Source organism: Nelumbo nucifera, chromosome 3 (genome assembly GCF_055504915.1).
Source record: "Nelumbo nucifera cultivar China Antique chromosome 3, China Antique-T2T, whole genome shotgun sequence".
Classification (NCBI taxonomy): Eukaryota; Viridiplantae; Streptophyta; class Magnoliopsida; order Proteales; family Nelumbonaceae; genus Nelumbo; species Nelumbo nucifera.
In genome coordinates this window covers 80,779,946-80,923,080 of record NC_142651.1, presented here as the reverse complement: position 1 = coordinate 80,923,080, position 143,135 = coordinate 80,779,946, and the positions used below count along the sequence as shown (strand labels likewise).

At 39.3% G+C, this 143,135-nt stretch overlaps 1 long non-coding RNA gene across 1 annotated transcript; it reads right to left on the bottom strand.

The window, feature by feature from the left end:
• Positions 1 to 82,645: 82,645 nt before the first annotated feature.
• On the bottom strand, positions 82,646 to 130,926 carry LOC148801405 (uncharacterized). Its single transcript, XR_016084599.1, has 3 exons — positions 130,788 to 130,926; positions 129,382 to 130,676; positions 82,646 to 83,156 (listed from the first exon to the last, which is right to left on the bottom strand). It is a non-coding gene; the product is annotated as an uncharacterized LOC148801405 (long non-coding RNA).
• Between the last annotated feature and the right edge of the window lie 12,209 nt (positions 130,927 to 143,135).

Genomic DNA, 143,135 nt, shown 5'->3' with positions numbered 1-143,135 from the left:
TCGCGTGACATAACATCCCAAATTCCCTATCATATAATTAAATGCAATAATATAGTAGTAAAAGGGCTATGGTTAGTAAAAAGCCATACTATCACAAATCTGGAATCAATCAGCGCAAGTGGGTCCCGTTTATTCAAGATGTACGGTTTAAGATGCATTCGTCTTAATTATAATATTAATAATTATTTCATTATTATATAGATATAGAATGTTCAGGGAAAATAATAATTAAATAATGACTACTTTGACCGTGACTGTTACGAGTCGGGCCGACCCAAGGGGTTAGTTGAGACTTGAGAGTTGAAACTTCAAAAGATACGTGATAAAATGTTTAAGCTTTGATTAGAGGAATGCTAGCCACAAGGTCGAGTGAAGGCTACGGCGTTTCTCAAAGGCTTAAAAACAAGTGTATAGTGCCAGCACTACAGCCATTCCCATTCGCGTGGTTAAATCGACACCACTTGGATTAAATCTGTGAATGGTTTTGAAATGGGCAACACCAATACACTTGAGCTTATTAGATTTGAATTAAGTTGTGTTTGGCATCAATGAGTTTCACGAGCTTAAAACTCGTTGGAGATGAATTGTCGATTTTACGGTTTTAGCCTAGCTCCAATAGGAGTAACATTGGAGCATCGGAGTTCCTCTTTTCCCCCTATCAACCAAAATAAATTGAAACACAATTATTGGATTTGAAGGTAAGCTGCCAACTGGCTGGTTGGTAAGATTTATCGTAGCAGGTTGGGGGATTATGGGTACGGGGATGAAATCACGTCAGCGCCCCACAGGCGTCCAACATGCACACTTCAGTGTGCATTGGGACTCTTAATACACAGTTGGGATGTATTGTGGAGCCCTATTGGGGCAACATGTTATCTCGTGGCGATGGGCCACCCCCGTTGTATAGACTCCAGATCTCCTACCCACAATAATTCTGCCTATGTCTACCCACAACACATTACCCCTGTTCATTAGGAATATCTCCCTTTGTATAATACTGTGTAGGAGGATGAGATGTTCTCCATTTGTGGCTGTGATAATATGTGAGCAGGAGATCGGGATTCCATTGTGTAGCCCTATGAAAAAAGAAAAGGATCTTTTGTAAAAAGAGTATAAAAATAAAGATTTGATCAACCATTAAGAATTCACATTGGCACCCCATGGAGTGCATCCCACAATGCCATGAGATGTTCTCAATATTTTCAACATGATTTGTGTCTTGGAGTCCCAACACTATAATGTTTCTAATGTATGGCTTAAGTGCCTGTTGAGACAACGTTGGGAGCATTTTGTTTGTAACAAATCCCTATGCTGGGAGATCTCAAAACTCTTGGGAAAACAGTGTTCTAATGACTTTGTCTTGAATTATATGAAAGAGTTTTTTTTTTTTTTTAAATGACTAGTAGAAGGGCATGTGATTGAGGGGATGTATATATATATATAGATATATATAGAGTTGCTACCTAGCAGGCCTTATCTCCCTTTGTCCTCTCATTTTTATTAGGAAGCCAGTAAAACTCATATAGTTAGCACCTATTTTTTAGGAAAAGATATGAGTATTTTATAAAGTCAATCCTTACTCCGATTTGTTCATATCCCCTCTAGCTACGTGACACATTTCTTCTAAATTATCTCTATTATCCCTAATTCCTATATATAATCTCCCCCACTTATCATCTATATCTATATAAAGTATGAATTAAAAATTTAACGATTATTTAAATATTATAATGAAATAATGTAATAACAATACAAATTATAATTTTACAGGTTATCCAATTTAATATCTAAATAATATTTTAAAAATTTAAATAACAAAATTATTTAAACGTTATTCAAATAATAAAAATTTAAAATAAAAAATAGTATTATTTAAATACTAACTATTTTAAATAACAAAATGCTAAAAGTAGCTAAATAATTATATAACAAAATATTTAATATTACATAATAACTTTAAAATAAATAAAAAATGGTATTCAAATAATAAAAATTAAAAAAATAATAATAAAATATTATTTAAATATTTAAATAACTAAAATAATGAAATATTTATCATAACTAAATTTTAAATAGTTAAAATAATGAAATTATGTAATAAATTAAAAAAACTTAAAAGTAGAAAAATATTTATCATAAAATTCGAAATAGTATAAATTATAATTTTATGGATTATTAAATCTAATAAATAATTAATATTTTAAAATTTTAAACAATGATATTATTTAAACAGCTAAGTAATATTGTAAATAACTAATTTTTAAATATTTTTAATATAAAAAATTCTAATAACTAAATTATGTTTTAAATATTATTTTAAAAATATTAAATAATGAAATTATATAATGACTTTAAAAAAATTATAAAACACAAAATTAATTATAAAAGATTTAAATAATATTTGATAATAATAATAAAAATATAACTAATTTTCAAAAAAATAATTATATTCGATAATAAGAATATAAACTATAAATAGTTTAAAAAATTTAAATAATATTGATATAGTACAAAAATAGATTAAATAACTTAGAGATGTTAAAGCTTTTTATTAGATATTTATTGTCCCCAGCTCTACCCCTGATTGTTATTTACTAGTGTAGACATCCCAATTTTGCACCATTTAGCCTTTTTGCAGCACTTCGAGCTTCAAGCATGCTTCAACTAACATCTAAATCAACTCGGAGGCATTTTTGGAATGTTACAAAAGTTTAGACCTCTAGGATCCGATACCATAGGCATGTAGAACCCAAAAATTCAATTCTGATCACCCATATCGCCTAAATCTGACACCATTTACCCATTCATCTTAAGACCTGAAGCCGAAACCGATTTCAATCATCCAATTGGGATCATTTTGATCCTAAACATTATTTCAAATCAAATAAAAAAATCCAACACCATAGGCATGTAGATCTCAAAATTCCAAATCCGATGACTCTAAGATCACCCAAACTTGACACCCTTTACTCCTTCATCTTAAGACTCAAAGCTAAATTTGATTATGATCGTCTAATCAGGGTCATTTTGATCCTGAACCTCATCTTACATCAAATTATAAATTGAACACCGTTGATATGTAGAGCCTAAAATTCCAAATCTGACGATATCAAGATCACTCAAGTCTAACACCGTTTATCCCCTCATCATAAGATTTGAAGCTGGAACCGATTCCAATTATTGGATCAGGGTCATTTTGATCTTGAACCTCATCTCACATCAAATTAGAAATCAAATACCATAGGCACATAACCCTTCATCTCAAGACCTGAATCTAGAATCAATTTCGGTTGTTTAATTGATATCATTTTGATCATGAACCTCATTTCACATCAAATTCGAAATCAAACACCATAAGCACATAAATCCCAAAATTCCAAATTCGATGATACTAAGATCACCCAAATTTGACACTGTTTACCCCTTCATCTAAAGACTCAAAGCCAAAACCAATTTTCATCATTTGATTGGGATCATTTTTTTTTATCTTGAACCATATCTCACAGGAAATAAAAAAATCCAACCTAGTAGATGCATAGATCTCGAAATTATGAGTCTAACAATACCAAGATTGTCCAATTCTGACACCATTAACCTCTCGATCTTGAGACCCAAAGCTAGACTCGATCCAGACCCTCCATTTGAAATCTTTTTCACTACAACTTTGACCCTTGGGACCCATACGACCAGATCTTTCTCCTAACATCTAGAACCATCTTAAAATTTAAAATTTAAAATTTAACCAGCTAAGGAGCCTCCAATCAATCAAGCCAATCACCTAAACCTAGAATGTTCAATTTAGACAAATTGGTGAAATTTTCCACTTATTGTTTTGATTGATTGAGATGATCTCTCCCAAAGTGGTCTTGACAGTCCCTTTCTTCAAACAATCTCCCTCCAAAAATTCTTTAAATTTCATCCACTGATCTCTCCTATCTCCAATATCAGCCCTCCATTCCCTTTTAGAACCCTCTCCAAGACTTTATAAATACCCACCCCTTCTCACACACAAGGAAACACATTCTAACCTAAAGGGAGAAGCCCATGCAAACACACTCACCCAGCCATTAGCCATGTCCCAAAGCCTCCTCACTCACTCTCTAATGTCCCTAAAGTCTCCCATATCAGTTTGAAGCCAAAGAACACCCCTGAGCCATGCAAGCCTCCAAGACTATTATCATGATATACTCTTGAAGTCAATATATTACAATAGAAAAATTGTAGTCATACAGCAGCCTTCCTACACCATTTGGGCTACATAACAAACATCAACCCTCCATAAATCTTGGGGGCCTCTCAAGGAGGAAAAAGGTATTCAAAGGAGTGGAGCAAGTGTGGCAATTAAGGTCGATGGTTCTAGTTGCATGATTGAAAATTTCTGAAGTTACCGTGAAGAAGTAAGGCTACAGGTCATTCCAAGGTGTGTTTTCTCTATTTTTATTTGAATAGTTACTCTCTGCAGACCCTAGGACCAAGTTGGTCATAGAATTGCTCATTACCTGACAATCTTGTGTATTGTTTCAAGTAGTCAAGTAGGGTTGGGCCACCAGCCATCCGAAAGATAAAATATTGTTTTGCATAGACATACAATTTGCTTTTCTATTTTTTTTCTTTAATTTCATTTAGTAACCGGCCCATCTAGCTAGTCTTACTACCATTCTTGACATTGCTTATTTCGGCTTCTTCTATTTCTATTCATGCTTAATTTCATGTAGTACAGTAGTTAAAATTTTTGGTATTGATCATTGAATGCTTTGCATAAAAAAGAATGGATTGCCACTTGTCCAAACTAGGTCTAATCCATGGCATAATAGAAACTCTGCATTACAGCCCTGTTGTCAAGATTCTAAGTGGGACCAGTGGGAGCTTTGAATTTCAAAATTGGTCAAGCCCATCATTTATTGTTTAGTTTTTTTTTTTTTTTTTGTCTAGTCTAATTAAACCATCATTTTTGTCCCTTTAATTTTTAAGTTTCATAGTTCGGTCACCATTTCAAATCCTTTTCATTATTTTAAAAATAATAGGAAGCATTTGAGACCCTTAGCACATTCATCTTATCCATTCCACTAGAAGACGCTGATTTCCAGAAACTAGTACTTTCTTTTTTTTTTTTAAAAAAAAAGAGAAAAAAACCTTTTCAGTTTACATATTTTTAAATAATTTCTTTTCTTGGAAAGAGTTCATTTGTCCTTTCATAACTCATTAGACTTTAGTGAGTCGATGTATGGCACTACCAACTTAGGAAGTTATCTGACTGTCCATGTATAGCATAAGATCACTCTAAGAGTTTTTCTTCTTTTGTTTTTTTTTTTCTTTTAATCCTTTAGCTGCATATCTGCTTCCATAGTGCTATTCATTTAACACTCTTTTCTTTGTTGGGATTTAGTATTTCAAAGTTTTTTTTTTGTAACTTTGCACTCATGTCATGATCTTTATAGTACACATTTGCATAGTTTATCTTTTCAGATATGGATCACTTTCTCTAAAGGAATGTCACCTAAGGCCCCTGAGGAAATAGAGGACATGAGAAAGGTTTCTTATGCCTCCGCCGTAGAGAGCATCATGCACGCTATTTGTGTACTCAGTAGGCGTTCTCAGGCCGTTAATTTTGTGAGTAGATACTAATCCAACCCAAGGCAAGAACATTGAATATATAGTTGTGAAAAGCATACTAAAATAAATTACCCTTATTTATAGAAATGTCCAAAAAAGCACCACAAACTAGCACAAAATATTAATAAATAATAATAAATTAATAGAAATTACTTGCATTTATCAAAGAATATAACCAAAATAAATTACCATTATTTACCACAAATTAACATACATTATTAGTAATCACAAAAAATATCATAAATAGTAGAAATGTATAGAAATTACCATAATTATCACAAAATTACCAATAATTACCAATAAATTATCATAATTTAGCAGAAATTATATGAAATTATCAAAGAATATAACCAAAATAATGACAAATTACCAAATTACCACAAATTATCATAAAATATTAGAAATGTATAGGAATTAGTAGAAAATTATTTGCAATTTCCAAAAGATATGATAATTACCATTATTTATAGAACATACAATAAATTACCAAAAATCATCATAAACTACAGAATTTATTCACATAATTCATTGCTTTATACAAATCCTTGGGTTTTAAATTTATCATCTTCATCACATCTTTGAGTATTTATTAACTCCTTCAATGAACCTTGTAACAGAATGTCTTTTTTATTATCAAAATTAAAGTATCTTAGATGTTTTTAATATAATATGAATTAAAGACTAATGAAATATTAGTTATAATTAGTTAAAAAATATTTTAGCTCTAAGAATGATTACACTACAGAATAAACTTTCCAAATTTATAGAAGATTCATACAAGTGCTTTTCTAAAACTTATTTTTTCTTTTTGTTCCAATGAAATTAGCTTATAAGATTAGAAATACCTTATGTTTACAAGAGAAGGAAACAATGCTAATAGGAATTTCTTACCAGTTACTGTAGAGGATTAGAAAATTTAGAATGATAATTCTACAAAAGAATCATGACATAGAAAGCCACCATGTTGTACAAGAAATTGTTTAGTGAGATACCAATTAGTAGAATTCAATCTCCACACTTGGTTAGAAGGATTAATCTTTTATGAAGAGAACTTCTTTCTTGTTGAGGGAACATGAAGGTATTAGGCCTCAAATGTCATCTAGTCAACTTTCTCAAGAATCTTTGTGAAATCTATGAGAAAAACATTTGTTATAAACTAATATAGAGTATTAGAAGGCTTAGGATGAAAATCCAACAGAAGAACTCTGATATATCTACAATAAGGGGACTTAACAAAGCTATCAGGTTGGAACCTATGTTGCATAAGAGATTGTCCTTTGAAATATCAAATATTGGAAAACAATCTCCAGATTTGGTTAGATGCACTAATATATTTTTCAAGAGGACTTTTTTTTTCTCTTTTTGTTGAGGGTGAATGTAATTATTGTTAGGGAGAAGGGTATGGATATAAATCAATTATAGAATTGGGGTAATAATACTACCATTACCGATCCTATACTTCATTTGCCATCTAGTTAACCTGTTATAGGATATTTAGAAATAGATAAACAAAATAGTGCTCCATTTCATATAGAGGATTTTATAGTTTCACACCAAGTATGAGTAAAATTTAATGAACAACAAAATTTTGGTGTAAGATCTACAAAATGCAAATATTGTTTAATATTTACGTAGTTTGAAGAAATAATACAAATTCTTTGGTAAATAAGCCCAAATTTACACTTTGCTATCAAAATGACCAAGTGTATTTACCAATGCTACCTACTACCTATGATTATTTGGAGATGCTTTTCATTGATTCGAATTTCATAGATAATATAAGACAGTACAACTCCATGCTATCATTTACATCAATGGGTGAAAAAATTGATCAAAGTGTATTGGATGGAAGAGGTCCATCGATTTGGTTCGTTACTTCTACATCCTTGGAGAAAACCTAAGCTTGCATAGTTATATTGAGCATGAAGTTCAAAACCAAATCAATGTTATTTGCAGAAATAGTAGTGCATCTAATATTGATCCATTAGTTGTGCAAGAATCACAATATTTGCTTGATAGCATAAATCCATATGTCAAAGTCTTTGAAAGGGAAAGAGATATGTTCTTCCAGGAATGTCTTCCTAATTTGTGCATATGAATCATATAATCCAGACAAGGAAAGCAATATATCAAGCCAACAACAAATGAAATAGTAATATTGTAATTGGTGATGGGAGTAAAGATATAAACCATTAAGATATTATTGTTCAAACAAATGAAGGCATTTTGTATAGAATCAATGAAATACACCCATCATATATGCCATTGCAATATCCTTTACTAATCCCATATGATAGCGATGGATGGAAACAAAAACATACCACTAGCAAGTGGTACATCTAGATCCTAAGGAAGAGTTTCGATGAAAGATTTTGCTACATCAAGGTTACAATACAAAGAGAGTGAAGGAACAACACTTTTGAAAGGTGGAAAGTTATTACAACAATATATTGTTGATTCATATGTAGTTATTGAACAAAATCGCTAGAGATACATCACAAAGAATCAAGCAAAATTATGCTTTAATCTATTGTTCTATACAAAGGATCAAAAGATGCTGTTACAACTAGAGATGTTGATCCTTCTATCGTTAGTGGAAGTTTGTATTGGCATCATTTTTCATTGGAGGGCTTTGATATATGATCTAATAGTATCAAGAGGTAATGGGAATTTGTAGATGGATAGGGGTTCCAAATCTTTTCATTACATTCACTTGTAATACTAAGTGGCTAGAAATTTAAGAAGATCTTAAAATAATACCATGGCAATGAATACACTATTGTTTTTAGCTCCAATCAAATTTATGTACATAAATATTTATCAATAAAATGAATAAAGTACATTATTATTTCATGTTTTTATTGGTGTGTTTTCTGTGAATTACTCCTTAATCTGGATACTTATAAGACTCATGTTAATTTAGAATATTTTTAGCCATTGGATAGACTTTGGGAATTTATCTTAACAAGGCTAACACTGGTGTACTACCGAATTGGTGGAGTAGCTTGTCTCAGCTACTCAAGTTAGACCCCAAGCACAACTAGTGGGTGTTTGGAAAAACATTGAACTTAGACCAATTTCCAATTATGCCCTGGACCTTGGAGATAGATGGGCAAAAACTGAAATGTTGCACTTGACCCCACACTTGATTATGATACTACCCTAGGTATTGGGTCGAACTACCTTTGATGTGCCAAGTAGTGAGATTCATCAATGGTCAAATATTTGAGCATGTTGAGGTAGTTTGGAAAGTTACCTGAGTGGGTGATCATAGTGATAAGATTAGCCCCTTTGTCAGACAAAGTGAATATTAGGGTGTACACTCTCTAATGGAAACCTAAATTGCTGGTAATGAATTTCAACTATATTTGAAATCTGATTTGAAAAATATATTTATATGCTATATTATTATTTTATGAAAAATGTTTGCAAAATGTTTTAATTCTGAGATCCATCTGAGCAGAGAATGTGACATTGCATTTTGTAGTTAGGAAAGAGGTCCTTCCCTATGGGCAGTGTTTTGATGATTACGGGCTGAGAGGTTAGGTGTAAGAGACCATTACAGGGCTGATTACCTGATGGGCTTTAACTTATATAAGTCCATTATCATTGGGTCTTCATAGGGTGCTTGAATCCAATGATCATTTATGTATAAGTGTTGGGCCCAAACTAAGCCCAAACTTATTGGGTCAGGGGTTCACTGCCCCTAAGTAGTGAATTTGACCTAACCTCTATCATAGGTGGGGCTGAACCCTTATGGACTTGTGTAAGACTACTATGGGCCCCACACCATACAATATTTAGGCCCAAAGTGGCCATGCAACACCTTGGGACGTGAACTATTATAAAAATGGTTCTAAGGTCCATTATTAATATGATTAGTTAAGTGATCACGTGACAACTTAACTTAGGTAAAATGGGCATGAATCTAGGTATGGAGCACCTATTCTCTTAAGAAGGTAATGTTTATCAATAGGGGTGCAACTTGGGCGGGCCCAACTCGAGCCCAAACTGGTCCAACCCAAAATTTTACACAGGCTAGGCTTGGATTTTCGGTCCTCGGGCTAGGCTCAGGTCCAAGAAATCAAATATATATATATATATATATATATATATATATATATATATATATATATATATATTAGAGTGGGTTCATTGACCAACCCAAGCTCGAGCCCAACCCGAGTTCATCAAATTATAGTGCATGTTGGGCTTAGGTTGGGAAAATCGGGCTTGACCTCGGGCTTGGTCTAGACTCGGGCCTTAAGCACAAATTTTAGGGCTAGGCCCGGGTTGAACATAAACCCGACCGAACCTGCCTGACTTGCATCCCTACTTATCAATTAAAGATAAAATCTTGATCCAAATTTGATTTGGATCAGCAATTAGATTAAGAGAGTGCTCTATATAAAGGAGAAAGAGGGGAGAGTCCAACTCAACTAATTATTTCCACTTTCTTGTTCTCTTCTCTTCTCCCTTGCCTCCCAGAAATCCTAATTCGACCTATCTTTGATAGGGGCTGATTTCTATCAATCCTCTACTATGCTTTTGTAAGAAAAACATCAAATAGAATCAGGTTCACATACCCACTTCAATCCAAGCAAGTTGGAGATTGGTTTTTGTTGAAATAGTGTTATTGAATTAGCTTCACATGCACACTGTGCCATTTTCAGTTGGAAGCCGATTTTGGGACTGATATTGGGCATGAACTACCACTCTAGGAGTTGCATAATGTGTTCTCCATGTCAAGTATGATCAGTTTTAATTTGGGTTTCAAATCTGGTCCGATTTGGTGCAAGATCGATCTCAAAATTTCAGATTTCAAAATCACCGAAAGAAATCAACTCCCAGGTTGGGTTAGAAAAATTTTAAAAATTTGGCCAATCGCCAAACTTGGTTCAGCCATGTCAAACTTGATTTATAACCCTTTCAATAGGTCCATGATTAGATGATATAATAAAAGCATCTCATAATGATCAAATAACAAAAGGGGCATGAATGGATAGTTCTTGGTGGTTAGTACTTAGTAGACAGTAGCGATAACCAATTTTACTTAACTTATATGCAAAAATAGTTGCCATTATAATTGTAATGGAAGGTCTATTATCTCACTTATTTGTCAGCTTTTTCCACTTAGAGAATTACATTATTTAGTACCTTTGATTCATTTGATATCCAACTACCATATATCTTTGATGGTCATTTATTGTTTCTAGGTATTAGGATTAAGGTTTAGAGACACAATCAAGTCTATTTTGTCTTAGTAGATTCCAAGATAAATCACTCAATTGACATGAAGCTGGGTTTGATATACTATGTGACAATAGTTCAAAAGTTCATATACATGCAAGAATGGGTTTTGTTGACATTCATGGAGTAAAGAGGAACAAACATGTTGAGTTCTCATTGAATGACTTTTTCTTACTTGCTTGAAACATTTAAGAGGTTTAAATGGAAGTGCACTCACCATGTGCTATATAATTCACTCCTCTACAATTGAATATCCAAGCTGAAATGCTCAAGATGAGATCTTTCCAAATGTAAACTATTCAAAATGGAATTTAGTCACTTTATCTTTGTTCTATTTGGAGTGGAGTTAAGATTATAACTAAATTACATACATTTGTCTCAAATTTTACATGCATGGGAATAGAGATTATTGTAGGTACAAAAAGAACATAACAATACATTTAATTGTCTCTTCTAGCATGTAATGGATCTCAACAAAAACTATAATAAAAATTTTGTTGGTTCTCTCTTGGCTATTATTTTTTGTCTTCTTGCTAGTTAGTATTAATAGCATACTAAGGATAGTTCAAAAATAAGTTGGTTCAACATGTCTAAACTAGGGTGAAAGTTATTTATTAATTCAAAGCAATTTATGTAGTCTAAAAGTATATTGTGTACGTACTAGGGATTTCAATTGTAGAACATATTTCTTGACAAATAAAGGAAACAAATTAACAATTACAACTATTACAAGTTAAACCTTGACCCTAGACAACCCCATTCTAACTCATCTCTAACCACCTTTGCCCTTGGTAATGAATCTATAAGGCCATTGACACAACTAGGCACCCAATTAAATGAATTATTCAAAATGGCAGCCATAGATTGTTCTTGTCTCACCATCGGCCTAAATTATAAAGGCTGATGTAAATTTGATTTAAAAGATAGATTTTGAAAGAAAGACTTAGAAATGCAACAAGAATATAAAAAAAAAATAATGATGGATAAAACATTTAGAAGATGGAGTTTGAAACATCCTCTAATTCTTTGCAAAGTGTCCTCCATAAAATAATCTAAATTGAATTTAAAATTGATGTTGGAAGAGAAATGGCTTTCTAAAAAGTATTCATAAAAATGACAAAAATGTTTATATCATAAAAAAGTTTTCTTGAAATTTGAAAACAAGTAGAAATGGGAAAATAAGATTAAGGCCTTATATTGATAGGATGGATACATTAGCAGGTGTAAACATCTATGTATATACTAACTCTGGTGTAAAAAGATGTATATACAAATTCTTTTTACAATCTAACAAAGTGTTACTATCCATAAAAAAAAAAAGAAAAAGAAAAAACGTGGTGATGGGTGCTAGTGGGAGGTTGAAGTGGTGAAATTCTTGTTTTCCATTACACCTTTCTATCAGTATGGGGGAGATATCTCATACATGAAATCACAAGCTAGTCGTATAAATAGGGTGATCATGGGTCGGATCAGGCCAGGCTTTACACTTATGATTAGGGCTATAGCATAATCCCAGGGTTTTGGTCCTGAAACATAAGCCCTAACCCAACTCTACATGGGCCTAGGTCAGGTTGGACCTAATTCTGGGCCCATGTCTTTCATATATAAAACATTACACACACACACACACGCACACACACACACATATATATATATATATATATATATATTATTATATTAAATGACATATAACATGTATATAAACTTTTTTTATAAATTATATAATATAAACTAACATGTATGTATGTATGTATGTATGTATGTATGTATATATATATACATAATATGTATGTTTAAACATATGCAAGTTGAGTTTGAAGTATTAGGCTCAAGCTTAGACCTAAAATTTGCAAGCTTGGGCCAAGCTTGAAGTATTAGGCCCAAGCTCGACCCTAAAATTTATGGACTTGATGCAGGCCCAAGCCTAGGCCAGGGCGGGCTGGGCTGAAATTAGGGGTGCAAGTCGAGTAGGTTTGGCCAGATTTATGGTCAACCCAGGCCCAACCCTAAGATTTTTGCTTAGGGCTTGAGCCTAGATCGAGGGTCAAAAATTCAAGCCCAACCTATGTCAAATTTCAAGTTGGGTTGGTTCGAGCTTGGGTTAGACCAACCCAAGTTGCACCCCTAGCTTAAATGATCACCCCTAAGGTTCTTTATCCTCACACTATGGTATTGAAATCACTATTAGTGAGAGAAGCATTAAGGGATTTAAAATATTTAGTTCTCACTATAAATAGTATATTTACTTCATTTCTTTTAGATAACTATTGTGCAAGAGTTTTAATATACTAAGCATTCTTGATAAGTGAGTGACCTTGTTGATACTTGCATGATCACATCTCTTTCTAAAAGAGATCTATTTCATCTAATGAACCTTGAACTAATTTGCTAGATAGCCCAAGTGCTTTTAACATTTGATAATAGTATCCTTTTGTTTTCCACCATTCCCCTTGAAGGGTGTCTGAACATGTCAAAGTTTCTACGTTTCAACCATGGGTCCATAATTGGAGCTATTTAGTTAATTAGTTTCTTCATGATTTTAATAAATTGGCTTGGAAGGCCTGACCAAGGAGATGTTATAGGAAAAAGTTTGTTCTCATCAGATAACCATAATCACCCATGTCATATTTCTTATGAGGGAATTTATGGCAAATGGTCCTTTATAATTCATGTCATATCCTTTGAGCTTTTAGCATGCTCACATGCAAATCATTTTTTAATTATCGTACATGGGCAACATGCAATGAATCATACAATGATTCACTTACATCTGATGCATACTATACAATGAATTTTGCATCTGTTTTTATCTTGCTATAAATGATCAAGCAAAACAAGCAATAAACTATTGTTTTGGTTGGTAAGAAATATATTGAATTGTCCCAAACAAATCCCAACAAAAAATTTGGCCAAAGAAATGCAGTCAAATAAATGTTTGCGTTTTGATGAAAAAAATAATGAATAGAACATTAAGAAATGTTGTAAACATTTGCAGCTTGCAACAATGATAAAGGAAAAGAAAAAAAAATAACATGTAATTGTAACTTTGAGAGAGGAAAAGAAAAAAAAAATCATGTTGGTTTCTTAGATCTAAAAGGGATAACAAGCAGGGTGTGTATTGCCTCAAGCTAGATCGCCTAAAATTGGTATTTTTTAGTTGATTTCCAAAAATAAATATAATAACAAACAAACATGATTAACATTTTATATTTAACCCTTGTCGATGGGGTTGTTATAGGTTTGATAAGAGAAACACCCTTAACGATGGGGTTATTTAATATTTGAGGTGAATATAGATTCTGGTTAGTGAGTATGAAAGAAGATGACCACCACATGTGAAATTGGGTGGCAAATCTATAAAATGAACATAAAAATATGAGAAAAACACTAGATAACAACTCAACAAGTTTCAGTGTTCCGTTTCAGCCAAATCCTTACTGAAGACAATAAAAATGGTTCAAATGACCAATCGTTAATGGGGCAAGATGTTGGGTTGGGAAAGTGCAAAAACTCAATAAAAAATGAAAATGGTGCAAAAAATATTCATTGTCGTAAGAAAATAACCGATTTGTACTTATCATCACTTGAAAACACCAGAGATGTGACCAAAGATCCAATTGTTGGAAGGCCTATAAATGAAGGAGGAGGGAGTCTACTCTCGATTTGACAAGTCTCAATAGTATTTTCTAGGTAGCTTTGTACTCCTAAGTATATTTAAATATATTTTAATTATTAAATAGCATGCAATATGTTTAAATATAAATACTAAATTCGCACCTTATTCTCTTTACAGGGTGATGATGCAGAACTTAAATTATTTAATATGAAAATTGACAAATTCTAGAATTTGCTTAGTGAAAGAATTTGTATATTGTATCTTACATTTGAATAGGGATGTTAATGAGTCAGGTTTGGCATGAATTTGCCTCAACCCTAACCTAACACTTTGGTGTCCTAACCCAAACCAAACCCGACCCGACCCTATAGGGTCTAACCTAATACTAACCTAACCTGACTTGTAGCATTTCAATTGTATCTTTCAACATGTTTTGAAAACTTAAAAGCTATTAATTTAATTTAGAAATATGCTTTATAGATTCTAAGGTGTCACTTTTTCCATTCAGAAAAGAAGAAAATCAAAATCAACATATAAAGAAATCCTAAACTTTAAGGCTAAGTCAGAAGTCAAAAAGTTAAAAGAATACTATGTGTATATGCAAGGGTATCATTACCTAGTGGGGCAGGTCAGTCAAAACCTGAACCCAATCCGAATCAAAGAAACAAAACCTTAAACTGATCCTAAAGCTGAATATAGTGTTGGGTTAAGCCGGGTTTACCACTTAACCTGATCCATTGATATCCCTACATTTGAGGATTCATTATGATGATATTGAGTATACCATAATCAAAAACAATATACAATTATAATTTACAAGCATTATAGAAATTGTGATAAGTGTAAACGATTATAGAGAAATCCCATAAGTATGATTTTGTCTCTTTTGACGGGTTGTTGAATATGCCGATAAAAATATATTTGTAGGTATGTATAAATTTTATTCATGAGTATGTTTAAACATTATTTTATCATAACACTATTATCCATAATAGATGTTATTAGAGTAATTATTAATGTGGGTCAATAAGTAAAAGAAGTCATTCTCTTATTGCATGGTCAATAAGTAAATGCACTTGATATTATATTTATACATAATATTAATAATATTTATTTTATTTAATTTTAACACAATTTATTGCACATAAGTGGTTAATATCAATAAAATTTATTTTATAGAATCATCTCACACGAGTTATTATGTGAAATTGAGGCATTAAGGATGCAACTTTAACTTTTAACTTTATCAATTTTTACAAATATCCTTATTACTTATGCGTGATAAGCATGACAACATAACAACTTATTTTTACTTTTATCAACAATACGGAGTTTTTTAATTTTACATTGTAGGAGAATATGATCTTGGGTCACCATATTTAAATTAAAACTATACTTGTATCAAATTGAATTTATGCTAATAAATTTAATTAATAATTACAATAATTTTGTTATAGGCTCACCAATATTGATGAGGCATCCAGAATGATTTACCATCATTTTAATCTTTAGAGTTCAATTAACTTATTTTTTTTTCACATTAGTGAACAAAAATAACTTTATTTCCATAAACTATGTTTGTTGATAATTATTTCCTTAAACTATATTAACTTTTATTATAGATCATCTTAGATTTTTGTCAATTGATTGGACTTGCTTAACAAAACTTGACAGAGCCCATGCATTTCATGGGTCCTAACTAATATCCTCTTTAAAATTCTACTAAATAAATAGTAAACATGCATGTGTGTTGCACATGAAAATTTTAGTTAACAATCATGATCTCAATATCTTTATCAGAATCACTAAAAAAGATAAGTAATCAAAGAATGGTGTGCTGGTGGAATTAAATTTTGTATTTCATTTTCATTTTTATAAAAGTACAACATATTTATTTTTTTAACATGACAAATATTTAATATTAAAGATGTATGTTTTTTTTTTCATTATATATATATATATATATATTTCTATCCCTTTTTAGTTTTATTATATAATTATGATATCATTCGTTGACCAATTTGACTTGAAAAAAGGATATCTCATTTTTGGATAACTTTATATTTTCTATTTTATTTCCATAATTAATTCTAAAAACAATTCTTATTTATCACACTTATATTTGTTTAATGTGATAAGTTTATGATATTTTAGATATGTTAAAATTTTCTATAAATTTTATGTATTTTATATTTTTTCTATCTTTTAATTTTTATTATTTTATTATGACATCATTGGTTGACCCAATTTACCTAAACGGTTAGACTGTTATTTTTATAACTCAAGTAGGTTGGGCAAAGTTTAAGCTCAACTTATGCCCAACCCTATGAATTGGGCCTAAAGCTTGAAAGTCTTGAGACCAAAGACAAGCCTGATCTATCCGACTTGGGTCCAACTCACATTGAAATTTGATGCACCTTGGTTGGTTTCAGACTTGGGTTTGTAATAAGCCCCACAAGAGAATTTGGCATAAATGCATGCGTATAATTGTATATTCAAGCATACATGCAAATATGTATGTATGTATATATGTATGTAATTAGGTTTGACTTGGTCTACCTAGGCAATAGGCTTGGGCCCTATCCAAAAAATAGAAAAAAAAAACCAAACTTTGAACAAAGGCCTAGCCCAACTGGAGGACCAAAAATGTAAGCCAACCTTTCTAAAATTGCAAGTTAGGTTGATTCAAGCTTGAGTTAAGCCCACCCAATTTGCATCTCCTATGAACCATTGGCCACTAATTACATGCAAAAATATATATACTCTTTTCAAATTAGTTTGATTATTTATTCTATTTTGATAATTAAAAAAAATTATTATTTATCACACTTATTTTGTTTGATATGATAAATACATAATTTTAAAGATGCATCAAATGTTTTTTATAGATTTCTATATTTTTAACAAATGTTGTATCTTGATTTTTTTAAAAAAAATTATTATTTAATCATGACATCATGGGATGACCCATTTGACTTAAAAGGTTGAACCATTGACCAACTACTTGAATTTGTGTGGGTTAGTTTTAAATCCTGTATTTCATTTTCAACATCAATGAAAATACTTAATGTTATTTAATATGATAAATATAAAATATTAAAGATGTGCCTAATTTTTTCACAATATTTTATAATTTTTGTAATATTTATATTTTTATACATCTTTAAATCTTTATTATTTAACTATGAAACCATTGGTTGTCCCATTTGATGTGGATGGATGAACTATCGCCACCCAAATGAAAGTGTGGTTTATGTTTCTTGTTGGTTTTGAATACATGTTTTGTATTATTATTAAAAATATTGGATATATATTTAATTAGTAGAATTTATCAGTGAGAAACAAAAATACTTCAAATAAAGTATCAAAGTAGAGAGAATGGAAGTTAATACCTTAGTGAGAGGAAATTTAATGAAGTGAAAAGTAATAGTAATATAAATTACATTTCCACTCCATACACTTAGAGAGGGACCAAATCTATATCTATACTATATAGAAAAGTGTGGATGCAGTGCGAAACTTTTTTTGGACTAAAATTAGCCTTTATTTCTTTATTTGAGAAAGGGTATAAAAGTCATTTTATTATAGTATTAATGCCAACTTTAATGGCTACTATAATGTCCATATTTGTGTATTTAATCCATCTCTAATTGTAAGGGTTGAGAATGTAACTTAAATTATTACTTTCCACCTCATTTAATCCCCTCTCATTAAGTCTTAAACTTAAGGTATTAAATCCCATTTTCTCTTATTAAAGCCTATATTTTTAAGTTATTTTTCACTAATAAATGCTATCAATTAGATCTATATCAATATTTTAGCAATATAAACCCATATATTTAAAAAAAACAATTCTTTATGCAAGTGGTGGCTAAGAAATTCAACCATCTGAATCAAATTGATCAACCTATGAAATCATAATTAGGTAATAATATTTTAATATAAAAAGAAATTTAGAAAATTACAAAAAAGTAGAAAAAATTAGACACGTTTATGATATTTTTATTAATAAAATTTAAAAAATATGTATAATAAACAAGAATTATTTTTCTTGATAATGAAAATGAAATTTAAAATTGACCAAAAATGAAATATAAAAATTAATAATTAATAGTAACTTTTGGGTTAAATGTATTAATCTTTAATGTCATAAATAACTAATAAAAATTAATAAAATATAAAATACAAAAATGAAAGAAACATAAATTTTGCAAAAAAAAAAGCATTTAGGCACATGTATAATATCATGTATCATATTAAACAAAAAGTAAGTGTGACATGTTAGAATTTATTTTATACACAAAAATACAAAAAATATAGAAAAAATTGAACACATCTACAATTCTATATTTAAATTGCTATTAAAAATATGAGCAAGATTGTGGAACTTTCTTTTGACTAAAACCAAGGTTTTAAAAACCGGCCTAGAAACGGAACCACTTTTTCTTTCGGTTTCCGGGTCAGTAGTTCAACCGTCTAGTTTGGGTGTGTCAAACAATTAAGATGTAAAATGTAATGTAACTTTTTATTTTGACCGTTAGGTTAGGATTATATTAAAGTCCAACATATATATACATTATTATGAAAGGAGAGTGTACTTTAAGGAGGCCACTAGTTGATGTTGAGAGGTGAAAAAAAAAGAAAGAGAAGAAGAAGAAGAAGAAGAAGAAGAAGAAGAAGAAGAAGAAGAAGAAGAAGAAGAAGAGAAGGAAGTGTCGCCGGAGGTGGTTGTCACCATGTTCACCAATCATTGTTCTAGAACCGTTTTGCCTTGAGAAGAAGAAGAAGAAGAAGAAGAAGAAGAAGAAAAAATCGTCGGCGATGGCTATCTCCATGTATCACCCCCTCTATAGCACCATTTGTTCTCTTCTTACATCTCTCTCATATCTCTAAATCTCTCTCAAATTCCAAATCGTTTGCTCCGTTGGTGTATATTAGATTTTAATTTAAGATCGATGTTTAATCTTCCATCTCTTGCATCGATTTTTCAATTTCTTCATTGGAATTGCAATTTTTTGTTGTTATAACTTAAAAAGAATCATAGAAATGAAAAAACATAAAATCAAAATGGAAAAACTAAAAACCCTAACTAATTTTGGCCATTGTGAATAATTAAATAAGATTATGGGATATGAAAGTTTCTTTTCTCAATTTTTTTATTTTCTAATTTCTATTTTAAAATAAATAAAAAATTTAAAATTAGTTTGAAAGCAACTCGAGAATCGTTAACTGGGTCGAACATTTTAACGATTAAATTGTTCGGGCCAGTGACTCTTTGACCATTTCAATGTTTTTCTTTTTTTCAATTTGTAAAATAGCAGTTCATGGCAAAACAAAACTAGTGAGCTAACCGGTTCCCGGTCCAAACAATTTGACCATCTGATCTGGTCTGATTTTTAAAATAGTGACTAAAGTACTCATTTTTTTAATTTAGTTCCTATTTAATTGTAAGGTTTAAATTGTAAATTGAACTACTACTTTTTACATCATTCAATTCCCTCTATTTAAATCTTACATTTTTTTTGATAAATGAACAAAAGAAAAAAGATACACCAAAAAGATGAAATACTACAAAAAGACAAGTCTAGCCAAATAGGTAGGCATGTCAATGATACTTGAAAATTCATAATTCGATCTGATTATCACATATTTGGATTAGGTGTTTATGTAATTATATTTGAACTTTGCAATTTGCATTTGATTAATAATAAAAAATAAAAATAAAACAAAAATAAAAAATGCATAAAGTTTATAGAAAATTTTGGATATAATATTACTATAATTATCATCATCTAGAACTGCCATGTGCAAAGCACATGCACACTTACTAGTTTATAAATAGGGGTATTTTAGTTAACTAAAGTACACAAATCTCATTCATTTGATGTAACTTAAATATAGGATTTAATGAGAGAGAATGGTAGTTAATAGCTTAAATATAAGACTTAATGAGATGGAATATAATGAATTTAAGAAAGTGATAGTTCAAATTACATTTTTCCCCTCATAATAAAGAGGAACCACATTCAGAATTACAGGTATTTTTGTGAAAAATCCATAATTTAGACCCCATTCTCACTTTTAACAATAATATAAATAAAGATAGAGATATAGATATCTCAATACATAATATACCAAGTGTAGAACACCAGTGTGAGACCAGATTAGCTGAATTTGATAGTTTTTTTTATGACAATGGGATTAGAGATGTAGATGATATTTGAAAATCCTAGTTTGGATTCGACATAGTCGAATTAAATTTGGATTATTCAAATATTATTAATGGTCAAATTCAAATAGAAATTGATTCGATCCAATTATATTATAAATATATAAATTCAATATATACATGTACACCAATGTTAGTGTTAGTGATGCAATTATATTTGTATTAAATATGTATATCACAACGAATGATGACTTTTGACTACTTTTTCTTTTATATTATTTTAATAATAAAAGATTGAATGGGAACAACTTTTATGGTGATTTTTAAATAATATCTTAATATTCTCGGAGAAGTACACTACAGCCCACTATAGAATTCTAAAATTACAGCCCTCCATAGTCTACTAGTACCCCCTATAAACCACATCCTGCCTGTGGATTTGGCATCAATCCACAGTTAGAATCCATATACGATGGGGTTAAGAATTCTAAGGTGGGCTGAACTGTCATTCTCCCTAATATTTTTTTTTTTATTAAAAGGCACTAGTTTCATTAATTAGCTTATACCATTATTGATTTAAACAACTTCAACTTTACTATCTTCTTCTTCGTTCATCCTCTCGGCATTTCCATTCTTTTATCAAAATGGATAGCATCCATTTTCCATTCTTTTTTTTACTTTTATTTTGTGTATTTATGTTTTTTTTTTTTCATTTTTCAACCACTTTCTTTTTTCTCCTCTATCCCTCTTTCTCGTGTATGTTGCAGAAGGCATTAACATGGCAATCAACAATTTCTCTGTTGTAGATTACACCACTGGTGACACTTGTTGTAGGGCATATCAACAAAGCAACACTAAATAGATGGTTATGGTTCAATATTTTTAATTTGTTTTTTCTTTGTTTTTTGGAACTTGGATGGACAGAGAACGAGAAAAACCTTCGAATTGAGTTTCTTCTTCTTCCTCCTCTGGTGAAGTTGGAGAGATTTTTTTTTTTGAATTCAAATCAAAATCGAATAATCGGTTATCTAGATGAATTCAAATTTGGTGTATTATTTCAAAAAATCATTGAATGTCGAATCAAATTCGAATATTATATATTTAATTAGTTTTGAATTCGACGGTTTCAAATTTGAATCAAGCCTGATTCATTTCGAATTCACTCTGTTTACACCCCTAAATGGGATCAATATCAATACTTACTTTGAACCTTAATTTTAAGCTAGTAATGCAAGAAGGAATTCAAATGAAGGCATGTAGTTGCAATGCTCTCAATATAATGGATTTTTTGTGAGAATTCAAATTTTCTAGTGCTCCTTACACCAACCTCACTACACATTTACCCATGCATTGGGAATGTCTCCCCACAAATTATAACATACAAGCATGGGGATGTTCTGTGAGAATTCAAATTTTCTAGTGCTCCTTACACCAACCTCACTACACATTTAGCCATGCATTGGGAATGTCTCCCCACAAATTATAACATACAAGCATGGGGATGTTCTGTGACTATATATATGTGTTGTGAGGTTGGTTTGAGCACACACTATGAGGAGAAATTTTGGTCTTGTGTGATTTATTAGTAAACCTTCCCAAATGAAGTTTCTGACTTTTGTTGAAACCTCCCAAGAAGTTTGGTAATTGCAATTACCTCTGTTGAATTTTTTGACGTAGTTGCAAGTAGAGGTATGAAAATGTTCAAAATACCCATGTAATTACAAATGAGGCTAGTTTCTAAAGAAAAAAATAATACAAAAATTATGAACAACAAGAGAGAGAGAGAGAGAGAGAGAGAGAGAGTTTAAAGCTGCACCTTTACCTTTGAGCCATTGATATGAAGGGAAATTTTGAAAAATAAACCAATTTCAGAAAAGAGATTGAGAAGATGAGGTAGTGGCAAGGTTCAAAATTTCGATATGATACGTCAGTCACCAAACTCTAGAGAATGCATTGCGCCAGTACGTTACATCAGCCGTCTACACTCATATGTCAGGTCAGTTGCTCTTGAAATCAACAAACATCAAATAGGCCGGGTCCGAGGGATATTTTATTTGGATTTGGAAAATTGTCTAAAACTCACCATGAGTTTTCAGCATTTCTCTTAAGCTCACCACAACTTTTCAAAATGTCTAGGGAACCCCATGTCAGTGAGTTTTATTTTTCAAAATAGGTTAGGGTTAGACCGAAATTCTCTCTCTCTCTCTCTCTTTGCTATGCCTCTCTCGTTCAGATCTAGTCACCACACCACCTTCTCTTACTCAGATCTTGAAGGTAGTTTCTGCATCACCCTCTCTCTTGCTCAGATCTTGCCACTGTTGTAGCACCTTCTCTCTCGTTCTTGAAGGTAGCTACACCACCCTCTCTCTTGCTCAGATCTTGCCATTGTACCACCCTCTCTTTTGCTTAGATCTTACCACTTTACCACCCTCTTCAGATCTTGTTTCCACACCACCTTCTCTCTCACTTAGATCTTGAAGGTAGTTGTCACACCAACCCTCTCTCTTGCTCAGATCTTGCCACTGCCACACCACCCTCTTTGGATCTTATCGGTGCCATAGCACCTTCTCTCTTGCTTAGATCTTGAAGAGAGCCACTGCACCACCCTCTCTCTCTCTCTCTCTCTCTCTCTCTCTCTTGTTTGAAGGTCACTGCCACATAGATCTACTAGTTTGAAGATTTGAAAGAAGACGATTAGAAATTTCAAATGTTTTTTATGTTTCGAAACATTTGAAACGTATTCTTTTGAATATGGAATGTAAATCCCCATTGAGGGTTCTACAAATTTATGCAAAAAAATATTTTTGTAAATTTTTATCTGATTGTTTGAAATATTTTTTGAAATTTTGTTTCAAAAATCTTTGGATTCAATGTCTAATTTTTGTTTATTTTTTGAAAACTTTTATCATTTTATTAGTTTGTTTGTAATTTTTGATTTTTCTAAAACATATAATTTAAAAATATCAATTTTTTCATTTTTTCATTTTATTTGATATTTTTAAATTTTTATCATTTTATGTAATTTGTGTAGGTTTTTTATTATCTTTTTGAAAATTTTATCACTTTCTTGTGTTTTTTTACAAATTTGACTTTTTTCCTATAATATACAATTTTTTATTTTTATCATTTTTTGTATATTTTCATTTTCTATTTTTATCCAATCTTTATATATTTTCGAGTTTTTTTTTATCTTTTTAAGTTTTCAATTTTCTTATTTGTTTTTGCATTTTAGTGTTTTGTTATAATTTTCAATGTTTTGTTAAATTTCAGTTTTTAACATTTGTCTATTTTCTACAATCTATAAAATTTTCTATATTTTTTGTTATTTATTTGCAATTTATGTGTTTTTCTTTAATTTTAGATGTTTTCTACAATTTTTATTTTCTGATTTTGTTTTCCAATTTCTATAGTCATTTTTATATTTTTTGTAATTTCTATTTTTTTATGTATTTTGTATTTGAAAATATTTTTTGAACATTTTCTGATGTTGCGCGATCCGACCGCTCCCTGCTGGAGGATGATCTGGCTTCCAGTCGGACGGCGAGCTAGGTAAATCTGCAAAACAAGATCAGAGAACCCGGGGTGGCTAGCCCGACGAGGTCTCTCCGATGCTTAAGTTAGTAATCTGGTGCGAGCTGAAGAGCTTTGAGAGTTTAGAGAGCTAGAGAGCTAGAGAGCTAGAGAGTAGAAAAATCACGTATACCTCAAGCCATCGGGGTGGAGCCTTTATATAGTTGAGTAGTCATGGGGTACACGAAAGAGTTCCGGGATATCCGAGATGTGGAGATGGAGCTCGCTCCAATTCCGAAGGAGCAGTATACAGATGGGGCTTATCACGTTTCACCTCCGATTCCGGTGGAGTCAGGATAAGTCCTTATCGTGATCCCAAAAAAGTCGGGGTCTGTTAACTCATCATGATCTCAAGGGTATCAGGATTCGTTGGAAAGACCTCTGGAGTTGGTTACGCGGGAGTCAGTTACGTGGCACTTCGAGTTGTTGGTTCTGAGCTGGTACTTCGATCTTTTAGTTCCAAACTGGCTTAGATACCAAGGTACCTCGATTCCGAGGTGAAACTTGCGACGAGGTGGCCCTGCTCCGAGGTGAGCCTTGAGCTGAGGTGACTGAATACGCGAGCTCAATTGTTGCGAACTGAGCTTGTTAGGCTGAGTTGTCGTCTCTTGGTCAGGTCGTGTCCATGTGTCCCCTTTTTACTAGGTCGGGCCAAATCACCCTTCATCAATTGCCCTCCACTCCCCGAGCCAGGGGTCCCGACCCGGTGCGGGGAGTTCATGATGAGTCCAGGTGGATTTTGCACGAGGTCCAGGCAGCTTGTTGGGCGAATCGTTGGTCGGACCCGTTCGGCCGCCCGACTCAACCAGGAATAAACTAGGTCGCATCAAGTTTATGCGCGGATGTCACGCGATCTATAAACTCTGCGGACGTCAAAACACCCACTAAACTGATTTCAACCTCGGGAGTCATGCAACTGGATTTCCTAGGAGCCGTTGGATCACTTCGATCTCGACCGTTGATTCTCAGACACAACAGCTATAAATAGGGGGCCCGAGACTCATTTGCTTCACCACAAATTCACTAGCCTTCGGTCTGAGGTCACGCTCAAATCCTTTAGCTCGATGTCTCTTCAGTTCGGTGTTCTTTTGAGATCGTCTTCCTCTCCTCAGTCTTTCCTTTGGTGAGTCTTCCCTAGCTCTCTTTTCTGATTTCGTGTCTTTCCATGTCTAGATTTAGTTTCGATAGTCTTTTAGATGGGAGCGGTGGATCCGCTGGGGCTGAGGTAGGTACCTTGGCTTAGGTTGTAGATCGCCATGCCGAATAAGTTACTTCGGGTCAAGATGTGGTCCGTGTTTTGCCCGAACACAAGTGAACTTACTACCAGTCTCCATGTTGGGGCTACAAACTCTTGCACGAGCTCCCAAACAAGGTCCTGGCCTAGAAAATGCGTTACTTTGTGGTCCGCAACACTGAGGAGTGGCCTTTCCCAACCCACTAGAGGGCGGCCATCCAAGACCTCGGTGTCAGGTTGGACCTGAAGACAAGGGAAGCGCTCCGATCTTGGGCGGAGCTCGATCTGAAGTTCGTGGACTATGTGACCGAGGACAAGCTCGTGCAGGCCAGTCTGAGTCCTAGTAGTTTGTTATTTGTTGTATTTCCTTTGCTTTATCTTGGTATTGTTTCTAACTGTGCTTTGGTTGCAGCTATCATGGACATCCCCGCAACCGAACTTTTCGGAAGTATGAAGAAGGGGAAGAAGAAGCGAGCTTCGAAAAGAGCTCGTGTTGAGTCTCTGCAGGCTGCCGTTCCAGAGCCCGAGCAGCCCTCATCTGCCGAGCAACCTCCCGTGATCGACCTGGTCGAGCAGGAATCCGGGAGGCTCTCCCCACCCCGCGCGCCCGAGGAGGCAATGTCTTCGGAGCCCACCCCTTCAGCTGTCACTTCTTCAGGCAGCGATGAAGCAGCTCAGAGCATTCTAACTCCGAAATACAACCTTCTCAAGAGCCAAAGCGCCGTGTACGCCGAGGAGGTTGCTAGCTGGGCCAAATTGCCGGTCGCTCAGCTCAGAGCACGAGTGGCTACCCACTGCATGGTGGTAGGTTCTCTGACTTAACTTCTTCGATTTTGTAGTTAGCTTCTCTTGTGCTAACTCTTGTTTTCTTCTCTTGGCAGGTGAACTCCACTATCCACGCCCTGACTTACCAGTCTGAGGTGCATCTGAAGTGGGCTCTCGCAGTTGAGTCTTCTTCCCACGAGGCTCACGCCGAGCTAAACTTGGCCCACAATGAAGTTAACTAGCTGAATAAGGACGCGCGGGCTAAGAAGTAGCTGATCACGCTGTTGATGTCTGAGAAGGAAGAGCTCGTGGAGCAGAAAGTAGCGCTGAAGAGGGAGGTGGAGAATCCAGAGGCCCACGTAAAGGAGCGGACTGAGATATTCCATCAAGTTGTGGAGGAGGCCAAGGTCAAGGCCATCGAGGAATACAAGGCCTCGGAGGAGTACCGGCGAGAGATGATCGAAGTGGGAACTGCGAGCTACCACAAAGGCTTCAAGCTCAGTAGGTGGTTGACCCGGTGCAAGTTCCCTCAGCTTGATCTCAGTACCATTACCACCTCGAGGATTACGAAGGAAATGGCCGCCGAAACTGCTGAAGATCCGGACTCCGAAGCGGAAAGGGACAACGACCTTCTCAATGAAGTCGAGGAGATCGGTGCTGATGAGAGCTGTATGAAGACGGACCCTCCTGCTGAAGCCTCGGACAAGGGCGAAGAGTCCCGAGATGAATAGAAGCCTCCTAATCTTCCATACTATATACCCCGGGCCTCCGAGCTCGGTTCATAGTGGAAATTTCTTCTCTTTTTTTTTTGGCTTGTACTCAAAAACTTTACATCAATGAAATACAAACATTTCGACTATCTTTGTGCAAAAATGTTCTAAGTGTACATAACTCCCGAACTGGCGAACTAAATCAAGCAAGAGTAGAAATGTGTAGGTTACCCTGAACTATCGAGCTAATGAGCTAGACTAGGCGTAGGGGTAACTTAGTATATTGTATGCCGAGGTAGGTAGATATTGTACAGTATATTCCCGACTTGTCCGCGCACGGGCTACTCATTTAGGTGTCGATTGTCCCTTAGAGCTGAGCCGTCAAGCCTGACATCAAGTGGGCTAGACGTTGTAGGGGTTATACCCGAACTGTCTATGCCTTTGGAATGAAGGCTGATTTGCCTATGCCGAAGAGGCGACTAGGACTTATCTGCCCATGCCGAAGAGGTGACTGAGACTTATTCATAGTGCTGAGGTCATATGTCAGCTTGGCATCATGGCCCTTGGGCTTTTGGGAGTGACTCGTAGTCCTCTCTCCAGTTCGGCAATCACAAGTTGTATCTTCTCAGGTTTCCGACGTTCCACGCTCGAGGTACTTGCTTCCCTTCCAAGGTCTCGAGCTCATATGTACCTTCCCTGAATACCCGTCTTACCCGGTACGGAACTTCCTAGTTCGGTCTGAGCTTACCAACACTAGGCTCAGGTACCATAACCTTTCAAAGAACCAGGTCGCTGACATGGAAGTGTCACTTTCTTACCCGGGCGTTATAGTACCGAGCTACTCTCTATTGGTAAGTTGCAGTCCGGATGTATGCTAGGTCTCGTACTTCTTTCACCAGGTCTAGGTTGGTACGAAGCTCGTCATCATTTGCCTCCTCGTCGTAGGCCTCCAAGCGTAGTGTAGGCACCAAGATTTCTACAAGGATCACCGCTTCTGTGCCGTAAGTGAGGTTAAAGGGAGTCTCACCTGTGGCAGTCTTGATAATGGTTCGGTAGGCCCAGAGCACACTAGACAGTTCGTCTACCCACATTCCTTTGGCTCAAGCTAAGTGAGCTTTCAATCCACTGAGTATGGCTCTGTTGGTGACTTTCACTTGCCCGTTTGCCTGGGGGTGTGCTACTGAGGTGAAATTTTGCTGAATTCCCATCTCGGCACACCAATTCTGAAACTTGACATCCTCGTATTGCTTTCCGTTGTTAGAGATGAGTACCTGAGGTAGCCCGAAGCGACACACTATGTTCCTCCATAAGAAGTTTTGTATGTTGCGGGCTGTGATTGTTGTTAGGGGTTCCGCTTCCACCCAATTCGTAAAATAATCCACTGCTACGACCAGAAATCTCCTTTGTCCTATCGTAGCGAGAAGGGGCCAAGTATGTCGATTCCCCACTATGCGAAGGGCCATGAGCTGGTGAGGTATTTGAGGTCAGCAACAGGTCAATGGTGGATGTTGGCATGCCTCTGACACTTGTCACACTTCTTGATGAGCTTGAGTGCGTCTGTCTTCATCGTGGACCAGTAATAACCTTGTCGTAATGCCTTCTGTGCGAGAGCCCTAGCCCCCAATTGTCCGCCGCATAAGCCTTCATGGGTATCACGGAGAACGAGCTCGGCCTCTGAGGGCCGCAAACAGTGCAAGTAGGGGAGCATGAAAGATCTCTTGTACAGTTGTCCATCTATAATGACGTACTTAGCTGACTGGCACTTTACCCTTCGGGCCGCATTGCGTTCTGCAGGGAGGGTCTCGTGAAGCAGATAACTCATGAGTGGGTCAATTCAGCTCAGCTCTACTTGTGTTATAGGAGCAACCTCTCCTGCCCCCCTGAGAATGGTAGGCCGAGGTAAGTCCTCCATATACACGGTCCACATGGTGTTGCTGCTTGTGCTAGCTAACTGGGACAAGGTGTCGGCCTCAGCGTTCTCGGATCTCGGGATCTGCCTGATGAAGTAGTAGATGAAATCGCGTAGTATCTCCCTAACTTTGGCCAAATAAGCCACCATGGTGGGGTTGCGGGCTTCATATTCGCCGCTAACTTGGTTGACCACGAGATGGGAATCGCTACATATGATAAGATGCTTAGCCTTCTCTTGCTAGAGTGAGCCCGACGATTAATGCTTCGTACTCTGCTTCATTGTTGGATGTTGCGAACCCGAATCGGAGCGCGTATTCCAGCTTTACCCCGCTTGGACTGTACAAAATTATTCTTGTGCCGCTTCCTTGTTAGTTGGATGAGCCATCAATGCAGAGGATCCAGGGCTCCTCGTCCCAGGTCAGTCCTGCCCTAACTGGGATTGGTGCCGCACTGGTTGAAGTTTCCTCCACATGCTCGAGCTCAGCCAGTTCGGGAGTTGCGGTGCTAACGTACATTCTGCCACAAAATCGGCCAAGGCTTGGGCTTTAATTGTCATCCGAGGTTCGTACCGGATATCGTACTCGCTGAGTTCGATAGCCCATTTCGTCAATCTGCTAGACACCTCGGGCTTGAGCAGGATCTGTCTCAGAGGTTTGTTGGTGAGGATGATGATGGTGTGGGCTTAGAAGTACGAACGAAGCTTCCGAGCTGCTATGACTAGCGGGTAAGCTAGTTTCTCGATCTCCGGGTACCTTGTTTCGGCATCCTGCAAAACTTTACTAACATAGTAGATGTGTCGTTGGACCCGATCTACCTCTTTTATCAGTACCGAGCTAACCACCTCGTCATTAGCTCGTCGAAGGCGAGCTGACACTCCATTGTCCACTCGAAATCTTTACTCTTTTTAATGGCCTTAAAGAAAGGTAGGCAGCGATCTGCCGACTTAGACATAAAATGGCTCAGAGCGGCTATCCGACCATTCAGCCTCTAAACTTCTTTCAGTTTGCGGGGTGGTATCATATCTAAGATTGCCTTTATTTTTTCCGGGTTGGCTTCGATGCCACGTCGGTTGACTATGTAGCCCAAGAATTTACCCGAAGTGACCCCGAAGATACACTTGTTGGGATTTAATTTCATATTGTACTTCCGTAAAATTTCAAAAACACTTTGCAAATCGTTTAATAAAAATTTTGAAAATTGGGTCTTAATGACCATGTCATCTACATAACATTCAACTTTATTGCCGATCAACGGCTCAAAAATCTTGTTTACAAGTCTTTGAAAGGTTGCCCCGACATTTTTTAGTCCGAAGGGCATAACCTTATAGCAGTACAATCCGAGCTCAGTTATAAAGGCCGTCTTTTCTTCATCGGCGGGGTCCATTCTGATCTGGTTGTAACCAGAGTATGCATCCAGAAAGCTGAGCAACTCATGCCCTGAGGTCGCATCCACTAGGCAGTCGATCTTGGGCAGCAGGAAATAATCTTTTGGGCAGGCTCTATTCAGGTCGGTATAATCGACGCACATGCACCATTTACCGTTGGCCTTTCTTACCAGAACTGGGTTAGCTACCCAGCTCGGGTAATGAACTTCCCTGATGAAGTCTGCCGTTAAGAGCTTCCTGACCTCCTCATCGACTATCCTCCAATGTTCCAGGGCGAGGTTGTGCTTTTTCTGTCTAACTGGCCTGACTAAGGAATCGGCGTTTAACTTGTGAGTTAAAAGTTTAGAGTCTATTCCAGGCATTTCTACCGCAGACCAAGCAAATATATCTAAATTTTGAAGTAAAAAACTTATCAGCTGAGAGCAAAGTGCCTCCTTGATCGAAGCACCGATCTGGAGGGTCTTAGCTGGATCATCAATCGAGTTCGGGATGTGAATCGTCTCCTTTATCGGTGTAGCTCGCTCCCCGGCATACTCCGTAGGTCGCTCGAGCTCGATGTCAGCCGCTAGTTTGGCTTTCCCCTTGAGAGCGGCTACGTAGCATTTGTGAGATTCGAGTTGATCCTCCTTGTGCCACCCGTACTCCATAGTCTGTAGGGAACTTCATTTCCAAGTAGTAGGTGGATACTATCGCACGTAGGGCATGCGTAATGGGCCGACCTACTATGGCATTGTAGGGAGATGGGGTTGCGACTATCAGAAATGTGTGCTCGAACCTCGCTATGTTCAGCCACGTGCCAACCTCCACGGGTATTGAGTCCATTAGGACGCGCTTGACCTCGAAGTCGTTGAGCCTTGGTTTTATCATCAGGTCGTCGTCGTGAGGATATTGGATCCCATGCGCATTATCCTCCATGAAATAAATAGGCTCTTCAATTCTAGGTCACTTTGGTGGGTTCTGCTCCTCGCTTTCTAATTCACGGACTTAAGTCGGGCCTGCTACCGAAGTGCACCCTGCGATGATGGACCTGCCAGTAATCATATTGATTACTTCGCGGATCGGCCTTTCCTCGGGCAACTACCGTGGTGGCTGCTCACTTAGTCTACTACTGGACTCGGGGGCATTCTTTCTCTGGTCCCCCTGCCAGTTTGGTTGGTGGTCTGCCTGGCTTCTTCCTTCTCGCTGTATGAAGTTCTTCAAATACCCGCGACAGATGAGCTCCTCTATCTCGTCGCGGAGGTTTCTACAATTCTCCATACTGTGTCCGTAGCCTTTGTGAAAGTGACAGTAGATATTCCGGTTTCTGGTTGCGGGATCTCCCCTCAATCTAGGTGGCCACTTGACAAAGGAGGAGCCTATGATGGCCATCAGGATTTCACCTCGCTTAGCATTGAGGGGTGTATAGCTCGTCCTTTCAATAGGTGGGGTTCTGGAGCGCTGACCTGACTTGTGAGATCGCAAAGGAGATCAGCTCCCAGATTTATTTCCTCCCCTGCTCGGAGACTTTCTTTTTCTTCTCTTATGACTATCATTACCGGTATTGTCACCATCTCTTTTTCTCTTCTTAGCTGGATTGTCAATCTTTGGGTTCATCTCTTCCTCGGTTCTGATGAACTGGTCAACAAGCTTGAGGAATTCTGTGATGTCTTTCGGCTTGTTGGCCACCACATGCATTTTGAATTCCCTATGAATTATGCCCTTTTTTACTGCCGTGAGTCTCACCGCTAGGTCTAGGTTGGGGATCTGCAAGCAAGTGTCATTGAAGCGCTTGATGTAGCTTCTGATGGACTCCCCTTCTCTTTGAACTACATTAAGGAGACTCTCTTGGGACCTCGGACACTTCTTGCTGGTGATGAAGTGCAAGGTGAATAACTCCACGAAATGCACCCAACTCTTGATTGATCCTAGCGTGAGGTTTCGGTACCATGTGCGAGCTACTCCTTTGAATGTGGTGGAGAAAGCTACACACATGCAGGACTCGTCAGTCCCAGCTAAGTGCATCTGGGACTGGAATGAGTCCACGTGGTCGTTAGGATCAAAAGATTCGTCATACTTATCGAGTGGAGGCATCTTGAAGTCCTTGGGCATTGGGGTCGTCAAGAGCTCGGGAGACAAAGGGGATGACCCAAAGAGCAGAGGAGCGGTCTTTGTGGCTACCGAGCTCGCCTCCTCTTTACCTTTTCACATGTTCCTGTTGGTTCGGTCTTGCGAGCTGGCTGTTCAGAACTGAAGTTCGTCGTGCCTTGCGACGCCTTCGTTGCTGCTTCTTCATGGGCTCTGCATTGGTACTGCTAACCTTGGTATGATCTGGTACTATTCTGCCGTGAGGTAGCTCCTGGTTCCTTGTGGGATCTTGTGGCTGGCTGTCACGGATGGAAGGACCTTGCCTTGAGTTCGCGGCCAGAATCCCGAACCGGTTACCTGTGAGCGATCCGCCTTCTTGATGTGAACGCCGAGGAAGAATAGCTCTATTGGGTTGAGTGTCTCTGGACCTGTTTCCGATGTTGCCTTGTGAGGCAGGCGGGGTGATCTGTCTGTCTCTCCTCCCATGAGGTGAGACTTGGCTCCCGAGAGGAAGTGGGACCTGGGAAGTCTCCTCGCCTCGGTGGGGAGATTGAGTGATGTTTTGAACAAGAGGTCGATTTTGCTGAGTTGCTGGGTGCTGGGGTGGAACCGGATGCTGGCTTTGCGGTAGTGGAGGGAACTGCTGCTGGTAATACTGGTAGAACACATGCTGCTGGTATTGCTGGAACTACTGGACCTGAATGGCCCGCACGCAGTGTACTAGGTCGTCGAACTGGGATTGCTCGACTCCGGGGGAACCACAGACGGTTCAATGAAGGTTGCGCCCACCACTGGAGGGAGCGGGGCATTCACCTGTGTAGCATTTTGTGGCACGACCAGTGTTGGGACCCCAGTCGCAGTAAGCGGTATGGTGAACTAACCAATACACACCGATGGAAACTGAGGTTGCCCCCAGAGACGTTCATTTCACTGCTCTGCCCGGTGTGACTGGAAGATGCCATTGATTTCAAATGAAAGCTGTTAATTGTGAAGATGGCTTTTTGATCGTCTTCCCACAGATGACGCCAATTGATGTTGCGTGATCTGACCTTTCCCTGCTAGACCTGTTCATGGGTTGGGCCGGGACGGGCTCGGGCTGGGACGGGCTCGGGCCGGGCTTCTACTCTTCATTAATGGAAATTTGTTAGGCCCGAGCCCGAGCCCGACCTGACCAACGGGCCTACAACTTGGGCCCGAGCCCGGCCCTGATAAAAAGCCCGAAGCCCGAGCCCGAGGACTCACCGCCGGTGATTGTGTTCGCCATAGCTGAGTTTGCGGTGACTGTGAGCTGCGATCTGCGATTTTAACAGTGATCAATTCGCGTATGAGCAAGAGAGAGAGAGAGAGAGAGAGAGAACTCACCGCCACCACCAGTGCCTATATTCGCCGTCTCGCCATCGCCGGTGTCTGAGATTTGAGAAGAGGAACGAGAGAGAGAAAGAAAGAGAGAGAAGGAGAGAGAGAGGGGGGGAGAGGACTCACCACCGGAGTTGTTGCACTGGTGAACGTTCGCCGCTTCGCTGGTTGTGTGGCTGCCTGAGAGTGTGAGGACTGAGAACTGTGGAGGATGTGGAGAAGAAATGTTCGATTGGAAAAAGAGGTGAAAGAAAGAGGGGTATTCGACTAGGGTTTTTAGCTTTAATTATAGGTTGGGCTGAGCTGGGCTCGGGCCGGGCTATTTCGACAAATCTCGAACCCGGCTCAAATTTATTGTGGGCCGGGCTTTTTGGCCCGAGGTTAAGCCGACGAGCCCATTTGCGTGTTCGAGCCCGTCCGGGGGCCAGGCCGGCCCATGAACAAGTCTACTCCCTGCTGGAGGATGGTTTGGCTTCCAATTGGACAGCGAGCTAAGTAAATCTGCAAAACAAGATCAGAGAACCCGAGGTGGCTAGCCCGGCGAGGTCGCTCTAATGCTTAAGTTAGTAATCTGGTGTGAGCTTAAGAGCTTTGAGAGTTTAGAGAGCTAGAGAGCTAGAGAGCTAAAGAGCAGAAAAATCACGCGTACCTCAAGCCATCGGGGTTGGAGCCTTTATATAGTTGAGTAGTCGTGGGGTATACGAAAGAGTTTTGGGATATCCGAGATGTGAAGATGGAGCTCGCTCCGCTTCCGAAGGAGCAGTATACAAATGAGGCTTATCTCGTTTCACCTCCGATTCCGGCGGAGTCAGGATAGGTCCTTATCGTGATCCCGGAGAAGTCGGGGTCTGTTAACTCATCGTGATCTCGAGGGATTCGTTGGAGAGACCTCTGGAGTTGGTTACGCGGGAGTCAGTTATGTGGCACTTCGAGTTGCTGGTTCCGAACTGGTACTTCGGTCTTTTAGATCCGAACTGGCTTGGATACCGAGGTGCCTCGATGCCGAGGTGAGACTTATGATGAGGTGGCCCTGCTCCGAGGTGAGCCTTGAGCCGAGGTGACTGAATATGCGGGCTCAATTGTTGCGAACTGTGCTTGTTAGGTTGAGTTGTCATCTCTTGGTCAGATCTTGTCCACGTATCCCCTTTTTACTAGGTCGGGCCAAATCACCTTTCATCATTTTCCTTTTTTTCATATTTTTGTAATTAAAATATTAAAATATATACGTATATATTTCATATTTTTCTATAAAAATAAAATGGTAATTCTCATTAATTTGTTTAACGTCAAATTAATGACATAATAAATTTTAGACATTTTAAAAAGTTATAATGAATTTAAAAAAAATAATAAAAATTCATGATGAATTTTAGACAATTTCTCTTTGAATTTTAACATGCTGGCCTGGGCCTTCAAAGATTAAAGGAAAGGTTTCTAATTTGTCAGTGTACTGGGCCCACAAGATATTGACCCACAAAATACAATAATGACCATATTCAGATTCCTTTGAGCCATCTGCCGACCACAAAGTTAATCGGATACGTGTAACTGTAATGATAAAACTCCTGATTGAACCGTATCTTACCAACACTGGGTCAGTGGCCCATCACATTCTCTTTCTCTTGAAAGGGCCGGCGTTACACACGTCTACTCTAGGGCTGCCAACTATAACAGTTTATCCCATTTGCTGCAAATCGGGTTGCTGGATTTGAACAATTTCAACTACATAAAGTTCGGGTTAGGGTCGGATCCATTAAAAATTTAACAAAATTTGACCCATTTTCGATCCAAATTGGACAATGCAATATTCGGTTAAGGATGATTCGAATTTCATCCGTCTATAATTATATCAGTTTGAAATCAGGACGTTCTGGACCGGTGGTGGTGGATCCGAATCTCAAGATCCACCAAACCTTCATTTTCATGTTGCAATTTATTTTGGGACTCGGAGATTAGTTTACAGATGATGAAACGAGTTTAGATCTGATCCCAACAAAACTTTCCAACTAGCCATTACAGATGTTTCATTATTATTCTTCCACAAATGATCGGATCTGCTCCTCACGCCTGATGTCTTTCTGGCGCTGGAAAATATTCTCAATGCACGGTGGATGTAACTGTGAAACGCCCATTTGTGAGGAACAGATCCCATCACCCTCCACATCGCAGAATTACGTGGGGTCGCCAAGATTATAGAGACACTAGTTGGGTGGCATGTGCATTTGCAAGCTAAGTTGACTAATTTTGGGATAGTGGTCCTTTTGACGTGAAGCCTCGATAAAAGTATTAACATTATAGAATAGATATCGCTTTAGGAAGCTCGTAAGAGAAAGAAAAGAAAAAAAAAAGATATTGGCTTATGACTTATGAGCATTATTTGTAACATCATATTATGGGCCACATAGGATCTGAACTACATGCATCCACACGTTACACATTGTTCATTGTGGTCGGTGATGGTGGGAAACTCTTTAGAGTTTAGCCTATATAAAGCAAACCATCATCTTGTTGTGTTGTTGCAATTGTTGGAAGCTTAATGGATTAGAAGAAGGTGCTGGCTAGCTCAGCTAACAAAGTTAGTGGATGTAGTTCCCACCAATCTGGAATCAAAATTTCTGTCACTCTTTCCAACTTAAAGTTTGACTCACAAAAGGAATTAGAAAGTAAAAAATAAATATATCTTGTGGGCAAGAACTAACAGCATAGTGAAGTCATTTAGATTAATTTATTTCTTTGAAATAAAATATAATTATTTTTAGAAAAAATCAATTAAGTGAAACACATGGTGGGTCACTTACCTGCAATTAATCTATTTTACTTAAAAAAGTACGAATAGCCTTAAGAATATTTTCGGAATTTTTCGAGGATAAAATTTATCCCTGCATATATAAATTTATTGATAAAAAATGAGAGCAAATAGGGTAGTTGGTTATTGATATTAAATGAGTTAAAAGGGCTAATTTTAAGATTTTCAATGCATTCAATTTTCTCTCATTAAATCAAACATTTAAGGTATTAATTTGCATTCACCTTCATTGAATCATATATTTAAGGCTTTTTTTTTGTTTTTCTCATCAGTAAATTCTATAATTAAATCCATATATAATAAATTAATAATTTCAATAACATAAAAACTTATACTTTTAATATCTACCTAGAAAAAAAATAGTGCTTTCATCTAGGTGGTGGTAAGAAATTAAACCATTTGGGTCAAATGGGCCAATCCATGTTGCTACAATTAAATAATAAAATTTAACATATTAAATTATAATAAGTATGATTAATAACGTTTTCAAAATCGACTAGGAAGTCGATCCGCTTTTGCCTTTAGGTCACAGGTCACCGGTTTGACTATCAAGGTCAAACGAGTCAAATCGCTCTACGTCAACACTATATATGTGTGTCTATGTGTGTAAAAATACATATTTATCAATAAATAGTATAATTATGGTTTACATATATTATAGTTATGTTTTACATATGTTACATATAATATATGTATTATGTAACAATTATTTATGTTTTTAATTCAGATTTTAATTTTTTATTTATAAAAAATACTAAAATTGCAATTTGGGGCAAAAAAGGGGTCTTTTCATGAAAATAGCAAGGTAAGGCACCTAAGGCCCTTGGGACATATAGATATTGAAAACTTAAAAAAAAAAGATAACCCCGATCAGACATCGGAGTGCAAAGTTATGACTTCCAAAAGTTTGCACATAATTAAGTGCACAACCTGTAACCTGGTTACTGGGTTGAACAGGACAATGTTCGAACCGCTTGGGTTAGACGATTTTTAACTGAAAGGGGGAGTCTTAATAGAACCAAACCCGGATCAAGGCCGAGTGTCGGTTTGAACGGTTCAATCGACCAGGTCAACAATAGGTTGAAAACATTGATGATAAATAAGAAATGCTTTTTATTAATGATGAAAATGGAATGTAAAATTTAAAACCAATTGGAAGTAAAACTATTTTCCTATTATCTCTCATTAAATTGCATATCTAAGGTATATTCTTTTATTAAATCCTATATTTAAGATATATTTTTCTCATTATTAAGTTCTACTAATTAAGTTCACAATATTAATTTTAATAGTATACAAATAAATATTTTAAAAAATAATTTGAAAATAAAACCATTTTCTTCCCTCTCAGTGGTGAGTAAGCAATTCAACCATTTGGGGTCAAATGCGTTAATAAATAATTCCATGATTAAATAATAAAAAATAAAATAAATAAAATATATAATACAAAAAAATAAAAAAGAGTTGTACACGTCACTAATATTCTATATTCATTATCCTAAACAAAAATAAGTATGAAATGTATGAAGTATTTTTATAAATGATGAAAATGGAATGCCAAAATTAAAATCAACCTAGAAATGAAATGATGTCATAGTCAAACAATGAAAATTTTAAAAACAAAAGATACAAAGAATTACAAAAATAAATTTTGCACATAAGATATAATGTTATATATTTATAAAAAATAAAATATTGGGTACATCTATAATATTATACATTTGTTATATTGAACAAAAACAAATATTATACATAGGATATAATTTTATCAATAATGGAAATGTAATACAAAATTTAATGTCAACCTAGAAATCAAACATTTTTTTGGGTTGTGGGTTAGTGGTTTAGGTGAAATGGATTAATTGATGATATGATAGTTAAATAATAAATATTTAGAAAGTAATAAAAAAGTACAAGCAATCAAAAGAATATATAAAAAGTTATATATTAATTATGTCAAACAAAAATTAAGTGTGATAAGTAAAAGTTATTTATATAATGTAGATGAAATATATAATTTAAAACTGATCAGAAAGAAAAGCTATTTTCTTATCTAAATGGTGGGTCAATGATCCAACTTTTCAATGAAACTCATGATATCATAATTGAATAATAAATATTTTAAAAAATATCGAACACAAAAATAAAAAGTACAGAGTTTCCAAAGAAATTTTAGAGCATTTCTAATGTTGTATAATCATCGTGTTAAATAAAAATAATTGTTAAAATAAAAATTATTTTTATTTAAGACAGAAATGAAACACAAAATTTAGTAGTGGTAGTAGTAGTAGTAGTAGTAGTAGTAGTAGTAATAGTAGTAGTAGTAGTAGTAGTAGTAGTAATAAATATAAATTATTATTATTATTGTAATTTAAAATTTTTGCACGTGCACATTTAGTACAAGTACTTAAGTTTATTTTTAGTCATATTGTTACTTTTATTAATTTTCAATTCATATCTTAACTATGATATTATCTAAAATTCAAGTAATTAATATGAAAAATAAAATTTTCATACGTGCAACACACGTGCTTAATTACTAGTTAATATAATAGGGTCAATTACATATACAGAAAATAAAACTAAAGCAATCTTAAGAGAGGAGCAGATTGGGATGAAATAGACTCATCCTTTTGCAAATCATTCGCAAATTAAAAGCCATTATCTTGGATAGAGAACTTTCTATCTCCAAAAATTGATTTGCTAGAGAAAGATGTTTGGATGGCTCAAATCTATTTTATCAATCCTTAAGATAACAATAATATTAATTAAATGATATTGAATTATAATTTCTTACAATAGACATAGCACCAAACAGAGAATAGAATGGCAAAACATATTCATGTGGTCAACCCCATAAGGCTTGGATGATGATTGATGATAATCACCTTTAGTTCTAATTAACTGTTCTGATGTATGAAAATCTTTGATTATGTTTGTTCTAGTTGGACCTAATGGATTTATTCAATTAACTTTAGAAAGTTTATAAATTGGCATTATAAAGAAAAAAGAAAGAAGTTGTAGTCTTGTAGATCAAAATAAAAACATGTCTAAAAATAAAGGAAAAGAGGATTTTTTTTTATCTTTCATGTAAAAAGAAACCAACAACCTAACTTCTAAATGTAGAGAAAACGTGACAAATTCACCAAAGCCACTTACCATTGGAGACTAAAAGATGGTAGAACTAAATGAGGAGAGAGAGAGATGGGCGTAGAGTATATTACGTGTATGTGCAAGTGGAGCACCTTGGGGATTTTTAAATGGAGAGGTATTTACTTGTGGTGCCAAACTATCCACGTGGCATATCTTTATGTATAATATGTCAATGTTTGTTATGGCTTCACGTCTAAGCCTTAAAAGTTAAAGGAAAATATTTTATAGCATCATATAATTTTAATGCTTTCGAAGGATAGTTACTTTAGTTTATTTGATAATTTAAGGTCTCGTTTGATTTGCAGGAATAGGGGTTTAGAATCGGATTTGGAATGGGTTATTCTAATTCTAACCATTTGATTGGGTGGAATAGAATTTCATTCCCATTCCTGCTAGAATGACATTCTCCCATTTGAGAGAATGGCCATTCCCTGCCTCTTTTTGGAGAATGAAATCTCATTTTTGGTTATTCAATTTCAATTCCTGTCTGAATTAAAAAGATTATGGAAATAGATCAATCCAATTTCAATTTCAAAGGATTTCGATTCTAATTCCGATTCCAATTATAAACCAAACAGACCCTAACTATCTTCCACTACTGCACTACATAAAACAACACACATTGGATGATAAAAGAATGAAAAATTTGACAATGACTGAACAGAAATTTGGGGATCATTTTGTTGGATACAAAGGTAACAAAATTGGTTATTTAGGTTCAGTTTGAAAGGAATACAAATGCAAATATGTAGAGTGCAAAATGGCTCAATTTGAAAAAAGTAAAAATATAAATATGTACAGTGCAAATACATACAAATACAAATTTGTAGAGTACAAAACTTTGTATTTTGTATTATTTTCTATGTATTTGCATAATACATATTTGTATTTATACTCCTTCCAAACTAAGCCCTAGGAATCATCGATCTCCTATTTTATCCATTTACATACTGCTCCACAAAGCATTATTGCAGCATGTGTATGGAAATCTCTTAGATATTTCCTATTAAATGACAATTTTAGACAATTTTTATAATGTTGTTACAGATAAACCACAAGAAGCACATAAACGATGCTTGTTTTGAGATAATTTAGGTCTAGTTGGATTGAGAATTTGTTAAATTTTGTTGTTGTGGCAATTGTTTTTGCTTTAGAAAACAAAATCATTCACATCGAACTAAAAGCAACTCTACCTATTGAAGTTCCAAACAAAAGGGCCAAGTTTACGAACGCGTAGGACCCATTCCATACCACCACCTGAATTGCCATGTGAGTGATTCTTGTGTAGCAAGGATCACTTTGCTAAAGGCCATACACAGTTGGTTGTAGTCCACATTTATGAGCCGATAGCTAGAGTTGGCCATGTGAAGTGTCAATTGCACTTAGTCAAGGAATACAAAAAATAAGTCAGCATAAAAAAAAAATCAAATTTGTTTGTCTCAAACCCAAGATGCCAAATATATCTCCATCACTCCCTCACATGCAGCTAGACACGAATGTGATCATTAAGGTTATGTTTGGTTTAAAGGAAAATGTAGGGAAAGATAAGGAAATCTATACAAGATTTGTAAGGTTTCTCTTCCTTTCCCTTCCTTTCCTACTTTTTCCTTCAAACCAAACATAGCCTAAATGTAAGCATGAATTGATGATCATTAGAACTGCATGAAGATGAAATTAGCTAGGCAATAAGTAGATATCATCCCTGAGGTTGTGTTTCGTTGATGGAAATCAGGAATTTTATAAAATTTGTTAAGAACTTTCCCTCAACATTTTGTTTATCTGTTTCTATCAAACCAAACATAGCCAAAGGCTTTGTAGTCCTTGAGTTTAACTAGATTGGTATCTGCCAAACATGTTTACTCATTCATCCCCTTAGGCAAATTTCAACATCATACCCCTTCTCCACATGTCTAAAATAAGTTCTTTTCAAGTGTCTTTTAATTAATCAAAAAGATTGGAAAAATGAGCAGCAAGCTAATACCATTCGAAGAAAAATCCAATACAAAATGGGTATGCGTGTTTTAGATTGGTCACATCATTTGTCCATATGGTCAAAAACTTATCAGAGAAGTACGAACAGGGCCAATGCGGATTTCTGGTTTCCACTGTAAAACTATAAATATTAAAAATGTCAAAAACCCCCATTCTATACATCAATGCTCGTTTGTAAATTGGCATCAATTCTGAGCTGGCACCCACCCCAACTGTACTTTAGAACTAAAAATTCTGACCCTGGGTTGAACTATCATTAGCCCAAAACTTATTAGGTATTTCACCAAAATTTAAAATATCAATATGTATCATATGGATGTCAAGCGTCAGCAAAATGATAAATACTGAAGGTTAGGGAGTTTTAATTTGTGTATTGTGAGTATGGATACTTCGAACCTTGCTACCTAAATGAAAAGGATGGACCACTGCGTTGATTGGCCATTTATAGTCTATTTGCCTAAACCATTTTAACTACTGACACGGGGCTTTTGTATGTTTAGACTCATTCACAACTCAAGAGGTTCCTATTTCAGTTTGTTCATAGTTAAAAAATCAGAAAAGTGGCACTTTTATATATAACTACGACTCATACAATGGTGTTTGATTTTAATATTGAGGCTTTAAGACTGAAACTACTCCATCAATCCATTAAATTAATTCTTGCTTGTTTTCTTAATCCATATATGATCGTATCCTCCAGCTGCTTGGAAGTTGGAAACATGGATGGAGAAAGCACTAAGAAAATATTTTAGTCATTTTAAGAGAAATGCATTTCCACGTTGTTGTTCCATTAACATAGACTACTCCATCTATCCATTAACATAATTCCATCGGCTGTTCTACTTTTTTAGGTCTTTGCGTTGAGACTCTAAAGTGCAGATACAATATATATTGATTAAATAGAATCTGTTTCTGTAATTTGATGCCCTTGGATTGGGTTTGACAGGCTCGGGTTCAACCCGAAAAATAAAAAAGTCTGATTTCTTGAGCCCAAGCCCAGCCCGAGGATCGAAAATCTAAGCCCAACTCATGTAAATTTTCGGTCTGGGCCGGTTTGGGCTTGGGTTGGGCCTGCCCAAGTTATACCCCTAAGGGGGTGGGTCTATGAGAGTTCAGACTCCGTTGGTTTTCATTAAGTCAATCTCGATTTACATGACATCTACCCGCTTTAGGGAGTCATGTCTAACATAACTTCCATATAAGTCACAGGATCTTCCTCGCTGTCCATGGCTTTCATTAACCCTGTGTTTGGTTTGAAAGAAAAAGTAGGAAAAGGAAGGGAAAGGTAGGGAGATCTATACAAACTTTGTATAAGTTTCCCTAACTTTTCCTTCAAACCAAACATAGCCTAAATAACTTTCTTGATCATAGCCAAAACGTACAGGAGGTTTAGATACCCGAATAGATCTTCTAAGCTAGGTATTTGTATCTGGAACTTGTGGACTATCTCCCATTACCCTGAACCCTCCTCATCAAGAATAATTTCTTGATGAAGATTGTTCAAAGTGTAGTCATCTTCTAAGAAATGGGCATTCCGACTAACAAAAATATTTTGTTTTCGTGGATCATAGAAGAGATACCCAATACAGTCTTTGGGGTAGCCTACAAATAGGTAACAATTGGTTTTAGATTCCAATTTGTCTACATTTGTCTTTTTGACATGTGTTGGACAATCCCATATTTTCAAGTGTCTAACATTTGGTTTCTTGCCAGGCCAAATCTCATATGGAGTCTTAGGAACTGACTTGGTTGGAACTCGATTCAATACGTAAATTGTAATCTCTAATGCGTATCCCCAAAAGGATATGGGTAACTCTAAGTGACGAGATAGTTGCAGTACAATTCCATTGTCCTTTATGTAGTCATTGAATTCGTTGGAAAGATATTAACCTCCTTGATCTGATAAAATGGTTTTAATTTGTCTCCAAAACTGTTTATCAACTTCATGTCTGAAATCTTTGAACTTTTCAAAGGATTTGGACTTATGTCTCATTAAATACACGTAACCATACTGAGAATAATCATTGGTGAAAGTTATAAAGTAAGAGCGTTAGTTCTATGTCCTAACATTCATATGACCAAATACATTTGTATGTATAAGGTCAAATATGTTTGTACTTCTTTCAGGCTTACTTGTAAATCGCCTCTTTTCCATCTTGTCTTGAATGCAAGGTTCACAAGTTAGTAGACCTTTTACTGTGATAAAATCCAGAGGACCATCCTTTACTAATCTTGTGATTCGTTCTATGTTTATGTGGTCAAGTCAGTAATACCATAGACATGTATGTGGGATTAGTCATTTCTCGTGTTCTTTTCATGCGCATGTGTTTTGAAGTTGCTCCAGTCACATTTGTTTCTAAAGAAGGGTGGAGTATGTAAAGATCATTCTTAAGTTCTCCATAAGCAAGGAACTACTATTCAATTTAACTGTAACTTTATTACTAAATAAAATAGAATAACCATCCTTATACAACTTAGAAACCAAAATCAAACTTCTTTTAAGTAACGAAACATAAAGACAATTTTTTAAAGTAACAGTCCGTTCTCTAAAAACTAAATCTACTTAACCAATGACAGCAACTGCAACATTTCCAGATGTTTTCAAGTAGAGCACGACCTCGTCATCATTCAACCTTCTACTTTCCTTAAACCCCTACAATGTGTTACATGCATGAATAAAATCCCCAAAGTCAATATGCCAAGAGCCAGAAGTGACCAACATATTAGTCTCTATGACTTGAGTTTCGAAATTACTTTCTTTCTTCTTCTTGAGGGTTTCTAGATATTGAGGACAATTCCTCTTCTAGTGCTTGCTCTACTTACAGAAATGACATTCATTTGATGACTAGTCTTTCTTTTGCTTCTTTTGCTTGTTGCCCTTTCTTTGAGACCTCTTCTTGCCCCTTTGTTTCTTCTTGCCAGTTTTGCCTCCTTCAACAAGCATGTGTAATGGTTTATCCTTTCTAATCAGTTCCTCGGTTCTTTGCAACATATTGTTGAGCTTTTGCAAGATAACCTTTAGCTTGTTCATATTGTACTTAAGGACAAATTGACTGAAAGATGTGGACAGAGAGTTTAACATGACATCAGTTTTTGTGTCATCATCAAGTTGGGAGCCAAGAGCCTCCAGTTCATTTATAAAACCTAGCATCTTCATGACATGGTCATGAATCGGTTGGTTCTCAAACATCTTGGTGGTCATCAACAATTTGAGGACCTTTTGCTATGTAGAACAATTCTTCTCCTCATACATGGTCTTTAAACTATCTAAAATATCTTTGTAGATATTTATTTTATCGAATTGTCTTTGGATAGAGTTGTCTAGTGAGGCGATGATGTAATATCGGGCAAGAGAGTTCTCTTTCCATTCCTGATACTCTTTTCTTCTTACCTCAAAGACTCTTTTAGGGGGGCATTCCGTTGCTGGGTTATTAGAAACTTTGTCCAATTTCTCATACATGAGCACTAGGTTAAGGTTGTGTATCTAGTCGGCATAGTTAAGTCCCTTAAGTTTGTTGTCGTCTAACAATTTAGCGAATGGTCTGCGTGCCATTTTTGACAAATTGCATAAGTAATTAGTCTACGACCTTATTATTGTTTCATGTTACATACCGTAGAAAGGACTTTTATCTACATTCCATTTCCATTTGTTCATCTTTGAGTTTTCCCTCTGTCTCAGGGATGGAGACATTGCTCATGTCTTTGGAAATGTGAAAAATCACATACGTGCATGGGGTTAACTGTTTCAGCTATATAACACCACCACTTTCTGTGAAAGATCATGAATCCACTCATATCTGATGAGCTTTCCCTTTGACATCCATTGGATAAGGTTCATGCCATTTTAGGTTAAACATTTCTAATTGGTAAGTGTTGACCTATCAAATCGGGAGCCCTAAGGTACTATAAGAGAGTCTTCCATTTTAAGATAGGCTCCATCACTAATCTATGATGCCCCTATCATTTGATGAAGCAATCCAATTGATTGTCTCACTAAAACGGATAGCCCAATTTTTATGGTGCATCTTCGCCCACCAATTCAGCCCTTTTCATGCTAATGACGGAAGGACTTTATAGATGCCATCTTATGATATTCTCTATCTCCTAGCACTTGTATTATTCATGAGGGAACATTTATATTAGTCCCTATGTTGGGCTTTAAGTTTTACCATAGTGACTCACATTGACTTTCATAAAGTTAGATTCAAGTGAGCCCTAAATGTGCTAGGTTCCCGCGTGGTCCCTCTTTAGAGAGAAAACAAAAGAAGGGCTCAATAAAGGGAGATCATTTAATGGTCCATGGACATCATGGAAATGATGTGCATTCAACCATGATGGATGTGGAGAGCCACATAAGTCTTTGCATGGACTAAGCACTTATGGCCCATGTACGAATCACATTCACATAACATATTACACATAATTTGATCAAAATCAAATTAAATCTTGTAAAACTAACATCCAATTAGATTAATATATGATCAAGCCATTAATGGACCCAATTATTTAATAATATTCATCTTGGTATATAATCCAAACTACAAAATAAAATTAAACACTAATTTCTAATGCTTACATTAGAAAAACCTAATACATTATTTTTAAAAAATAAAAAGAATTAATTATAGACTGTGGAGACTTCACTGAAACCATATCTATTCAAAGCCAATATTATCTCAGATTTCCCCTATTTTATTTATTCACTGCCCGTAGCATGGAATCGATTGTAGCAGCCATAACCTGAGTCGACTTGTTGCAGCAGCTTGAAGATGTAAACAATAGACTCTAGCTTTTTCTATTCCATTAAGCAAACTGAGGTCGAAATCCCCACATTACAGCATTTTGTGCTCAGGCTACATTTCAATCCGGTAATAATCGTTTCTGCTCCCATTAAAGAATTTGATCTCCATCACACTTTCAGCCCAAGAATTCAAGAATTCACCATAGAACAATTCTAAATAACATCAAAAAATATAAAGATTAAATCTTCAAATCATTATGCTAACTAGGTTAAATCGGCTAGACTAGATCTTGTTGATTTGATCTTTCTTTCAAATCCGATTTGGTTCAATTCAAGAACTGAACCTGATGCTCTGATATCACTATTGGATGGGTTAGAATCTAGAATATGGATGGCCAAACCAAATTTAATGGCTTGCCAAATTTCAAAAATTTTCTAACCTAACTCGAGAATTGGTATTCTAGAGATTTTGAAAATTTGAAATTTCTAGATCAATCTTACACTAAACCGGACCTGATTTGAAACCAAAATTAAAACTAATTGTATTTGATACGGAGTCCACAAATCATAGCTCCTAGAGTGGTAGTTCATGCCCAAAATTAGTCCCCAAAACCGACCTCCAACTGAATATGGCATAGTGAATGAGAAGCTAATTCAGCAATGTTGTTTTCTACAAAACTGCTATCCAATTGCTTTGGGTCGACGGGGTTTTGTGAGCTTGATTTCCCTTACATTTTTCTTGCAAAAAAAAAAAAAAAAAAAAACAGTGGGAAAACCTACTTTCAATGCCTAAGTCGAACTAGGGTTTCTAGGAGACAAGAGAGTGAAGAGAACAAGTTCTATTCACCCTCTTCCTCTTAATCTCTTTATATGGAGCACTGTCCTAATCTAATTAGGAGATTATCCAAATTTGATTTGGATCTGGACTCTTTTAATAGATAAGCATTATCCTCTTAAGAGGACAGGTGCTCCATACCTAGAACCATGCCTAATTTCGAACCAAATCACATGACAACTTAACTAATCTCATTAATAATGGGCCTTTGACCCATTTTCTTAAATGGCACATGTTCCTTGGTGTTGCATGGTGACTTTAGGCCTAATATTATATGGGTGTGGGATCACACAAAGGTCTCACACAAGTCCATGAGGGTTTGGCCCCACCTCTGAAAGAGGTTAGGCCGAATTCACTACTCAAGGCAGTGAACCCCTGAGCCAATCAACATGGGCTCAATTTGGGCCCAACATTTACACCTAAATGATCATTGGATTCAACCACCCTATGAAGACCCAAGGATAATGGACTATGTGAGATAAAACCCATAAGGTAATTTGCCTTGTAATGGTCTTTTACACTTAACCTCTTGGTCCATATTCATCAGAACACTGCCTACAGGGAAGGACATCTCCTTTGACTGCAAGATATAGTGTTATAATCTCTGCTCAGATGGATCTTGGGATTACATCCTTTTGCAAACCTTTTCATAAAATAATAGTATAATAATGTATAAATATATTTTGCAAAACCAAATTTCAAATACAGATAAAATTCACTAACGATAGTTTAGGTTTCCATTAGAGAGAGTGCAAAGCCTAATATTCACTTTATTTGATAAAGGGGTTGATCGTATCACTATGATCACCCATTTAAGTAATTTTTCAAATTGCTCCAACATACCCAGATATTTTGACTCATGATGGATTTCACTGATTGGCACATCAAAGACAGTCCGATCCACTACTTAGTGCAGTATCATAATCAAGTCTAGGGTTATGTGTAATTTTTCAGTTTTGACCATTTATCTCCAAGGTCTAGGGCATAATTGGAAATTGGTTTGAGTTCAGTGTTTCTTCCAAACACCCACTGCCTATGCTTAGGGTTTAACTCTAGTAGCTAAGACAAGCTGCTCCAATTATTTGGCAACACACCAATATCAGCCTTGTCAGGATAAACTCCCTAAGTCTATCCAATGGTTGAAAACATTCTAAACCAGCACAAGTCTTGTAAGTATCTAGTTTGAGGGATAATACACATAAAACATATTATTATCAAGATGAAACAATAATGTACTTTATTCATTTACAGATAAATATTTATATACATCAATAACTAATGACATACACTTTTAACACCATGTCTTCCCGACATTATAGATTTTTCTATTTTCAATTTATTTTGTTCATAAAATACAAAATCAAAGTCATTATTAATTCATTTTATTAGTAATATATAATATTCTAGTCATTTTTAGTTCAAATTAATAATACCATCCAATACCCGATTGCATTCCGAAATATGGACGTACCCATATGCTATTCAGTTTGATCCATCTGTAGCTTTGTTGGATTGGGTATTGATTTGACTCTTCATCCACCCAACCCGGCGTGAAAACTCCTCATATGACGATGGATGATAAAAAAGGCATGTATACCAATTACCATTACAAACAAAGAATGCTTATTGTAGGGCCCATGAAAGGAACGGCCCACGGCCCACCAAAATTAGCCCACAAGAATGAAATCACGCCAAGTGGTTGGAAAGTGAACACATCATATCACAGGTAAAAACGCCCTGGTCAATTTTCTAAGATCGTTCACCCACATCATAAATAATGTAGCGACTAGCGAGGGAATGTAGGGCCCACTAGATATATGCCTCGTGCGCAAAGAGATGTAGGGGACCCCTCAGCCCTCAGGCTCAGGTCAAGTCAGATAATCAACCACGTGCCACGTTGTCTTTAGCTCTAAGTTGCCTTTTGGCGAGATTTATAGTGACAGTAGCAAATGACTGTTTAGTCCTTTCCCCCTCGTTTCATGGAAGAATGGTGAATGGAGAGATGTGTGTAAGTAATGAGACTGACAGCCCGGTTGAGAGGGCTGAAGCTTTTCATTGAGCTGCGCTTTAACTGGGCTTTTTTTTTTTTTTTCGAGATATCTGTTTCGATGAAAGCCGTTTTATCTGGCTTAAGGATAGCAAAACTGTTCTCGGGGATTTTACCAAACAATGCAAACGTTGCCTAAGCTCAGTTGGGAAAGAGTACAAATACAAATGCAAAATAATACAAAATACTGGAAGGAGTATAAATACAAATATGTAATATATAAATACATACAAAATAAAAGGTTTTGTGCTCTACATATTTGTATTTGTACTTTATTCAAATGGAGCTTTGCATTCTATATGTTTGTATTTGTACTTCTCCCAAACTGAGCCTTATAGACTGTACCTCAGGAAGTCAAAAGTCACCCAGTGGGGAGTAGGTTTGTAGCAGTAAAGAATTTGATATTTTATGAAAAAAGATATTTTTTAATTTAACATTAAATAAAAATTTGTTAATATATTATGGAAGTTCTTAGCTTAATTCCAATTTTAAGAATTGCTTCTCAGATTTCTAATCATTTTAATAAATTGTTTTCTGACGGGTTAATTTGGCATAGTAGTAGTTTCTCATAAAAGGAGGAAAATTAGAGACAAAAAACAAAAGAAAGAAAATTGTTTAGTATGAGTGTACATGCTATCAAAGTCTCAAACAATTAGGAAGTCATTGTTTGGGCTCAGTTTGGAAAGAACACCAATGCAAATATGTTCAGTGCAAAACTTTGTATATGATATATGTTTCTAAACACTGTATTTACATTAAGGCCTCCAAACATTGACTATATCTAAAATATCTTTATCTAGTCTATGATCCAACCCTTTCTTGAATCTTAGGCATGGTTTTCAAAATTGGATCAGATCGGACAGTCAGACCAGAAAAACTGAGAACCGATCACCCATTTTACCTCAAAATCGCTTTTTGACCAAAAACTATTGATTTGATCAACAAACTACTGACCTAGGTGGTTGAACTGTCGATCCGAACAACAGTTTTTGGTTGTTTTTTAATTCTTTTTATTTTTTATGTCAGAGCAGGTCCATTCGGATTGATAGAAATTAGTTTGCACATCTTTCTTTCGTTGGGGCATATTAATTTGCATTCGCACTCCCTAATTTATCACTTCATACTTGATAATGAATAGCACAATGACATCTACCTATTCACCCAACCCAACCAGAATGAAGACTGTATAGGGGCATCCAACCCTCGATTGAGACAATAAAACAAGCTCAGATCTCTGCAAGCAAAAACTTTGTCAAGACGGAATTCAGTTGCATATTGAGAATATTTTCTATAGGAAGATGTTTTAAAAATGCGATAAAATGCATCTATTTGCATACCAGTAAAACTCTTGAGTTTGTATCTAGTCCCAATACAGGGTTCCAATAACCGTTGCAGCTGTGTATTAAAAACATCTCCCTTGGTTTCATGACAATGACAAGATATTCTCGATGTACAGCTTCAATGGCCATTGGGACCCTGTTGGGACCAGATCCAGAGTCCCTTAAAGGCCTAAACCATGTGATAGGATGATAAAAGGCAGCTAAATCAATCAATATTACAAACAAAGAATGTCTATTTTTGGGGTCCATGCAGAAAAAAGCCCATCGCCCACGAAAATTAGAGAAAATGAAATAAAGAATGAATCACGTGGGTGGAAAGTGAATACACAACTCAGGTAAGAACTGTAGGGCCTACCATATCCTTTCCCCTCATTTATTGGAAGTATGGAGGTGGAAAAGTGTGTGGAGTGGGACGGATAGCCGGTTTGGGCATGGCTGCAAATGGATCAAATTGAATCGGATATAGGTAAACCCAAATTCGATTGTTTATATTCGAATTCAAATGGAAATATCATAGGGTTTATAATCAATGGGATTATGGGAATTGAATTCAGATTGCAATAACATTGTTGCTGCCAAGGATGGGCCGAGGGCAATAAAGTAAATCCACTTCATCTTGGTCGTCTCTGACGTGGGACGGGTTGGCCTAATTCTTGGAATTTTCCGATGTTGGTATGTTCTGGTTTCCTCGGGCTCGACAATCGTTGAGGAGGTCGCGGAGGTCCAATACTGGCGAGGTAGAGGCATGGTGTCGGCCTCCAGCCCTCAGAGGAGGGCTGTAGTGATCAAAGCGCCAGCCTTCGTCCCAGTGGTTCTCTGCACGGTGGTAACGGTCATGGTCCCAACGGTTGTTGCAGGACCCAACTGGATCACCTCCCCGTTGGCTAGAGAGGCAAGAGGTCTTTGATGGCTTGCTCGCACGTCAGCTACTACTGTTGGACGCTAAGGGGTTGGCTTTGCGAGGGCCGAGGGGGCGCTGGACCAGTGGAGCATGAGAATAGTGCCCACTGTACTGCCCCTGGCTCCCAGCGGGGTGGATACCTTGTGGACAACCTCTTGTCGGGCGCTCCACCTCGTCCAGTTTTTGTGTTATATTGTTTAGTCTGTCAAGGACCATTCTAAATTGGTTCATTGTGACTAGGTTCTGAGCGTTTGGATTATTGTCTTGTTTATCAGCCATTGTTGGAGGCTTAGTTGTTTTGAGTTAAGTATTCACTTAGGGAAAATCTTAGCGACGTTTCCCACTAACGACACCAATTGTTGCTACCAAGGATGGGCCGAGAGCAACAAGGTAAATCTGCTTCCTGTAGCCAAGGCCGATGTATCCAACTTGAGAGTAAGAGAGCAAGTCAAGGGCCCAGGGTGTTATCCTAGGGGTAGAAAGTTCGATGGTCAAGTTAGTCAAGTGTATTAAAGGGGTCGGATGAGGCCTAAGAAGAGGGCTCAGATGAGGGCACTCAAGAGCGAGAGAGCTAAAGAGCAAGAGTGAGCAAGATGCCTTACATAGAGAGGGACACCCCTATTTATACTTGACCTTGCCTTGGGAATGGTTGGAGGTGGTTGTCAATGGACAGCTAGGATTGCATCTGGTCGATGCCACATGGCGCCATCATGAGCCTTGCCACATGCACCTACATCATTTGCCCCCCACTCTCGAGGCCGTAGTGGACAAGGTCCGATGGAGGGCTGAGCGGAAACCTCGGCTTCGGTCGATGAGAGTGCATTGGTATCACTGGGAGGCGTTGGATGGCACGTTAGGAGAGGACCTCAACTTGGTTGAAGAAAGCATTGTCTAGAAGCGTGGAGGCATCGACCTCGGCTACTAGGAGCTCCCCTTGGTCGTCCAGTGGCAACTGCTTTGCAGTTAACTCCGCCTCTTAGGAGGATGATGGAGGGCCAAGGGTGCAGAGCCGTGACTTGCACGGGCGTGGGGCATCCGAGTTCACCGGCCGTGACCTTTACAGGTGCCATTGTGCATCTGTACGCGGGGTGGGCATTGACATCTACTGATCATGACCGTACACGAGATGGAATGTCAGATCGCTTCAAACCTCGGGTCGACGAGCAAATCAGTTGACTCGCTCGGCATCATTTTGTATTCTCGAGGTCGACAACACATGGCATGCATCGGTTCAAGTTGTCAGGTTGGATGCTCCATGGCTGTTGGATCAAAGTGATTTGAGCTATTCATTCTTCTTTAAATAGGGTCGCTGGTTGAGGTGGTCACTACCATTTGCTTGTTTCCACTCAAGTCTTCAAAGACCTAGGCCACCTTCTAGCCAAACCCTTAGCCTTCTTCTTTGACTTCAACTACTAGGTAAAGGACTTCTCCCTTAGCCATGTTGTACTCTAATTCTGGTCCCAAATTCTATGATCTTCCTAACCTTTCAGGAACTAGCATGCCCCATTCCACCTCGTCCAGTATTAGTGAGAGTTTTGGTAGTGGGTTTGAGGGCTTAACTCGGAGGCCCGAGGTCCAGGTACTGGGAGAGAACTCCTCATGGAGGCGCCGAGTATAACTGGTGGAACAGTGAGTCTCCTAATAAAAGTACTAGTTCTATGAGGCCGAGGGGTGATGTCGCTAGGAACACCTTGGCACTACCCGAAGTAGTGGAGTCCAAGGAAGTTGAGGATCCGAGCCCTGAAGGTTGAGGCGTTACCCTGATGCGCTATCCACATTCACCTAGATAGCAAACTCAGCAGGGAGCAAGTGAGGTCCCTCGTTGAGATGTTGGTGTCTCCGTAAGCGTGTCGTTAACCACTTTGGAACACTAGTTTCAATATTTATAAATCTACCGATTCTCAAAACAACTACAAAACGCAGTTAGTGGTGAGAAAGGGGTCGTATCCACAGGGAAGCGAGGGAAAAATCGTTACGTACTTCAATTCGGACAAAATAACATGATTGGAGATTGCAGAAACACAAAATTTAATTAATTAAACTAGAATCCATTAAAATAAAATTCTAAAAATGCTGAAAGTGAAACTTGCAAAAAGATAAATAAATGACAGAAATAAATAAATAAAAAAAAACTAAATAGAAAGTCTGCAACTCGGTTAGAGGTAGCAGTCTCCAGATCTATCATTTGACCCTCGAACTCCTCGAGCTAGGCCTTCCGTCTTTCCTGGCTGAATTTCAGATCTGCAGAAAGGAAGACAAAAATTAAACTAGATAAAAGTAAATTACAGAAATAAAAATAAGGACTGGAAATAAAGAACGAAAAGTAAATATGAAACTAATGGAAAATTGGTTGGGATCCGAATCTAGAGGTGGCAGTAGTGGCTGGGCAAACTACAAGAAGGAACCCCTCCTCTTGCCTGGGCGTTCTCCTCTTCCTCTACCCTTGAACTTCTCAAGATCAGCCTTCCATCTTACCTAGGGGTAGAATCCAACCCCTTCTCAAGACCCTTGGGGTCCTTTTTATAGAGAAGGGTGGATAAAACTGGGATTATAGAGAAAGAGGGGGGTGGCAACTGGGTTTTAGAAAAAATATGGGCGCCCTAGGGTTTAGAGTGAAGGGTTAGGATGGTTCTAAGGTGATCCTAAGGCTGAGAAGAGAAGGAGAGGGTGCCCAATATTATGTAGGGTTGAGATTTGGGTGCCCAGAATTGGATGGTGGAGATTTGAGCACCTAGGGCTGAAAGGTGGAGATTAAAAGGAGTGGGTGACACCCTAAAGTGAATGGTTGAGATAGAGGGTGAAATAGAGGGCTGAGATCTAGTGGCTAAAGGCTGAATGGTGAGGATTAGAAGTTCGGTGGTGTCCTAGGATGACATGGTAGAGTGTGGACAACCCATCGTCCGTCCACAACTAGAAGAAGAAGTACTTCTTTGTGTCTTGTCTAGAGGGTTGGCCGTTCAGGTCTAACTGGGGGAAGCCAGATCTCGTGGCTGAGAGGATACAATTGTACTATAAGGATGAGGAGGCCGACATGATGACTCATATTCGGCTGTCGGGGATGATTCGCGTTGTGCCCTTGGTGAAGGAGAAAGCCTTGGTGTGGTCTAGTCTTAGCCCTACCCACCTCGGTTGGGGAACTTCTGTTGTTAGTTGTACACGCCATCTTCACTTCTTTTGCATTGCGTACTAACATACTTTGCGGTGTTTTGCAGAGATGCAGGGCAACATCAAAGACAAAATAATGCCGATGGTGAAGTCCAACAAAAGGACTTCAGGTGTGGAGCCCTTGAGGAAGCAAACATCGAGGGAAGCTATTGTGAGAGAAACGCCTCGGGCGAAGGCTCCCGCCGAGGCCGAGAGGAGGAAGGAGCCGGTCGAAGCTGAGAGGGGAACAGAGCTTGTTGAGGCTGAAAGAAGGAAGGAGTCTGCCTCCAATAGTCTTGTTGATCCCCTCCAACCTCTGAGGGGAAAAATAATGGCAGTGAAGGAGAGTCCAACTGAGGGCACTGATGGGGGCTCTCATCCAGTGAGGGAGCGTTCGGCCGAGGGTGCCACTGGGGGTTCTCCCCAGTTGGGGCCTCATACTTCTTCAGACTGTCGCAACGAAATGCTGTTGATGACGCGACGTATCTTTCTCCCTCACTAGAGAGTTCAAGAGGGCAATATTTTGAGTACCCTAGGGGTCAGCAGGGCCCTGTTGACTGGGATGCTCCCAGTTGGGGACAGGCAGTCTTGGACCCAGGTGAGCATACAGGGTGTCTGGGACACCCTTTTGGATTGGCTAGCCAAGGTGAGTTTCCTCTGCTCTAACACTTAGCCAAATTTCTTCTTTTTCTTGCTTTTCCTTAGTTGGTAGTTGTTTCTTCATTGTAGGCATCTTCGACTGCCGGCCTTGAGACAAGGTCGAGGTCCTCTTACAGCAACTAATGACTTCTTAGGAGGAGAAGGAGAAGCTAGAGAGGCAACTGGCTGAGGCTTAGAAGGGCTAGGAGGCGGCCACCAACACAAATGTGAGGAGCATGCTTGACGAAAGGACATGGAGGCCGAGGTCGCAGCTGTAAGCTGTTCGGGCTTCCTTGAACGAGGCTGAGGAGAAGCGAAGAGTGACCAAGGAGAAGCTGGAGGGAGCTGAGGATAGGTTGCGAGAGACCGAGGAGAAACTCGAGGCAGCCAAGAAGAGAGTGGAGGCTTCGATCTAGGCCGTGGAAGAATGGAAAACCACCAAGGCCTATGCGACTGATATGGCCAACTTCGATGTCACCTCTTACTTGGAGGGCATCAAAGATATGAAGGCCTAGGTGCTGGCTCTTTTGACTGACTTCGAAGTTAGTCAATTGGGATTTCAGCCTGATCTAGTGGCTGAGGGGTTAATGCCTACCAAAGCGGTGCATCGCTTCGAGGGCCAGGTTGACGATAAGCAACCCACACAGACTGAAGCAGCCGAGGAGAACATAGAAGTTGAAGCTTGAAGAGCCGTGAAGTTTCCTTTTGGCTATCCTTCCTTGCTTCTTCATTTTTTCTTAGTTTTTTTTTTTTCTAAGGGGATCGGCCTTCCCCAATCGAGGTTTGACTTTTTGTAAAGCTCCAAGTGGTAGATCAATGAATGGAATGAATTTTTTGTCTAACTTGTGTACTTTTTTCTTCTTTTTCCTTTGTGCTTTCTTTTTGTTGTGCTAGGGGCTGATGCCCCCCTTCGAGGGGTCACAAGTAGCAAAAATCCATTTCTCCTTACTTAGCCATTCACTTAGGAATTTATGTTAAGTGGGTTAGAATGACGACGAGCTTCTTTACTGAGGGCTCGGGGCCCCTTTCCTTAGCGAGAAGGAAAGGAAGGTGAATGCCTTAGGTCTCCTGGCTTGTTCCTCATCCCTGTCAAGGTAGTTAGGCCGAGGATGAGTGCTGCTGCCGAGGACTTGGAGACCCTTTCCTTAGCGGGAAGGACAGGGAGGCGAATGCCTCAACTTGCCTGGCCTAACTTTCCTTGGGGACTTAGTGTATGGACCCATGTGTAGCCAAGGCTTTACACATGGTGCCTGGCCAAGGTCACAAGGTGTTTCCTACCTTAGCAAAGTAGCTTGTCCATTTTAGTGTGTTTGTTCATTAGGTAGTGGGCCGTCATCATTGGCTGATATCATGGCTGAGGTTCCTGTGGTTCTCTGCCTTAGCAAAAAAGCAAGTAGGCGTGTGACTCTCCGAGAATCGTGTGCCTTGGTCGTTATCTAGTTCGAGCGTATAAACTTGGTGAAGGTTGTGTGTAGGGGTCCTGACAGTTGGGTGGAGTAGGAACGTTTACACTAAAATTGGAGCCGAGGTGGGAGGAATTTTTCACTTTTCATTGATAAGTTCTATGTACAAAAGATTACACATCATCACTAGTAGTGCATCCGAAGGTTCTTGGAATTCCAAGTACAAGGTACCAGTCTACCACACAAGTACTCTAACTGAAAGGTGCCAGGGCTGACCACCTACTTGATTCTATAGGGTCCTTCCCAATTGGGGTCGAGCTTTTCTAATGCCGGGCTTGGGCACCATGACTTTCTTGAGGATGAGGTCACCTTCTTTGAAGTGTCTCTCTTTCACTCGAGAGTTGTAGTATCGAGCGACCCTTTGCTAATAGGCCGCAACTTTGAATTGAGCCTACTCCTGGACACCTTCCCACAGGTCTAAATTGTTTCTAAGTTCTTCATCATTCTCAGCCTCATTGTGCCTCAGTCCGAAGCGTCGGCTAGCTGATCTCTTCTGGGATGATGGCCTCGGTCCCGTAAGTCAAGTTGAATGGGGTCTCACTCGTGGCTGTCCAAAGTGTTGTCTGATAGGCCCATAGGACACTGTACAGTTCGTCGGCCCAAAGACCCTTGGCTCTATCCAACCTTGTCTTCATTCCTTCCAGGATGGTTCTATTGGTGACCTCGACTAGGCCGTTGGTTTGGGGGTAGCCTACCGAGATGTACTGCTACTTGATGTCAAGGCTCGCTCACCACTCTCTGAACCTAGTGTTGTCGAATTGCTTATCGTTGTTAGTGACGAGCATGTGGCAGATGCTGAAGTAGCAAATGATATTCTTCTAGAAGAAGTTTTGGATCATCTTGGCCATGATGGTTGCCAAGCACTCGGCTTCGACCCACTTGGTGAAATAGTCTATCATGATGACGAGGTACTTCCTGTTCCCAATGGCTTGAGGGAAGGGGCCAAGGAGGTCCATTCCCTACTTGGCAAAGGGCCGAGATAGTCATGGCTAGCTAATGAGAGATGTTGGAATGTCTCTGGCATCGGTCACACTTCTGCACTAGCTTGAGTGCATCCTTCTATACGGTCGGCCAAAAGTACCCTTGCCTTAGAACTTTTTGTGCTAAGGTTCTGCCTCCAACATGGTTTCCGCAGATGCCTTCATGGATCTCTCGGAGCACATACTTGCCCTCTTCTGGAAAGAGGCATCAGAGGTAGGGTAAGGTAAAAGATCTATAAAATTTCCTTCGAGTATGATGTAGTGGGTTGCCTACCATCAGACTCACCTCACTTCATTCTTGTCTGAGGATGGGATCCATCCAATAGGATTCAGCTTGTACCGGGAGCACTTGTATCAACTCAATGTTGGGTCATGCTAGCTTTTCAACATGCATAGTGCGGCCGAGGACTGGGTCCGTGGTACTCACAAACTTGGATAGGGCATTGGCTTTCATGTTCTTGCCCGTGGGACTTACTACAAGGTGAGGTGCTGGAAGTGGTGGGCTAGCTCTTGTACCTTAGCTAAGTACTTAGCCATGTTTGGTTCTTTGGCTTCGTACTCCCTGTTTACTTGGTTCACCACCAATTGAGAGTCGCTGAAGACTTCAATGTACTGGGTTCCAAGGTCTTTGGCAAGTTGTAGCCCAACGAGCAGGGTCTCATACTTGGCTTCGTTATTGGAGGGTGGGAAGCCGGATCTCAGTGCATACTCCTCCTCGTTGTCGTTCGGGGTGAGAAGTATGAGGCCTGCACCACTTCCTTTAGAATTAGAGGATCCATCCACAAACAATCTCCAAGTTGGCCGAAGTCTCTCATGTTCCACGAGAGCCTGGTCAAGTGCTATGCTAAAGGTGTACTCTACCAAGAAATCCACTAAGGCTTGTGCTTTGGTGGCAGGTCTCGACTGGTAGTGTAAGTCGAACTATGACAACTCAATGGCACACTTGGTCAACCGACCTGAGGTCTTAGGCTTGGAGAGTACATACTTGAGGTATTGGCTAGTCAACACTGTGATGCTGTGAGCTTGGAAATAGGGCATGATTTTCTTGGTTGAGACGACCAATGTGAAGGCTAACTTCTCCACCTTAGGGTATCTGGTCTCGGTCTTGTAGATGACCTTGCTAATATAGTAGATTAGCCGCTTCATGCCTTCATCCTCTCTCACCAAAACATAACTGATGGCCTCATCCCTGGTCGAGAGGTATAGGAACAGTGCCTCTCCGGGAAGGGGCCGTGTGAGCAGAAGAGGCAAGGCGAGATAGATCTTTAGCTCATCAAAGGCATTTTGGCACTCATCTATCCATTGGAAGTCCTTCAACTTCTTGATGGATCGGAAGAAGGGTATACAACGGTCGGCCGACTTTGACATGAATCGGCTGAGGGTAGCCACTCGGTCGATGAGCCTTCTTTGTGTTTCTTTAATGGACCAAGGTGGCTCCATGTCAAGGATGGCCTGGATCTTCTCTGGATTGGCCTCTATACCCCATTGAGTGATGACGAATTCCAAGAATTTGCCCGAGGTGATGCCGAAAGCATGCTTGCTGAGATTAAGCTTCATGTTGTACTTCCTGAGCACCGCAAAGGTCTCAGCTATGTTCGAGGTGTGCTGGTCGGCCTTCAAGCTCTTTACAAGCCATTGGTAGGTTGCTCCATCATTCTTCAAGCCTAAGGGCATGACCTTGTAGCAGTAGGTGCCATGCTCGGTGATGAACGAGGTCTTCTCCTCGTTCTTAGCTTGCATCTTGACCTGATTGAATCTAGAAAAGGCATCCATGAAGCTCAGTATCTCATACCCTATGGTGGCGTCGACAAGGTGGTCGATCCTCGGTAAAGGAAAGCTGTATTTGGGACAGACTTGGTTGAGGTCTGTGAAGTTAATACAAATCCGCCATTTCCTATTAGCCTTCTTAGCCATGACCACATTGGACAACCAGTTAGGATAGTGTACCTCTCGGATGAAGTCGGCATCAAGTACCTCGTCTAACTCCTCTCCGATGGCTTTCCAATGTTCCGATGCAAAGTTCCTCTTTTACTGTTGAATTGGACTACAACTCTGGTCTATGCTTAGCCTGTGAGTAATGATCGAGGGGTCAATTCCAGGCATGTTAGCAGCAAAACAAGAAAAAACGTTGGCATTAGATTTAAGGAAGCTTATCAGTTTGGAAAGGGTGTCTGGAGGAAGGTTGGACCCGACACGCACTTTGTTGGGTTCGGCCTCATCTAGGGGAATAAAGATGAGGTCCTCGGCTTGCTGGTTCATCCTAGAGGTTGAGCCCTTTGAATGGTAGGGCTTATTTATTCTTGCCTTTTAGTGCTGCCACATAGCACTGTATGGTTGTCTGTTGGTTCCCTCGGATGACTCCAATGCCATGCTCGGTTGGGAACTTCATGCTGAGGTGGTAGGAGGAGATGGCTTCTTTGAGTGCATGAAGGGTCGGCCTCCCAATGATAGCATTGTACGGGGAGCCTATCTTCATGACCAACAGCTCGGTCATCCTGGTCACCTACCGAGGCTCTGTCCCTATTGTGACTGGTAGGGTGATTCTTGCTTCTGGTTTGATGACGGCTCCGGAGAAGCCAACCAACGGTACATCGATCGGTTGCAACCGATCTGGTGTCTGCTTCATCTTTTCAAAAGTATCATAGAAGAGGATGTCCGTTGATGACTCGCTATCTACAAGTATCCTCTTCACCATGTAATTAGCGATGGTCATCAACACCACCAATGCATCATCTTGGGGAACAGAAACCCCCTTCAAGTCGTTGTCTGAGAAGGAGATGATGTCATCTGTCTTCGGCTTCTTGGGCCTGGGCCTTGGATGCTGAGCTGCCTGGAGTAGGCATTTTGGGCTGAGGTCGAGGCTCCACCCAAGGCCATGCCCCTAGCTATGACATCTATGACCCTAACCAGGGTGTGATGCTGTTGCTACTACTGTAAGAACGAGGCACCAGCGTCGTCCCCCACGCAGTCCTTCAAATGATCACGACGGATGAGGGACTCGATCTAATTTTTGAGCTTGTACCAATCCTCTGTATCATGGCCGGTGCCCGATGGTACTTGCAATACTTTTTAAGACTACCCCTCTTGGGGTTCCTCTTCATCTTGGCAGGCTACTTCATGTACTCCTTCCCTACTTGCATAAGGATATGCATTTAGGTGGAGTTGAGTGGTGTGTACTTGTTGAAGGATGGGGCTGGTGGCTTCTTGTCAGCGTCTTTGTTGTTGTTGTAGTGGTTGTGGCCATGAACGTCTCTATCCTTTCTCTTCTTCTCTAGGGCCCCTCAGCTAGGGTTAGTTCTTGGGCGGTGTCTTGGAGATGGACCACTTGAGGGTCCAGGTTAGGGGCCGTTGTTGGTGGCATTCATGGAGACCGAGGGGTCAAGGTCCTGGACCTCATATTCTTCCTTCTTAAAGCGATTGATGTAAGACTGAATACTCTCTCTGCGCTTCTATCGGATTGACCTGAGGGAGACGATGGTTTTCTGGCACTGTTGGCTGACGAAGTGGGAGAGGAAGGGGTCAGTGAACTACTCCCATGAATTGATGGACCGGGGAGGGAGCATGGAGAACCATTTGCACTGCTCCCTTGAAAGTTTCTTAGAAAGTTCGACACGTCAAGGCATTGGAGTACCCGTAGAGAAGCATGAGCGCTTGAAAGCTTTCCAGGTGGTCGTCCGGGTTGGTGGTTCCATCATATGTCTCTAGTGTGGGAGCCTTATAGTGAGGTGGTAGTGGCTCTGAGGTGATGGAGTCAATGAAGGCATCAATTCTGGTGAACGAGGGGCTCTGACTAGTGGAGACATCACCTCAGCCCTCCTTCACCTGTCGGAGCTCGTTTTTCATGGTGCTGACTTGCACTTGTAAGTCTCTAATTCATCTATCAATGGGAGCTTTGTTAGACAGTGTATGCCATTAGTTCCAATCAGATTGATGCACATTTGACTTTTATTGTAAATGAATAATAATACATAATTGATTAATATTATATCTGGTGTGTTTCTATGTATACCCTTAAATTGGACACTTATGAGACTCGTGTTAGTTTAGAATCTTCATAGCCATTGGATAGACCTTGGGAGGTTTATCCTGCCAAGGCTGACACTAATGTGCTGCCAAGTCAGTTGGGTTGGCTTGTCTCAGCTGCCAAGGTGAGACCCAAAGCACATGTAGTGTACGTTTGCTTGAAACCCTAAATCGGACCATTTTCCAATTATGTGCTGGACCTTGGAGATAGATGGGCAAAATTGGAAAGTTACACTTAACCCCTAAACTTAATTATGATACTACACTAGGTGTTGGATTTTGCTGTCTTTGATATGCCAATAAGTGAAATCCTTAGCGGGGGTCAAAACTTGGGTATGTTGGGGCAGTTTGAGAATTCACCTGAGTGGGTGATCATAGTGACAGAATCAGCCCCTTTGTCGGATAAAGTGAATGATCAAGGAACAACACTCTCTCTGATGGAAACCTTAACTGTCGGTAGTTGATTTCAAACATGTTTGAGATTTGGTTTGCAAAATATATTTATACATATATATGTATATTATGTTTTATGAAAAAGGTTTGCAAAGGTTTTAACGGGATCCATCCTAAGTAGAGAGTGCGACACTGTACCTTATAGCCGAGGGAGAGGTCCTCTCTTGTCGGGCAGTAGAGTGTGCAACACTTTACCTGATAAGCTAATCTCACTTGAGTCCATAGTCCTTGGGCCTTCATAAGGTGGCTGGACCCAAGGACCATTTAGTGTAAATGTTGGGCCTGCTAAGAGCCCATACTGATGGGCTTAGGAGTTCACTGTGTTCAGCAGTGAATTTGGCCAGGCCTTGTAACAGAGGCTAGGCTGAAACCATATGGATTTTGTGGAGATCAATGTTAGGGCCGCACGACATACAAAGAGAGCGAAGCTAACCAGCAAATTAAAAGGGAAGTGAGCCTGATAGCTTAATGGGCCTAAAGCCCATTTCGAATTGGGTTAATTTGATTAATTAAATATGGGCAAATTTGGGCTTAGATCTAGATATGGATAAGCAAGAGGAGAAGATAAGTCTTATCCACTTAAGAGTTCAGATCCAAATAAAGATTTGGATCAAAGAACCCTTTCCTGATAGGATTAAGAAGATGATCCAGGAAAGTTATAAATAGAGGGCGAATTCCTTCTGTTAAACATTTTTGCTAAATCCAGTTCTTTACTTTGTTCTTGCCGCCCTACCCTGTTCAATCTTCATATTCTTGGACTGATCAAGATTCGATCTTGATTCTGATTTTTTCTAGAAAAATCAGATCTGAAGTTGTGCTCACATCCCCTGCCTGATCCTTGTTGAAGGATTGTAGTTCTTGAAGAACTGCTTTGCTGATCCTGCTTCATCCTAAGTTGTGTCATTTTCAGCGGAGGTAGGATTTGGTGACCTCTTTGGGTGTAAACACCTATGTTGGGAGCTACATTTGTGGATTCTATATCAGGTATATCCCTCCCCCCTTTTGGTTATAGATCTGATCCAGTTTGTTTCAAGAATGAACCTTAAAAAATGGAGTTTTTCTAAATCAGGGGATACAATTCCCAAAAGGGAGAAAGAAATTTTTGAAATTTTGCCCCGCCACCCTGCATGGTTTGGCCATCCATATGATGGATCTCCCTTCCCTTCAGTGGTATCAGAGCGAAGTTCAAGTCTTGAATCAAATTCAGACTAGATCTGAACCTGCGCAAATGGGTAAAAACTGCTATACCCGATTTGCGAAAACTGGCTGTTTTCTAAGAAATCGGTTCTTAGTTTTGGGCGTATGATCTGAAAATTAAATATTTATTATTCTATTATAAATGTGCACCCTGTTTTTTTTTTCTATTTGATTTGGTCTATAAGTAATTTGTTTTTTTATTTTTAGAAAAATTGTATAGGATTCAATCTGATGTAATTAATATAAAATCAGGGCTTTTCTATTTTTTTAGAAAAATTGTATAGGATTAAATCTGATGTAATTAATATAAAATCAAGGTTTTTCTAGTTTTTTTTTACATCCGAAGAACTGCTGGAGCGCGCAGAGGAGAAGAAGAAACTCGATTATGGTACTACACTAGGTGTTGGATTGGATTGTCTTTGACATGCCAACCAGTGAGATCCTTAGTGGGGGTCAAGACTCAAAACCTGAGTATGTTGGAGCAGTCTGAGAATTCACCTGAGTGGGTGATCATAGTCACAAAATCAGCCCCTTTGTCGGACAAAGTGAATGATCGGAGGACAACACTCTCTCTGATGGAAACCTAAACTGCCGATAGTTGATTTCAAATGTGTTTGAGATTTGTTTTATAAAATATATTTATATAGAGATATATATTATGTTTTATAAAAAGGTTTGCAAAGGTTTTAATTCTCGGGATCCATCCTGAGTAGAGAGTGCGATACTATACCTTGCAGTCGAGGGAGAGTTCCTCTCTTGTCGGGTAGTGTTTGATCATTATGGGCTGATAGGTTAAGTTTAAGAACATTTAGGATTTTACCTGATGGGCTAATCTCACTTGAGTCCATAGTCCTTGGGACTTCATATGGTGGCTGGACCCAAGGACCATTTAGTTTAAATGTTGGGCCTGCTAAGAGCCCAAACTGATGAGCTCAGGGTTTCACTGTGTTTAGCAGTGAATTTGGCCAGGCCTATTAAAAGAGGCTAGGCTGAACCCATATGGCTTTTGTGGAGTTAGGGTTGTTAGACAGTGTATTCCCTTAACTCCAATTAGAATGATGTACATTATGACATTTATTGTAAATGAATAAAGTACATATTTGATTCATGTTATTGTGGTGTGTTTCTGTATGATACCCTTAAACTTGACACTTATGAGACTCGTGTTAGTTTATAATGTTCACAGCCGATGGATTGATCTGGGGAGATCTATCCTGATAAGGCTGACACTCATGTGCCGCCAAGTTGGTTGGGTTAGCCTGTCTCAGCTGCCAGGGTGAGACCCGAGGTACATGCAGTGTAGGTTTACTTGAAACCCCGAATCGGACCAGAATTCCAGTATTGCCCTGGACCTTGGTGATTAGGGGGCAAAACTGGAATGTTATACCGGACCCCTTGACTCGATTATGATACTGCACTAGGTGTCAGATTTGGCTGTCTTTGATATGCCAATCAGTGAGATCCTTAAAGGGGGTCAAAACCTGGGTATGTTGGGACAGTCTGAGAATTCATCTGAGTGGGTGATCATACTAACAGGATCAGCCCCTTTGTCGGACAAAGGTAATGATCGGGGATGCACTATCTCTGATGGAAACAAAACTGCTGGCAGTTGATTTCAATCGTTGAAATTTGTTTTGCAAAATATATTTATAGAGATATACATATACATTATGGTTTCAAAATGTTTGCAAAAGGTTTTAATTCTCGGTATCCATGTGAGTAGAGAGTGCAACACTGTTCCTTGCAACCGAGGGAGAGGTCCTCTCTTGTCGGGCAGTGTTTGATCATTATGGGCTGAGAGGTTAAGTGTAAGACCATTGAGGGTAATATCTGATGGGCTAATCTTGCATCTACCCACAGTCCTTGGGTTTTTATAAGGTGGCTTGGCTCAGGGACCACTTAGTGTAAGTGTTGGGCCCATTAAGAGCCCTTGATGATGGGCTCAGGGGTTCACTGTCCATAATAGTGAATTCGGCTAGGCCTTGTAACAGAGGCTAGGCGGAACCCATGTGGCTAATGTGTAGATCAATATTTGGGTCCCATGCCATACAAGGAAACCCAACTGGGCAGCAGCTTGGAAGGTTAGTGAGCACATGGACTTAATGAGCCTAAAGCCCAATTCGAATTGGTTTAATTAGATTAATTAAAGAGGGGCGGATCTGGGATTTGGATCAGCAGATAGGATAAGGGATTATTCTTATCCACTCAGAGAGTTTAGATCCAAATATAGATTTGGATTTGGAAACTCCTAATAAGATTCGGAGAGCTGATCTGATCTGCAGATAGATAAGGGCTTATCCTTATCTCCTAAAGAGAGTCAAGATTCAAATAAGGATTTGAATCAGGAAACTTCTAATGGGATTAGGAGCTTATCTCTTTAAGGCTATAAAAGGAGGAGGAGGGTGAACCTCCAGTCACTCATTCAGATCTGAGATCATAGAAAGAGAGAAAACAACTACAGTAAGACCACACCATTGCCAGTTCGTTCTCCATTGTAGGAGCGATCAAGAAGAGTTCTTGATATCAGGTTTTGGAGAAAAACTGATTTGAAGTTGTGCTCACATACCCTCTATCGAATTCTTGCTGAAGGATTCGGTTCTTGGGAAGAACCACCTGCTGATTCTGCTCCATCCTGCACTGTGTTATCTTTAGTGGGAGCAGTCTTTGGACTTTCCTTGGGCGTGAACACTTTCATTGGGAGATATTATTTCTTCGTATCAAGTACCTCCCTCTCCTACCTTTTGGTTTCGGATATGGTTCGGTTCTTGGTTCAAGATTGATCATTGAAAAATGCAGTTTTTCTAAAACAGGGAATGCGATTCCCAGATGGGAGAGAGAAATTTTTGAAATTTCACCCTACCTTCCTGCAGGGTTCGGCCATCCATATGATGGATCTCTCATCCCTTCTGTGGTATCAGAGCCAAGTTCTAGTCTTGAACCAAAAATATATCAGATCTGAACCTGCACAAATGGGCATAAGGCGTTCTACCCGATTTGCGCATATAATTGTTTTTCTGGGAAATTGGTTCCCAGTTTAAGGGTTGTCGATATGAAATTAAATCTTTATAAATCTGAATGATATTTAGAGTAGTTCTTTATATTTATCTTGATTTATGGGCTGCTCGTACGGTGGAGATCGAATTCTTTAAAGGCGCAGGAAATCTACGATTTGCAGTTCTTTAAATTTTGGTCTGTAATTAATTTTTTTTAATCTCTAGACTGAATGTATAGGAATTTGATCTGATGTAATATTAATAGAAAATTAGGGTTTTTCTTTTTTATTTTATTTCAAGATCGAAGCTGGATGCGCAGGAGAAGGAGATTTCGTAGATGGAGAAATTGCTATCTGCGATTTGCAATTTGTGAAACTGCAAATTGTGATCTAACATCTGTTTTGCAGGTTGTAGATGTACAAACAGCCCTAGTTCTGATTTTTTATTGTCTTCAATCAGTGATTTAATTTTTCAGATCAATTCTTGAATTATTTCTTGAATTAAAAATCAAACCCTAGACCCATTCAAACCAGATTGGACCAAACTGGTTGGACCGAATCTATGGTTCGATGGGGGCTGATCTCAGCCTTAATTTCCCACTCTTGGGTCAAGAGATTGATATTTAATTGCAAGACCTAATTCGGCCCACACCTGTAAGGCCCAGTTTTAAAATGTTAAAACTTCTTAAGCTCACTAACTGCAAAAAAGCTATATGGGCCAAACTGCTTAATGCTATTCAGCCCATATACCTAGATAATATTAATCAGTAATATTATGGATTAAATTGGGCTTTAATAATGGGCTTTACAGATATTAATTGTTTGGATCAATTTTATTTTTGCATGTGATGTGTGGATGTGTGATGTGCAACGTTCATGGGCCATAAGCACTTGGCCCATGCTAATATGATAGTGGCTCTTGCGCACACCAAGGCTGAATGCACATCATTGCCATGGTGTCCTTAAGATCATTGGATGATCCTCCTTTCGTGGTGGGCCCTACACCTCCCCTAAAGAGGATCCTTATGGAACCCTAGCCGTTTAGGGCCCACCAAAATCTGGCTTTCTGAAAGTTAGTGGGAGCCACTTTGGATTGACCTAAATTAAACTAGGGCGTAATAACTTTGTTCCCTCCTGAAATATGAGTGCATGTGATAGGGAGATTCATATGATGAACTCTCTAAAGGCCTTCCATCATTAGCATGAAGATGGGTCCTTCAGTAATGAGGAAACACACCATAAAATTGGGCTATCCAAGTGCTGCTGGATCTGTTGGAATGTTTCATAAGATGATAGGGGCATCATAGACTAATGTGGGAGGGGCCTATCCTAAAATGGAAGACTCTGTCATGGTACCTTGGCATTCACGAATATGATGGGTGAGCACTCACTAGACAAATGTTTAACCTAAAATGGCAATGAACCTTGTCTGACAGAGGCCAAAGGGAAAGCTCATATGATGAGTGGATATGATCCTTCATAGAAAGGTGGTGTGGTTATGCAGTTGAAACAGTTGGCTCCATGCACCCTATATGATTTCCCACATTTCTAGAGACAATTCACAGTCAAAGTCACTAAGATAGGAGGGATATCTCGAAGATGAATAAATGGAAATGGAACATAGATTAAAAGTCATATCTATGTAGATAACATGAATCAAATTTCTTGAATTAATTCTTGAATTAAAAATCAAACCCTAGACCCATTCGAACCAGTTTGGACCAAACTGGTTGGACCGAATCTGTGGTTCGATGGGGGCTGTTCTCAGCCCTAATTTCCCCCTCTTGGGTCAAGGGATTGATGTTTAATTGTAAGACCTAATTCGGCCCACACCTGTAAGGCCCAGTTTTAAGATGTTAAAACTGCTTAAGCCCACTAACTGCAAAAAAGCTATATGGGCCGAACTGCTTAATGCTATTCAGCCCATATACCTAGATAATATTAATCAGTAATATTATGGATTAAATTGGGCTTTAATAATGGGCTTTACATATATTAATTGATTGGATCAATTCTATCCTTGCATGTGATGTATGGATGTGTGATGTGCAACGTTCATGGGCCATAAGCACTTGGCCCATGCAGATGCGATAGTGGTTCTTGCACACACCATAGCTGAATGCACATCATTGCCATGGTGTCCCTAAAGATCATTGGATGATCTCCCTTTGTGGTGGGCCCCACACCTCCCTAAAGAGGATCTATGTGGAACCCTAACCGTTTAGGGCCAACTTAAATTTGGCTTTATGAAAGTTAGTGGGAGCCACTCTGGTTTGACCTAAATTATACTAGGGCGTAATAAGTTCGTTCCCTCCTGAAATATGAGTGCATGTGATTGAGAGATTAATATGATGAACTCTCTAAAGGCCTTCCATCATTAGCATGAAATGGGTCATTCAGTAATGAGGAAACACACCATAAAATTGGGCTATCCATTTGCTGTCGGATCTGTTTGAATGTTTCACAAGATGATAGGGGTGTCATAGACTGATGTGGGAGGGGCCTATCCTAAAATGGAAGACTCTCTCATGGTACCTTGGCGTTCACGAATATGATGGGTGAGCACTCACTAGACAAAAAGGTTTAACCTAAAATGACAATGAACCTTGTATGACAGAGGCCAAAGGGAAAGCTCATATGATGAGTGGATATGATCCTTCACACAAAGATGGTGGGATTCTGCAGCTGAAACAGTTGGATCCATGCACCCTATGTGATTTCCCACATTTCTAGAGACAATTTGCAGTCTCTGTCACTAAGATAGGAGGGAAATCTCAAAGATGAACAAATGGAAATGGAACATAGATTAAAAGCCATATCTATGTAGATAACATGAATCAAATTAGGTTGTGGACTAATGTTTGCTTTTTACCAGAAATGACAAACGAACAATTTGCAAAGCTGTTGAATGACAACAAACTAAAAGGACCAAACTATGCTGACTGGTACCGTAACCTTATGCTAGTCCTAACTTCTAAAATGTTGGACAAGGTGGCTAAAAACCTTGCCCTGGAGCGTCCGAGAGAAAGGGCTTCTGAGGCCCGTAGGAGGGACTACCAAGAATGGGAAGAGAAAAATTCCCTGGCCTGATGTTACATCATTGCCTCCCTAGACAATCCAATACAAAGGCAGTTCAATCAGATTGAGCTGGCCAATGACATATTGGATAGTCTAAAGACAATGTATGAAGTGCAGAACCGTTTTGCTCGCCAAAAGGTCTTAAAACAGTTCATGACCGCACAAATGTCCAAGAACCAGCAGGTTCATGACCATTGTCTTTGGATGATGGGCTATATCAATGAACTTGGGGCTCTTGGATCCGGGCTGGACCATGTGACCAAGGTAGATGCCATCCTGAATTCTCTGCCTCATTCCTTCAACCCGTTCATCATGAACTATAACATGAACAAACTGATTGTCAGTATTCAGGAACTCAGCAATATGTTGCAGAGAGCCGAAGAACTGATAAAGAATGATGAGCCTCTTTCTATGCTTGTTGAAGCTAGCAAGTCAGGCAAGAAAAAGAGGAAGGCTAAGAGAAAGCCCCAGAAGAAGGTCACCAAGCCCAAGAAGCAAAAGAAGGACAGAGTGACGGAGAAGTAACTCTTTACTTGGGGACTTATGCAAGTGTTGTAGCTGCGGCTATAGGAACCATAGAGTTATTTTTCAAAGAAGGATCTATTGTACTTAAAGATTGTCTTTATGTAAAGAATTTAAGAAGAAATTTGATTTCTGTTTCAAAATTGTGTGCGGATGGATATTCTATTCTTTTTGGTAATACGATTACTATTAAAAGAAATAACAAATTCATCGCATATGGAGAACTTGAGAATGGTCTCTATGTTCTTCATCCTTCTCTAGAAACTAACATAGCCGAAACTACGTCGATTGATATCCCCAAGAAAAGAATCCGTGATACAGTTAATCCCACGTTTCTGTGGCATTACCGACTTAGCCATATCAGCATTGATCATATCACAAGGTTGGTAAAGGATGGTCCTTTGGAATTTCTAACTGTAGAAGATCTTCCCACCTGTGAACCTTGCCTTCAGGGTATGATGACGAAACGACCATTTAACGGTAAGCCCGAGAGATGTACAAGCATGCTTGACCTTATACATACTGATGTATGTGGTCCCATGAGTGTTAGGACTCGTAACCAACACATGTATTTTATTACATTCACCGATGATTACTCTCGGTATGGTTACGTATACCTAATGAGACACAAGTCTGAATTATTTGAAAAGTTCAAAGAATTCAAACAAGAGGTCGAAAAACAGTTAGGGAGAGAAATTAAGACTCTTTGATCGGATCGAAGTGGCGAGTATCTCACTGATGAATTCAGGGACTACTTGATGGTCAACAGGATAGTATCATAGTTAGCTCCTCCTGCTACACCGCAGCTAAACAGTGTTTCAGAGAGGAGGAATAGGACCTTATTGGATATGGTCTGATCACTTCTCATACACTCAGAGTTGTCCACATCCTTTTGGGGTTTCGCATTGGAGACTGCGATATACGTGCTGAATCGGGTTCCAACCAAATCAATTCCGAAGACTCCCTATGAGCTTTGGACCAGAAAGAAAACCAAGTGTAAGACACTTGAAGGTTTGGGGTTGTCCAGTATATGTTAAAAGAATGAGTATAAACAAATTGGAATCCAAGACCAGCCGTTGACTATTCGTAGGATACCCCAAAGGCTCTGTGGGTTACCTATTCTATGACCCAGGTGAACAGAAGGTGTTCTATAGCCGAAACACCCATTTCTTAGAGGATGATTACATCCTGAACAATCATCATCAGGAAGTTGTTCTTGATGAGGAGAGCTCAGGGTCAGTGGGAGATGTTTCACAAGTTCTAGGTAATGACCAACCTAGAAGATCTACCCGGGTATCCAGGCCTCCAGTTCGTTTCGGCTATGACCAGGATAGTTACCTGGTGGAAGCTACGACCAGTGAGGAGGATCCCGTGACTTATATGGAAGCTATGTTGGGCATAGATTCCTTGAAGTGGGTAGATGCCATGAGAGCTGAGATGGACTCAATGGAGACCAATGGAGTCTGGACTTTAGTAGATCTGTCCCCTAGGGTAAAAGCAATTGGTTGCAAATGGATCTATAAGAGGAAGAAGGGCCCCAATGGTAAGGTTGAGACCTACAAGGCTCGTCCAGTGGCGAAAGGGTATACTCAAAAAGAGGGCATCGATTATGAGTAAGCCTTTTCGTCAGTGGCCATGCTTAAATCCATTAGGATCTTGCTAGATGTAGCAGCATACCATGATTACGAGATTTTGTAAATGGATGTCAAAACTGCGCTCCTGAATGGAGATCTTACTGAAGATATCTAAATGTAGCAACCACATGGTTTCATAGCTGCGGGTCAGGAACACATGGTATGTAAATTAAATAGATCCATATATGGACTTAAGCAAGCTTATAGGAGTTGGAACATCCAATTTGACTCTACTGTCAAAAGATTTCACTTTGAGCAGAATCCGGATGAACCCTGTGTTTACAGGAAATCCAATGGGGATAAGGTTACATTTTTTGTTCTGTATGTCGATGACATTCTGCTCATTGGGAATGATGTAGGAATGTTGACTACGGTGAAAGTATGGCTTTCACAGCAATTCTCCATGAAAGGTCTTGGAGAAGCCTCCTATATACTAGGTCTTCGACCCTATAGAGATAGATCGAAGAGGATAATAGGATTATCCCAATCTGCTTACATTGACAAAATAGTCAAAAGATACAGCATGGAGAACTCCATGAAAGGAAATGTTCCTTTCAGGCACGGAGTCACTCTCTCCAAGGGGATGTCTCCCAAGACTCCCGAGGAGATTGAGGGCATGAAGGACATTCCCTATGCCTCAGCCGTGGGGAGCATCATGTATGCCCTGCTGTGCACTCGTCCTGACATTGCTCAGGCATTGAGTGTGGTAAGCAAATTCTAGGCCAACCCAGGGCAGGAGCACTGGACTGCTATGAAAAATATACTTAAGTACCTTCAAAGGACAAAAGAGTTTTGTCTGGTATTCGATGGTAGCTCACTACAGATCCAGGGGTATACTGATGCCAACTTCCAGTCAGATCCAGATGATAGAAAGTGTACATTTGGGTATGTTTTCACGATAGGATCGTGTGTTGTTTGCTAGAAAAGCAACAAACAGGGGTCCACGGCAGATTCCACAACCAAAGCCGAATACATTGCCGCCAGTGAAGCTGCAAAAGAAGCCGTGTGGATGAAGGAATTCATTCATGAATTGGGAGTAGTTCCATCCAGCACATCACCCATTCCGTTGTTGTGTGACAACAATGGACCTATCGCTCAGGCTAAGGAGCCACGAGCCCACTTGAAGTCGAAGCACATCGAGAGGAAGTACCATGTACTGCGGGAGATAGTTGGAAGAGGGGACATCCTGATTTAGAAGGTAGCATCAGCGGAAAATGTAGTAGACCCATTGACTAAGCCACTGACACAGAAAGTGTTTGAGAAACACGTGGAAAGTATGGACTCTGGCTTATACCAGATTGGACCTAAGTGCAAGTGGGAGCTGTTAGACAGTGTATGCCCTTAGCTCCAATCAGAATGATGTGCATTATGACATTTATTGTAAATGAATAAAGTACATATTTGATTCATGTTATTGTGGTGTGTTTCTGTGTAATACCCTTAAACTGGACACTTATGAGACTCGTGTTAGTTTAGAATGTTCACAACCAATGGATTGATCTGGGGAGATCTATCCTGATAAGGCTGACACTCATGTGCCGCCAAGTTGGTTGGGGTAGCCTGTCTCAGCTGTCAGGGTGAGACCCGAGGTACATGCAGTGGATATTTACTTGAAACCCTGGACCGGACCAGAATTCCATTATTGCCCTGGACCTTGGTGATTAGTGGGCAAAACTGAATGTTACACCTGACCCATAGACTCGATTATGATACTGCACTAGGTGTCGGATTGGGCTATCTTTGATATGCCAACCAGTGAGATCCTTAGAGGGGGTCAAAACCTGGGTATGTTGGGACAGTCCGAGAATTCATCTGAGTGGGTGATCATAGTGACAGGATCAGCCCCTTTGTCGGACAAAGATAATGATCGGGGATGCACTCTCTCTGATGGAAACCAAAACTGCCGGCAGTTGATTTCAATCGTTGAAATTTGTTTTGAAAAATATATTTATAAGGATATACATATTTATTATGGTTTCAAAATGTTTGCAAAAGGTTTTAATTCCCGGGATCCATGTGAGTAGAGAGTGCAACACTGTTCCTTGCAGCCGAGGGAGAGGTTCTCTCTTGTCGGGCAGTGTTTGATCATTATGGGCTGAGAGGTTAAGTGTAAGACCATTGAGGGTAATATCTGATGGGCTAATCTTGCATCTGCCCACAGTCCTTGGGTTTTATTAGGTGGCTTGGCCCAGGGACCACTTAGTGTAAGTGTTGGGCCCATTAAGAGCCCATGATGATGGGCTCAGGGGTTCACTTCCCATAACAGTGAATTCGGCTAGGCCTTGTAACAGAGGCTAGGCTAAACCCATCTGGCTGATGTGTAGATCAATGTTTGGGTCCCACGCCATACAAGGAAACCCAACTAGGCAGTAGTTTGGAAGGTTAGTGAGCACATGGACTTAATGGGCCTAAAGCCCAAGTCAAACTGATTTTATTACATTAATTAAAGAGGGGCAGATCTGGGATTTGGATCAGTAGATGGGATAAGGGATTATCCTTATCCACTCAGAGTGTCCATATCCAAATACAGATTTGGATTTGAAAACTCCTAAGAAGATTAGGAGGGCTGATCTGGTCTGCAGATAAGATAAGGGCTTATCCTTATCTCTTAAAGAGAGTCAAGATTCAAATAAGGATTTATATCAGGAAAGTCCTAATGGGATTTGGAGCTGATCTCTTTAAGGCTATAAAAGGAGGAGGAGGGTGAACCTTCAGTCACTCATTCAGATCTGAGATCACAGAAAGAGAGAAGAGAACTATAGTAAGACTGGCCACCTTTTGCTCTTGTGCCCTCCTCCTACTGCCGCCATTGCCAGTTCGTTCTCCACTGTAGAAGCGATCAAGAAGAGTTCTTGATATCAGTTTTTGGAGAAAAACTTATATGAAGTCGTGCTCATATATCCTCTATCAAATTCTTGCTGAAGGATTCGGTTCTTTGGAAGAACCACCTACTGATTCTGCTCCATCGTACACTGTGTCATCTTCAGTGGGAGCAGTCTTTGGACTTTCCTTGGGCGTGAACACCTTCATTGGGAGATATTATTTCTTCGTATCTGGTACCTCCCTCTCCTATCTTTTGGTTTCAAATCTGGTTCGGTTCTTGGTTCAAGATTGATCCTTAAAAAATGCAATTTTTCTAAAACAGGGAATGCGATTCCCAGATGGGAGAGAGAAATTTTTGAAATTTTGCCCTAACTTCTTGTACGGTTCGACCATCCATATGATGGATCTCTCATCCCTTCAAGGGTCCAACGCCATACAAAGAGTGCCAAAGCTAGCCAACAAATTAAATGGGAAGTGAGCCTGATAGCTTAATGGGCCTAAAGCCCATTTCGAATTGGGTTAATTTGATTAATTAAATATGGGCGAATTTGGGCTTAGACCTAGATATGGATCGGCAAGATAATAAGATAAGTCTTATCCACTTAAGAGTTTAGCTCCAAATAAAGATTTGGATCAAATAACCCTTTCCTAATAAGATTAGGAAGCTGATCCAGAGAGGTTATAAATAGAGGGCGAATTCTTTCTGTTAAACACTTTTGCTAAATCTAGTTCTTTCCTCTGTTCTTGCCGCCCTACCCTGTTTGATCTCCATATTCTTGGGCTGATCATGATTCGATCTTGATTCTGAATTTTTCTAGAACAATTAGATCTGAAGTTGTGCTCACATCCCCTGCGTGATCCTTGCTGAAGGATTGTAGTTTTTGTTGAAGAACTACTTTGTTGATCTTGCTTCATCCTAAGCTGTGTCATCTTCAGTGGAGGTAGGATTTGGTGACCTTTTTGCATGTGAACACCTATGCTGGGAGCTACGTTTGTGGTTTCCGTATCAGGTATATCCCTCCCTCCTTTTGTTTACGAATCTGGTTTGGTTTGTTTCAAGAACGAACCTTGAAAAATGCAATTTTTCTAAATATGGGAATATGATTCCTAGAAGGGAGAAAGAAATTTTTGAAATTTCACCCAGCCATGCTGCATGGTTTGGCCATCCATATGATGGATTTCCCTTCCCTTCACCTGTCGGAGCTCATTTTTCTTGGTGCTGATTTGCACTTGTAAGTCTCCAATTCGTTAGTGAATGGGAGCCTAGGCTTCGTCCTGGTTCTCTCTGACACGGAACAGATTGACCCGGTTCCTAGAATTTTTAGATGCTGGTACATCCTGGTTTCCTTAGTCTCGACGATTGTTGAGGAGGTTGCGGTGGTCCGATAATGGCGAGGGAGAGGCATGGCATTAGCCTCCATCCCTCGAAGGAGGACTATAGTGACTAGAGTGCCCGCCTTCATCCCGGTGGCTCTTTGCATGGTGGTAACAGTCATGGTTCCAGCGGTTGTCACGGGACCTAGCCGGATCATCTCCTCGTCGACTGGGGAGGTAGGAGGTCTTTGACGGCTTGCTCGCGCATCGACTACTGCTATTGGACATTGAGGGGTCGCCTTTGTGAGGACCGAGGGGGTGCTGGACCAGTGGAGCATGCGTAGAGAATCCACTGTACTGCCCCTAGCTCCCAACGGGGTGCTACCTCATGGGCAGCATCCTATTGGGCACCCCACCTCATTCAGTAGTTGCGTGATATTATCCAATCTATCAAGGACCATTTTGAATTGGTCCATGGTGACTAGGTTCTGAGTGTTTGGATTATTGTCTTGTTTGTTAGCCATTGTTGGATGCTTAGTTGTTTTGAGTTAAGTGTTCACTTAGGGAAAATCTTAGCGACGTTTCCCACAAACAACGCCAATTGTTGCTGCCAAGGATGGGTTGAGGGCAACAAGGTAAATTCACTTCCTATAGCCAAGGCCAATGTGTCCAACCTGAGAGTAAGAGAGCAAGTCAGAGGCCCCGTGTATTATCCCAGGGGCGGAGATTCCGATGATCAAGTTAGTCAAGTATATTAAAGGGGGCAGACGAGGCTTGAGAAGAGGGCTCAGACGAGGTCACTCAAGAGCGAGATAAAGAGTAGGAGTGAGCAAGATGCCTTACCTAGAGGGAGACACCCCTATTTATACTTGACCTTGCCTTGGGAGTGGTTGGAGGTGGTTGGCAATGGGCAGCCAGGATTGCATCCAGCTGATGCCATGTGGCACCATCCTAAGCCTTGCCACATGTGCCTAAATCAAATATTGAATTGTGAATAGTGTTAATAAAATAAACTATAAATAATAAAAAAATATCAATAAAGTGAACTAAAAATGACTTTGATATTTTATCTCTTGAATAAATTGAATAAAAAATAATAAGTACGAAACCTTTTTTTTTTAATTTTTGACAGGGCTATAGAACTGCAGGGGGGGTAGCCCATCCCCATCTCCTTTACCCCAATTTGAACAAAAAAGAACATCTCAATAGTGGTTATTTCCACTTTTAGTTCTTTAAATATATGTCTACCCACTTCAAAAAAAGTATAAACTTCAAATGGTAGTTATCTCCATTAAAAAGAATTACAATATAAAAATGGACACGAAACAAAATATATCAAAATACATGAATAAAAGAAGTATCAGAATATTGGCCTCGTACTTAGTGTTCAAAACAAATTGAATCGAAATTAATCAAATTAAAAAGGGGTAGACTCATATTTGATCCAATTATGAACGGATTGAATTTGGATCACCTATATTTGGACAAGATAGAAAGAAAAAAGAAAATAGCTTAGGAGTGTGGATGTAAGTCATGGTGTCAATACAAATTTCGTGTATTTCAATTAGCACAAAATATGGAGACAAATTACAAAAAATAAATTTGTAATAAAGAAAACAAACAAGGGAATGAGCTCTCTTTGATTTATGCTCGATGACATGAGCAACCTCTGATTAATGGTCGAATCTAGTGAAGACGAGGGTTGTTGACGTGTTTCTCATGCTTCTTGAAGTGTTGATGTAGATTTCCTTGATTGTGCTTTGGAAGATTTGATGTAGATTTCTTCACTCCAGGCTTCATGCTTGATCGGCTGTGAATGATGCTTCTCTAAGAAGGGCCCTTTTGTGGTGGTTTGGTCTTCTTTGGGAAGCTTGAATCCAAGTGTTGTAGAGAACGGAGAAGCTTTTTCCTTCTTTGTTCTCTCTTGATCTTGCAGTTGCTGGAGTTTGTAGGAGCTTGTAGTTGCTTGCAATTTTCAGCGTTGATGTCTGTGTCTGAGAGCTTCTTGTAGTGTGATTCTCCAAAAGGAAGAAAATGAACCCTCTTTCTTTCTAGGCAAGGCTATTTATAGCCAAGGGTTAAGGCTGCCACCTCAGCCCACTTAGCTAACCATTCACATTTGAGTGGGGTGTTGGGTTAGCATTAACTCGTATACATGCACCATTATATAGGAGTTAGTGGTATTGCCATTGGGACCACCCTATTACAATAGGATATGGGCCAAATTGGACTTAATACACTTGGATCCTTAGGCCACCAAGACATATTTTTGTAGACTTGAGCCTTGGGCCCATGGAGGCCCATATTATTTAGAGGCTGTCATGTAAATTAAGCCCATTTATTTGGCGTAGAATATTCACATGTCTACAAATGCCCCCTCGAGGATGAGGTGACGGAGCTTCGTACAATGCCGATATCCTCCACGATGTTGATTTCCAAAATAGACGATTGTTCATGGCCATTTAGGATGATCATATAACTCACAAACCTCCTGCAACCTTGCATTCATACGGTGTTGATGCTACGATTTCTGACTTAATCATTGGAGAAGACCTCTGCGTAACTCATGAACATTGAGGAGATGATGTTATTTGCTTTTATCCCGAAGTAGGCTAATTCTGACTTGTTTTCAGTTTTGACGATTATGAATGAATTTATCCAGATGGCGATGGAGTTTTGTATGCCATTAACGTAGTAATTAATAGAACATTTGACTTGTTGACTTGTGAGACCAGAACAAAGTCCAACTCCATTGGCATTCGGCTGAGTTCAACTCCATAGTGGCTCAGGTTTATCAAGGCAAATTGTATCTCACAATGATTCTTTTGAATACAGGTACTTGTAATCGAATAGGAAGTTGAGATGGATGGTTCAAACTCCAATTCTAACGAATCAAACATATCCTGCTACCAAGGTATTGAGTCTCCTACAGGGCGAATTAATCATCTTGAAGGCAACATTGAACTCTCACCGAGGTTGGGGAGGATTAGCGAGCCTATAAACTCAGGTATGTGAATTAGTTTTGTCCTTTTCTTTTCTTGAAATCCAATCTTTTCATCATTAATAAGCCCATGGATGCTGAAATCTGGTCTTGACACTCCTTGGCAAAACATCAGTACACTTGTCTTCATGCATGGATTGCAACTCTTTATCGTTTCAGCATATAAGATGACAGTAAGAAGCTGCTTTCTATGGTTCGACCACAATTGCATCGAGACTCAGGACCACTTAGCTGTGTTGAAGATAGGACCAGATATTCAAATAGTTATATTGTTCTTGTTACTTTTGTTGTCACCCTGTAAACATTACAAAGCTTGAACTCTTCATTGGTATAGGTAGTAGCCTTTAATATTTAATGAGTTCAGCCAGTCATTAATTCAAACAGGTACAATCAAATAATTCTTCATGAAACTTTCATTCAATTAATCGAAACACACGGCTTTTGAGTTGCACATGGGAACACTTGTAGCGAAGCCTAGTTTCGATGGATTCATAGCTTTGATGAGGGGGAAACCAGGTATCAAATCCAATGAAGTAATCTCGCCCCGCCATGATCATTTTGTAGTAATCTGAATTTCTGATTATGTTGTGGCTTCCATGTCCAAGAATTGCAAGAGATAGGATTGTCTTGATTTTAATAAAATCCAATATTGTGATAGCTCAAACCAGTGGCTGAATGGTTGAGATGCCCCTTTTTTTTTAATTAAGTCAATTCAAAGTTGTTTCCGTATGCACTTATTTGCTTATCAATAACAACCAAACAATTGAAAATGATGCTATGGATTTTCTTACGCTCCTTACACAATGGCGTATCATTGTGATTACTTTCTATCTTAAATTTCTATCATGTCATGGTGCTTTGTTGCATAGATACTTGCGGAGCGCTCTATTTGGTGGAGAGACAAATTTCATTTCAGGTGTTCATGAGATTCATTTGCTTCTATAGAACATGTTGAGTAGGAAATTCACAACTTGGCACATTTGTATGGCTTCATCAGCAACAGGCCCTCACAAACCTTCAATGGTCTGGGGTTTCTAGGTCTAGAGCTTCGTAGACTTTTGGGTCCGAGGTGTCTTGGATTTAGGGATTAACTTGCATAGAGCTTTTTCACCAGAGAGTCATAGTATGTGGAGCTTCATCAGTAGTAGGCCCTCGCAGACCTTCAATGGTTCGAGGTCTCTAGGTTTAGAGCTTTGTAGACCTTTGGGTTCGAGGTCTCTTGGATTTAGGGATTAGCTTGCATAGAGCTTCTTCACTAGAGAATCACAGCATGTGGAGCATCATCAGCAATAGGCCCTCCCAGACCTTCAATGGTCCAGGGTGTTTAGGTCCAAAGCTTCGTAGACTTTCAGGTTTGAGGTCTCTTGGATTTAGGGATTAGCTTGCACAAAGCTTTTTCACCAGAGAGTCACAACATGCGGAGCTTCATTAGCAGCAATCCCTCACAGACCTTCAATGATCCGGGGTCCCTAGGAGTAGTGCTTCATAGACTTTTAGGTCCAAGGTCTCTTGGATTTAGGGATTAGCTTGCACAGAGCTTCTTCACTAGAGAGTCACATAATGTGGAGCTTCATCAGTAGTAGGCCCTCGCTGATTTTCAATGATCCAAGGTCTCTAGGTCCAGAGCTTCGTAGACTTTCGGGTCTGAGGTCTCTTGGATTTAGGGATTAGCTTGCATAGAGCTTCTTCACCAGAGAGTCACAACATGTGGAGCTTCATCATCTGTAGACCCTCGTAGACCTTCAATGGTCTGGGGTCTCTAGGTCCAGAGCTTTGTAGACTTTTGGCTCTGAGGTCTCTTGGATTTAGGGATTAGCTTGCACAGAGCTTCTTCACCAGAGAGTCACATAATGCAGAGCTTCATCAGTAGTAGGCCCTCGCAAACCTTCAATGGTCTGAGGTCCCTAGGAGCAAAGCTTTGTTGTCATCTTCTATACCTCCTCTGGCAAAGAACTTACCTCAAGAAGGAAGGTTAGCAAAGCATGAATACCCAACCTTAAAGGGGTGATCTTTCTACTTTCATTGCAGAAGTACCAACATACTTATGCTTGTGGCTGATGGATTTTTGACAAGTCCTTATTGTCAACACAGAGTTGAGTAGGAGGATTTCTTTGGACCTCTCCAACCAAAAGGAATTGTCATAGATCATGCAATGCTAGAGTCTTCTATTTTTTTAAGAGTTTGCTGGTCTTCTTGAAGATCATATAGAATGATCACTCATTTAAAATGAAAGGGATAAGATTGCTCTTGACTTCTTTAAGGGAGCTTGTTGCAAAGATTTCTATGCACATGAGTGGATGTCTATGACCAAACTGCCAATGGTGATAAGGTTCTTGAAGAGGTCTACCATCTTGGCATGCTGTCATTTGTCCAAGAGGTTGGTTCCTCATCATCATGTGGAGAAGAGTACCTTGATCATAGAGATAGAGTTAAACATGCTCCCACAAAGAAACTGATGGTGGCAGAAATTGGTAGATCTAGTTATTGAAGTGATGCATATAAATTGAACAAGAAACCCCATATTGATGTAATGTCTTTGTATCTTTAAGGAGGAACGACATGGAATAGAGGAGCAACAAAAGCAGGTGGAGCAACACTTTTCCTTGACCTCCAAAGACAATACTCTAACAAGAAGCAGTAGGAAGATAGTGAAGCACTTGTAGCGGAAAATCTCAGGATGGCGAGTTGAAACAATTGAAGGCAACCAACAAGCAAGAGATGTAAGTCAAGATTAAGTGACAACACAACTTGTAGAAGAATCCATTGCTCTTTGTAAAAGTGTATTTAATTATGTAAAACTCCAAGAAGTGCTCTTTTTCTTGTAAATGAAACAACTTCTACATTGTAGTCAAATGGTGTTGGAAATGGACGTGATATTTCCTTCTTTTTCTTTAGAGAGAGAAATTCCTATATTTGACGTTTGTTTTACCGTTCATAGTTTATGATCATGTGGGCCAGGAGCGTTACAATGCAAAAAACTTTTTTTTTCACCGTTCACAGTTTAGGCTCATGCAGGCCAGGAGCAAAAAGACTTTTTTCTTTTTCCATTAACAGTTTAAGCTCATGCGGGCCAGGAGCGTTACAATGGAAAAGACTTTTTTTTTGCCATTCACAGTTTAGGCTCATGTGGGCCAGGAGCGTGACAATGCAAAAGACTACGGGTAGTACCTCTTAAGGTATTTTCCATTAATGGGCCCAAGACGTAGACCCCTTGGTGTGACAAGGAAATAAACACTATTAGTGTAGACTTCTTCCACCACGTGAGGCCCATCCCATTTAGGGTCAAATTTCCTCCCTGAACGGTGTGAGAGAACAATAGGTTGTCGAACAGACAATCAACAAGGACAAGATCTCCTTTCTGAAATGATCAAAGATGAACCTTTTTGTTGAAAGAACAAGCCAAATGAGTTTGGTAGCATTTTATTCTTTGTTGAGCTTCTAACCTCTTCTCGTCTAACGCTTCGGACTCAGCTAGTCAATTAGTTGTAGCTTTGCATTCTCATCTTCTTTAATTCTCTCTTGGATAGCCATCCTTAGGGAATTCATTTGTCTTTCTAGGGGAAGTACAGCCACTACAAAATAAATGATTTTTAACGGCAATCGAAAAACTTCCACTAAAAAATGTATCGCTAAAAGTTCTAGTGGCAGTTTTCTCGACTGCCAGTATAAACAAAAAATTGCCACTACAAATACTTTTAGTTGATCCGACTGCCACTACAAATACTTTTAACAATAGCTACGACTGTCGCTAAAAGTTGAGCCAACTGCCACTATAACTTTGGTACATGATCTTTTAGCGGCAGTTAGGGGCATAACCTTGATGTTCTTTTTCAGATCCATCTATGAGAGGAACCACATTCTTTAGAAATAGGAGAAGCTAGAGTTTGGGTAATTTAAATCTTTATTTTGATACAAAAGAAAACCATTTATTAGAAAGTAGAAACAAATCAAAGACGTTATATTTGGATGATACAAATACAAATAATGATTATTCTTTGGTGTCAAAGTTCTCTCTCCTTATAAGGATATTAATTGTATCAATAAACATGAAGTAAAACCCATTTACAAAATTGTAATATGACCTGTGATGCATATACAACAACTTGCACATCATACATCAGAAACAGAATCAGTTAAAGATGGTAGAGTTTCAATCCAGACAAAGGCAATTGTCAGCCCTTTGAACTCCAACATGGGCAACCATAAGAAAAGAATCCTTTCAACTTTCTGAATCACCATAGTGTGCATGCTACATCCATCCTCAAAGGTGGGCCTATTTCACTTCCTTCATTAACTCTAACTATGAGGAGATAAGTTCCATAAACATGTCCATGCTTTCTATTTCACTTCCTTCATTAACCAGTTATGATTAAAAAGAATATCAGAAATCCATTGCAAGACCTCAAGGAAACATTTAACCCTTCTTTCTGCACTTCCTGGACAAATAGAAAAAAAATAAAATTTAAAAGTTAATAAGATATAAAACTACCCATGCCATGCAATTTATGTATGATGAATGGTTCTAATAGTATTAGGCAAGTGTACTGATTTTGCATAAGTATTTATGAAGTTAGATTCAAGATGTGATGCCATGTCTCCATGGGTAGATCATACATGAACCAACAAAATCTGTAATATTAAATATAAAGTGCATGGGAAAAAGGTTTTCTAATTGGGTAGGGAATGGGGAGCTTTCCTTCGCAACTTACTCCAATTCTTCAACTGACCACATGTTTAATCCTCCATTCCAAATAAACTTATTCCCCAACTTGAAATAGTGTTTTTCCCTCTATTTATGGGGCAAATTTCAACCCAAAATTCTTGTCTACAGACTACATGTCCAAAATAAGCATTTTTAATAGTCAATTTTTGTAGTAAAAAAAATAAGTCATGTAGATGGGCATTGTGACAATCCATACTCCAAATGGCCCCATTCCTTGCGGATGGTTTTGAATAGCCACATCATCCATCTATGTGGCAAAAAGAGGATAAGTCATGTAGGGAACTTCCCTTCTTGACCAGATTAAGAGTCCTTTTTCCATATATTTTCCCCCATTCAAAGAGGCTTGAAAAATTTGCATGGCACACGCCCATGCCCTTAGCAGGTAGATGGGCATTGACATGATAACAGAAATCAGATAATCATTTAATACACATCAAAGGATAGAAATACAATAGTCAAAAATTAAATACAAGAAGAGGAAAAAATACAATCATGGTAATAAAATGAAAAGGATAAAGACCATACAATGGAAATTTGTTGTCCTTGTCGTGGATGTCTAGGTACATTTCCAACAGTTGGCTTATTAATAAGATTTAGTTGTAAATCATTTGAAGGGATGGGAGATCCATCAAATAGATGGCCGAACCATGCAGGGTGGTTAGGCAAAATTTCACAAAATTTCTTTCTCCCGTCCAGGAATCATATTCCATAATTTAGAAAAACTACATTTTTCAAGGTTCGTTCTTGAAACAAACCAGATCAGATCTGAAATCAAAAGAGGGAGAGGGATATACCTGATATAGAATCAATGTAAGTAACTCCCAACGTAGGTGTTCACGCCCAAAGAAGTCACCAAAACTTGCCTCCACTGAAGATGACACAACTTATGTTGAGGCAAGATCAACAAGGAAGTTCTTCAGCAAGAACCCTAATTCTTTAGCAAGAATCACGCAGGGTGTGAGCACGACTTTAGATTGCTTCTTCTAACAAGAAAAATTATCAAGATCTAATCTTGATTAGTTCCAAGAGTGGAGATCAAATTGGGTAAGGACAGCAAGAGCTGAGGGAGAAAACTGTAGAATGCTATATGCTGTATGTAGTTGCATCTACCATGAGTTCAGTGATAGGCAAAGGAATGTCGTCTTTTGGGCAAACTTGATTTAGGTCTCCGAAGTCAACACAGACCTGAATTTGACCATTCTTCTTCCTCACAGGGACAATGTTTGCAATCCAAGTTGGATACTTCAACTCCTGAATAAAACCAGCTCCAATGAGCTTGTTGATTTCTGCTTCAATTTGTGGAATCAACTCGGGCCAGAATCGATGTTGTGCTTGCTTGATTGGTTGTACCCCATACCTAATAGAAAGGTGGTGGATAGAAACCTTTGGGTCTAACCCGGGCATTTCCTTGTATGTCCAAGCAAAGACATTCTTGTGCTCCTGAAGTAGTTTGAAGTATTTGGCTTCTTCTTCAAGGCTAAGGAGTGCACTAATGTAGATAGGTCTAGGTTCCTTTTGGTGCCAAGGTTCAACTCCTTCAAGTCGTCCACTGTTGCTTGGCCTCCTTCTTCAAAGGTAGGTGGGGCAGGCTCAAGTTCTTCATCTAAAGAAGTGTTTGATAGCTCTTCATCCTCCTCCTCGATGGTGATGTAATTAACTGAAACAATGTCTTCACCCTCAGTTATCCCTTCACTTTGTTCTTTCATGCCTTGTTTTGGTTGAAAGTTGAACTTTGACTGAGAAGATGATGGAGACGTGATGACAATAATCTGTTGTCTAACTATCAAGGTCTCATATGAAGAAACTTCCAAGTTTGCTACCCTCTTCATACGATAAGGAACAACACTCCAAGGCTCTAACTTCTCCTTTGTAGCAATGGCGCATTGTAGGCTTTGACTTTGTTTTTGACCCTTTTTCTTCCAATTGGCACCCTTGGGCCCTATGTGGGAGAGTATTAAAGTCCTTTGTGGTTGAACAGATGATGTTGGAGCAGTGTCTTGTCCTCCAAGCCTGTCGAACACTGGTTGTCTTTCTCTCAGTTCTCCTAGCCGATTGAAGACTAAACTCTATTGTCTATGCTTCTTTTCCTTCTTGTCCACCACTTCTACAGTGATGTGGTTGGATGGCATTTTCCTTTGTGAAATTGTAGTTGGTGGATTTTGATGGTATCCTAAGCCAACATTTTGTTGAGGGATGTGGGAGCCTCCACTTTGTAAAGCTCTTTGCGTTTAGTAGTCGTACAAGACTACAAATATCTATTAGGTTTTGAACAGAAAATAAAGAAAGGAAGAGACAAGATGAGAAGAAAAAGATGAGAGATGAAGAAGGAGAACTCGTGGAGAGGTTTTAGAAAGAAGAGAGTGGTTGGTGTGTATAAAACAGCCGCCCCACTCCTTAATTTATGTACATAGTTTCCTAATTGTAAAAGAACTTTAATGCTTACATGGCAATAAAAGATAAGATTAAAATAAAACTAATCCTAGATAAGATAGAATAAAACTAATCCTACTAGGAAAGCTTATCCTAATCAATTTAAACCATCTCAGGGTGTCACACGAAAACATTTAATATGGGGTCCACAGTTTCCTACACTCCCCCTCAAGTTGGGTAGTAGATATTTGTCATTCCCAACTTGCATAGATCTTCTTCTAACTTCTTTCTTGAAAGAGCCTTGGTAAGTAGGTCTGCAAGCTGCATGTTGGAGGTGATGTAGGGAAGGCATACTTCTTGAGATGTAACCCTTTCTTTGATAAAATGTCAGTCCACTTTGATATGCTTAGTTCTATCGTGTTGTACTGGATTATGTGCTATATTGATGGTAGCCTAATTATCACAATACAACATTAGGGGTTTCTCATAAACAATATCAATTCCTCAAGTAATGATCTCAACCATAGAATCTCAGCCACACCATTTTCCATGGACCTATATTCAGCTTCAACACTTGAACGAGAAACAACACTTTGTTTCCTACTCTTCTAGGAGACCAGATTACCTCCTACAAAGGCATAATATCCAGAGGTAGATCTTCAGCCATCAACACACCCAGTCCAATTAGCATCTGTGTAGACCTCTATCTTCATGTGATCATTTTTCTTGAACAAAATGCCTCTGCCTAGGGAGTAGTTCTAGGAGAGTGCATATACTGACTAACTACATTGACTGCATAACTAATGTCAGGTCGTGTGAGGCAAAGATAGAGAAGCTTTCCAACTAACCGTTGAAACATAGATTTATCTTCAATAGGTTCTCCACCCTCTGCACTAATCCTGTGGTTCTGTTCAATAGGTGTGTCTGCAGGCTTAACTCCTAACTTTCCTATTTCCTCTAGCAGATCAAGAACATACTTTCATTGAGAAATAAAAATCCCATGCTTGGATCTAGCTACCTCAATGCCCAAGAAGTATCGTAGTTCCTCCAGATCTTTTACCTCAAACTCTTGATGAAGGAGTTGCTTAAGAGACTCAATCTCACTAGTATCACTCCCGCTTACTACAATATCATCCACATACATGGAAAGCAAGATTACGGAGGAACCCACTCTCTTAATAAATAAGGTGTGGTCTCACTAAGCCTGCACATATCCAAACCTATCAAGGGCTCATCTAAATCTGTCAAACCATGCTCTGGGGGGACTGTTTTAATCCATATAGAGCTTTGTTCAACTGACAAACCTTTCCTGTATCCATACCATAAAATCCTAGAGGCAACTGCATGTAAACTTCTTCCTACAAGTCTCCATTGAGAAAGGCATTTTTAACATCCATCTGATACAATGGCCAAGAGTAACTAGCTGCAAGAGATAATAGTACTCTAATAGTGGTCATTTTTGCTACTGGTGCAAAAGTTTCTAAGTAGTCAATACCATATGTCTGAGTAAATCCTTTTGCAACTAATCGGGCCTTATACCTGTCAACAAAACCATCAGCATTATGTTTCACAGTGAATACCCATCTACATCCAACCAGTTTCTTTCCTTTAAGTTAATCAATTATCTCCCAGGTATTGTTTTTGACGAGGGCATCCATTTCTACTTTTATTGCATCTTTCCATTTTGATACTTCCAATGCTTCCTGTATTGTTCTGGGAATGGGAATATCAACAATGGATGTGACAAAAGACTTGCAGAAGGGAGACAAATGATTATAGGATAGGAACTGAGAAATGCAATGAGTTATGGTGCAACAACGTTTGCCTTTACGAACTGCTATGGGGAGATCAAGGTTACTGAATGAAGGTGAAGGCTCCATGGTTGGATGTTTCTCATCTGTAGTATCTGTGGTACTTGGATCTGGATCTATAGAAGGAAATAGGGCTACTACGGTACCTGGATCTAGATCTGTAGAAGGAATTGGGGCTACTATGGTACCTGGATTTGGATCTATAGAAGGAACTAGGGCTACTGTGGTATCGGGATCTGGATATGTAGAGGGGACTGGGATTGGCCTGCACTATTGATGTCCAAAATTGACCTATCTCCATTGTCTGTGATAGACTCTCACATCCTTGCACCTTTGACATCCTTCTCCACTTAATAGGATTGGAAAAGGAACTTCCGATGAGTTACTCCCGGCTTCACTATTCTCCCCTTGAGGAGAAACCCTTGGATAATAGGGTTTATCCTCAAAGAAGGTGACATCCATTGAGATAAATATTTTTCTAGAAGTCAGTTCATAACAACAATATCCCTTTTGAGTTTGGGCATAACCAAGGAAAATGCATTTGGAGGCCTTAGGATAAAATTTGGAACGATGAGGGCCAAGGAATTGAACGAAGCAAGTGCACCCAAAGGTTTTGAGGGGAATGGTAAACAATTCTTTATCAGGGTATAAAAGGGTGAATGGAGTTTTCATGTTAAGAACCCGTGAAGGAATTCAGTTGATAAGATAAACTGTTGTAAGAATGGCATCCCCTCCAAAAATGTACAAGCACATTTGAGGTAAACATAATGCCTTTGGCTACCTCCAATATGTGTCTATTCTTTCTTTCAGCAACCCCATTCTACTGTGGTGTATGTGGGCAGGTACTCTGATGGATAATCCAATGATCAAGCATGTAGGAGGCTAATAGGTTTGAAAAATATTCTTTTTCATTATTAGATCTAAAAATTTTAATTTTGACTCCAAATTGGGTTAAAATCATTTGATGAAAGATCCGAGTTAATGTTGGAATGTCATATACGGGAAACCCAAGAGAATAGAGTATAATCATCAACAAATAATAGGAAATATCTGTACCCCCCATAGCAATGGTATGATAAGGTCTCAAAACATTAGTATGCACAATTTCGAAAGGAATGTTGCTTCTGTTATTACTTAATCAATAAGTAGTCTTGCAATGTTTTGCAAGCTCACAACTTTCACATTTCAAACTTGTCATACGAACATATTCAAATATATTAGGAAACAAACTTTTCAAAGCCTAAAGGGATAAATGGCCCATCCTATTATGCCAAAGCATCACCTGATCAACAAACTGAGAAATAAAGGATTTCTTAGTTTCACTATCCTCTTTATGAGCACTTCCTCCAAGTAGGTGGATTCCATTTGTCTCACGGCCAGTTCCAATCATCCTCCTTGTTTCTAGATCCTGAAAAACACATTGATCAGGAAACAAAGGTTACTGAACATTTCTGTTTTTTTGTAATGTTACTAACTGAGACAAAGTTAGTATTAAGCTTAGGAATATGTAGGACAGAGGTTAGGGAAACTGCATCAGACAACTTGATGTCTCCTTTGCCAGAAATAGGAACAAGGGATCCATCAGAAATGGATACTTTGTCTTTATTAGAAGATAAATGATAGGTAGAGAAAAGTGATGGCAAGCCAGTTATATGGTCAGATGTTCCTGAATCTATTATCCAAGAATGTTCTATATTATCTGGAGCTGAAGCATGATAAGCTGAGGCCAGATTACCTGATTGAGCAAAGGATGAGGTTAAAGGAGCTGATGATGGCTGAGGAGATGATATTGAGTTACTGACTTCACTTTCCAATTGTGTCAGAGCAGCTCAGACAGCAGCTAGGGTGTCTAGAGTAGTGCCTCTTGAGGCCGTTGAGGCTGCACTATTAGTGTTGACAGCCATATTGGCATTCCCCTTTTTGTTTCTGAGCTTTGCTGGAACTAGATATGGATGCAGCTTCCAACAAGTGTCTTTAGTGTGTTTAGGTTTCTTGCAATGTTCACAAACTAGGTCCTTTTTAGCCTCTTTCTTCATATCCATTTCCTTTTCTCCCCTGGGCTTGGGTTTAACTACTGCCAGGGCAGATTCAAAAGGTTGCTACTGTAACATAACATTTCTCCTAGTTTCTACACTATGCACTAGGGAATAAGCTTGAGATAGAGTCACACTTTCTCTTGTCAATAGTTGCTATATTACAATATCATACTCAGAATTTAGGCCAGCCAGGAACTCAAATACTCTGTTAGTTTCAACTTGCTTTCTGTAAGTCAGTGCATCTTTCTGACTCTCCCATTCAATTGTCTCAAGGTGGTCAATCTCATTCTACAGAGATTTTAGGGTTTAAAAATAAACAGAGACTTGTTTCTCTCTTTGTTTGAGATTTTTAACCTCACATTTCAGCTCATAAGCCCTAGCAACATTAAGTGGCTGAGGGTAGGTTCCTTTCACAACATTCCATATTTTTTAGTTGTTTTTGCCCATAAGTAATTTCGGCTGATGTGTGGCTGCATGGAGTTGCACAACCATGTCATCACCAAATAATTTTCTTGAATCCACTTAGCACAAGTGGGATCCTCCTTAGTTGGTTCCTTCACATCTCCCAACAAATAGTTCAACTTTCCTCTTCCCTCAATGACCATTATGGCTGATTGGGCCCACTCTAAGTAGTTTGAACCATCAAACTTTACAGTTGTAATCAAGAAGGTGTTTTCAGTCATGCCACCTGAACCAGTCCCAAAAACACCCTCTCATTGGCTCTTAAACTCCATTCTTAGAAGTTAGTTAAAGGACACTTCCTAATTACTGTACCAGTCGGCCTACTAGGTCTGTAACTAGTAGTGGGACTAGATGAAGAAATCTGATTCAGTAAAAGAAACCTCTCTAACTACTGTGACAGTCGGCCTATTGGGTCTTGAGACTGATAATAGTAAAAAAAAAACTGATTCAACTATAACAATCCTGCTGAAACAGCTTTACTGGGTCTTCCAGAAAGTAAAGAATAACTTTAAATCGAGGGAGACAAATCTGATTACCTCCCTGAAATAATAACAGTTCTAAATCTCGTGGGTTTTTCTCTTAAATCCCAAAAGAAATATAGAAAGAAGAAAATTTTCTAACCATACCTCTTAGATCAAGTTATTTTTGCTACTGATCTTAAGAGAGATTGAAATCTCACCAGTTAATTCTAAATTGATCTTGATCCTCTTATCTTTCTCTGATTCTTCCTGGTTATCAAGGATCAATCCTCTGAAATTCTGATTGTCTCTTCCAGTCTTGAAAGGCTGATCTTGAACTAAAATTCCTTTGAAATTCTGATATCGAACCAAAATTCATTTGAAATTCTGGTAGCCGCCTCTAGTCTTGATTAAGAACTGATCTTGATCCTCTTATCTTTCTCTGATTCTTCCTGGTTATCAAGGATCAATCCAATCTTTGGATTACTGCTCTAGATAACCTCCAAGAATCAGCCGAAGAAATGATCTTTCTATTTTTCCAGTCCTAGGCAATTCTCATGTGGTTGGCTGGATCAAAACCACATGAGAAGCCCTAGATCTTGCTCTGGTACCAAGTAGTCATACAAGACTACAAATATCTATTTGGTTTTGATCAAAAAATAAAGGAAGAGAGAAGATGAGAAGAAAAAGAAGAAAGATGAAGAGGGAGAACTCGTGGAGAGGTTTTAGAAAGAAGAGAGTGGCTGGTGTGTATAAAACAGCCGCCCCACTCCTTAATTTATATACATAGTTTCCTAATTGTAAAAGAACTTTAAGCTTACATGGAAATAAAAGATAAGATTAAAATAAAACTAATCCTAGATAAGATAGAATAAAACTAATCCTACTAGGAAAGCTGATCCTAATCAATTTAAACCGAAGTACATCTCAGGGTGTCACATGAATGAAGGGATGGGAGGTCCATCATATGGATGGCCGAACCTTGCAGGATGGTTGGGCGAAATTTCAAAAATTTCTTTACTCCCATCCGGGAATCCTATTCCCAATTTAGAAAACTACATTTTCAAGGTTCGTTATTGTAACCAAACCAGACCAAATCTGAAACCAAGATTGAAGGGATGAGAGATCCATCATATGGATGGCCGAACCTTGTAGGAAGGTTGGGCGAAATTTGAAAAATTTCTCTCTCCCATCTGGGAATCGCATTCCCTATTTTAGAAAACTGCATTTTCAATGATCAATCTTGAACCAAACCCGACCAGATCTAAAACTAAAAGGGAGGAGAGGGATATACCTGATATGGAGTAGTAGTAACTCCCAATGAAGGTGTTCATGCCCAAGGAGAAAACCAAAACCTGCTTCCTTTGAAGATGATAGTGTGAGGTGAAGCAGGATCAATAGGACGGCTCTTCAGCAAGAACCGAATTCTTCAGTAAGAATGGAGTAGAGGGCTGGTGAGCATGACTTTAGATTGCTTCTTCTACCAAGAAGCAATATCGAGAACAATTCTTGATCACTCCCACAAGTGGAGATCGAACTGGGTAGGGGCGGCAAGAGCAGGGAAGAACTCTACACTTTTCAGTGTCTTGTCTGGTGTGTTTTGCATGTCTGCCCTGCTGATCTGAAATTAAACAACTGATACATGACAATCATGAATAAGTAAGAGGGCTGTTCGTAAGACTGCCACCCTGCAAAATAAAGATCAGTTCGCAGTATGCAGTTTACAAAACTGCAAATCGCAGATCGCCGAACCCGAATCTGTGAAATTCTCTCCTTTGCGCTTTCTGCTTCATTTTCGAATGAAATAAAATAGAAAACCTTATTTTCTTTTAATATTACATCATATTCGAATTCCTATACATTTTGTCTAGAAATTAAAAATAAAATTAATTACAGACCAAGAATGAATAGAATAAATCAGTAGGTGCGCATATTTCTTACGCCAATAAAAGAATTTGATCTCAACCATACGAACAACCCAAAATCCAAGAAGAATATATAGAACAGTTCTAAATATAAATCAGATTAATAAATATTTAATTTCAGATCATTTGCCCAAAAACTAGGAACCGATTTCCCAGAAAAATGTTAACTGTGCAAATCGGGCAGAAGGCATTCTGCCCGTTTGCGTAGATCCAGATCTGGTTTAATTCGGTTCAAGATTTGAACCTAGCTTTAATACCACTGAAGGGATGAGAGATCCATCATACGGATGGCCAAACCTTGCATGATGATTGGGCGAAACTTCAAAAATTTCTCTCTCCCATTTGGGAATCGCATTCCCTATTTTAGAAAACTGCATTTTCAAATATCAATCTTGAACCAAACCGAACCAGATTTGAAACCAAAAGGGAGGAGAGGGATATACTTGATACGAAGTAGCAGTAACTCCCAATGAAGGTGTTCACGCCCAAGGAGAAAACCAAAACCTGCTTCCACTGAAAATGGCACAGTGTGAGGTGAAGCAGGATCAGTAGGACGACTCTTTAGCAAGAACCGAATTCTTCAGCAAGAATGGAGTAGAGGGCTGGTGAGCATGGCTTCAGATTGCTTCTTCTACCAAGAAGCAATATCAAGAACAATTCTTGATCACTCCCACAAGTGGAGATCGAACTGGGTAGGGGCGGCAAGAACTGGGAAGAACTCTGCACTTTTCTGTGTCTTGACTGGTGTGTTTTGCATGTCCGCCCTGCTCTCTTATTTATAGCCTTAAAGAGACAACCTCCTAATCTGATTAGGAGTTTCTTGATCCAAATCTTTATTTGGATCTGGACTCTTTAAGTGGATAAGACTTATCCTCTTATCCTTATCTACTGATCCAAACCCAGATTTGCCCCTATTTAATTAATCTAATTAACCTAGTTCGAAATTGGGCTTTAGGCCCATTAAGTTTATGTGCTCACTTAACCTCTTAACCTGCTGCCCAGTTGGCTCTCTTTGTATGGCGTGGGACCCAAACATTGATCTATACATTAGCCACATGGGTTCAGCCCGACCTTTGTTACAAGGCCAGGCCGAATTCATTGTAGAAGACAGTGAACCCCTGAGCCTATCACTATGGACTCTTAATGGGCCCAACATTTACATTAAATGGTCCTTGGGTCCAACCACCTAATGAAAACCCAAGGACTGTGGGTAGATGCAAGATTAGCCCATCAGGTATTACCCTCAATGGTCTTACACTTGACCTCTCAGGCTCACTTTCTTTTAATGATGGCTAGCTTGGCTCTCTTTGTATGGCGTGGGACCCTAACATTGATCTACACATCAGCCACATGAGTTCAGCCTAACCTCTATTACAAGGCCTGGCCGAATTCATTGTTGAATACAGTGAATCCCTGAGTCCATCAGTATGGGCTCTTAATGGGCCCAACATTTACCCTAAATGGTCCTTGGGTCCAACCATCTTATGAAGGCCCAAGGACTGTGGGCAGATGTGAGATTAGCCCATCAAGTAAAAGCCCTAAATGGTCTTACACTCAACCTCTCAGCCCATAATGATCAAACACTGTCCAACAAGAGAAGACCACTCCCTCGACTGCAAGGTATAATGTTGCATTCTCTACTCACATGGATCCTGGGAATTAAAACCTTTTGCAAACATTTTGGAACCATAATATATATATATATGTATATCTTTATATAAATATATTTTGCAAAAAACAAATTTCAATGGTTGAAATTAATATCTGGCAGTTTAGGTTTCCATTAGAGAGTGCATCCCTGATCATTCACTTTGTCCGACAAAGGGGCTAATCCTATCACTATGATCACCCACTCAAATGAATTCTCGGACTATCCCAACATACCCAAGTTTTGACCCCTTCTAAGGATCTCACTGATTGGCATATCAAAGACAGCATGATCTGACACCTAGTGCAGTACCATAATTGAGTTTAGGGGTCAGGTGTAACATTGTAGTTTTAACCATCTATCCGCAAGGCCCAGAGCAATACTGGAATTTTGGTCTGGTTCAGGGTTTCAAGAAAACCCACACTACATGTACCTCATGTCACACCATGGTAGCTGAGACAGGCCACCCCAACCAACTTGACAGTACATCAGTGTCAGCCTTGGGAAGATAAATCTCCCCAGATCTATCTAACGGTTGTGAAGATTCTAAACTAACGCGAGTCTCATAAGTGTCTAGTTTAAGGGTATTACACAGAAACACACCACAATGACATGAATCAATTATGTACTTTATTCATTTACAATAAATGTCAAAAGATACATCAATCTGATTGGTGCTAAGGGCATAATTGTCTAACAAAGATTAGGGAGAGACATACCTGATACGGAATCCACGCAAAAAAACTCCTCCCAACGTAGGTGTTCACGCCCAAAGAGTGTACCAAATCCTCCCTCCACTGAATATGACACAACATAGGATGAGGCAGGATTGACAGGTAGTTCTTCACCAAGAACTTGTGATTCTTTAGCAAGAATGGAATGGAGTAGTGAGCACATCTTCAAAATTGTTTCTTCTAGCAAGAGACAATATCAAGATCAAATCTTCATTAGATCCAACAACTGGAGATCGAACAGGTAGAGCAGCAAGAGCAGGAAGAAAAAAAACTGAAGGCAAGATCAGTCTAACTGAGTTGTCTTCTCTCTATGTTGTGTGTCTTTTCAGGTCCGCCCTGCTCTCTATTTATAACCTTAAAGAGACAACCTCCTAATCTGATTAGGAGTTTCCTTATCCAAATTTTTTTTGGATTTGGACTCTTTAAGGGAAAAGGATAATCCCTTATCTTATCTATAGTTCAAAATCAGCTTATTCCTAATCAAATTAGGAGTTTCCTGATCCAAATCTTTATTTGGATCTGAACTCTTTAAGTGGATAAGTGTTATCCTCTTATCCTTATCTATTGATCCAAACCCAGATCTGCACCTATTTAATTAATCCAATTAACCCAATTTGAAATGGGATTTTAGGCCCATTAAGCTTTCAGGCTCACTTCCTTTTAATGCTAGCTAGCTTGGCTTTCTTTGTATGGCATGGGGCCTTAACATTGATCTACACATCAGCCACATGGGTTCAACCTAGCATCTGTTACAAGGCCTGGCTGAATTCACTACTGAATATTGTGAATCCCTGAATCCATCACAATGGGCTTTTAATGGGCCCAACATTTACACTAAATGGTCCTAGGGTCTAGCCATCTTATGAATGCCCAAGGACTATGGGCGGATGCAAGATTAGCCCATCAGGTATAACCCTTAATGATCTTACACTTAACCTCTCAGCCCTTAATGATCAAACACTGCCCGCCAAGAGAGGACCTCTCCCTCGGCTGCAAGGTACAGTGCTGCACTCTCTACTCACATGGATCCCGAGAATTAAAACCTTTTGAAAACATTTAGAAACCATAATATTTATAAGTATATCTCTATATAAATATATTTTGCAAAACCAAATTTCAAACACATTTGAAATCCACTACCGACAGTTTAGGTTTTCATCAAAGAGAGTGCATTTTCCTGATCATTCACTTTGTCCGACAAAGGGGCTGATCCTGGCACTATGATCACCCACTCAGGTGAATTCTCTGACTGTCCCAACATACCCAGGTTTTGACCCCCTCTAAGGATCTCACTGATTGGCACATCAAAGACAACCCAATCCGACACCTAGTGCAGTATCATAATCGAGTCTAGGGGTCAGGTGTAACATTCCAGTTTTGCCCATCTATCTCCAATGTCCAGGGCAATACTGGAATTTTGGTCTGGTTCAAGGTTTCAAGAAAACCTACACTGCATGTACCTCAGGTCTCACCTTGGTGGCTGAGACAAGCCACCCCAACCAAATTGGCGGCACATCAGTGTCAGTCTTGGCAGGATAAATCTCCCCAGATCTATCCAACAGCTATGAAGATTCTAAACTAACACGAGTCTCATGTATCTAGTTTAAGGGTATTACACAGAAACACACCACAATAACATGAATCAAATATGTACTTTATTCATTTACAATGAGTCATAATGTACATCATGGTGATTGGAGCTAAGGGCATACACTGTCTAACAATGAAAACACTTAATGTGGGGTCCACAGTTTCCTACACGTTTTTGTTAGGCCATAGGCTTGTCCACTTGTAAGGATTGGCTCAAGGTCCCCTAACCGATGATTTTTACCTCTTCTCTATAGCCTACCTTCTTGAAGAGCTTCTCAGCGTTGGGGTCAAACCACCCTTCTTGATGTTGCCCTACTTTATTGGTTGACGAAGCTCTAACAAATTCCTTTAGTGAAGGTTAAAAAACCACTGACTTCAATGCTGTGGAGATTGGAAGCACAACATTCTTCTCAAGAACTTCAATGTCACTCCTTGATATCAGTGTAGTGCTTGGTGCAGCCATGACCTCAAAAGGTAGTTGCCCTTCCCTTCTCCTAGACTTTGGGGTGTAACGAAGAATAGGGGCTGATTGGTTACAAGAAGAAGAAGTCAATGGTGGAGTTGTTGGCAAGGTAGAAAATGCATGATGGTTTTGTAGAGGCTTCTTGTCACTACTTGAAGATGCACTTTCTTCTTCATGCATCGAGTCCTCCTTTTCCTTCCAGACCTTCATTGTAGAAGGTTTCGGCACAAAGACCAGAAGAGATTCTAAGATGACCTTGTTAAAGTAGAACTTTTCATTAGCAAAATGTGCTTTGGCTTTGTTGAAAGGCTCTAGCTCAATGACTACTTTCCTCTGTGTTCCATTATGGTAGTATTTGAAGCATTGGTTCCATGTTGAAGGAACCACCCCTGTCTCATGCAACCAAGGACGTCCCAAAAGTAGTTGGTTGGATGTCTTGGCATCAATGACATGTAGAAGGGCCAAAGATGTCAAGTCCCCTATTTCTATCTCAAGATGCACCATGCCCACAACATGTTGTCCCTTTTGATTGAAGTCTTGGATTATCAACTTGCTCTTTAGCAATTCATACTTGTCAATCCCAAATTGTTTCATAGTGGAGACTGGCAATATGTTGACGGTAGATCCACAATCAATGAGGATGCATGACATCTTCTGTTCAAGAACATATCCAGCAATATATAAGGGTCTATTGTGCGGATGTGACCCAAGTTGTAAATCCTCATCTGTGAAAGTAATTGTTGCCATGCAATCCATGTAGTCATCCCCTTTTGGTACATCGCTTTGGTACTTGTTGGGGAGAATTAGGGTGTTTGTCAATGTAAAGCGAACCTTCTACAGAAGTTGTAATGTTTGGGTAAGTCTTAGGTGGAATGGCACTTCCTTCAGTTGCTTTGTTACTTCTTCATCACACATGGGGTGTTCTTGAAGAAGCCTTGTCACGTCTTTGTCCTCGTCAGATGAAGCTTCTTCTATTGATGGTGATGTTTCAACTTCATCAACTATCACCATGTATGCTGCTATACACTCCTCTGGGAAAAGTTCTCTAGGCATGAACTCCCAAAGGGTTACTGGAGTTGGACGAGGTTGTTGAAGAACTTCCTCCTCACTAGTTGGGGGTACCTGAGGTGCTTTCTTCTTTAGCACTTTCTTCTTCTTGGAGGCGTTGTGTACTCATCGTCTTCTAGCCCACTTTGGTCTGTTTGACACAGGGATGATGGGACAAGGATCCTTATTCTTACATCGAGAGACAACGGTCCATCTGATTTCATCTTGAGGAGATGTTTCTAAGTCACTAGAGTAGATGAAGATAGTCTTGCCCTATTCAAAATGATTCCTTCAGGTTGATGTCGTACCTTCTCCTTGGGTTTCTTGTTGGTGAAGGTGGACCACCCATCTTTTATCTCATCTTCCGAAACATACGACTCTTCCTAGTAGTCCTAGTCATCAGTCATCAGCTCATAGAGAGTTAGGATGTCGGGATTCCCAATCCTTGGCATGTCAGGATATGCATAAATTGTGGTCACCTCTTGATCAACAATAAATTGGACAAGAACTGCCCTTTGTGGGAGGGATACCATAGGAAAAGACATCGTTGGGGGTCCAGCTAACTTGCCTATGGTGTTGACTTCCCTTTTGTGGGTAAAGAGTTCCTTGAGGTCTGGACACTCACTATAGCTTGAGCAGATGAGGAAAAACCTGTAGAGGGATGCAGTGGTACTGGGTTAGAAGACCCAAAAGTCACCATGGTGACGTTAGTAGCAATGAAATTGTCTCCAGGATCTAACTCGATCTTTCCTTGTTCTGCGAGATGAAGTATTTTTTCCTTTAGGACAAAACACCTTTCAGTTGGATGACTTACCATCTAATGGTACTAGCAGTACTTGGGGTCGGTCACACACCCTTGCTCTTCAGGTCACTTGGGCGGTGGTAGCTCAATCAACTTTGATTGTAGTAGCTGACTGAGCATTTCTGGAACATCAGAGTCAGGGAATGGATACTCCTTCTCGTCTAGTTCCTTCAAAGTAGGCCTAGACTTCTCTTGGCCTTGATTTGCAAAAGATTTCACTTTAACCTCTGTCTTATTCTTCTTGCTGGAGATCTTAACTGGTGTAGCGGTAGTGTTCATGACTTCCTTTCCTTTGGAGGAGGAGGTGGTCTTAAGGTCCTGCTTGACTTCCTTCTTACCATCCTTCTTTTCATGAGGATCACTTAGTTGGGGATTCCCATGCTTGGCTATTTGGATCTCCAAGTCATGAGCTCGAGTAGCTAACTCTTCGAAGGTGGTAGGCATGTTCCCTTTGAGGTTGTAGAGTAGTCCCCAATGCATCCCTTGGGCACATGTGTCTATAGAAAAGGATCGACTGATTTGTTCCTTGCACTAAAGGGTGAGGTTTCTTCACTGCTCGATGTAGTCGATGACGGACTCATCCATTCTTTTCCTTGTAGTGGAAAGTTCTGGGAGTCCAACCATTCATCGTGTACAGTAGAAGTGAGTGAGGAATTCTCTCTCAAGTTGGTCCCAACTGTCAATGGAGCCTGGTTGGAGGTCAGTGTACCAATCAAACACTGTAGACTTGAGGGAGCAAACAAACAGCTTCACCATTTAGTCGTTGTAGGTTCCTACATTGTTGCAAGTCTTGATGAAGTGGGCTATGTGCTGCTTCGGATTGCCCTTCCCGTCGAATCGCTAGAACTTAGGAGGTTGGTAGCCGACTGGCATGTGCATCTCATCAATGCGGCAAGCGTATCATTTGGCATACACGAGAGAGGTCTGTGGAACTCCTCCACATTGAGCCCTTATGGTGTTAGCAATCATGTATTAAAGTTGTTGCACCATCAGAGAAGCGACAGAGACTTGGGTAGTGTCTTACATCATGTTCTGCACTGTGACACGATCATGCTCTTCTTGTTGCTGCTTTAGTTGCTCTTAGAGGTTGGGAGTCATTGGAGGAGTAAATCCTGGAGGGTGAGAAGGTCCTTAACTGGATTCTGCTTGGCGGTTTTGTATCTATAGTTTGTTCATCAAGAAGGCAATATGGAGATCCTTTTCAATATTGGAGCTCTTGAGGTTGTCAATGGCTTCAGCCATCTTCTGGAGTCATTCTTCCATCGTCATGGCTTCTGTCATCATCACTGGTACGACGCTACTAGAAGCAGAGTAGGAGTTGTGTGATGGAGAGGAGTAAGACTCCGTCCTTGACGCAGTGCTGGATTGGTCATCTGGGAGAAAGTTCTTTTTTCCTTCACATCGATGTGTGGAGAATTGGAGAGGCTTTCCTTCTATAGATTAGGTGTGCTTTGTTGGATTTCACCATGGCACGTGTGATAGGACAGTTCTAGGAAGAACCAAAAGTGCCAGAGGACTTGTGGAAGGAAGTTGCAGCCTTCTTGCTAGCCATTGGATGACTGTTGCAGTTGTTAACTCGAAAAATGAGAGGAAGAGAGCGTCCCACCGGGCGTGCTAGAAATTTGTCGACACAAATTTTGTGTATTTCAATTAGCACAAAATTTGGAGACAAATTACAAAAAATAAATTTGTAATAAAGAAAACAAACAAGGGAATGAACCCTCTTTGATTTATGCTCGATGACGTGAGCAACCTCTGATTAACAGTCAAATCTGGTGAAGACGAGGGCCACCGGCGTGTTTCTCGTTCTTCTTGAAGTGTTAATGTAGATTTCCTTGATTTTGGTGCTTTGGGATATTTGATGTAGATTTCTTCACTCCGGCCTTTACGCTTGTTTGGCTGTGAAGGATGCTTCTCTAAGAAGGGCCCTTTTGTGGTGGCTTGATCTTCTTTGGAGAGCTTGAATCCAAGTATTGTATAGAACAAAAAAGCTTTTTCCTTCTTTCTTCTCTCTTGATCTTGCAGTTGCTGGAATTTGTAGGAGCTTGTGGTTGCTTGCAATATTTAGTGTTGATGCTTGAGAGCTTCTTGTAGTGTGATTCTCCAAAAGGAAGAAAAGGAACCCTCTTTCTTCCTAGGCAAGGCTATTTATAGCCAAGGGTTAAGGCTGCCACCTCAGGCCACTTAGCTAACCAATCCTATGTGAGTAGGGTGTTGGGTTAGAATTAACTCCTATACATTTACCATTATGTAGGAGTTAGTGGTCTTTCCAATGGGACCACCCTATTACAATAGGAGATGGGCCAAATTAGACTTAATACACTTAGATCCTTAGGCCACCAAGACATATTTATGTAGACTTGGGCCTTGGGTCCATGGAAACCCATATTATTTAGAGGTTGTCATGTAAATTAAGCCCATTTATTTGGCTTAAAAAAATCACATGTCTATTACACATGGTTTGGGCAAAAACCAATTGTCTATTATAGGTGTTTGTTGATAGAAATAGAAAAAGGTAGTTTGTTTTCTTTTTTTTGTGTGAAAAGATTAAGAAAAGAACAACAAGAAAAAGTGAGGAAATGAAAAGGAACACAATTATGTATTACGAATTAAGTTTCTCTTCCCTACAAAAGGGGAGGACTACTTCTGGGGAGAAAAATCTAAGTGAGTGAGTGACTACAGGTCTTAGTGGACCAGAAGTCTATGCTGAGTGAGTACTTGACCAAGGAAAAGCTAATCCAGGCCGGGTTGTGTCCTTCGGGTTGGTCATCACCTCAGGCTTGGGCATTTTCTTTCTCTTCTTTACTTTCTTTTCTTTTTACAGTTCAGCTCACCCTTGAATTTCTTGTGCAGGAGAAATGTTGGGCATGCCAACTTCTGGGCTATTCCAAGCCATGAAGAGGAAGAAGAGGAAGGTGGCTCACCAAGAGGTACCTCAGGTCGCTACTCCAGATACCACTATGTGAATATTGAGACCGTGCTAATAGTCGACCTAATCAAGGGAGAACCAATAGAAAGGATCTCGCTAGAGACCAATGCTGCTCGTATATCCGAGGAGTCCCTTCTACCACCGAGATCGAGGCATCCAGAGGCTTAAACGTTGAAACAGATCCTGAGGAGAGGCACACCATCGTGGAGTTTTGGACCATCTTGGTGAAGAAAAAGGAGGTTCTCTTTCTTGAAGAGGTTGCGAGGCTTCATGAGTTACGTCCTGGTGAGCTCGAGGGAAAGCTTATTATTTGCCTCATGGTGGTATGTCCCTGACCTTCCCATTGCAATCATTCTGACCTCCATTCTAGACTTATTTCCCTTTATCTCTTTTGTAGGTGAACACTTTAGTGCATTCTTTGCTGGGGCAGGCTGAGGGTGGTTTGGCTAGGGCCCAGGTTGCTGAGCGGTGGAGTACAAGTCCCGAATTGAGTGAGCAGCCCATCTTATTGATGACTTAAAGGATGAGCTTGTAGTGGATTGGGGTCATAATGCAAACCTGACGAGGGAGGTCAAGAAGCTAATCGAGGAGCTTGGGCAAAAGGACCAAAAGTTACAAGAGAAGGAGGCTAAGCTCACCAAACAACAGTCCAAGTTTCTCAACAACGTCCATGCTACTAAGGTCTATATAGTTGAAGAGTTCAAGACTTTGCCCAAATTCTTAAAGGAGACGAAGGAGTTCAGGTTTGGTGACTTTCGTCAAGGATTCAAGCTATGCCAAATGCTAGTAGCCTCGGTGTGCCCGGAGTTCAACCTCAACAAGTTAAAATCATTGGCGTGCACCAACGAGATGATAGGTCAAGTCGATCAAGAGCATGACTCCGAAGAGGACGACAAGGTCGATGCAGTTGGAGGCGGTGAGGATGGCAGAATTGATGTCGGTGTGGAATGTGTGGGGGCAGATGAGCCCCAAAATGTTTGACTTTTGCCTCTTTTCTTGGACCTCTGATGTATATACATTGTATGCTGAGCTTCTAAGCTTGGCTTAAAACTTTATTTACAAGGCGTCAGTAGGTCACTCTAGCATTTTCTAAACCAAAGGGCATACTTTATAATAGTACAAGCCCATCTCGTTTACAAAAGCATTCTTTTCTTCATTGGCTAGATCCATCTAGATTTGGTTGTAGCCAGAGTATGCATCCACGAAGCTCAGCAGCTCGAATCCCGAGGTTACGTCTACCAGGTGGTCAATTCTTGTGAGTGGGAAGTTGTCCTTTGGGCAGGCTCAGTTGAGGTCAGTATAGTTGGTGCACATGTGCCACTTGTTGGTTTTCTTCACGAGCACTGGGTTGGCAATCTAGTTCGGGTATTGGACCTCTCTAAAGAAATCTTCTATGAGTAGCTTCCCGACCTCCTCATCTACTATCCTCCACCGCTCTTGGGCAAGGTTCATTTTCCTTTGCCAGACGGGTCTAACTAAAGGGTCCACATTTAGCCTATGAGTTATGATAGAGGGGTCTATGTCAGGCATTTCCACCACCGACCAAACAAAAACATCTATATTTTTAATTAAAAAACATGCCAGGTCAAAGCGTAATATTTCCTTGAGGTGAGCTCCAATCTGCACCATCTTCTCGTGGTTGGAATTTGAAACCGGCACCATGATAGTGTCTTCCATGGGGCAAGCTCTCCCATCGTCGTTCTCCTATGGGGGCTCCATGTCGATGTCAATGACCTGCTTTCCTTTGCCCTTCAGTGTGGCCACATAGCACTTGTGAGACTTAAGTTGACTGCCTTACACCACTCATACTCCATAGTTTGTTGGAAACTTCATTGACAGGTAATAGGTTAACACTACTGCTCGGAGGGTGTGCAAGATAGGTCAGCCAGAATGGCATTGTAAGGCGAGGGGATCACAACCACTAGAAAGGCGTGATGTAGAGTATCGAATTTGGTGTTGAGCCCACTATTACTGGTACTCTCACCCGGCCAAGGGGCCGCACCAGTTCTCCACTAAAGCCAACTAGAGGGATGATGGCCGGTTGCAAGTCCTTCCTATCGAGCTCCATCTGCTCAAACGCCTCCAAGAAGATAATATCAATGAAGGTTCTGGAGTCGACCAAAATCCACTTTACCTCAAAGTTGTTTATCACTAACTTGACTACAAGGGCATCATCATGTGTACTAGATCCCGTGAGCGTCATCCTCAGTGAAGTAAATCACTTTCTCCACACGAGGGCTCTACGGTGAGTTCTCATCCTCATGCTCGAGCTCCCTAACTGAATTTTTTCCCACTAAGGTGCTGCATCCTACCACTATGGACCCTCCCATGATCATGTTAATGACACTATAGATGGGCTGCTTTGTTGGTGGTGGGTCTTGGGGAGGCTGGTCTCTATTCTGGTCCCTGCTCAACTATGGCACTTCTCTCAGCTAGTCAGCTGAGGTCGACTTTGGCCCTCTTGCTTGATGAACTGCTTCAAGTAACCTCGATGGATCAACTCCTCTATTTCGTCCTTGAGGTTATGACAATTCTCAATGTCATGGCCAATGTCCCGATGAAAGTGGCAATACTTGTTCAGGTTTCTATTAGTAGGATCTCCTCTCATCTAAGGTGGCCATCTTGATCTATATTAGTATTTCCCCCATCTTCGCGTTTAGCACGGTGTAGTTTTGGTTCTGGATGGGTGGAGTGTGAGAATGTTGTCCTGAGGATCTACTACTTCTGTACAGAGACCTGCTTCTTCTCCTCGGCAACCTACTATAATGGTTGCGGGGGACCTGCTATGCTTTGGTGACTTACTCTTCCGTTGTTGTTTGCTGCTCCCCGGCTCATCTTCTAACTTCTTCCATTTTCCGCTCAGGTCCAACTGGGATCCGAGCAGTTCCTTGGCCTTTGTAAACTTGGTCGCTTGGTTGAGGAACTCGTCCATGGAGGTTGGAGGGTTCAACTCAACCTCCCAGTACAAGTTGGGGTGTCAAACTTCGTTGACAGCAATGGTAAGTTGGACGGCTGGGTTGAGGTTGGGAATCTAAAGTCACTCCAAGTTAAGTTGTTAAATATAGTCTCAGAGCTTCTCAATGGGTCGCTAGACAACATTGAGTAGGCAGGTCACAGACTTCGAGCAACGCTTTCTTGTGGCGAAGTGTGTAGTGAACAGTTTGACGAATTAGTTCCAACTCTTAATGAAGCTTGTGACCAACCCCGAATACCACATCCGAGCTATGCCCTGGAAAGTTGTCGGGAGGGCCATGCAAAGGCCTACGTCGTTTGCCTAGTGTAGATGCATCACGGCCTAGAAGCTATCGAGGTGGTTAATCGGGTTAGTTGTCCCATCGTAGGATTCCAGGCTAGGGGCATTGAAGTCTTTCGGTCGTGTGGCCATGAGGATTTCAACAGCTAGTGGTGAAGTTTAGGGCACCAACTGTGCTGATGAGGTGACTTCCTTCTTTCCTTTCTGCCTCCTTGTTGTCATTCGGAGAGAGGTGATTCCTTCCTGTGGTGCGACATGTACTTTTGTGGTACCTTGTTCGGGACCCCTCGATCGAGCTGGTAGCCTCGGTCCTGATCGATGCTATGGCCCAACTCAGTTCCTCTACCAGGACCTAGTTCTAATCGTTAGAGTGACGAGGTGGGTCAAGTATCGGGTTCTGATTCTGGTTGTCGGGCTACCGATTCTGGTTCTGGCCCAGCTTTGTTGTTGTTGTTGCTGCTGCATTCCTGCCAGGGCGACAAAGCATCCTTCCCCTGTCCTCATCTATAGATTTATCCCACAGACATACTGCATCAATTGTTAAACTGGCGTGCATCGATCCCGACAGGAACCATTGATGGCTCGACTGGAGGGAGAGGCATGTTCATGTTGGGCAAAGGGAAGTTAGGATCCTACATGGCAGGGATGCCTGGTAAGGTCAATGGAATAGTACTCTGCCCAATAGTCTCAAAGGGGATCTCTAGGTGCACTACAGGTTGGTCATGCTCCCCAATGACCGAGTTGTTGTTGATGGGAGCATTGTTGGATGATTCCATTAAATATATATTTGAAAGGTAGGTGTGAGAGTACTGCTTTTTGTACAGTTTCCCACAAACGACACCAATTGATGATGCACGAGAGTGATCGGAGTGTCTAGGTTGCTTGACCTGGGGTGGGCACTTTGATGCTTAAGTCAGCAAAAAGTTTTGAGAGAGCTAAAAAGTGAGAGAGATAGAGAGTTGTGAATGCTAAATCGTGCCTACCTTTTGAGGTTGGAGGTGAGGCCCTTATATAGGTGGGCTGCCGTGAGCCTCATGAAATGCATCCGAGATCTCCGGATTGTTTGGTTCGGAGGTGGTTTCACGCCTGGAGGTGGACTCCGTGTAAGTGGGTAGTGCTTATCCAGTCCCACCCAAAGTGGGCAGGGTGATAACCGGTTCTTTCGACATGGCGTCATGATCTTGAGGAAGTCGTTGACAGTAACCCGCTTAAGGAGGAGGTTGCCTAACACATTAGGCAAGTCACTAGATGAACTCAGGTCAGGTTGGAAGAAATGGGTCACCTCTCATGCCAACCTGATGTCTTGCCGGGGCCAGGGCAGTTCAGTGGAAGCAAGTTGCCTCTTACACCGACCTAAGGTCCTGCGTAGCTGTTCGCAATTCAGTCTACTGGGGTGGTGCCAAAGTCGTTGATGCAGTTGTGAAGTGTCCAAAGTGGTATGCTTATGTGGTGCTGAGGTGTTATCCAGCTGTTCTATGATGCCACATGTCATAATGTCATTAGAGGACCAAATTACCCCTCATCAATATTTGTATCTAAGTTATCCGATTAGATACCCGATTCCGTTACTTAAACCCTCGGTCCTTGCTAACCCCATAAATGCTTTAACCTTGTTATTGTTTTTGTTTCACCTTTTATATTTATTTATAATTTGTAATGCTTTTTAAAAAATAAAATTAACATGCTAATTCTTGAATACCAATGTGAGCAATAAAATGTAACTTCCAGACCTCCAAACATTGAATATATCTAAAATATCTTTACCTAGTCTATATATGCCCCGACCCGTCCTTGAATTGTAGGACCTTTTATTGATAAGATGAAGCACAATTTGCTTTACAAAATTTTCCTACCAATCAAAGAAAACAATGTGGCAGGAGTATCATCCACAAAAGGGTGTCATATTAAAATCATGTGCAAAACGTCCCTCTATGGGAGTCAATCTCAGATATCACCTTATCTACAAAAGGGTGTCATATTAAAATCATGTGCAAAACGTCTCTCTATGGGAGTCAATTTCAGAAATCACCTTATCTACAGGTGTCATCCACAAAAGGGTGTCATATTAAAATCATGTGCAAAACGTTTCTCTCTATGGGAGTCAATTTCAGATATCACCTTATCTACAAAAGGGTGTCATCCACAAAAGGGTGTTACCTTATCTACATGGAACACTGCCATATGCCTCACTTTTTAAGGCTCTCTATGGGTTGAACTGGTTGAAGATTTAGGATCTTTGGGAAACACCACCACCCATCCGCCCAAACGGGCTCTTAAACAATAAGAACATAGAGTTCAATTGTTTTAACTTTAGTTAAAACTTTTTTTAAAACTTTAGTTACATGGGAGCCAAGGATGGAGCCACGTAATAAGGTAGGTCCTTGGGCCCCCAAACTTTTATAAAATATAAAGAGATCTCTCTCTCCACCCTAGGGGTGATCATGGGCTGGGCTTGGATTTGTACAGGGGGATAGCCTAAGGCCGGGCCTGATTCTAAGCCCACGGCCACATCTTTTAAACTACCTGCTTTTTTTTTTTTAAACGGGTGAATCGACCCAATTTCAAACTATCCAAATGAGCAACCAAGTAAACCCTCTAACAAGTGTTGTGTGTTCATACCTAGCATGGATTTCATTCACAAGCAAAATTCCTGGCTCCACCACTGATTCACACATGGATTTCATTCACAAGGTATGGCCCACGGGATGAGGATAAAGTTTGTGTATAAATGTGGTGAAAAGATCAAACCATTACCTTAAAAGACTAAGGGCCCGTTTGGCAAATCTTTTTGAGAAGATCCTCTCGTAGCTCTGACAGTCAATAGATGCATTGAGCTTTTGACATAAGATCCGCCAAAGACCGTTTGGCAGATATGCATCTTTCTGTGCGTCGTTTTGGGTCTTTCCGCATGAGCTTAAAATGCAGAAGACGTGGGAAGATTCATTTGGAGCTTTCCGAAATCAGCCCAAAATGGGCTTCCTGCATCTTTTCGGCACCCTGTCTTTTGGCGGTGAGATCTTCCTCATGCAAAACGGGAATAAACCGATTTTCGGTCTTCCCGGCTTGTAAGAAGCCGAAAGATCATGCGGAAAGACGTGCCAAACAGGGCCTAACTTGGTAGAGGTTGGGGAAGACTGATGGATTTTGGGCCTCGGCCTGTATTGATGAGGGGATGAGAGATCCATCATATCGATGGCCGAACCCTATAGGAAAGTTGGGTGAAATTTCAAAAATTTCTCTCTCCCATATGGGAACCGCATTCCCTATTCCAAAACCAAAAGGAAGGAGAGGGATATACCTGAAATGAAGTAGTAGTAACTCCCAATGAAGGTGTTCATGCCCAAGGAGAAGACCAAAACACGCTTCCACTGAAGATGACATAGTGTGTAAAGTAGGATCAGCAGGTTGACTCTAAAACAAGAACCAAAATTCTTTAGCAAGAATCGAACAGGGGTTGGTGAGCATGACTTCAGATTGTTTCTAAAATCAAGAAACAATATCAAGAACCTTTCTTAATCTATTCCACAAGAGGAGATCGAATTGGGTAGGGTTGGCAAGAATAGGAGAGAATTCTACAGGTTGTTGTGTGTTAAAACTGAGGAATTCACCCCCTATTTATAGTCTTCCTTGGATCTGACTCCTAATCTAATTAGCAGAGAGTTTCTTGATCCAAATCTGATATTTGGATCTGGACTCTTAAATGGATAAGACTTATCTTATCCTTTCATCTAATCCTAATCAGATTATAAATCAGATCTTGTCTCCTTTTAATTAACTAATTTAAGCCCAGTTCGAATTGGGCTTTAGGCCCATTAAGCTTATGTGCTCACTTACCCCTTAACCTGCTGCCCAGTTGGCTCTCTTTGTATGGCGTGGGACCCAAACAATGATCTACACATCAGCCACATGGGTTCAGCCCAGCGTTTGTTATAAGGTCTGGCCAAATTCACTGTAGGAGACAGTGGGCCAACATTTACACTAAATGGTCCTTGGGTCCCGCCACCTTATGAAAACCCAAGGACTGTGGGCAGATGCAAGATCAACAGGTATTACCCTCAATGGTGTTACACTTAACCTCTCAGCTCATAATGATCAAACACTGCCCAACAAGAAAGGACCTCTCCATCGGCTGCAAGGTACAGTGCTGCACTCTCTACTAACATGGATCCCGGGAATTAAAACCTTTTGCAAACATTTTGAAACCATAATATATATATATGTATATCTATATAAATATATTTTGCAAAACAAATCTCAACATTTGAAATCAACTGCCAATAGTTTAGGTTTCCATCAGAGAGAGTGCATTCCCCAATCATTCACTTTGTACGACAATGGGGTCGATCCTATCACTATGATCACCCACTCAAGTAAATTCTCGGACTGTCTCAACATACTTAGGTTTTGACTATTGGACAGATTTGTATGCCCTTAGCTTCAATCAAAATGATGTACTTTATGAGTTTATTGTAAATGAATAAGAGTGCATATTTGATTCATGTTCCCTTGGTATGTTTCTATGTAATACCCTTAAACTGGACACTTAATGAGACTTGTGTTAGTTTAGAATGTTCACAGCCAGTGGATTGGTCTGGGGAGACCTATCCTGATAAGGCTGACACTGTTGTGCCACCAAGTCGGTTGGTGTGGCCTGTCTCAGCTGCCAGGGTGAGACCCTAGGCACCTACAGTGTAGGATTAATTGAATCTTTGAACTGGACCAGATTTCCAGTATTGCCCTAGACCTTGGAGATTGATGGGCAAAACTGGAAAGTTACACCCGACCCCTAGACTCGATTATGATACTGCACTAGGTGTCGGATTGGACTGTCTTTGATGTACTAATAAGTGAGATCCTTAGCGGGGGTCAAAACCTGGGTATGTTGGGACAGTCTGAGAATTCATCTGAGTGGGTAATCATAGTGACAGGATCAGCCCCTTTGTCGGACAAAGATATTGATCGGGGATGCACTCTTACTAATGGAAACCAAGACTGCCGGCAGCTGATTTCAATCGTTGAGATTTGTTTTGCAAAGTATATTTTATATGAGATATAAAAGTATATATATTATGGTTTCTAAAAAGTTTGCAAAAAGGTTTTAATTCCCGGGATCCATATAAGTAGAGAGTGCAACACTGTTCCTTGCAGCCGAGGGAGAGGTCCTCTCTTGTCGGGCAATGTTTGATCATTATGGGCTGAGAGGTTAAGTGTAAGACCATTGAGGATAATACCTGATGGGCTAATCTTGCATCTGCCCACAGTCCCTGGGTGTTACAAGGTGGCTTGGCCCAAGGACCACTTAGGGTAAGTGTTGGGCCCATAGAGCCCATTTGATGGGTTTCAGGGGGTGCACTGTCCATAACAGTGTATTCGGCCAGGCCTTGTAACAAAGGCTGGGCTGAACCCATATGCCTGATGTGTAGATCAATGCTTGGGTCCCACGCCATACAAGGAAGCCCAATTGGGTAGCAGTTAGGGAGGTTAAGTGAGCACATAAGCTTAATGGGCCTAAAGCCCATTTCAAACTGGACTTATTTAATAAGTTAAATATGGGCGAATTCTGAGATGGATCAGCAGATAGGATAGGGTCTTAACCCTATCCACTCAGAGAGTCCAGATCTGAATATGATTCAGATCTAGAAACCTCCTAATGAGATTAGGAGAAGGCTGATCTAATCTACAGATAAGATAAGGGTTTATCCTTATCACCTAAAGAGAGGTCTGATCCAGATATGATTTGGATAAGCAGCTCCTAATTAGATTAGGAGTTGATCCTTTGGGTTTACAAAAGAAGGAGGGGGCGGCAGCCTTTAGAGAGAAGATAATCACATTCTCTTGAGAGCTGAAATCAGAGAAGAAAGATTTCTGCAATCCCTGCAAAAGATCTTTCTTGCCGCCTCCTTCCTGCAGCTGCCAGACATCCTGTTCGATCTCCAGTTGTGGGAGAAGTCAAGACTTGATCTTGACATTAGTTCTTTGAGAAAGAATTGATAGGAAGTTGTGCTCACGTGCCATCCTGGTGTTTCTTGCGAAGGACAGAATTCTTGGAGAAGAATACTATTGATTCTGCTCCATCCTACACTGCGCCATCTTTAGTGGGAGCAGTCTTTGGATCCTTCCTTGGGCGTGAACACCTTTGTTGGGAGATACTTTTTCTCCGTATCAAGTATAATCTTCTCCTACTACTTTTGGTTTAGATCTAGTTCAGTTTATGGTTCAAGATTGATCCTTGAAAATATGATTTTCTAAATAGGGAATGTGATTCCCAGTTGAAAGGGAGAGAAAAAATTTTTGAAATTCGCCCCTTTATTCCGCAAGTTTTGGGCGTCCATACGATGGATCTCTCATCCCTTCATTAACCCCCTCTAAGGATCTCACTGATTAGGACATCAAAGACAACCCAATCCGACACCTAGTGCAGTATCATAATCGAGTCTAGGGGTCAGGTGTAACATTCCAGTTTTGCCCATCTATCTCTAAGGCCCAAGGCAATACTGAAATTTGGTCCGGTTCAGGATTTCAAGAAAACCCACATTGCATGTACCTCAAGTCTCACCCTGGTAGCTGAGACAAGCCACCCTAACCAACTTGGCGGCACATCAGTGTCAGCCTTGGCAGGATAAATCTCCCCAAATCTATCCAACGACTGTGAATATTCTAAACTAATTCGAGTTTCATAAGTGTCCAATTTAAGGGTACTACACAGAAACACACCACAATGACATGAATCAATTATGTACTTTATTCATTTACAATAAATGTCAAAAGATACATCAATCTTATTGGAGCTAAGGCCATAACTGTCAAACAGCTCCTACTTGCACTTAGGTGGTACAAGCTGGAGTCCCATACTTTCCATGCGTTTCTCAAACACTTTTTGTGTAAGTGGCTTAGTCAATGGGTCTGTTACATTCTCTGCTAACGCTACTTTATGATTTAGGACGTCCCTCTACCAACTATCTCCCACAGTACATGGTACTTCCTCTCGATGTGCTTCAACTTCGAATGGGCTCGTGGCTCCTTAGCCTGAGCTATAACTCCATTGTTGTCACACAACAGTAGAATGGGTGATGTACTGGACGGAACTACTCTTAATTCTTGAATGAACTTCTTCATTCAAACGGCTTCTTTAGCAGCTTCACTTGCGGCAATGTATTCAGCTTTGGTTGTGGAATCTATGGTGAAACCTTGTTTGCTGCTTTTCCAGCTAACTGCACAGACCTCCATCATGAAGTTGTACCCAGATGTAGACTTTCTATCATTTGGATCTAATTGAAAATCAGCATCAGTATACCCTTGGATCTGTAGTGAACTACCACCAAATACCAGAAAAAACTCTTTTGTCCTTCGAAGGTATTTCAATATGTTTTTCATAGCTGTCCAGTGTTCCTGTCCTAGGTTAGACTGGTATCTACTTACCGCACTCGTTGCCTGAGCAATGTCAGGATGAGTGCACAGCATGGCATACATGATGTTCCCTACGGTTGAGGCATAGGGAATCTCCTTCATGCCTTCAATCTCCTCGGGAGTACTGGTAGACATACCCTTGGAGAGAGTGACTCCGTGCCTGAAAGGAACATTTACTTCCTTGGAGTTTTCAATACTGTATCTCTTGACAATTTTGTCAATGTAAGTAGACTAAGATAATCATATTATCCTTTTCGATCTATCTCTGTAGAGTCGAAGTCCCAAGATATAGGTTGCTTCTCCAAGATCTTTTATGGAGAATTGTTGTGAAAGCCACACTTTCACCGTAGTTAACATTCCTACATCATTCCCAATGAGTAGAATGTCATCTACATACAGAACCAAGAACGTAACCTTATCCCTACTGGTTTTCCTGTAAACACAGGGCTCATTCGGATTTTTCTCAAAGTCAAACTGTTTGACAATAGAGTCAAACCGGATGTTCCAATTCCTAGAAGCCTGCTTTAGTCCATATATGGATTGGTTAAGTTTGCATACCATGTATTCCTGACCTGCAGCAATGAAACCTTGCGGTTGCTGCATATAGATATCTTTAGTAAGATCTCCATTCAGGAATGCAGTTTTGACATCCATTTGCCAAATCTCATAGTTATGGTACGCTACTTCAACTAGCAAGATCCTAATAAGCTTTAGCAAAGCCACTGGCGAAAAGGTCTCCTCATAGTCAATTACCTCTTTCTGAGTGTACTCTTTCGCCACAAAACGAGCTTTATAGGTCTCAATGTTACCATCTGGGCCCTTCTTCCTCTTGTAAATCTACTTGCAACCAATTGCTTTCAGCCTAGAGGGTGGGTCCACAAGAGTCCAGACCTTGTTGGTCTCCATTGAGTCCATCTCGGCTTTCATGGCATCTACCCACTTCAGGGAATCTATGTCCAACATAGCTTCTGCATAAGTCGTATGATCCTCCTCACTTTTCGTGGCTTCCACCAAGTAACTTTCTTGGTTATAGACGTAATGAACTGGAGACCTGGATACTCGGGTAGACCTTCTAGGTTGAGTATCTAGAATTTGTGCGACATCTCCCACTACTCCTGGGCTCTCCTCATCAAGAACAACTTCTTGTCGAAGATTCTCTAGGATGTAATCTTCTTCTAAGAAATAGGCATTTCGACTACGAAACACCTTTTGTTCTTTTGGATCATAAAATAGGTAACCTACAGAGCCTTTGGGGTAACCTACAAATAGGCAATGACTGGTCTTAGATTCCAATTTGTCAGCACTAGTTCTTTTAACATGTGCCGGACAACCCCAAATTTTCAAGTGTCTAACACTTGGTTTCTTACTGGTTCAAAGCTCATAGGAAGTCTTCGGAACGGATTTGCTTGGAACCTGGTTCAACACGTAAATCGCAGTCTCCAATGCGTATCCCCAAAAGGATGTAGGTAATTATGAGTGGATGAGAAGTGATCGGACCATATCTAATAGTGTCCGGTTCCTCCTTTCCGACACCGTTTAAAGGTCGTGTAGCGAGAGGGGCTAATTGTGATACTATCCCATTGTCCTTTAAGTAGTCCCTGAATTCATCAGAGAGATACTCACCACCTCGATCTGATCGAAGGGGTTTAATTTCTTTCCCTAACTGTTTCTTGACTTCTTATCTGAACTCCTTGAAACTTTTCAAAGGATTCAAACTTATGTCTCATTAGGTACACGTAACCATACCGACAATAATCATCGGTAAAGGTTACAAAATAAACGTTGATTATGTGTCTTAACATTCGGGGGACCACATACATTCAGTATGTATAAGGTCAAGTGTGCTTGTAGATCTTTCAGGCTTATCGTTGAATGGCCGCTTTGTCATCTTACCCTAAATGCAAGGTTCAAAGGATAGAAGATCTTCTACGGTTAGAAAATGAAAGAATGGTAGGATCCATCTAATGGATGCCAAGAAGGTTGCGGAATGGGTGGGCGAATTTCAAACATTTTCCTACCTTCTTCCAACTGGGAATCATATTCCCTAAATTTAGAATACAATATTCAATGATCCTACTTGAACCATAATCGAACCAGATCTGAACCAAAAGGAAAGGGATGAATTATACCTGATCCAGAGAAGCAGTATCTCCCAAAGTTGGTGTTCACACCCAAAGTGGACACCAAGATCCGCTCCTGCTGAAGATGACACAACTGTATGTGGAACGGAACCAGCAGAGTGCGTCCTACACACTGGATCCTTCGCAAGAATCCTCTGGAAACTCTGAGCACCAGTTCTTTTCAGTCTTTTCTGCAAAGCTGATGTCAAGAAACAATTTCTTGATTTCTTTCTTCTTCAAAGATCGAATCTTGTAAGGAAGAATGGCGGCGGCTGGAGGAGAACTCCTGGGATGAAGATGGCTGAATAGCTTCTCTTCTTTCTGGAGTCTGCATGAGATCCAATCTCTATTCGCAGGATGCTTTCTTGCTTTTTTCAAAACCCTTAGGTTTGAAATCTGATATTGATTTCTCTCTTAGAGTTTTCCTCCTTTCTTCTTGATTAAGAAACCTCCTAATTAGGAGTTATCCCAATCCAAATCAGTATTTGGATAGGGAATGATCTTAATCCTATCTGCAGATTAAGTTAGCTTACTCCTGATCTTATCAGGAGGTTACCAGATTCAAATCTGATTTGAATTTGGTCTCCCAGAGTGGATAAGGTTAAAAGGCCCTATCCTTTTCTAACTTTAATCCTAGATACGCCCCATAGATGGGTGATCATATCAGCCCAGCTCGAAATGGGCTTTTGGCCCATTTAAGTGTTCAATGCTTAACTAGTTTCCAATCTGTTGCCCAGTTGGGCTTCTTTGTATGGCATGGGACCCAAGCATTGATCTACACACCAGCCACATGGGTTCGGCCCAGCCTTTATTACAAGGCCTAGCCGAATTCACTGAAAAGTTCAGTAAACCCCTGAGCCCATCACATGGACCCTATGGGCCCAACACTTACATTAAGGGGTCCCAGGGCCAAGCCATCATATAAAAGCCCAGGGACTGTGGGCAGGTGCAAGATTAGCCCATCAGGTACTATCTAAAATGGTCTTACACTTAACCTCTCAGCCCTTAATGATCAAGCACTGCCCGACAAGAGAGGACCTCTCCCTCGGCTGCAAGGAACAGTGCCGCACTCTCTACTCACATGGATCCCGGGAATTAAAATCATTTGCAAACATTTTGAAACCGTACATATACATATATATATATATATTAATTTTGCAAAACAAAATTCCAACGATTGAAATCAACTGCGGGCAGTTTGGTTTCCATTAGAGAGAGTGCATTCCCAATCATTACCTTTGTCCGACAAAGGGGCTGATCCTGTCACTATAATCACCCACTCAGATTAATTCTCAAACTGTCCCAACATACCTAGGTTTTGATCCCCGCTAAGGATCTCACTAATTGGCATATCAAAGACAGCCCAATCCGACACCTAGTGAAGTGTCATAATTGAGTCTAGGGGTTAGGTGTAACTTTTCAGTTTTGCCCATCTGTCTCCAAGGTTCGGGGCAATACTGGAAATCTGGTCCGGTTCAAGGATTCGAGTAATCCCATACTGCATGTGCCTTGGGTCTTACCCTGGTGGCCGAGACAGGCCATCCCAACACTTGATGGCACACCAGTATCAGCCTTGGCAGGATAAATCTCCCCAGACTTATCCAATGGCTGTGAACATTTAAAACTAACACGAGCCTCAATAAGTGTCCAGTTTTAGGGTCTTACACAAAATTATACCAAACAACATGAATCAAACTTGCACTTTATTTATTTACACTAAATATCAAAAGTACATCAAATCGGATTGAAGTTAAGGGCATACAAAACTGTCTAATAGCTCCCACTTGCACTTAGGTCCAATCTGGTACAAGCCGGAGTTCCATACTTTCCACGTGTTTCTCAAACACCTTCTGTGTCAGTGGCTTAGTTAATGGGTCTGCCACATTATCTACTGATGCTACCTTCTGAATTAGGACGTCCCCTCTACCAACGATCTCCCGTAGTACGTGGTACTTCCTCTCGATGTGCTTTGACTTTGAGTGGGCCCGAGGCTCTTTAGCCTGGGCGATCGCTCCATTGTTGTCACATAACAACGGGATGGGTGATGTGCTGGACGGAATCACTCCCAATTTGTGTGTGAATTTCTTCATCCACACGGCTTTCTTGGCAACTTCACTTGCGGCAATGTACTCGGCCTCGGTTGTGGAATCTATAGTGGACCCTTGTTTGCTGCTTTTCCAGCAAGCAGCACACGATCCTATCAGGAAAACATATCCAGATGTAGACTTTCTATCATCTCGATCCGACTGGAAATCGACATCAGTATACCCTAGAATTTGTAGTGAACCACCCTCAAATACCAGACAAAACTCTTTTGTCCTCCGAAGGTATTTGAGTATGTTCTTTACAGCAGTCCAATGCTCCTGCCCTGGGTTGGCCTGGAATCTGCTTACCACACTCACCGCCTGAGCAATGTCTGGGCGAGTGCACAGGATGGCATACATGATGCTCCCTACGGCTGAGGCATAGGAAACATCTCTCATGCCCTCAATCTCCTCAGAAGTCTTTGGAGACATCTTCTTGGAGAGAGTGACTCCATGCCTGAAAGGAACGTTTCCTTTCTTGGAGTTCTCCATGCTGTATCTTTTGAAAATTTTGTCAATGTAAGCAGCCTGGGATAATCCAATTATCCACTTCGATCTATCTCTATAGAGTCGAAAACCTAGTATGTATGAAGCTTCTCCAAGATCTTTCATGGAGAACTGCTGTGATAGCCATACCTTGACCAAAGTCAACATTCCTACATCATTCCCAATGAGTAGGATATCGTCCACGTACAACGCCAAAAAGGTGATCTTATCCCCACTGGACTTCCTGTAAACACAGGGTTCATTTGGATTCTGCTCAAAGTCAAACGTTTTGACAGGTGAATGAAAATGGATGTTCCAACTCCTAGAAGCCTGCTTAAGTCCATATTAGATCTATTAAGTTTACATACCATGCGTTCCTGACCAGCAACAATGAAGCCTTGCGGCTGCTGCATGTAGATATCTTCACCAAGATATCCATTCAGGAATGTGGTTTTGACATCCATTTGCCAAATCTTGTAGTCATGGTACGTTGCTACAGCTAGCAAGATCCTAATGGATTTAAGCATGGCCACGGGCGAAAAAGTTTCCTCATAATCGATGCCTTCTTTCTGAGTATACCCTTTCGCCACCAAATGATCCTTGTAGGTCTCAATCCTGCCATCGGGGTCATTCTTCCTCTTGTAGATCCATTTGCAACCAATTGCTTTCACTCCGGAGGGTGGATCTACTAGAATCCAGACTCCATTGGTCTCCATCATGTCCATCTCAGCTCTCATGGCCTCCACCTACTTCTGGGAATCTATGTCTAACATAGCTTCCGCATAAGTTACGAGATCCTCCTCACTAGTCAAGGCTTCCACCAGGTAACTATCCTGGTCATAACCATATTGGACTGGTGGTCTGGATACCCGAGTGGATCTTCTAGGTTGGTCACTACTTGGAACTTGTAGGTCATCTTCCACTACTCCTAAGCTCTCATCATCAAGAACTATTTCCTAACGATGGGTGTCCAAGATGTCTTCGGTTTCTAAGAATTGGGCGTTTCAACTGCAAAACACTTTCTGCTCACTTGGGTCATAGAATAGATAACCCACTAAATCTTTTGGGTAGCCTATAAATAGGCAATGGCTAGTTTTAGACTCCAACTTGTCTGCACTTGTTCTTTTAACGTGTGTAGGACAACCCCAAATCTTCAAGTGTCTTACACTTGGTTTCCTTCTGATCCATAGTTCATATGGAGTTTTCGGAACCGATTTGGTTGGAACCCGATTCAGCACGTAGATAGCAGTCTCTAATGCGTATCCCCAAAAGGATGTGGGTAATTCTGAGCGTACGAGAAGTGACCAGACCATGTCCAACAAGGTCCTATTCCTCCTCTCTGAAACACCGTTGAGTTGAGGTGTAGCAGGAGGAGCTAATTGTGACACTATCCCGCTGACCTTTAAGTAGTTCCTGAATTCGTCAGAGAGATATTCGCCACCTCGATCCGATCGAAGGGCCTTGATTTCTCTCCCTAACTGTTTCTCGACTTCCTGTCTGAACTCTTTGAACTTTTCAAAGGATTCAGACTTGTGTCTCATTAGGTACACGTAACCATATCATGAAAAATCATCTGTAAAGGTGATGAAATACACGTGTTGATTACATGTCCTAACACTCAGGGGACCACATACATCAGTATGTATTAGGTCAAGTGTGCCTGCAGATCTTTCAGGCTTACCGTTAAATGGCCGCTTGGTCATCTTACCTTGTAGGCAAGACTCACAAGTGGGAAGATTTTCTACGGTTAGAAAATCCAAAGAACCATCCTTTACCAGCCTTGTGATTCGGTCAACACCGATATGGCCAAGTCGGTAAGGCCAGAGGCATGTGGGATTTATTGTATCACGATTCCTTTTCTTGGGATTTTCGACCGACATAGTTTCGGTTAAGTTAGTTTCCAGAGAAGAATGTAGAACATAGAGATCGTTCTCCAGTTCCCCGTATGCGATGAATTTGTTATTCTGTTTAACAGTAATCATATTACTATAACAGTATATCCATCAGCACAGTTTAGAAACAGAAATTAAATTTCTTCTCAAGTTCTGTACATAAAGACAATCTTTAAGTACAAGCACTCCTTCTCTAAATACTAATTCTACAGTTCCTATTGCCGCAGCTGCAACACTTGCAGTTGTTTCCAAGAATAGTGTCACTTCGCCTTCACTCAATCTTCTGCTAACTTTGAACCCCTGTAGTGATTACACGCATGAGTTAAAGCCTCGGAGTCAACACACCAGTTCATAGAAGTAACTAACATATTAGATTCTATGACACAAGTTTCGACGTTACCTTTCTTAGATTCCAGGTAGGCAGGACAGTTCCTCTTCCAGTGGCCGGTCTGCTTGGAGAAGTGACAGACATCAGATGCCTTGTTCTTCTTCTACTTCTTAGGCTTGGCAGCTTTCTTCTGGGGCTTCTTTGCCTTTCTCTTTTTCTAGGAAACTTTTGACAAGGTACATACGAAAGGTAAGTCTCTTTTAGTTTTTCTGGGTTACTTGAGGTTTTGAAATGTTGGAGAGCTATCGTTTGTAATTTCTTGTTGACTGAGAATAGAGGCAAAGATGCGAGGGTCTTAGGGAAATTATTACCTAAGATCTGATAACATCACCTCAAAATCAGTCTTATGAGAAGTTGAAAACATGTTCCTCCAAATTTAAGAGATTCCTGCAGCCATTTCTGTTTTGCTCTGAAAGAAACTGAGCCCGAAAAACTCCCATATTGGGTTGTTACAATAACTTGAAGAGAGGAGTGCCTAATACCTTCCCTCTCCCTATCCTTGGGACGCAAAATCTCTCAGTTATGTGCCTTTCCCATGGAGGACGAAGTCACTATCAAAGACTTAAATCGAATTTTTTCAAATCCGAAAATGATGGCCTATTTCCTCTAAAAAATGGGTAGCGACTCCATCTCTTTGAGCTAGCCATTAGCTTCTCGGAGCTCACACACACCACCAATACATTTGTGGTGCATTGTGGCTTCCTCTATATGGTATTTATTCTTCCAGTGAAACCCATGCACTTGTATGGGTACCATCAATTGCACAAATACAATTCTATTCAAACATACATAATGTCAATGCATGTATATAATACATTGAAGTAAAAAAAACTTATTTAAAGAAACTATTTAGATATCTGGAACCATGAATAGTATTTCTCTGAGCATCTAATGTAAGGATGCACCTTTTCAAATGATAGTAGTGAAATCAATTCTCTTCCAAGTCTACATATGGCCTTACAAGTTCTCCTAAAGTGGTAAGTAGTGGTGCTCTTTGAATGTTGGAACCTACTAATCATCATATGGTTTCGTTCATTATGGCTAGCAGTTATGAGGAAAATTGCAAGAAATTCGCCAACTGTGATATTTGAGTATTTTCCATAAGACCCCACTCTCTCAAAAGATTTGCAAAGTTCTTAAACACATGCCTCTCCATTCTAAATGCATTAGAAGCTTTGTCTAGGTGTTATAAGCCATCTAAGCATTCATGAATGAATGCATGCCCACTCAACTTTGAAGTGCAGAATGGCTGCTTCACAAAATATGTGTTATAGTAGTTCATCAATTCGTTCACAAATAGTAGTTCAAAGAATTCATCATCTTAGTCATCCCATGATTGAAACAGAATTGTACTAACAACATTGTTGTTATCCATTGAACTAAATTTTTGATAAACACAACATTGACATTCCAAAATACACTACATTACAATGAACGGAAAATTAAAACAAAGCATCATTCATAAAGTTTTAACATAACAAGGTGTCATTCAGTAACATTAGCAGAATAACACGAATCCATATAATGAAAGTGTTCTTATAAGCTTCAAACAGAAAAAAAAAAAAAAAAGATAACAAAATATGATAACCCATGCAATATAAGTCAGTTCAGGCATATTCCTAAATACAAGTCAACAAAAAAAAAAAAAGAGATAAGATGATGGAAGGAACCCCTCCTTGTTAATCTATCTATTTATGGATGAACTTTTGTATTAGTGTCAATTCCAGGGGTTTAAGGAGTATATGCATCTGGAGTGAATATGTCATTGGGAGGGTTATTAGCAACATGGTCATGTATCATCGGGATGTAGTCCATCTCCTTGTCTAAGGGGGTCTCAACATTACCTATTGATGTGAAACCAGATGGTTGCACTAGTTCCTGAATAAATGAATTCCAACACTTCTATATATGGATAACCCTTCTTCCTTACTTGTTTTGTACACCTATACTTCTGTATGATGTATACATGAAATTAGTATCCTTGTAAATTAAAACCCCTGGTAATTATCTCAATACTTGTATAACATTTTTACCAAAAAAAGATAACCCCACACACTTTTGCTAGCACTTGGTTTCTTTTTAACAAGATCTATGGCGACCCCTGTGTGACCCACAACTTTTTTGTAATCATTAAAATCTTTCTTAAAAATGGAACTTGTTCTTAAAGTGGTCACGGGTGTATGATTTGCTGCAACACTTGTTGAACTTCTCCATGATGTTCTTCCTTCATTCAGTATTAAAAATTGATGTTGATCCGTTATGTATGTTTACCTACTCAACCATCAACTCTATAAGTGTCGTTTCTTCAGCCTCACTCCAAATAGCATTCATTTATTATATCCTCTATTTAAAGGTTTGCTTGAGTGACCATGTATGTCTGTACAATAGGAGCAGTGGCAAAGCAAGGAATTTTCTGTGTGTGTGTGTGGGGGGGGGAAGTTAAACAAGAAAATGAGTTGGGAGTGCAAGAGGTAGGCTGTGTAGGGAAATGGGGTGGAAAAGGACTCACTTTATCAATTTGGGGAGTTGGAGGATCATTAGAGAATGGTCTTTAAACATTTTAGTTCAAGTTTTGGGGGGCCAAGGACTCACTTTATGACATTTTCACCTTGCCTCTACTAAGTAAATATATATATAAATATTGATTTAACAAAAAGTTTGGGGGGGGGGCATGGACCCCCCACCAATATACTTGGCTCCGCCCTTGAATAGGAGTGGGTGGAGTGAAAACATTTAGAGAAATCAGATATTAAAAGAAAAGAAAAAAAAATTAAACAAAACATAACAAAACAAAATACAAGCTTCAATGTATCTCAGTGGGTTGATAGCCGAGTTAAATGTCTAAGGGGGAAAACAAGTCATTATCTCTATATAACCCATCATTATCTCTCATCACCTCTCTCTATCCATCTATATCTGTCTTCCCCTATATATCTCTCTATCTTTCCCACTCTACCTCTCTCTCCTTCCGTCTCTCTCTCTCTCTCCCCTTTGCTTTCTATCCCTTTCTTTCTTGTTCTCTATTTTTATTTCACTCATTCTCTCTCTCTCTCTATCTGTTATTTACAAAATAGATTTCACTATTGAATCTTCTATTTCCAAGTTGGGAAGATTTGTATTGATGGAAGAACCAACAAAATTAGTTATCAAATGCATTATTGTATTAGATGTGATTCAATCTAATAAAATCGGAAATTATATATCTCACATTATAGCATGAAAAAGAAAAAAAAGTAGAAGAGGAACAACAAAAATGAAAGAAGAAGATGGAGAAGAAAAGAGAAGTAGAGAGTTTGATGTCTTCTCTCCTTTCTCTCTAATCTTTTCTTAATCTTACTTAATTAGATGTACTTACAATTCTGCCCTTAAGTGGGCAGACAAACACCTAAAAGAAATAAAAAAAGATTAACATGCTCATAAGAATAAGGCCCATTATCAAATAAAAACATCTAAGAAACAATAATAATAAAATAATAGACTAGGTCTCATTCAGCCCAATCTCTCTTCACTCCCCCTCAAGTTGAGCAAAGGCATCAATCATGCCTACTTTGCTTATATAATGAATCATCTTCCCTTTTGGAACACCTTTTGTCAAAATATTAGCCAATTGTTCTTTAGAAGCAATAAATGGCAAGTGAACTTCCCCCGAAGCAACTATCTCCCGTATAAAATGTTTATCGACCTCTATGTGCTTAGTTCTGTCATGTTGGAGTGAAAGTCAGTTTAGCACCAAACTTTGCAATTTTTGCAAGTAGATCAAGGACACTTACATTGAGAAATGAAGATACCAATCTTAAACCGAGAAACTTCAATTCCCAAGAAATATCTAAGTTTAACCAAACCTTTGATCTCAAATTTAGTGTTAAGAAACCTTTTGAGATTAAACACTTTTCGAATGTCATCACTAGTAACCATAATGTCATCAATATAAACAATAAGAAGGGTCACCATGGAATTTCTCCTCTTAGCAAATAAAGTATGACTAAACTGAGTTTGTATGTAACCAAAAGTAACAAAGGTATTCCAAAATCTCTTAAATTAGGCTCTAGGAAATTGTTTAAGGCCATAAAGAGACTTCCTCAATTTATATACCTTCCCTTGCATTTCCTTCCTATACACCCGTGGAGGTAATGACATATAAACCTCTTCATGTAAGTCCCTATTCAAGAAGGCATTTTTAACAACAAATTGATGGAGTGGCCAATCAAAAGTAGTAGTTAGAGATAGAAAAAACCCGAATTGAAGTCATTTTATCCATAGGGGTAAAAGTCTCTAGGTAATCAACACCATACATTTGAATGTAACCTTTAGCAACCAAATGAGCCTTAAACCTCTCAATAGTACCATCAGAATGATACTCGATAGTGAACACCCATATACAACCAACTAGTTCCTTCCCCTCAAGTAAGTTCACAATTTCCTAAGTATTGTTCTTATGCAAAGAATCTAGCTTAGTCATCATAACATCCTTTTTTGTTCTAGTTTAGATAAGGTTTCTAGTAAAGACCTAGGAACTACATGTGTAGAAATAGAAGCAAGAAAGGAAAAAATAGGTTGAGAAAAAAAGGTTATAGGATAGGTGTTTGGAGATGTAATGAGTTGTACGCTTTTATTTACCTTTCCGAAGGGCAATAGGAAGATCAAGGTCAAGAAGGTATCAGAAGAGGTAGAGGAGGAATGACCTATTACCTCAGTAGTGATGGAAGGTGCAAAAGGCTCAGTTGAAGGAGGAGAAGCAACTTGTTCATACTTGAGTCTTTGTCTTTAGTACAACCTTTTGACAATAGAATGAGAAGTGAATGTGGGAGGATGAACCAAAGGAGGAGAGGGATTGATACATGTGAAGAAAACCTAACAAAAGTAGATGACACAACATAGGACTTAAGAGGAACCAAAAGAGGAGCAACTGAGGATAGAAAATAACTTCTCTGAATGCTCCCCCTTAGGATTAGTGCCAAAGAAAGGGATAGACTTTGAAAAAGTGATATCCCTAGAAATAAAGTTGGTGCCACGGACTTGATCAAAATAACAATATCCCTTCTATGTGAAGGTATATCCTAGAAAGACACACTTGTGTTCTTTAGGCTCGAATTTATGTCTTTGATAATTGTGAACATGAACATAGCAAGTGTACCCAAAAACTTAAAGAGGAAGAAATAAGAGATCCTTATCAAGCAAGAGAATGATAAAGGGTGTTTTAAAACCTAGAACTCATGAAGGCATTCAATTTATTAAGTATGTAGATGTTAGAATAACACCCCCCCTATTTTCATGTGCTTAAGATGCAAGGAGGAGGCTTTTAGCAACCTTAAGCACATGAAAATTCTTTCTTTCCACCACTCTATTTTGTTCATCTCGAGATCTCATAAGGTAAAAGAAAAGGATAACATGCTTATAACCCCCCATGGAAAATAAATGATATGACCCTCACTCATTAGAGTACACAATATGAAAAGGAGAAATTGATCTTTTATTACTCACTTAATAAAAATGTCTACAATGTTTTTCAAGTTTACATAACTTATAATGAAGACTAAACAGAGATATTCCCTTAAACATTTTTGGAAACAAATGACTCAAAGCAAGAAAGACAAATGATCAAAATGTAAATGACATAACATTACTCTATCAACAGACTAATGAAATAGACTCTAAAGAAACTCCACAAGGTGGTCCAAGACTTTTATTAGGTGTATCTAGTAAGTATATTCTATTCACCTCATGGCCATTCACAATCATTCTATAAGATTTTTGGTCCTAAAAAAACAATGAATAGGAAATAAGGTTATGTTGCAATTCATGGATTTAGTCAAAATATTAATAGATAAGATATTGGTGTTTTTAGTTCGAGAACATGAAGAATAAAGGATAAAACAAGGGAGTGAGAGTTTTTTATATCCCCTTTGCTAGAGATGGAAGCAATAAAGAGATAGATCAACAAAGGATATCTTCTCTCTGTTGGAAAGGAGTTGATATGAACAAAAATGGTTAAATATGTTGATCATATGATCTAAAGCACTAGAATCAATAATCCAAGAGACTTTACAATTACCTAAAATTGTAGCATGATTTGCAAAATCAAATACTTGAGTGAACAAATGCGGATGAAGAGGTGTTGCCTAAGGAGTTGGATGTTGCAAATGTAGTCTCTAAGTGGTTAATTAGTCTCTCATGCCTTTCAACTTCTGCTTTTATTGTTGCTAGCTGCTCCATAGTAGACTTCCCACTTTTTTTTATTTCCACCTTTGGGCACCTTCGAGCATAGTAGCAATATTTGCATTCTTAGGCTTTCCAGTCTGACCATTCTTCTTAGTATTGTTGTTGTTTTGAAACCTTTTTGGGAAAAGATCTAGATGTAGTTTCTGACAAGTGTCCTTAGTGTATATCTATTTCCTATAGTATTCACATATCATCTCTCTTTTCTCAGTAGGCCCCTTCGACTTTATCCTGACATGTGCAAAATGCTTTGGGGGTGGAGGTCCCTACAACTATACTTGCCACCTATTCTCTTCACTACTAACCGTAGAGTATGCCTAAGCAAGGGTTACATCAACTTTAGCTAGAATATTATGCCTCGCAATGTCAAACTCAAGATTGAGTCATGTGAGAAACTCAAACACCCTATTTCTTTTTACTAGTTTCTTGAATGTCTTTACATCCTTAGTGATCTCCCATACAACTATCCCCACTATATCAATCTCCTACTACAATGACTTCAACATAGAGTAGTAAACAGCTACACTATTCTCCCCTTATCTTAAATTGTTCACATCATTCATCAAATTATAGGCTCTTACAACATTCAATTTCTGAGAATATGTTTCTGTAACACTACCCCAAATCTCCTTAGCAAAAGTCATCCAGAGGTAATGTTGACTTACATAAAGCCCCATAAAGTTGAATAACCATCCTACCACTATATAGTTCTCTTGCATCCATTTTTCATATGTAGGATCAATCTTTGTTGGTTTCTCCTTATTGACTATGAGATACCCTAGTTTGCATCTAAAACAAACATAAATCCTTATGGATTGTGCCCAAGACAAGTAATTTGTTCCTTCCAACTTAATTGTTGTTACTTTAGTTAAAATGGAATCTATTGGAAAATCCAACCCTAGACATAGGGATCTACTTCATTTCACTTCCAAATTGTTCCACTGACCAAATGAAAATCCAAAAACAAGATTTTTAGTTTCTATGGACCTAACTGAGGTCGGTCTAGTACCTTTTAAGTCCCAAAATTAGGGTTTCACTATACTCGACTACCTAGTGGAAAAAGGAGAAGAGCAACTGCTCCTATCTAAGCTTACCAAGACTCTTTCCAACTTCAACCGCCCACTTTTAGAGATCAAAAGAGATCCTTCAGTCTATGAACACCACACTCAAATTGTCTCCTTAACCTATAACTATAAATTCTCTAGCAATCTATAGTCAACAACCTCACTTTCTTGGCAATCTATAGTCAGATCCTGTCTCTCCAAACCCTCTACCAACTAGGCACAAATGTTCTCAAAATAATTAGCAACTTATCTCTCCATATACTATTCTAGTCGAAGGGTGTATGGGAAAAGAAAGAAAAAAAAAAAGGAAGAAAGGAAGAGGTTCTCTGATACCAAGGTGTGATTCAGCCCAATAAAACATGAAAATAGTATTAGATTATAGCAAGAAAAAGTAGAAGAGGAACAACAAAAAAGAAAGAAGAAAATGGAGAAGAAGGGAGAAGGAGAAGAGAGTTTGATGTCTTCTCCCATTTCTCTCTAATCTTTTATTAATCGTACTTAATTAGAAGCAATTACAATTCTGCCCTTAAGTGGGCGGCCGCTCATAAACACACTTAAAAGAAATAGAAAAAAGATTAATAGCCCCATTATCAAACAGAAAGCATGTAAGAAACAATAACAAAACAATGGATTAGGGGTCCATTCAGTCTAGTCTCTCTACATTATTTAAGGTGCATCATTGTTTGGTTGTATTAAGATGGATGGCTCAACCAAGTTATATTATTCAAACCATCAACTTGACCTCAATTATAGATAGTGAGAATTTAGTAAAGAAATGACCAAGGTATCTCTGTCTTTGTCTTCATCTTCTTTTCTTTCTCATCTAGGAAGCCTCCATTCTTTTCACTACAAAGAAAATTTGAAAGTCACATGTTTAATCTTTTATTCAAATTTGGAGAGGTGTGCTAATCTTTTTGATGTTCACTAGAAAAAGTAATACCATCCCAACAGTCCTGCTTCTATGTCTTATGTATGATTGTTATGAGGCCATTAGCAGACTTATTTCTTATTTTTATTTCTTGCTTCTATATTGAAAAGGTAAAGTAAGTATTTATCTGACTATTAGTGGATTTATCACCGCATTAATATTCTATGGTACTATACCGTATTGCTAAGAAGTGACCAATTGTTTAATGAACTTGTTTGCTTCCTGCAATATTTCCATTTCATGATAATTTGGATTTACTTCATTTTCAGATGTGCTGGATGAGTATGGGTATATGAAAAGATGATACAGGACAAGCTTTTGATTGGTGTGTAGAATAAAAATTAGAACTTAAAGAATATAATCCTAAAACCAAAATCTAGTAAACAATGCTTAAGAATACATCAATCCTATCTTGCCCTACATGAGACTTAAGCCTAGTGAGGTCTCATTTTTTAAAATTAAAGCATGAATTAAAATGAAATATTGAAATATGCACAAGATGAAGGTCTATAGGAATATTAAAAGATTAAAAACTAAAGTGAATGATATACATTCTTACAAACTGTTAAGATGCTTATTAGATAACTCTTAATGTAGACCAAAACCTCAAATAGGTCTTAAAAAACCCATAACATGGTAAGAGTAATAAATAAATCGTCAGTCTACTATACAAAGTTACACTCATAACCACACATATTGAAAACCTTGAATGTAAGACATGCCTTGAACTTCCTAATATGAGCCTCAAGAAATTTCCTTGATCCTTGCCTAGAGAAAGGTTTCCAAGGTGTATGCCTTGGACTTTTTAAAACATTATTCCATGGAGCAATGGAGGATATGTTATCTTATCAACAATTTGATGTTTAGCCTCTTATGCATTCACATTGAGCCTCTCCTTTTGGTCTTGGATCTTCTTATTAGGCTATTGATAGCCTTGTTGGAAATTAAGTGTATATAAGTGACTTTTACTAGCATCCTCTACTGAACTAGGTTCTATTTTTTTGTATTCTTGTAATAGGGTGGAGCTTGGTCTTTTAATTTTGGACTATGGTTCTTACCAAAAAAAAAATAATTGGACCATGGCTATCCACTACCATGAATTTTATTTTTACCCAATCTGTGGACTTGTATTGGAACTCTTGTTAATAATTAATAACTTTTTATCTCTCATTCTTTTTTAAATGCAACAGATTTGTTAAAGTAACTTTAACTAATAAGAAGAATGAGTTTTTTTTTTTTTAATTATTCACTAGTAACTTGGGTCAAGTTGTTTCTTAGTTGGTGGATTATGCCTTTCCCAATTTTTCAATAGGTTGTTGATCATAGCTTCTAAAATTACCAGGGAAAAGAATTAGATGTATAATCTCTTAATAGTTCATGTTGAATGTGCTTAAGCTATATTCCAATTAATACAACTCAATCTTAGCCCCAAGCTTTTGGAGTCGGCTACTTGTCCTATCCTGCCACTAGTTAGCTACATGAATCCTTAGAGAAATAAAAAAGATATATGGTTCGTTAGTGTGGCCATCTCCACAAGATAAGGATACCACACAGAAATAAAAGATATATATCTGATTACACAATCACTACAAGCACAAAGAAAAAACCTAAAAAAGGCCATATATTTTGCAGAGGTGTATTCTAATGTGATTCCATAATAAATAATCATTCAATGTCTATGAAATTACACATGTAGAAACTTAGCTTTTCATATAACACAACAAAATTCCATATAGAAGACATAGAAAGCAAGTGTAAAAAACCAATCATTTTCAAAGAGAAAAAATGCATAAACTAGATGAAATAAAATAGGGCCATTAGTTACCTTCCTGTTTCGACTTTCCTTGAAGGTGGTGATGAACCACGAGCAAAGGAGAATATGTGGAGAGGGAAGAAGGCTGAAGAAGAGGGCCACCGACAATAGTGGGGATGGAAGAAGGTGACCATTGGTAAAGATTCACAGTGGCAAGGAGTTAGTGGCGAGAAGTCACAACAGTGGCGATGGGTTGGAACGTTAAGAAGGTAGGGTTGAATGCGATGGGTTGCAACGGCGAGAAGTATGATTTCATTTGGCAAATCAAGGATGGTTAATCCATTAATGTGTTCTGTGATCCTTGGGTGTCTAGTATACATGGAGAATTTATCAGTTTACATTATCAAGAGTAAGGTACCAATAGCAATCTAAAAGTAAAGGATTTGCTATTTGCAAATAGGGAATGGAACATGTAATTATTGCATCAGATACTTAACCAAACTTCTGTCTTAGAAATGATATAAGTTCAAGTTTTTCCTTATTTAATTGAGGATCAAATACTATGGAAACATTCTGCCTCACATATTTTCTTTGTCAAGCCTGCATATCAAATGTTTACTAATAGAACACTACCTTCTTCCAATCAGTCAAATAATGCAAGGACCAAAATCTAGAATCTAAAGATTCCATTTAGACTTTTAGATCTTTAGAAGATGTTTTGGGATGTTGTGCTTACAAGAAATAAGCCTAAGTTTCTATCTCATGAAGATTTGTGTTCTATGTCACCAATATATAGACACCTCAACATCTTTTATTTTCAATGGCCACTTTGCAAGAGCAGTTTGGTGTGGATTGAACATGACCATGCTTTCTAGTAGAATTGGTTAAAGATGTAGGTTTGACGATTTTGGGGTTGTCCTTGATATTCCTCTTACAGGTGAGGGGGATGAAAATACTATTAGAGTATTTTATGAAAACATTTTTGACCTTTGTATAAATTGTGGATGGAGAGGGCATAAGGCATTTGAATGCCCAAAATCTCAGAGAACTAATCAAGATGAAGGTTGGATCTTGGTTAAACAGCATAAGTTTCAAAAGCTCTCAAGAAAACCTTCCCCCCAAGATAAAAAATTTTCAGGTTTTGAACGCTTAAAATCAAGCAACTGGAGCGGCAAGCAAAATAATTGGAACCTAGCAAAATTCCATAGGGTTGTTTGTGCTAGAAACCATTCTAAAACAAGATTTTCTACTCATGGTACAGTGACCATTGAGCCTCGGAATAGGTTTCTACCAACTCAGCGTTGGGTCCCAAAAAAAAGGTAAAAGAACAAACTACATCAACAATGGTTTGCAAAACCCCAGATCTCCTGCAAATTACAAAGTCAATAAATTTGTAAATGAGGACGATCTCAAAAACTATGAATTCCAAGATGGGGATCTGAATGATAAATATGAAGACTTTGAAGAAGAAAATGAACCTGATGAAGATGCTGATGATGATCTAATGGATGAAGAGTGGGAAGAAAATGTTCAAGCCAATGCTGAGATATCGAATGCTGAAGAAAATGTTATCAAGAAAACCCATGACAGCAGCTGCAAGAAAAAAAATGATAGAAGATTTGGACAATATGGGTCCTGAAAATAGTTTAGTTTGCAAATGAATATTATTAGTTGGAATATAAGGGGGCTGGTAGGCCCCGTTTGCAAAGACATGTTGTTAATTTAATTAAGACTCATAGGCCTGCTATTTGTTTTTTGATGGAAACTAGAGTTAATCCAAACCATACAAAAAAAATTGTTAAAAGGTTTAATTTTGATGATTATGTTCTCATTGATCCAATCGGTTTTTCTGGGGGACTTCGGATTCTTTGGGACCAGACTCAATGCACCCTTCAACTTACCTTCTCTAATGATAGAATGGCTCATTTCCTTGTTAATGAAATTGATACAAGCATGGCGGTGCACCTTTATTTATGCCCCACCAAATAAGAGTGAGCCAAGAGTTATATGGAACTGGGTCAAGGACATTGGTCCATGGTGTTTAATTAGGGATTTTAACAATTTTAAATCAATTGAAAATAAATTAGGTGGAAGAGATCCTCAACCTAGTCAAATTCAGAATTTTAATGAATTTTTGAATGATTGCAATCTTATGGAATTGGAAATGAAAGGAAATCAGTTTACTTGGAAAAATAAAAATATTTTAGAAAGAATTGATTGGGTCTCTGTAAACCAAGCTTGGAGAGGATTATTTCCAAATGCTCTTCTCTCAAACTTACCTTTCGCTGCTTCGAACCACTCCCCACTTCTCCTACATACAAACTTGGAAATTTTCTTAGGTCCTAAACCTTTCAAGTTCGAAGCTATGTGGTGTATGGACCCAAATATTGTTGAGGTTGTAAGTAAAGGTTGGAACATCGAAGTTGATGGTTCTAAAGTGATTAAATTTGTTAAAAAGAGAAACAACCTTGCCAAAGTGTGAAGGAAATGGAGCAAATCCCAATTTGGAGACACCTTTGAAAAAAAGAAAAATCTAATAAATAGATTGAATCAAGTTCAAAAAAATATTTCAGATGATCCAAGTAATATTATTACCCTTAAAAATCTAGAAATTGCGCAACAAAAACAACTTGACAAGTTGTTGGAAAGAGAAGAGGCCTATTGGGTGCAAAGAGCGCGAATTGATTGGATCAAATTGAGAGATAGAGTTATAAAAGTTAAAAATGATATGGGGGAATTGATCACCAACCATTTAGGTATTGCAAACCACTTCACAGAAAATTCAGGCAGAAGTTTAAATCTGGTGGCACTTATGGAGTTGAAAACTTAATAAATGAGGTTGATCAATGTATCACTGAGGAGCAAAATGTTGAAATATCTAGAGATGTTACAAATGATGAGATTCGTGAAGCTCTTGAGTCTATGAAGGATCTCAAGGCTCATGGCCCAAATGGCCTTAATGTTTTATTTTCAAAAAATTTTGGAATACTATAGGAAATTCAGTGTGTAATGTGGTTAAAGCCTTCTTTCATAGTGGAAAGTTGTGTGGGATTTTGAATCAGACTTTTATCACCCTCATTCCATAAAAGAAGAACCAGAGACTATGAATGATTATAGGCCAATTAGTTTGTGTAATGTCATTTACAAAATCATTACTAAAATCCTTGTAAATAGAATTAAACATCTCCTAGATAATATCATCTCCCCATACCAGAGTACCTTTGTGCCCAATCGGTAGATAAACGATAATATCCTAATTGCACATGAGATGATTCACACCATGAAGAAGAAAAAAGGAAGCATAGGGATAATGGCGTGTAAAATTGATATGGAGAAGGCTTATGATATGTTGGAATGGAACTTTATTGAGTAAGTGTTGAAAATATTTGTTTTTCATAAAAAATGGATTTCTTGGCTCATGGAATGTATCAGAACCACTTCCTATAAAATTTTAGTCAATGGGAGTCCAACAAATGAATTTAAACCAAGTAGAGGCATTAGACAAGGAGATCCTCTATCTCCCTATATTTTTGTTCTTTGTGCAGAAGCTTTGTCCAAGAAATTAGAAAAAGAAGCAATGGATAGTGAAAAGCAAATTGGCTATAGAATTTCAAGAGGGGGACCAAAGATCCCCATCCTGCAATTTGCCGATGATTGTTTTATATTTGCAAATACTTCTATCCTAGCCTGCTTGAAAATCAAGAAAATCTTATCAAACTATGCAAAGGCCTCAAGCCAATGCTTAAAGTTAAATAAATCTTCGGTACTTTTCTCAAAAAGCACGCCCCATAGGTTTCAAAAGATGCTATCCAAAATGCTTAGAATCCCATTGGAAACTTACTCCAAATCCTATCTTGGAGCTCCCCTAATCACTAGAAGAGTTATAAAGAGTAGCTTTGGAAAAATCAAAGAGAAATGGTTCAAAAATTGGCAAATTGGAAAAAACATTCCCTATTAATTGCAGGTAGATTAACCCTCATAAATTCTTCAACCAATATGATGCCACAATATATAATGAGTTCTTTTAGAATCCCAAAAAATTCTATAGATGAATTGGACAAGATTCAAAGGGATTTTCTATGGGACAATTCAAATGGGAAGAAATCTTTTCATTTGCTGAATTAGGAAAAAATGTGTACCCCTAAAAGGTGGTGTGGCATGGGAATAAGAAAGCTCCACTGGGTTAATGAGGCCAGCCTGGCAATGTTAGGGTGGAGGGTCATTAATGAGGAGGACAACCTATGGGTGAAAGCATGGTTTTTAAAACCAAATCGGTTACCAGGTGAACGGTCAACCCGTTCTGACAAAAAAAATTAAAAAATTTGAAAAATCGGTCAAAACCGTTCGAATGATTCGAATGGTTTGAATGGTTAACCGGCCGGTTCAGCGGTTTGCTGACCAAATTTAGTGGTTTTGGGGAAAAAAGCGATTTTGAGGAAAAACAGAGTAGGTGACCGTTTCCCAGTTTTTTCGACCCGACCGTCTGGTCCAGTCCGGTTTTGAAAACCATGAATGAAAGTTATCAAAAGCAAATATTTGAGGAGGGAAAGTTACTAGAATTGCAAAATTAAAAAGGGTATCTCTTGGGCCTGGAGGGGTATTCTTCTGGCTAGAGATCTCATTAAGAAAGGAACTCGTTGCCAAGTAGGAAATGGTAGGTCTATTAGCTTTTGGCATGATAATTGGGTTTATGACAAACCTCTATCTGAAACCATTAACCGCGAGATTATGACAAATCATAACATTATAGTCTCAGACATGATTGATTTTGGAAGAGAATGCTGGAATGAAGACAAAGTAAAGGTGAAGGTATCTGACCAAATTTGGCAAGATAGTAAGACAACTTTTATTGATCCTAACTCTATGGAGGACAAAATTATTTGGGGGTGCAACCTAAGGGGATTTTCTCTATAAAAACAACTTATTTGTTGAAGTGCTATTCTGTTCTTAACCCAAACAATACCTTTAATTGGTTGTCTAATATTTGGAACATCAAATGCCCCCCAAAGATAAAGACTTTTCTCTTTTTCCTTCTCAACAATAGGCTTCCTACTAAAAGCCATCTAAGGAAAAGAGGATATAACATTGAAAGCTCTTATAGTTTTTGTGGGGATGAGGAGGATACTGATCATATTTTTAAAAATTGTGTCCACACAAAGCAAATATGGCTTATCTTAAACACTCCCCTAGAGGGATCAAATGAGAATGAAAATTTAAGCGATTAGTGGACAAGGGTCGGCAATAAAAAGGAAAACATAATTCTTTTAGTAAAGGAAAAGCTAGCTTTTGTTCTTTGGGCTATCTAGAAAAATAGGAACTCGAAAACTTTCAATAATGTTTCAACTCCCATTTCAATTATTTTGGAACGAGCTCTTTATATGTTTTTGGAATTTCTTAATGGGAGCAAAGGTAAAGACATTGCCCCAATGGACAAAGTGTGGAAACCAATTTTTTGGAAAGCTCCAAAATTTGGCACTATTAAAATAAATTTTGATGTCTTTCATAACAGTGATGGAAAATGTTCTGTGGCTAGTATTGTTCATAACCACCTTGGTCGGGTGCTAGCGGTTAAAGCATATAAACTTGGCACTTGTACCATCAACCAAGCGAAAGCATGGGCTGCATAGGAAGCTCATACTCAAGTGACAAATTATAGGAAGCATCCTATTATAATCGAGGGTGATTCATTATTGGCCATCTCGTGCCTCAACAGAAAGGTGGAAGTTCCTTGGAATTTTAAAGGTATCATCTCTTGCTACTTGAGGAAGAGAGTTCTGTTTGAGGGAGGTCTTCGGTACCAGCATATTTTTCAGAAAAGCTAACCAGGCGGCAGATTGGCTTGCTCATGAAGCTCTTTCTTCTTCTACCCCTTCCCTAGATTTTTTGTATCAACTCCCTTCCCCCATCCCTTCTTATTTGTTTTGCAGATTTTTGAGGACGTACTACCCCCATTGTGTGTGGTACACTTCTTTTTTCTTCAAAAGAAAAAAGAAGATTTTGGGGTTATACTTCACCCTAACACTATTTCTTTTTAATTTTCAATGTTTGAGAGTGGTGGAAATAATGTTAATTAACATTTAAAACAAAAATTTTAATAAAACATTAAGAAAGCAATGTATTGGTGACCGACCGTCCATATTGGCCAATATGCTTTTTTCATTTTTTTTTCCTTCCAATTACCAAAAATAAAATAAAAATTTGAGAGAAAAATCTATGATACAGAAAAAATATGATATAAAAAGAGTTTTGGTGAAACAAAACCTACCCATAAATTTTGATAAATAACATCATGTTCCCTACCAGGTTTATAACACCATGTTCTCTACTACACGTTTATGGTTCTAAATCTTCTGATTTATTAGTTAGTTATTTTTCGGTATCATATCTTTTCCATATAATAGTCGAAGAAAGCTCAACGCAGATTTCTGAAATGATAGTGACAAGTGACATATCAATGACAATAATGTATAAACCAATAAAGTGGCGACAATTGTGTGTTTTTTTATGAAAAATTGCCTCTTGAGCATTACTTCTGCCAAACACGTTTTCCACCTCAAAAAAAAAATCAACGATTTCCAAATGCTAAATAATTTTTCTTATTATTTCATTTGTTCCCCCACTTTATATGCAAATGCAACCACACCACACAACCTTCTTTCAAGAAAGACAAATGACTTTTTGAGTGGTCTGCTCTTCAGGAGAAGATGGGTCATCATAAGATTGGTGTCGGTGACAGGTGGCAATAAGTGTGGACATCTGCTAAAAGAAATATGGTTTTGCCACGTGGCATAACACGTAGACAACTCAATCACGAAACATTTATTTGCTTGCAAATGGGGGTCAACAAAACAAACTCCCCCTCCACTCCAGCAAACCTCCCCCAGTGATGATGACATTTCAGCCCACAGGCACAGACAGACCCACTTTCCTGATTCCTCTGTCCCGCAATTTAGCAACCGAGAAGGGACAAAGAAGGCGACGATCAATAAAACGCGTGGGGCCAACAGAGCGTCAGCCTTCTCACAGGAACCACTCGTCTTCTGTTTGTAGAAAAGTCAGTTCCAACTTCAAGCCGTTTTCCACGTTGTCGATGTGGATGGTTTGTTTTATTGCCAATCCCTTCGTGTGTGTATCCTTCTCTGTTCCTTCCCTTCTCTCACGCCTCACCCCTCTCTCCCTCTCTCTATAAAAACCATTCCAGCACTCCTCGCTACCACATCTCTCGGTCAAATCTCTCAAGCTCCATAGCTCTCTCATCTTCTCTCTCAAAACCCTTCTCCAGTTCAGTCTCTTTCAAGTCTCTGCAAGCAAGGATTCAGTTGGGCTTTTCTCTCATAATAATATAGACATGGCAAAGGAAGTCAGATCTCTGAAATCCTGGATTGAGGTTGCACCAGCCATGGTTATCTCGCCCAGAAAGTCGTCTAATGCTCCAAAGTTGGAGACAATCGCCGAGGAGGAAGCGGATGAATTCGAAGAAAATGCCCAGTTATAGTGGGTGATCCCAAAATCTTCTCTTTTTTTCTTTGTTTTTTGCTTTTTCATTTTCTTTTTTTTTTTCAGTGATGTGGCTTTTTTTGTGTGGAAATGGAATGTTTCCATGAGGGGTGGCCAGACTTTCATCTCTACCTGAAGAAAGGAGATGTGGAGTTTCAATTTTCAATTGTTAAAGAAAAACTCTTCTGGAATAGATGATGAAATTGAAATACCCCTGTAATATACCGAATTTATAAAGTAAAAATTTCTCTCCATCCATGTTTGCAACTGTGGTTTGATTAAGTGCCCGTTTGATTAAAGTTTTCCAGCTTGGTAGACTATATAGACTACAGCCCAGGAGCTCAGTCGTGCTGTGGCTGTTTTGAGTTAATAGGAATCCCATTGCCCACTGCCGTATGGCTTAGTTCCCTTAAGGTGTTCTGGGTCAAGACCCAGGGCTTGGCCATAGCTGACCGCTACTAATCGGCATTCCTCCAATATTCGAATCTTTTCAAGCTGAAAGTAGACTGACCTCCGCAACATTGACTCAATGGAGGGCTCAGGGTGGAGTTCCTCTGAGTTCTGACGCCCAGAACTTTGGGCAAGACAGCAGTCAGGACACATGGAAGATTGAGCAGTCTTCAGGAATGAAGATTGAGCAGCTGTTAATCCACACGCACGTATCCGAGCTCTCTCTTCTAAACTCGGGATCAACTGCTACCCACAGGTTCCCACATCCCGACCCACAGAGCTATCCAAGCTCTATCATAGTATCATGTAATGTCTAATTCTACTCTTGTGTAATGTATAATTCTATCTTTATTTTTTTTTATGGTAAAAGATGAGCTACACAAGCCTGCGGGTAGCTCCTCCCTTAAATCCTCACAAATAAATATAAAGTCACAAAACCTAAACTCTATTAGATTCTTCGAAATTTACAGCTTTACCAGCTAATTTTTTATACGTATGTTTGAATTTGATATTTAAATTGCTTTTTGATAGTATGCTTGAATTTGATATTTAAGTTGAAGAAGTTGACGAGATTCTGGCATTCTCTGATGATGTATTCCATTCTTCACAGGGGCGAGAATCTACCATTTAGGCAGTCGATTATCATTTTAGAGTCTTCTTCTATGGTGATTTGTTGGTCCCTGTAGTTGATTGCAATATTAAAGGCCTTCAAGCTGCCCAAGCTTCTGCAAGGTTAATCGTTGAAATTCCAATCCTAAAATTTTTTGTCTCAACGACTTTGCATTGATGGTTCCTACCAATACACCTAATGGCACAGTTGCCATTATTTGAGCAAGATGCAATCAGGTTTAGGCTTGAACCAGTCAACACGAGTTAAAAGTTTACTATTAATGTTAGCCATACAAGTGTTAACCATACAAGTAGAGACCTCTTTTTCATTCCAAGTAGGCTAAAGCTCTACTAATAATAGTCTCATCATTATTGGCTAAGCCATTAAAACATTTATTGTTTATATTCTTTCAAATGAACCAAGAAACACAAGAAATTTTTTCTCTAATGAAATTATCCTTTAAGTTAACATTCAGCATACCTAGACTTGACCACCATTGACTTAACGATGTATATGTTTTCACATGAATTGGCAAGCCATTGTTTGGACGCCAAGAAAGCAGTGGAATAGGTGGGCGAATTTCAAAAATTTCTCCCTTCAATCAACTGGGAATCGTATTCCCTTATTTTAGAATCAATTATTCAAGGACCTAGTCGAACCAAACCAAACCAGATCTGAACTAAAGAACAAGGGAAGGGTTATACCTGATACGGAGAATGAAGACCTCCCAACGTCAGTGTTCACGCCCAAAGAAGTATCCAAGATCTGCTCCCGCTGAATATGACACAGCGATGGTGGGACAGAACCAACAGTGTATGTCCTACGTACCGAACTCATAGCAAGAATCCGTTGGAGGCTTAGAGCACCGAACCGAATCATCATTTCAGCAAAGATTGATCTCAAGAACCAGCTTCTTGATCTTCCCTTCGGAGGAATTTGAACCAAGCAGTAAGGTGGCGGCGGCTAGAGGAGTTCCTTAGGCTGAAAGTGGTGTGGATGCCAATTTCAGCTTAGGAAGATGAGATCCTATCTCAGATTGCAGAAGCTGTTACTGCAAAACCCTAGGTCAAATTCTTGTAATTCAAGATTAGGGTTTCCTCATTTCTTAGTGATTAAGAAATCTCTCAATCCTATTAGGAGTTATCCCAATCCAAATCAGTATTTAAATAGGGGATAATCTTAATCCAATCTGCAAATTAGGTCAGCCAACTCCTAATCTTATCAGGAGATTACCATATTCAAATCACATTTGAATTTGGTCTCCAAGAGTGGATAGGGTTAGAACCCTAATCCTTTAGCTAACCCTAATCCCAGATACACCCCCTTAAGTGGGTGATCATATCAGCCCAGGTCAAAATGGGCTTTAGGCCCAATAAGTAATCAGTGCTCAATAAGTTTCCAAGTTGCTGCCCAGTTGGGCTTCTTTGTATGGCGTGGGACCCAAGCATTGATCTACACATCAGCCACATGAGTTCAACGTAGCCTTTGTTACAAAGCCTAACCGAATTCACTAGAAAGCCAAGTGAACCCCTTGAGCCCATCACATGGACTCTATGGGCCCAACACTTACAGTAAGTGGTCCCTGGGCCAAGCCATCTTATAAAAACTCAAGGACTGTGTGCAGATGCAAGATTAGTCCATCAAGTGTAATCATAAATGGTCTTACACTTAAACTTTCAGCCCATAATGATCAAACACTGCCCGACAAGAGAGGACCTCTCCCTCGACTGCAAGGAACAGTGTTGCACTCTCTACTCACATGGATCCCGGGAATTAAAACCATTTGCAAACATTTTGAAACCGAATAAGTATATATATATATCATATATATAAAATTTGCAAAACAAAATTCCAACGATTGAAATCAACTGCCGACAATTCGGTTTCCTTCAAAGAGAGTGCATCCCCGATCATTACCTTTGTCCGACAAAGGTTTTGATCCTGTCACTATGGTCACCCACTCAGATGAATTCTCGGATTGTCCCGACATACCCAGGTTTTGACCCCCGCTAAGGATCTCAATGATTGGCATATCAAAGACAGTCCAATCCGACACCTAGTGCAGTATCATAATCGAGTGTAGGGGTCAGGTGTAACTTTCCAGTTTTGCCCATCAATCTCCAAGGTCCAAGGCAATATTGGAAATCTAGTCCGGTTCAAGGATTCAAGTAATCCTACACTATATGTGCCTTGGGTGTCACCTTGGCGGCTGAGACAAGCCACCCCAACAGTTGGCAGCACACCAGTGTCAGTCTTGGTAGGATAAATCTCCCCAGACTTATCCAACGATTGTGAATGTTCTAAACTAACACGAGTCTCATTAAGTGTCCAGTTTAAGGGTCTTACACAGAAATATACCACACAACATGAATCAAGCATGTACTTTATTTATTTACACTAAATGTCAAAAATACATCAAATCTGATTAGAGATAAGGGCATACAAAACTGTCTAACAGCAAGTCCCCAACCAACCTAATCTAAATTTGTTTAGAAACTTCACATTTAATAAAAAGGTGGTCAATGTCCTAGACTTATCGATCCCAAAGCCCCTACCCGTGAGATTGTTTTTAGTGGGAAATCTGTTATTTAACAAAAGGAAAAGAAATATTTTAATTTTTGGGGGAAGTACGAGTTTCCAGAATTTTTTTTGATAGTTGCTAGATTATCCCCATCATTAAAACGACACTCCCTCATAATAAGTCATTTTAACCGAGAAGTTACCATCAGAGGTGAACTTCCACACTCTTTAATCTTCAAGATGCTCATGGAGAATTAAGATTGGTTTGATAAATTGCCAAATCTGAGGAGGGGCAATCAAATTAATGAGATCGTCTTTCCAGACTCTTCTTTCTAGGTCGATCACCCTACTTACAGTCATATCCATATCAGTTATATCGCTCTGATTACCTAATTCAATTAGCGGGCCATTAACGGTCCAAGAATCCTTCCAGAAATTCACTTTCTTTCCATTACCAATCTTCCACATTGAACCCCTTTTAATTAGATCTTTTGAGCCCAAAATTCCTTTCCAAGCCCAACAAGAACTTTTCTTCTTTTTTTGTTTCCCAAAACCTGTTGTTACTAAGATATTTATTAATCACAACCTTGACACATGGGTTTTCATGACAATTAATAATTTTCCAACCCAATTTAGCAAGGAGGGCCTTATTTATCCAATTGAAATTCTTCACACCTAACCTACCCCACATTTTCAGGTGTATTGGCCACCTTCCATATCCAATTCAATAAGATTAAAATAATCAATTAATTGGTTAAAATTCTTGGTATGATAAGGCCTTACCTCCAAACCACCTTTTTTATTTTCACTCCTTCTAAGAGCATTAAAGCCCCCCATAACACACCACGCCCCAATGGCATTATCCGCAATGTTCCTAATCCAATCCCAAACCCTAATTTGATCAGTTTTGCAAGGAGGGGCATAGACAAACGTATTGAACCAACTTTTATTTGAATTTAAATCAGTAATGCAAGCATGGATAAGCCTATCGTTAGTTAAAATAGTATCAATAGAACAAGAAAATGAATCTCATAATAACCAAAGGCCACTGGCAAAACCAATGGGATCAACTAAAACTAAATGGCATTTATCAAAATTAAAGGATGACACAATGTTTTTCCCGTTAGGCAACATATACTAGGCTTAAATAACCTACATAATTTTGATCCGTCACAACTGGATCCTACCAGCACCTTTAACATTCCATACGAGAATCTTCATTTGGAACCATTGGCCTCCTTAGGACCCTACTCGTCCAGACTAATTTTCTTGCTGACCTTTCCCAATCCTCCTCCATATCTTCTTCATTATCACCCTCTTCATCCTCCTATTTCGAATCTGAGTTGTCTTCCTCATTCTCAGCATTAGGGCTAGAATTACTCTCAGACCAAGGGATCTTAACACCCACTCCGAGGCTGTTGGAACCAAACATCAGAAATTCCTCCAGCCGAAAGGGGTTCTTTATCAAATGTCTTCCTTTTCTGAACCCAGAGTAGCTTCTTGTTCATCATGTTATCTAGAAGGACCTAAGAAGAGAGTAGTGTACCCTTTTGCTCGATCAAGTTTTTGGGAGCCTGAGATTGCCTTGCTCTTGTATTCGGCATGGCCTATCTTATCCAATCTCCTTTGACAAAGCTAGATTTCTATTTTCTATTCACAACAGACCAGTCAGCCTCATCCATTTTAGTAATACCAGTCTCACACTGGTAATACTTGTGGCCACACCAGCCACATGCCGTGCAAAGGTCGTGCACATGTTCATAAAAAACTCCAAGTTTGTCTTTATTTACCATTAGATGTGAACTGCTTAGTAGTGTTGACTCGGTCACATACACGGGGAAAGAGAAAGAGGGAAGCTTTCTCAATATCTATGTCCAATTTGAAGACAGATCTCACATCTCTAAGGTCCTAAATCCTCCATGGACCAAAACTCCAAGGGCAGCCCCGGAATCCTAACCCACTCATCTGCTTCCTCCAACTTAGCTTTAAGAGGATTAAAACCAGACCTCCACCTCATGAAAACAATATACTTCCCATTGATGATCCTCGGTCCTTACTTGAGAACCCTATTAAGGTCGACATTAGACGAGAAGGAGAAGAGGAAGAACCCATTGCCAATGATTTGGATATCCAGCTTACTATAGTAAGCTTCCACTCTCTAATTTTATCAATCAGCACTTTGATAGGTTCCAGGTTGCCGAGGAACTTAGAGAACAGGCATAGGGCACTCTTGCTCTCCATTAATCTTTTTTTTTTTCCTTTGAGCTCTTCCAAATTAACCGTACACACAAGAATCTTTAGTGGCCTTGTTAGAGAGTGCAACCTTCTCAGACTCCAACTGGAAAGCCTCTCATACAGACCTCCGAACATTGCTTGTTTCTCCAACCAGGAGGGAAGACCCAACAGAAGAAGCCATCTGTAACTGTTACTTAGAAGGTAAAGTGGCTAACTTATTCCCGGACTCTCTATTTATATTTGAGGATTTGAACATACCCTCAAAAAACCTCTTCGGCTTCTCATTAGTAATTCCAAAGAGAAGAGAGTCTTTAAAGCTTTTCTTTGGTTCATGAGGCCTTTCAGCTCCATGCGGAAGAGTCGTTCTAGTAGAGTAATTAAGAGAGGTTTCGACGTTTTCCATTCCCGAATTAGCATCATGCATGGCTAGATAAGGTGGTGCATATTGCAGCATAGGTGCAGTGCACTTCTCGAGATTATGCTTTCTCATAATAACATCCCTAAGGACAAACTG